Genomic DNA, 131,678 nt, shown 5'->3' with positions numbered 1-131,678 from the left:
CCCCTATCCCCCCACCCCACCTCCTCTTCTCTCCTCCTTCCTGTCCTCTATCTATTCCCTCTGTCCTCTTCTTCCTCCCTGTATACAGTCTGGATTTGTAGGTCCAGCTGCTCTTATTACTGCGCTTACATTCAGCCAAGCAGTGCCAAGCATGTTAATGCATACTGTTCATTTGCATAGAGCACATACACTACGGCCCTTGAGCAATTTCTCTCCCTTCTCCTCCTGCACCAATTCAGAAGATAATAGACTACAAAGGTGAAATAATGGGCGAATGAGGTTTTGTGTTAGTACTCCGTATGTTCTACCAGGCTCAACTTTCATAAACTCCTTTCATTTATTCTACCACAAAGGCATCGACTGAGCTCAGGTTCATTATAGTGTAATCAAAGGCATGACTGGGATGAATGTTACGTAATGTTGGTGAATTAAAATGTGTCAGGAATTACTGCCGTCTCTTATCTGAGTCTGGGGGGCGGAGGGGTTGCAGAGATGTTCTGATTTCAGGGTAATAAAGGCCTGGCTAATCCAGGGGTTGTCTGGCAGTGTTTGTTGTTCTGACATGATAACGCAATTGTTAAATGTCATTGGGTGACTATGTTCCCTCACACGATGACAGAGATATTTTCTTTTTTGTATGTTGCATCGTGATTACTGTTTCTTTCTGTGTCAGTCAGTCAGTCAGTCCTGTTTTCCCTCCAGCTCGTCCAAAATCCAGAAATACAAAACTGAATCATCTTTTATTTGCTGATAAATCCCTGCATACATTGGCACCAGTTTATTGTTTAAACCTCCTCAGTCCCCTATTCCCAAAACCCTTTAGATCCTCTGAAAAATTATTTCTCTCAATTCTACACACCCAGTTAAATCCAAAGCGGAGAGATTTTCCCATTGTTGCTTGCAGACTGTTAAACACTTAACCTCTTGTTCTGTTTTAAGATCACTTTTTTCTTATCTTTTTATTCTATAAAATGTATTTGTCTGCAAGCTTCTGAACAAGTAAAAACAAACACTGCAAAATACAATAAATACGAACCGTGCCTTGAGTTTATACTGTAGTTGTTGTGACTACATGGCTGCTTTTATTCTGCGTTCCTGCAAACACTGAAACATCTAGAACTACTTCATGTATATCCATGAAACAGTTCATGGTCCCCAGAGGATGAAGCTTATTGACCTTGGCATGACATTTCTGATTCTTAATAAAATATCTCAACAACTATTGGACTGATCCCCATCAAATTTGGCACAGTTCCCCTCAGGATGAATTGTAACTTTGGTGATTCTTTAACAAGTACCACCATCATCATCATCATCATCATCATCATCATCATCATTATCTGTTGAATACTTTGCTGTATGACCTAATTCCTGCAACACTGATAACATTCCAACCCAGCTCTGCTGAACCTTGTGTTTAGTGCCAATTACCCGATGTTAGCATGCTAATATGCTAAACTAAGATGGTAAACGCTTCACCTACTTACCATCAGCATGGCCACTGTGAGTGTGTTAGCACAGTGCACGACTGTATCTAAGCACGGCCTCGTAGCGCCCCTTGCATGGCTGTAGACTCAAATTATTTATCTTTATTTTAATCATCTTATGGTATTATCAACTTATACAATATTGTTTTTCAGCATGTGCTTCATAGATAAATAGACTTGAGTTAAATTGCATGATACTCACTCTGTTGTAGACTGATCAATGCTCACCCCTCCCAATGCACAGATACTGAATACAGATGATTTTTGTTCTGTTGCTGAAATTAAGAGAAGAGAAAGAAAGACAAAGAAAGCCTGTGATGAGAAACAAATATTTCTCACACTCATCCCACACTTGTTTACTGAACATAAAGGTCTCAGAATAGCTCAGGTAATTGGGATTGCACCATGTCCAGTCAGAAAAACCCAATTCCCACTGAGCTGCTGTAGTTTTTCTTTGTGCCTCTCCAACTTGACGGTGCCAGCGTGCCCATCTGCCGCTGGTGCCCGAGGATCTGCCAGGCATGCAGACAAAAACTGCCACAGGAGCAGACAGCATGGGAAAAATGATTGATGACGCCAGTTTAGATAGGTGAGAATCTCCGCCATTATCCTCAGGAGGGACGGGATGTCTGGAGAAAGGATGAGAGTTCAAGGTCAAAACTGTGGCTGGACGGACGCCAGGAGTGGAGACAAACACGGGGAGAGAGAAGATGGGATGGACATGACAGTGCTAAATTAATCTGGAGTCAAGGGGAAAAGAAGAGCAAAGACAAATATTGAAACATAAAGGGATTTTTACCATGAGAAAACTGCATCTTACTTTATCAACAGGAAGTTATTAGGATTTAATAGTCAATGTGATTCTCAACCTGACTACTGTCTGAGTCAGCTTCTCTCTTCAGGCCAAGCTATTAAAACAAAAGCCTAACACTGTAATATTCAGAAGGCAGCTGCAAGTGGACGGTGGAGGAAAAATCACATTCAGCTTGTAGGAAGTCTCACTCAGACTGATCAATAGAGATAATGTTTCTCCTGTCTCTCCTTTCTGATTTTTTCACCTCCTCATAACCAGAGTTTCACGTCAAAGAAACCCACACAGGAGACTCAATCCACTTCCCTCACCTCTGTAGTATAAACCTATTTGTGAGGAGACATTTACCTGAGCTGTCACTCCTTCATACCTACTGGCCTGGGCCTATACTCAAACCCATTCATCTGTGAGAGACTTCTTACTTGCCCTTGCAAAAGCTCTCTGCTCATTTTCCTTCCACCGCACTTGACTGTAAGTGAGTCAGCTGGCAGACTGGCGGGAGAGATGGAATGATATATGAGGAGGAAGACAAGAGCGTGGAGTGAGAGAGAGACAGGGAGGGAGAGAGAGAGAGAGAGAGAGAGAGAGAGAGAGAGAGAGGGAGGGGAGGCTATGAATGACCAACTCAAGTCTGGAAAAACAGATGCAGTCAGCAAAAAACAAAGAGAGAGAGAGATAGAGAGAGAGAGAGAGGGAGAGAGAATTCCATCAGCTTAAAAACAAGGGGACGGAGGCAATATAGTAAATGGCTGCAGTATGGGTGTGGAGGTTCAGAAAGAGAGGGACGGACATGTTGAGATGGAAAGCACAACAGATTAAAGCGGAAAGGGGGAAGAGGATACTGTGTCATAGAGGAAGGTGTGGTGGACACACAAATACACGAAGACACGGTGCCAAAAGAGCCAAAGAAACAAGACATCGTTGTCATACCCTCAGACGCACATAGGACCCCCTATGTTAAGCTAAAAGCACTCCAGTCCCCATAAATCAGGCTGTATGGACAGAGCAGAGCCACAGCAGGCCAACTGTACAACAGACACTGATACAGCAGCAGCAGTGGAGGAATAACAGCTGGCTGCGATAGAGGCCCTGCAGGCTAAGTGAAAGAATGACAAAAAGATGATTATGAAATCTCAGTGTTTGACCTTAAGAAATGTGTCTGTACTGCGCATACTGTAACAGTAGAGAATTGGGAAATAAGCAGATGGAAAATACATAGGGATCCTGAGTGGACACAGATGGCAGAGGAAAAAACAACTAAGTTCACAATTTATGAGAAATCGGTATGAAGGTTTTGGGCAATAACACGGGGTTCATGTGAGGGGGTTCAGTTTCAGGGGCCTTTGAGGGGAGTTACTGGAAATTAAGAGGCATCATTGTCAGTAAAACAGCATTTTTTCTGTCTGCGGATATAAATTCCTCTGAAATACTTGACAGAGAGATCCAGAGCCAGTGCTCCTTTGGTATTAAACAACAAGGGAACTCAAGCATCCAACTAATTCCAAACACACACACACACACACACACACACACACACACACACACACACACACACACACACACACACACAGCCAGAACAAGAACAGTTGTGCAATCAAAAAGACAAAACATACAAAGTAAAACAAAGTACAACAAAAACAAAAAGAATGGAGAGATAAACAAAAGTGCCAGTAAATAAAACAATCACAACAAATAAAAAATGAAGTCAATAAATAAAATAACAAAGTTTAATCAAAAATCCGACCCTGACACAGGACTGCTTTGATCTTAAACATGGTTTTCTTGACTTTGGTCCAAGACCAGCTTTATTCAGCGGTTTGGAGGTTGTAAATGCAACAACTTCAAGCTTAAGAAGAGGAGAAATATTTATCAGATTTATTGTTTCTTCTCCTACTGTGGTATTTTTGACATTTAATCAATTTTAATGGGTGTTCCTGTCTGCCTCTGCATTATTAAATAGAGAATACAGTCTGTATTTAAAGCCACCTTGTATTCTTTATAACAGAGTAAAGGTTTCACATCAATACTCATACCTTCTCCACGGTGTTGTAAAAATATAGTGCGTAGGCCAGGTGGTTGGCTGTTCAGAGATCCTAAAGTTCAACATTCCCCTGAAAGTACAATTATATTTGCAGCCACAATTATTTCCCAACAACTACACAAACTGTTCCAGCTCGCATCGTTTTTTGAGACCACTGCATGAAGCGGTGCAGGAGGAAAGGAGTTAACATCTGAATGGATCTTTTCTGCTCCTGTCCATTTCACATGTTACAGAAGAAAAAGCCTAGGTGTACTTTCATTAAGTTAATGATGGTTTTCATTTACCCACCTCAGTTTCACAATCAGGACTAGTGTGGACTCTGCTGCGCGCAGATAACGCAGGGTTAAAAAGAAAAAGTATAAGAAAGCGAGAACGTGGCGAGAGTGTTGAGGAGCAGCTTGGAGCCACAGAGAGTGACAGGCAGAGATAAAAAAGATAGCAGTGAGCCAACAGTATGTGGGGGGAAAAAAAGAAAAAGAGCGCTGATCTGACAATATTACAGGGAGAAAGAGAGAGGTGACAGGCAACAGAGCCAAAGATAGCACAAGGGTGAGAGGCGGGCAGGCAGTGGTAGATTCAACAACTCTTTGCTCCTGCAGGGCCTGTCCACTGCCTGCACGGCTCCTAGGCTGCTGATGTGGCTGGCGTTCGGAGATCCATTGATCCGGTTAAAGTCATTAGGTGGCCAGAAGGTCAGCCAGCCGTCTCTGACCCTGCGTTAATCACTCACTAATTGAAGGGAAATGACTCTGATTTAGTTTCCTGCCATGCTTAGAGTGGCCCCGCTGCCAGATATGACCAGCACTTCACTCACCAGAACACATCTCATTAAGCATGTTAACCGCATGTAAATAGCTATGAGTCAACCTCAGACAAATGTGCAGTGGTACACCAAAGATTAGAGCACCATATCCAAGATGTGCTGTTGTTGTCATCAGAGAATCAAAATAAGGGCACAGTCAAACAGACGGGAAATGGCAATTTGCAGCTTATGTATATTCAAATTTTCATCATTGATATTCAAATCAAGGTTTTGCATAGAAGTTGTTATTGCGCAAACATGCGCCTTGTTGTTAAAGCAAAGGAATGACTGTGATGTTTATTAGTTTACTGACTTTCACTTCAAAGGCCTGTCCCCTCCACAAATAGTAATGACCCTTCACTGTCCTTTATCACTTGAATTAAGATGCACAATGAAGGAATTACAGCGTCCTTCAGCCATCATGATTTGCATTTTTTTTTTTTTATGCAGTGTGACGCGGAAGCCATGAAAATGTCAGCAAGAGGAGATGGAGCTCTTTCTGCCCTGTGAACATCTCCGTGTTATATTTACAGATAAATAAGCTGTATATTTCAAGTGGTGCCATGGAATCCCTCTGCAGTTGTTGCTATATTACATCTCTCTCAGTGGCTCAACAGTATTACGTCTCCAAATGACAGCCTTCAGTAGATGACTGCATTACATGATCTGTCATGTGCCAGGGACTGAATTTCATGCAGAGGCTTCTCTCCTCTAAAATGCCACAAGGTGCCCACTGCTGTGCCACTGAGGGGAGGTGAGGAAGAAGCTTGAAGGGGAGGGGGGGGGGTTGCAGATGCAATGTGGTAAATAGATAGCGACCACAGATACTTGGAGGCTCAGAGGTAATAAAGACTTTGACCTTTACAGTGGACAGATTGTCACTTCTGGTTTGGGTCTGGACTCTGCGGTCTCTGTGTTTGTGTCTGTGACCAAAGGCCAGCCTACGTGCACCCACCTGAGCCCAACTTTTTCCACGGCTGACTTCTCCCTAAAGGACAAAACGCACACAGATGCACAAATATATCAGTACTAAGCCAGAAAGATTTGTCACTGCATGGGGATCGTCATTCTTTTGAAAAATAAGCAGGCACTCATTTGTGTTGCTCTCCTCCCCGGTCCTCGTCCTCACAGGCAGAGCAGAGATAGCAGCCTAACCAGGAGGTGATGACAAACCCGACAGATTCACAACAGCACATAACACCCTCCCTAACCCGTCACACGGCTGTCACAACTGAGGGCTGCTCCTGTCCACCTTGATATGTCAAGCTTCCCCTTTATCTATACATTTGGAGCACCGGGTTCACAGCGTTTGCTTCGAGAAACTCTCACAATTGAGAAAAGTGCGAAAAAAAAAAAGGGGCACAAAATCACGACATCAGAATGAGTCTCATCTGCCAGCTTCCACTGGGATACTTTATATTTGGAACATCTATCATGAATAAACCACACTGAATTAATGGGGAGAAACAATGACAAGCTGTCAACATGGTCCTCACACCCTGTAAATAGCAACACTGCACACTGGTTTCTGCCGCAAATGAAGCCAATGTTTACTGATTATGAATATTCATCAAGCCTCACCTTATCCCTTCTAGTGATTTGGAGGATCATGAAACTCTTGACTGGGAAAGAAGTGGCGGATGAATTCTGCAAAGAAAGGGGTAAGCACAGCCATCAATTTCCCTCTGTATAAATATCTCTCCAGCTAATTAGAAACATTAAACCAATTACTCTAATGAACTGATTTTGTCCCTTTGCACATTTCGGCTCTGTGCTTAAGAAGGCCTTACACATTTTGCTCTGTGGGCGCTGTAATATTGTGATTTATTCCAGAGACACTGAGGACAGCAAGGGAAATGTATTACTCTGAGAGCTTTCTGGCTCATATACAAAGTAGTCATTATTAATGAAAACCATCGGCCTTCATTTCCTCCTCAGCTCCACTATCACTGATGAGGAGACCTCACCATTATCAGTGCATTTTGATTACTATCTAACTTTTCTATTTTTAATGTAGCAGACACACTTTCTAATTAATTTATGCTGCCTTTTAAGCAATTTGCCAGGCCTTTATTTCCCATACTGCAGTATGAAAAAAAAAGCTGAGGTAGTGTAGTCTGACAAATACTGAATTTGTCACACTGCTACACACATGACTGTTACTCACATGCAGACGAAAGGCATCAGTGGCTTCAAACAGGCAAATAATTTCAACTTTTGCAACAGTCACCCATAAATTGTTCCCGAAGCATGAAATGGAAAACATTTGCTGGAAACCAAAATGCACTGATGTGGAGAACGTTATGACAGGGAACATCCTGTTCACTCTGTGTAGTCTAACGATCCCCACCCAGTGGAGGGGCCGGCACAGTGCACTGCAACAGCTCATTTGGCAGCACTGAACTGATATCTCCATTTCTTCTTGACAGTTACAGGAAAGATATTCAGCCAAAGTTGCCACATCATTTTCTAAAAGAGGAGATCTAAAATCCCCAGGAAAGGGATTAGCATATAAGTTAGCCCATTTGTGGGGAAATGTATTGTGAAATCTTTAGCTTGGAAAATTCCCTGCATGGATTAATCATTTTTCTCCTTTAATTGCAAATCAAAGCCTCCACACAGCAACAGATGCTTACAGAATACGTAAATCAAGCGTGGCCAGTAGAAAATTGCATCTGTGCTTTGTACATGAAGAGAGGGTGGGGGGCCAAAATCCTAGCTGGCCAATGTACTGTAAAACCAGGGCTTACTGTGGGGTCTGAAATCCCTGCATGACAGCACTGTAATTTCATTTACCACGCCTCGGCACACACCAAATCAGACATGGACGGAGCGTCCATTCTGCAACTGGTGTGCAGGTTTTCAGTGGGGGCTGGGGGCTGGGGGAGGGTCAGAGAAGCAGCTAAGGAACACTGGAAGTAGTGGTGGGATTTTGATTTCCAGTGTTGTAGTGGGTCCTCAAGTTGAACAAATTCTGCACGCAAGATCAGGTAAGAAAAGATTGGTACATAGGAGAGGAGTGACAGAGGAAGAGGGAACAACAGGTGCAAACTGCCAACATACAAGGGCTTTAATGGAGGAACGGAAACCCGGGACGGAGGAACAAACTGAAGTAATCTTAAACTGGCTATTGTGGCTACTCAGAAAAGAAATTAGGTTTAAATCAATGGTGACATTAAAGATTTTCTTGATAAAAACAAGGAGTTTTTCATTGTGTGGACAGTTTTCTATTCAAATGAGAGTGGTTTTCAGTAAACTCTGGATTCAAGTCTATCAACAAGCAGTAATTATCTATAGTATGGGGACATAATTGACATTACAACCACATAAGGTGGAAGACCATATAGAGTTGAAAAGTTGCCAGTACAGTAAAGTTTTTTTTTTTTGTCTTGCAAAATATGCAAGAGAGATTTTTACTGTATCAACCTAACTCTGAGGGCTGTAATGACACCAGAACATCAGGCTATTTATAATCTAAGTATTTAATTCAGATTTAAATGGGCTGCACCACAGACTAATTAGATATTACACAAAGACCAGTTACTAAATGTTTACACCAACTAAATTCCAGGTGTATGTTTGTTTACCAATGATAAAACTTAACATTTTAAATTGCATTGCACTAATATAACTGATACGACAAACCGTCAGACTAAATCACTAGCTAACGTAGCTAGCGTCGGTTAGCTTTACATAACTCAATATTACCGCCTTATTCTAAACTGCATGGCATATTTATCCATGTATGCGTATAAAAAATAAAATAAAATCATACTTACATTTACACAAGATTATCAGTTGGTATGAAGTTTAGTAAATCGATTAGTTTATACCCGCATGTTATGTTACAATCAGTTGACTCCTTTTGAACAGCCAATTTAGACAGATATATACAATTTACACATAACTTCAATTTATTTGCTAGTTACTTTTCGGGTTTTAACGTCGAACCCCAATTTAGTAAATCACTGGTTTGAGAACATGAAGCATGAAGGTACCAACCATTTAGAGGAAGTACATAAAACAACACACTGAGGCACAGCTAATGCAACCCAATCCCCCTTTGTCCCGAGGCACACCTTCACTCTCAGTCTTCATCTTGTCAAAACCAGGGCAATAGACAGCGCTTTGTCAGGTCAGACTGTGGTTTGTCATAGCAGGTGAAAGTATTCTGTTAATGATGGCTCCTTTCCATTTCCTTGCCAGTGAAGCAGTGGTAGGCACTATAACATTGTCCCCCGCCCTGGTTCACCTAAGTGGGACGCATTGTTATCTCATATTATCAATTCAACCCGTGCTTCTGCTGCTATGACCAACTGTCAAACTGTCTGCTGTGAAGCTGCGTTTTTATCTGCGATGTGCTGCATGAGCATGAGCAGATAACTGTGACAAAACTCTCACAAAATCGTCTCTTTGTGCCCTGTACCATGACAAGAAAGCCAAGCCAGTGTTCTCAGTCATCTTCGGTTCATCAGTACTGAAAAAGCAGCAAAGGGACACTGTGGGCTGTGTGACATAATAAGGGTACAGACAATTGTTTGAGACTGGAGGGCATACTGGGTCAATTGTCAGCATGCGAAATGACAGTGCTGCTGCAATGAGCTCCCATTAAGATCCCAGCTGATCGTTTTAACCCAGCGACTTCAGGCATTAGAAATGTGCTCTAGGATGGTGTCAGTCATTACACATGATGTCACTGTGCTTAAATTATTTTGTCATGAACGACAGTTTGTCGGATTCACTGCTGAGATCAGTGTGTGTGTGTGTGTGTGTGAACTATGGGGCAAATTTCACGTCCCAGAATCATTGGGTCCTTAATTGATAAACTGAGCCATATTAGATTATAGTATGCTCGTAAAATAACTATAAAATATTTTCTTTTGTATGACCAATAATTAACTAGTATTTTGGTGCGATTACACACAGAATTCACACATTTGATTGTGATGAAATGAATTCACTGCAGGTAATGGTAAAACAATGTTAAAAGAGACAATAGACGCAATTTTATGCATTTATTCATGTAGTTATTCCACTCTGATTCAAAGGCTCAAGGCTGGGTCAGCAATTTAATAGCCAAAAATACTCTAGAGTTTATGGTTAATGTTTTTATCTCCTTCAGGTTTTCCTCTTCATTTTTTGTACCTTCCTTCCTTAAAAATGCCACAAAACTTTGAAAAGTGCATTTTTGTGAATATCTCAAACTTCTCAAGTTGTCCATATACCCCCCATAAAAATGTTCCCCGTCATCAAGGCTCGTGAGGTCACAAATTTGCAACAAGAAACCACCAACATTTTTTCCCCAAAGGTTTTATAACCATCCTGTTCAAACAACATTCTCTTTTTTCTTTTTACACAGCCAGAGAACAAAAAAGATTAAACATAATAAACTCCCAAACCTTTTGTACAGAGAAATCAAACTAAATGAAGAAAACGTCTCTTATATTAGTCCATGTTTTATCCTCTGAATTCGCTCTTGCATTTGCCATTAAATTGGGAAGGGAGACACAATCGTGTCAACATGAGGCTCTCTGTGTTGTATGCAATGTCAATCAGTCCATTTCACTTGCTGGTTTTATCTGTTTTATATGGAATAGAAACCAGTAAGTCTAGGCCATTCAACAAGTAATCCAGAAATGTCTATGATGGTGTGTGCGTGCGTTCAAAGGTTATCAGTGTGAATGTGTCAGGTGTAGGCAAAATCTAAATCAACTGTTTGTATGCATGTCTGAGTTTGTTAAGAGTCTCATAGTTTAAGCCAGTCCAAATCCTTCTGAGCATTCCTGAATGGCCAACAGCAGCATATGTCTCAGCTTCTCATAGCTCTCATAGGCTGGGAGGTCCAGCTGGTTAAAGCTGGAGAAAGAGAAAGATCATTTCAGTTAAATTTTCACAGTTTTGTTGTTACTTTTAAAGTCGTTATAATTATTTAATATTAGAAATGTATTTGTAAATTTGTCATGTGTGTACCAGGTATGAGCAGATGGCAGGCGGTCAGTGGAGCGATCGTCGCGGTGGATCTGGAACTTCTGGATGCCGTTCATGCCCTCCAGAGCAGCAAAACCCTGGAGGGGAACTTTGGACGTGCCAGTGACAAACTGTAGGAACTTGGCCCGGTCCGCTTGGTCAAAGGACCGCAAGGCCCTCCAGAACCACTGAATCTAAAGTTAAAAAAAGAGGAGAAGGAAAGATAAAGTAAAGAAAGGGATGAAAAAAGTAGTTGAGATATAAATGTGTTCCAATACAAAATCTAGTCTCTGTTATCGTGTCTGGGGTAACAGCAGTTAATGCTAGAAGTTGCGAGGCATTGGAAATAATGCCAAAATAATAGCAGCTCTACTTGATTTCAAACAGTATGCTTCCAAGTCTGGATTTTTGGTGATGACACAGCTCATTTACACAGCATTGCACTGTGACATGCAGTATTGTACAATGAATGTGGTGGTTCAGCAGAAACAGTTCCACAAATAAAATGTGGCTACATCAGTTCTACTGGGCTAGAAATTAATCTAAAATCTGGTAATGCAAAGCTGCCCATTTGACTGAGCTGGAGAAGTCCTGTGTAATTTTTCTCTCAAGATTTTCAGTTCTCACACACAGGTAGAAGTGGGTAGATATTTCCATAATAATGTTACATGTGTTAACTCATGCATACCTGGATGGAGCTGGACTGGTATTTGTGATATTCAGTGTTGGCCTTCAGGTCATCGATGTCGATAGTGGGCAGGCCCGAGATGAGCAGCTCCAGCTCCTGCTCAGTGAAGATGGAGATCAGCCTCTTGGGGATGATCTCATAGAATCCTTCAAGGAAGGCTGCCAGCTGCTTGCGGATTGCACCTAGAATAAAGGGAAAGTATTCATTCTTCAGATCTTTCTGTTATAGAGAATATTCTTTACCTGACATGCAACTAATGTTGTGCTATCACTTAATTTGGTAGCTATTCATTTTCAATTAAGCAGCTGAAAATTCAATTCTTTAGTGAATAACATATTTCAGTTGCAGCTGGAGGATGCTGCTCATGATAAATCAGCCATTTTACAGAGAGAAACACCACTGGCTCTCTGCTGCATATTGATCAGTCCAACATTTAAGAGTGGTGCCACCTAGTGCTTTCTTTGAGTATCACAGAGAACATCTAACCTGACGCAACATATGGTTTGTTACGTAGAACTAGAACATAGAATAGGCAACTGTTTGATAAATTGCAGGTGCTTGTCAATACCGTGTGCACATAAATAAAAAAATAATAACAATACCTTCTCTATATAATGATATATATTAGTAACAATGTTTTTTTATCATTTCAGGGAAAATAACAGCTGTAATATGTAATAACTACATAACAGGGGGCTTATAAAAAATTATAATAAAGTGCTTAATTTTACAAAATGAAATAAAAAGTGTACCTCAACTTTCTATTTTATTTATGGTTAACAGCAACAGGCTCATCTCACATCTTAACAACTGAAAAGCTTATAACACATCCTTTTCCCTTTCTTTCCCTCTTATGTCCCACTTATTTCTCTGGTGTTGTCTCTCACCATTTGTGTATTGCACTGACTGACTCAGATTGTAATAATTGGTCGAGTAGCGTCACATGACCAGTGCCGAAAAGGCTAGAAAAGCTGCAGCGGTTAGAAAATAACCAGTCTGTCAAAATTGAATAATTATCAATAATTTATAGGTTATATGTCTGGGTCCAGATGGGTCTGGAACACGGTCCACCTAGTGACCTCATCTTTCTAAGGAAAATTTACCAAATATACCAAAACTGTTGCCTCTCTGTAGCTGCCAGGTATTCCTCCCTGATAGGACGGCGATTAGTCCGAATCACTGGACCTCAGCCACAAGCAAATAACCTAGAGCCTGACCAGATGCATTCTCACTTACAAGAAATCCAGCTGCCTTGTTATGTTTGAGAAAATCTGAGTATCTGCCTTGAACATTTAAAATTAAATTTGTTGATTAAAAGAAACAGATTAACCCATTGGCACTGACTGAAATTAAAGATTTGGTGACATAACCAGTCTCACCTGTCATCTTCATCTGGCATACCAGATGGACATACTCTTTTTTGTTTTCCTCTGTGACCAGGATATTGGCTCCATTTGGCTTGAGGTCTCTCACTTCACACACACCAAACTCCTGGACCTACATGCACAGAGCACATGAACACTTTCAGTCTCTCACATCTTGTGGAGTTTCAGCTTGATATCTTACTGGAAATCACAGATGGTATCCATTAACAGTTATTTTAATGCCATCAGATTTCAAATGACACTTTTGCAGCACTTATTTAATGAGGACATAAAGCATGTGGGATTCAAGCCCTTGAGGGCAAATCCCAATTTGAACAGTTAAGGCAATGATAAGAGTATGAGAATCAATTTTCCACTTGTAGCTAATTGGAACATTTAGAGAACAGACACCAACCTCTGTGCTGAATGTCAGCTCATAGCCCAGTGTGGACACATCATTCTCCAACAAGTATACCAAGCCCTGGAAGAATGGGTAGTCCTCGCTCTCCATGTCTGTGTACCTGGGAATACCACAGAAATAAATACATATTATTCATATATTCAAGAAAAAGAATGCAAACTATAACTAACCAGCTCTATGGCTGCCACTACATTTAGTATAACAAGCAAAATGGCGGCTGAGTTTGTTGGAATTATTGGTGTTGGAACATGTCTTGAACATTTAGGTTACTTGATTGTGACTACAAGTAGCCCAAATACCTGACACTCTTGCCCAGGATGTGCTTGTAGAAGCTGCGGGTGAAGTAGCACTCCAATAACCGGTTGTCATAGACTGCCTTGGCCACCACGCGGCCCACAAACTTGAAGTAGCTGAGGTGGTTGGGGTTGCAGTGAGATGAGGGGTTGATGGTATAGGTGACACGGTCACCTGGTGAAGTGCGGAACAGGGCATACATGGGGTTGAACATCTCCCGGGAGATGATCATGTACCATTCCCTCAGCAGGCCACCAGCATCCTGGCCCTCCTCCCCTTCAAACACAATGTACCTGTAAAGCAAAGGGAGCAGAGAATGGCTCAGGTTGAGCAGTTCTGAATTGAGAGGACATACAAGTGGATAGAAAGGCAATGGAGCCTTACAGCCTATTTTTCATGTCCTCTGGGCTCTTGCGATGCAGCTCCCTGTAGGAGTCCTCAAACACGTGATCTCTCCTCACATGCACAGCCATGTCCTCCTTCCTCAGGCCTTCATCCAGTCGCTCTAATTCCTGGCGGAAGTACCTGTAGAGGTAGCCAGAAAGACCAGAGGGTTAGTAAGTTAAAAAGCCAATAACTGTCTATTAGACAGTATAAGATGGGAGTGTAAGATAATCCTCCTTACTTCCTCTTAACGTCAAAGTCAAGGATGCGTATGTAGTCAACCAGTACTGCAAAAGGCCCATCAGCCAAGTGAGTGGTGGACTGGCGCAGGATCTGGTTAAGCACTGTGCGGTGAGTTTCTAAAAAGAAAGAAGAATGAGTCTTGTTATACACTGGGCTACAAAATGGAACAAAGCTTTATCCTTCTCCTAACGGAAATCTCTCAGGCTCACCGGCAAAACGGAGGAACTTCTGGGTGTCCGGTGGCAGGTTGGAGGAGATGTGCATGGAGGATGGTTCCCTGGAAAAGAATGGGTCTAGGGATGAAGGTGTGGCAGGTGTAAGGGGTGCTGGGGACAGCGGTGGAGGCTCATCTTTGATGTGTGAAAGCTGGCTCTCCCGGGTGTCCCTAACAGGAGGTTTGCTCTCTCGCTCAGTGGCATGGACAAGGAAGAAGGCCTCCACAGCAGGCTGGAGAACTGAAAAAACAAAGAAAATATCATTAGGGGAACAGATCAATTAACCATGCTCCTTCAACAGATATAGACACAATATGAATCACACATAGCATAGAGAAACACATTTCCTCAGAGGGATTTCACCTACCCAGTACAGCATGCTGGTCGTGGGACTCCTCCAGCTCTTTTAGGCACTCCCCAAGCATGTCCCATAGTTCATCCAACAACAGCTGCTCACTGAGCAGAGGGAGGTCTGGAAGTCTCTCCTCACTCTCTGACTGGCCATTTCCTTCTTCATCTAAAAAAAGGAATTTCCAATATACATTGAACCATTGCACCAGTTATGCTTTCATCAACCTTTGCCTACTAGAAGACAAAACAATTTTTTTTCTAAATAAAAAGGACTGCTCCAGTGTTGATATTTGTCAATCAAGATTATAATTGCCTGAGTTATTACTGCTGCTCTGCCTGTTTTAGATACAATTAGTCCAAATCAATCAATCAATCAATCAATCACACATTGTCTTATGCACAGTGCAAACACACTGAAACATATCAACCTATTCCTATAAAACTTAGCAAAAACCACAATGTTTAAACACAGTGTCTATTCAGCAATTCAACAATTGATAAAGCATTGTATTTAGAGGTTCTTTATCACTGTGCAAATGCTGAACTAAACAAATTAAGTAAAAACAATCCCAGGTAAATATCCAAAGCATTATATCAGAGAAGGTGATCACTGGATGTGGAGGGATGGGGTCTCACTTACTGAAGAAAACACAGCACATCAGTTTGAACAATTTGCAAGCAAGTCATACCCAGAGGTGCAGGGTCCTGCTCTAGAGGAGAGGGCTGGTCCACATCCATTGGAGAGTCATCTCTCTGGGCTGCCTGGGCTTCTGACATTGACTGCACTTCAGACTAGAGAAAACAAATCAGGAAGGACCAGAGCGACAGAGGATGAACAACAGGGAGAAAAAACATGGAATAATTAATGATTAATGTAACAGTTTTCTTTTTCATAGTAATCCGTCATGACTTATACTGCCATGCAAAATGAAATTCCCATGATCCACTGAGAGGATTGGAACTGGGACTGAGAAGGGAAGGGGGCAGGGCCAAAAGCATGAAGCCATGTCAGCCAGCAAACAGACAACATCAGTGGAACAGATCAAACAGTTTGGAGCAGGCAGCACATTCACATACAGATCATTTCAACAGTAGAACATGTCAATGCAAAGACATTGATGTAGAATGCAGTGGATCACTGGCACATCTGTCCTTCTGTTGGGGCTGTCATTGTTCATCATGGCAGCACTGTAGATGTTGTCACTATGCATGAACCACTTGAGGTAGCAGGCTGTAGACTGACTGCACTACGTTGTTTACAGATAATTCAATTCAATACAATATAAAATAAGACAGATATGCATAACAATTAATGTGTTAGCTTATTAATTTCCAAAACGCACAAAGCCAGTAGGGGCAGAGCGAAATTAGACATGTGGCATTTCAGTAGCTATTAGCCATTTCATAGCATTTATTTTGATGACCACCACAGTAATTTTGAAGTAACTACACTGGGATGGTCACACTATGAAGTCAATGTTATGTTTTCCATCTTTCAAATGATTCCCTTTAAGTGTGTGCAGTGTGTGAGTAGGAGTATGCCTGCTGTCAGTGCAACCCATGCTAACCGTGGCAGCAGCAGCCGTGCCAGCAGGGGGAGCAGCACCAGTGGGAGCATGGGGGGCCGCCACTGAAGATCCGGCGGCGACGGCGGCAGAGGCAGAAGAGGCGGTGGGTGGGGGTGCCTGTTGGAGCCGGCGTGCCCGCTGACCCTCTCTCACCATCTGGATGATGGCGTCAGCTTCAGCTTCTAGTTGACGCACCGCAGCCTGGATGCTACTGGCTGAGCCCAAACTGGTGGAGCCTGCCCATTCGGGGAAGGAGGAAAATAGTTTTATCACTCACTACATCACCAGGATATTGTATGCATACATCAAGAATACCGAGTATATGTAACATCGTCTAGTCATACCTAGTCGGCCTGTCTGTTTGGCTTTCTTGTTGGCGCGCCGTGTGTCCTCACGGAGCTGGATAATGACCTGCAGCACTCGCAAGAAAAACTTCTGCGTTGATGTCTTGGAGGTTAGTGAGCTCATACAGGGAAGCTGAAGTTCACGTCCCCCCAGTGTGCGCTTCTGTGCAGCCACAATCACTACACTCTCCGACCCGTCGAACCTGTGTCCCAACCAACAAAGGCATACGAGGTAAAGGAAATTGTAGGTATGAGAAATTAACCTATGTAAAAATAGATGCCATCACTACATACTGTAATATCACTTGGGATTGAACTACTTTAGATTAAAGATAACTAGTTGGGACATTAGGTTGTGTGTTGACAACTAACTTCCACTGGGCGGTCTAGAGTCATAACTATCTAACCTGCTGGTCATCTTGCCCTTGAGTCTGGCTGAGATGGAGGAATCCTCTGGAGGGGCATCTGGGGAATGGGAATCAGCTTGTGCCCGTCTCTGCTGCTCCAAGTTGTACTCTCTAAGTTCGGCCAGTAATGTGCCTGAGGGAGAGAACATTTTCAAATATGTGTGTAAAGACAAAACTGTATTTCCTTAAATAGGAGCATTACAACTGGCACCCGCATAGTTGTCCAGAACTGACCGATCTGTTTGCAAAGAGTGTATCCGAGGTGTCTAGCTCCACTGAGCAGCAGTCTGAGTACAGTGTCTCTGGTGGCACCATCTCCTCTGGACAGTTGCAGCAGAATATTAGCTGCATCCTCCAGACCCTCCTCTGAACATGAGTGAGATGTCAACACCTTGTACGGAGAAGGAAAAGAGTAGTTAGAGAGCACATCTCATAATTAATATTTCAAGGTTTTTTGAAACACAAAAAAACTGATCAAGTGCCATCTATTGAAAACGGTGAACAGGAATAAACGATTTTGTTAATATTTCATCATGAAGGTTCATAAGTACAAGTGCCCGTTTGTGTCACAATCCAATTTAGAATGGAAAAGTTCTCTGAGGACTGTCAATATAATGTATGATGGGTCACTAACTATTGGATTAACTGATCTGTCTGGGCCTCAGACTTGGGGCCACTCGAAGGTCAGAGCTGTGTTTGTTGTACCTCTAATCTGAAGAACCTCCCACAAAGTCAAGCCAAATTAGTGCACATCTTTAAAAAGCACCTTAAAGGCCATTTCGATATTGGAATTTTTAAACTTTTCTTAACCCCTAAAGTCCAATATCGGTCGGGCTCCAAAATTAATACTCACACCCACACAAGTCCTAACATAAACTTTGATACAAAACCATGCACATAACATAGCTGGGTGGATTGGGCAGTGTCTTGAAGTAGATCGAGGCAAAGATATATTGCATTGTGATGTGGCAGTGAGGCAGATGTTACTTCCATGAAACTTGTTGAATCAAATGCAAATTTTCATGGAGAAATTCACACATTAAAAGTAGCAGATGTGTTTCAATTGAATTTGACCTGGATTATATTATATATCCCCACACATTGTAATTTTTAGTTTCTCTTCTGAAATTGGACACTGTTCAATGCTGCAAATAATAAACACTGTCCTCTAACTGGCAGGCTTCAACTGATCCTCAACAGAAGTTATCCACACTAACATCTTGAAAAAATTTGAAGCTACACTTTTCCATGACCAGCAATGGAATTTCATACACATTTCATGACAGTATGACTGAGATCCATCAACTTATTTTTCCATACCTCCACAGAGAGTTGAAGCTGTTTCTCTGTGAGTCCAGTGGAGGCCATCTTGTTGTCACTCTCTGTACTGGCAGTAGAGACCCTCTGTTTCCCTGTTTTGGCAAAACACCCCCAAAAATGTACATCATTTTCTACTAATATCTTTTTTACAATAATGCCTGAACAGATGATGTTCAACTTTGGAATAAATCAACACTACCTGTAGAGGTTGTTCCAGTGGACGTGGGTATAGAGATTGTTGTAGAGGATGTCTGAGAGGCTGCTAGACTTGTCCCTGAGGATGTACCCTGGGCTGCAGCTCCCACAGAGACCCCTGGGACTGCCACAGTGGGCTGGGTAGAGCCCGCTGATGCCGTGCCCTGTGTTGTGACTAGGGCTGTGGCTCCTGAGCTGGTTGCTGTATTGGGGTTGGCAGCCTGCGGGGTGGGGTGTCCAGCAGGCACCTCAGTGGCCTTGTTGTCAGGCAGGGCAATGGATATGAGGGAGAGGAGGCGCAACAGCTTTTCAGTGAGCAAGGAGCTCCGTCTGATTACTGGGTGGGATAGCATGTTCATCAGCTGACCTAGAGGGGAGGTCTCCAGGCTGAACTGGGCCCCCTCAGCCTCTGCACTGCCCCCCAGAGGCACTGTCTTCATTGAGGCTTTGCCCTTGCGGCTGACATTCATGTTGTCCAGTTTGACCAGCAGGTCCCAAAAATCGGTGGAGATACCCAGTGACTGGGGAGTAACAGCAGAGGAGCCAAAGGAGTTCTGTGTGTTGGAGACATTGGAGCTGGAATTGCTTTGAGACTGCGACACTGACCTGGAGGCACTACCTCCACCCCCTCCCCCAGAGGAGCCTGAACAAAGACGAGAGTCCAGGTCAGAAGACGATGCTGACAGATCCTTACAGCGCTGCTGGGTGAAGTGGCTAGGGAACACCTGCAGGAATAGACAAGAAACAAAAATTTATTTACTTTTTTCTACAGCAAGGAAGATACATACTGTATATAGTGTGGGAGATGTAGATGAAAATAGCTGGACCCTGACCTTAGCTAGCTGGATAAGTGTGTCCAACACGTGTCGACAGACCACTGGAGCAGCTTGTGGGTGGATGTGGACAGTGGAGCCTCCACCTCCAGCACACGTGACACCTGCAGTAGCACCAGACACTCCCAGTGTTCCAGAACCTGTAGAACCTCCAGCTGAGTGGCGGTCAGCATGCTTCCTACCCGACACTCGCTGAATCTGGAAAATGTTTGTTCGGCAGCCCAAGGCTGCATCCATAGAAACAGAAAGCCAGGAAAGCTGGCTGGAGCTGCGAGACTCTACCCTGTTCAGTAGCTCTAAGGAGGATGAGGAGGATGAAGTAGGGAGGGAGGGGGTAGCTGATCCTTTTCCTCCACAGCCTCCCTGGGTGCTCCTCTTGCCACGGGAGTCTTCTAGACGTGAGGTCTCCACACACACCTCACTTTCGCTGCTGCGTTGGAGGATGGATAACAGGCTGCGAATGACCCACCCACGTGTCTGAGAGTGGTAGCAGAGATTCCTGAGCACACGGTGCAGACGGCTTGTGTTAAGCTTCGGTTCATCCACAAAAAGCAAAACCAGCAGGCAGGACAAGGCTTCGTGGTCCAGCAGCAATCGGCCGCGCAGACGCAACAAGGAGTCCACACTTGAACTGGATGGTCTGAGGAAACAAAAGGAAGAAAAAACACATTCAGTTTGTCACCTGTCTAAAGTGGTTGATCAAGACCACCTACAACATTTTCAATAACATAAAAGTCCATTTTTACTTTTTCATTTAACACAATAATGAAAAATATTTCGGTTCTCAAAATTGATCACCGTTTTCTCTCACCTGTGGTTTGTTCCTCCCCCCATCTGAAATGTGCCTCCTCTTTGCACAGCCAGCCGGGTGTACTGGACGCCACGATTGCTCCCTAACCGACTGGTGAAGGCTGGGGAACGCAAGATAGCTGATAGGGCTGAAGATGAGCTATGACCAAACAGCCTCTCATGCATCAGTTGCCTCTGGCGTGCCTCTTGCTCTCTACGCAACGCAGCTGCTTCAGCAGCAATGTCTGGGGGCATGACAGCCAACACACTGTCCTCCATGTCCTCCAGGACACTACGTCTGAGCTCTGAGGGCAGTGTCTGGATGAAGGTGACTGGATCCAAAGGGGTGTCTCCCTGTGGAGGCTGCTGGGCTAGCTCTCTGCGCTGCTGCTCTGCCCGTTGCTGGGCAAGAACCTAGGACAACCAATGGCATGCTTAGATTTTCTGTGTCTTGCTTCGAAATCATACTTTGTTTTACCACCATGTTGACAGATCTAAAGCCAAGCATTTTGTCTAATCTGTAACACTATAATCTGAGAAGATACTCACCTCCTCCTGGATGGCAGGTGGCAAGGCTGCCAGGAATTCTGGGCTGACCTCTGTAACCCCTGGTCCTCCCAGTACAGGCGCAGTAGAGGAAGGCAGGGTGGTGGCAGCAGGGGGACGGGAGGGTGGTCTGATGCCAAGCTGATTTTGCAGAACCTCTCGACGGATGTCTTCTGGAAGAGCAGCCAGGAAAGAGGGATCCACACCCTCTGGCAGACTGATACCTGTCAAGACAAAAACATCACAAATATTATGAGATGTAATACTGCATTAAAAATATATTAAAAACTGCAGGAAAATATGATAATTAATTTTACCTGCAAGCGGGTCCTCGTCCTCATTGCTGGTGGATGGTAGGGGCTCTTCCTGTATGGCCTGAGACTGGCTGTCAGCACTATCACTCCTGGGCATTGTTTCTCCAGGGGATGACACAGAAGTAGAGCTATAAACACAAAAGAAAGAAACCCCAAATCGTTATCATCAGTGAGCAGAAATGTGTGTGATGATATACTTTGCTGATTTACACAGTGTCAAACTAAGTGGCATGTGCTTAGATGTGAAGATTTAATTGAACCATGAGATACTTTTATTTTGCAAACAGCTGGTTAGAAAAAACAGACGTACCAACTACTGTAAAAAAAAAAAAAAAAAAAAGTTTGATGCACAAACTTTGAATACTAATTGTGAGCTGCAATTGGGCAAGAGAAGCTGGTGGGAAACATGAATTCCAACTTTATTTTTTATTTGTTTTGTAGTGGACTGAAACACGCTACATGCTGGCAATGAAAGGGGGTTATACTTATATACATATTTTAAACAACATGTAATTTTTTTATTATTATGGCTATCTGACCAAGAGATAAAAAGTGTACATGATACAGCTTTTTAAATGCAGATTTGGTTAGAAATGATTCTTCAAGTTACTCACCCAGTTTCTGCATCTGTCGGCCTGTCAGTCAGCCCACTTTCCCCAGTACCAGAAAGCTCCTGAGAGAGCTGGGTGGTCTGGGCAGGGTTGGGAGCAGCTTCTTCCTGAGTGGCAGAGGCAGGGCTGCTGGTATCCATGGGTGACCCTTCCAGTTGTGACACACCCACTACTGCAGGCTCTGATGTCTCCACAATGTCAGGACTTAGGGAGGCTGAGAAAAAGGAAAAAACCAGTGTCAGTAAGCGTTATGAAACTGTCACTCAATGCACTGTAGAAAAATTCCTTAGGTGATTGGCTTTGCATTTCAGAGTTCAGAAAATTTCATGATAAACCAGGATCAACAACATCATTTACATTACAGATGTGTGTCCTTACTGTTGGCCAGTCTGTATAAGGAGAGTTTTCAAAGTTAATCTACCTTCCCTGCCTTCATCCACTGCTCCTCCTCCTCCTCCTCCTCCGACTCTCTCACCGATTGTGGGTGCTGGGGACATTTCCATCTGAGATGCCTCCGCTTCACTGTTTGGTCTGTCAGCTGCCGACAAGGGTGGAAGGCCTGCCCCTGCCAGAGCAGCCAGTGAGCTGGTACGTGAATCGGCCAGTAGCAGGTCAGCAATTGGCTGGTGGACCTGCTGACTGATCGCAGTCTCCAAGGAGACTAGGGCCTGTTCATGAGGAGCAGGTGTGGTGGGAGTGACCTCTCCAGATGGGGGAGCAGTGAGGAAGCCCTCTGAGACCCTGGGTGGGTCCAGACATGACACTGTACCACCCTGGGCCTGCTCACCTTCTGCAAGATCCAGAGAGAAAACTTATATGAAGACAGGGAAATAGTTTTTAAGCATTCTTTACAAGAATTCAACCTTACAGATACTCATTGGGAACCTTTTTTTCTACACACAACAGCTACTAATGCTTAATTCTTTAATAAATAGGCCATTATAAGATTTAACAATTACAGAAAACATTTTCCATACATACAATTGCAGCCAAAGAGAACAGAAGATAATTTTCCACTCAGATGCCAATAGCCTCTGCTGAGGAAGGCAGTAAGTTGTATAGTTATCTCCTGAACGGGGTGCATAATCCTGATCCCCAACAACAACACAACTTACTACCTCACCACAGCACAGCCAGCAGGAGAAAACACTGGAATACAAGATAAGGAACAATATTGTACACCTGAGATATAATGCAAATATGTTTATAATTACGTGCTTAAGACAGCGATGTGGATCAGATATTTTCAGTCTGCTAATTATCTGAGCTATTTCCAAGTTAAAAGTGGATTTCCTTCGCAGCAGATGAAGATGCCGAGGTGGTATGGCGTTGCCATAGGAAAGACAGTAGACTGTATAGTTATCTCCCAGATCTGGTGTGATCCTAAAACTATACAAACTACTACCTCATCCCACAGCACGCTTTGCTGGCAGCATGCCTCTTGATGCCCATCACTGAGATGTGTCCATTACAGACAGGTCCAGGGATTTCAACATTAAGAAAGAAAGAAAAAATCTTTACGGATGTCAGTACCTGCAGTGTTCTCTGCACCATTAACTGCCCCCAATCCAGAACCCTAGGGACAAAAACAAATGACATTAGCAAAAAATGTATATAACTCTCAAAAGGTACACACACACACACTTCTGTTTGAAAACTCTCCCTCCTACACAGCCAACAAATGTATTATTTGCCAACCTGTAGGCTCTGTTCCCTGGCCTGTTCTGCTCCAGAGGCCCTCCTCTCATTCTGCTTAGACTCCTCTTCTTCAGCCAGCTGCCTCCTTCTCTTCTCCCTCCGCTCTTCTAGTTCCTCATCTCGTAGACTCTCCAGATGCTGCAGGATAGGTACCTTCACCACTGAAAGCAAACACAGATATCAGAATTCATCCTTGGTTGTGGCTGTAACTTAAAGGTCACAGTTAATGCCCCTTAAGGTTAAGACAATAAACCTGATGCTCTCATTAAAATTAGTAAAAAATTTAATTGGTCATAAATTGGGAAGAAATTACAAATTGATGTGTGATTAAATCATATAATTCACTCCAACTGATTCTCTCTTTCTGAATCACCACTCGATTCTGTCGATATAGTCACCCAAATGAAGGTTCTCTTGCTGCACTCCGTCTACTGCCGTGGTTAGTCAGTCCCTCCAGAATGTTGCGATATCGCAATTGTAATAATTAATGCAATTTCAACCAATCCCTGTGAATTATGCTCGACCATGAATTTTTGTCCAATCACTGCAAATTTTCCACAAATTTGATCAAAAGTCATCATAGTTTCCCATGAGTTTAACTAATCATACAAGTCCCTGCGCAAAACCTTGATGTATGTCAACAATATCACTTCTTTGTTTCTGGTTCTGAAGCATCTTGTGAAGTTGTACATGTGTGACACGGACGTCTCACATTTACTAACAAAAATTAGTATTAAAGAACATGTAAGGCAATTCCCTGATGAATGGTTTTATACAATAAGCAACATTGTGGTAGAACCATAAGGTGTAGAGCTGCCCGAGCGCACCGGAACGACACTCTGCTACTTTTTTCCCTCCAGATAAAATAAAATATTTACAGTTCAAATAATCCGGGTGATACTTATACACATTTTAAGCGGTTTGTGAAGACTGGGTCACCACCTACACTGCACTGGATTTATTCTCACTGGTACGAGTTGCCTTTGATTTTTAATTATTTATACGAAGAAGAAGAAAAAATAAATAAATAATAATAAAAAAAATCTAAAAACATCGCCAAATTCATCGCAATATCTAAGAAAAGCTGCCGCGAAATCAGGTATTGTAGCCTACATATTGTACGTGTGGTATTGTGCGAAATCCTGGAGGGACTAGTTAGTAAAGTGCACGAGCGAAGATCAAATATGCAAAAACTAAACTGCCAAGTGCCATGCTTTGGGTTTCCCAAGAAAACCTGCTGGATCCTATAGCAATTCAAATACTTGACTAAAAGGTAGGTCCCTCAGACTGTCTAAATTACGTTTATGTTTATCATCAAGTATATACAGAAAAAATGCCTGCATGCTGTAGTCAGTGATATCTCCCATTCTATCAGGCCATTTATATAACCATGCCATCAACAAGTGAGACAAGATGTAATTATGGTTGATAAAAATTTGTAATGTGTGTATAGAGCTGAGTAAATACTTCTATCTACTTGGCCATCATATCCAAATTTTAGTGATCAAATTCACAAAAATTGAAGTATTTTCTGAAAGCAACAGTAGCCATCCCAAAAATATTGTCACATTAGCAATACTGAGGTACTTGGTCATAAACATTTTTAGTGATACTATCAAATTAATCTTCATAGAGTTTCCAGTCTTCAACTAACCCACCTGCTACACAGTCATGCATACTCTCAGCATCCAGCACTTTACACTCATCTGTCCATCTAGTTAAGGCAGTGGGAATACTAGAGAGGGTGCCTAGAGAGACAGAGAGAATAAACATGTTAGGAACTCAAGCTAATACTAAACCAAAAGACCATTATATTAATGACAACCTATAGTTATTCTCACCTGCTTGTCCCCCAGTACTGCTCTGCTCATGGAAAAAGTCATCCAATAACTCATCATCAGAACGAGCAATGATGTGCACATCTTCATTTCCAACCAAAAGGCGGGCACGACCACGAGACTGCAGAGGTAGAGAGCTGGACAGCTGTAAAATGTCAGCTGCAGCACTGGGCCCCAACAATCTAAACAAGGGAGTAAGGGAAAAAAGAGACATTTTAATTAGCAATGTCGCTCAAGTGAAGTAGATGTTGCAAAACAGATGTGTTGTGCAGCCACCAAAAAACCTGCTTTCACCTTTGCAAAATGAGTGGTGGGTTGGGCTGCCGATTGCCAGGGTAGTGAACATGGATGGTGTGTCCACTGTTGGCAGTGAGCTGGCGCAGAGTCCGCTGGCTGCGACCCATGCCCTGTGCTAGGCGGCTGCTAGTGCCTGCCACACCTAGGGTGAGGGAACCGTGGTCAGCATGGCGCACCATCAGTGGGTGGGAGCTGGGGATGTTGCCTGGGGAAGGAGGGATGTCAGCTGATGGAAAAATAACAGAAAACAGTAGGCAGACATTAGGGGAACACCTGGCACAACCTGGCACAACCCCAAGTAATGTTCATGAAAAATCTAATTATTTTCTGCATCATCTCTTTTATTGTGTGTGCCTGTAACTCCAATAATTTGGGATGTCCAAAGTTTTAGTGAGTGATGCAAGCAGAGACAGTTTGGAGGAGGGCTACCGGCTGATAGACCTTATTCACAAAAGAGATTTTGCCGTACCGTAACAGGACAAAGCAGTAGTGTAATTGATAACATTAAAAACAAACGCATTCCATTTTGGTGAGCTAGATCCAGAGTCCTGGTATTGTGCGTGCTGGAACTGAGCCATTATTAACAACATTTGTTTCTAAAATGTGTTGCTATTCCTGCTATGACAAGTCAAAATGCCTGCTGTGACAAAGGTCTTGTTGTGTATAGATGGAGATTGAAGCCCAATTGTTTAACATTAAGATTGACTTCCATCCAAAGCATTGAGCAGTCTCAAATGGAGATTGGGAGGTAAAATTTGAAAATTCCTACAATTAATAAATTTAACCTTAGTGATTGTTAGTGCTACATGATCCTGCTTACCATTGTTGGAGAACATGTTGTCAAACTCTATGATGAGGTCATCATCCCTGTCAAACCTTTCGAAGCGGATGTGTGGTGCAGCATTGATGTCAGGGAAATCCTCGTCCAACTCCATCTCTGAACCTTCATCATCATCATCCTCATCTCCTTCTTCATCATCCTTGAGGGAAAGTAGCAGCCTTGAGTCTTAAGGATAAACAACAATTAAGACTTCTTAACTTAACTTCATTACATTAATCCATACCTGATCCTCTTCCTCCTCTTCTTCCTCCTCCTCCTCTTCATCTTGGCTGTCTTCATCATCATTACTGCCACTAGAATCTTCCTCCTGTGTGTGTTCCTCATCTTCTGGTTCCAGTATGTTCATGGAGTCTAAGGGAAGAGAGAAACACAGTCCTATAGAAGTACATCTTATAAACTGAAGTCATCAGTAAGACCAAGTCAAGTCAAATTTCATTTCCCTCAAGGGGCTTAGCAATCTTTATAGCATTTCAACACGCTGTCCTTAAACCTTCAAATCGGACAAAGCCTCCAGCACGGAGAAATAAAAAAGTTGTGTGATGTTATTTATCATGATAAACATGCAATATTCTGATGTGTCAATGTCTGATTACCTTCCCGGTTGGCCTGAAGAGTGGATGCCTGGCTAATATTGGAGGGGGCCTCATCCATCAACACGTCCTCTTGTGATTCATCTTCACCACTGCGTCCCACTGATTGACAGAACAGATAGCAAGTGATACACTTGTTTATTTGCAATACAAGGACTACCTGCACTCTGGAGTCTCATAAAATTTGTAAAACTTAATGGAGCTGTGATTCCAGATGTCAGGTACTCTTTTTATTGTCCTTTTTTAATCCAGCACCTATCTCACTGATGGTTAGAGGGTGTGCACACACCTATTCTAACCTTTTCTTTGACCGTTAACCGTCTATACCTGCTGACCCTTCCCAGATTAATTCAGTGACTTACCTATAATTGCGCTGTTGACAGTACCAGCATCTCTCTCCAACAGCTCATCAATCAGATCCACCAACTCATTTTCAACCTAAAAGCACAGAAAATTATATTAAAAAGTGTCTTGTTGCCAAGCTATCTATCTTTGGTCATACCCACTTATGTTATGACCAGTAATTATAGAAGTTATAGCTAATATGGTGAAATACTATTTGAGTATTTTGTGTAATACGACATCATTCACCTGCATAGCCTGTGTGCTGAGAACCTCAGGCTGACCAGCAATGACTACAGTGTCTCCCTCCGTCTCTCCATCCATCAAGTCGCTGTCTGTTCCCTGCACCCTGTGGTTGCCCTCCACTGGCTCTGCCTCACCAGACTCTCCTGGAATACATGTCACACATCAGCAACAGACATATTTAGAATCACTGGATCTATAGCTTTGAAATATCTCATCTGACTCATGTCGATACCTTGTTCCTGAGTGTTGCTGTTGCTGTCCCTGGCTGTGCCCACAGTATCATGTTCAGCCTTGTTCTTGCTCGAGCCTCCTTTGCCCCCAAACAGACTGCTAGGTTGGTTGACGATGCGGGACAGAGTCTCCAGAGGCTTCAGGGCAGCATTCACTGTGTTGGCCATGTTGGGACTAAATCAAATGATGTAAATGAAGAATATGGAGTTATTTTATCCTGAATATGATGCAAATCATTTTTTGCAAAGCAAACTTGATTCTGAAATATAACTACCAAACAAGTTGAGTTATTGGGTTTACTAAGCATAAAAATGTTGATCCAGAAAAGCCAAGGTTACAAACAGGCTCAGTCAGCCCTGGGTTTAGGTTGCCATGATCATCTATCCCAATTTAAATTGAGCTGGCTAAAGTTAAAGGTTTCCTTTGGAGTTTTAGACCACTAGTGGTGCTATGGAGCTGTTTTCTTAAGAGTGGGTCTCTATTTTGTTTGACTCATGCTCATGTACACATGCTGGTGACATGGTACACAGTGTACCCAATGGTGACACTATTCCATTGATCTACAGATGGCAGTAATATGCCAAGATATGTGGCAATGTGACAACGAACGGAAGAAGAGGAATGCTAACTACTAGACATTGATGTTAAATACTTCAAACTAAAAATACTTACTTCAAAAGTACTTATGGTCACTTGCCACATTTGTTTGACCTCAAGAACACACTCAGTGCATTTTAGTGAGAAAAATTGAATGTAAATGTAGCTTTAGCTGCTTACAAGAAAACTCCAAAGGGCCCATTTAACTGACTTATCCACAGATCAAACTTTGTGATGCAGGCCCCCACTCTAGTGCTATCTGAAGTGCAAAACAATTCGCAATTTAAATTAATATGGTGTATACCTGGACAAATCCAAGCTGTGAGGCACACGGGCCAAGTCGTTAACCAGGCCTTTCTTAAGAAAGAGCCTTATGATATTGTTCATGCCATTGTGTTGTGTCTTGGCTGCTGCAGTGCTATAGAAGCTTGATGTGGAGGGACATGATTCCATGATGGTGCTGATGATGCACATCACAGCCTGAAGTCTGAGAAATAGAGAAGCATGGGTTTGTAAAGATCCTTATAATTCATCATTCATTCATTCAAGGGTTATAGTATCAATATCAGGTTGGTTTACATGTCTTTTATGCTGTTTACCTGGCATGTTTTTCTGCACCTTCCGCCATTGCTAGAGCTCTACTAAGGGCGGCCTTCACCTCATTGACTAGGGCAACCTGGGCATCAGTGCCTGTGCCGGCAGCTGCAAGGCTGGCTAGGAAGAGACGTGCCAAGGCTGGGGTGTCCTTGTCCTCCGAGTTCTGGGTGTGGGGCAGCAAGTGGTCGAGCACAAAGGCTAGAACACTGCAATCCTGTTAGGATACAGGGAGGTCAAAATGGGTTAAGAGGAAAACATTATATTAAAAGGCAGGGCAATACAGACGTGCGAAGGGCTGACAACATTTTGTTTAACTACCCACCTCCTTAATAAGCTCGGACTGTCCAGCAGTGTAGCAGTAGGAGGCAATTAATGTGGCGATACCCACATATGAGCGCACCAGTTCAGCCAGCAGTCTCAGGATGGTGGAGGTAGGCATTAGAGGCTTGCTTGCTTTAACTTTGGCAGCTTTACCCTCATCTGAGCTGGTACCCTTCTCTCCCTCCTGTTCCTTCTTCTCCTCCCGCATCTCTTCGGGTGTGGAAGCTAATGCAAGACAGAATGATAGGATGCATCATGTACAGTTCACACACTAATATAGGGGACTGTCTTGAATTAATGAAATGAGAACTCAAATCAAGACAAAGGTTAAGACAAATTGATTTTACACCTTGTCTGGTGCACATTTTTGGTTTATCTAGGACCAAAAATCCAAAATCTAAACACAGCAAATAACCATGAACAAATCAGAGCAAGGTTAGGCAGTATGTATACGAAATGAGCATTTTCGTCTAATCATTTATTTAATTTATTGTTGAGCTAAAACAGTTGAATTAGAATAAAAACTACAGACTGACTGTGCTACACTGCTAACATACAGACTTTTACCATTCCATATATTGCTTTGCAATAATTGACATTAACAAAGCTATTAGACTGACAGTTAATTGAATGTGAGGAGAGATAACAGTATCTGATATGTGCAGTTACTTCGTTAAAAAACATTATTCTCACCTTCTCCTTGTGGTGTGCCAGACTGAGAAGACTCAGCCACACCTCCATCAGCAGCAAACACTTGAGTCTGAGAAAGAGAGACATGGCTCTATTATTAAATGAGGAGATGGCACATTTGACGTTTCAATACACAAGCTGAACAGGCGTACTTGTCATTGAGACTCACATTGATATGGAATGCAGACTGGGAGTCAAAGTCGCTGCCCTGCCGGGTGAGTCGGTACTGCTGATAAACGTCATCACCAACATCCTGCAATATCTGGCACAGGTCTTGACCACCAGGCACAGCTGCTGCTCGTTCTTCTGGACGCTCAGCTGTGCCACACAAAAGCCCACACTTAGCTGAAATGTTCAAATGACTTAAAATTATATATACACCCTTCAAATAGATATTGATAACATTTCTTACGTTCTTCAGGAGCATGGTAGGCAGCCAAAGCATTGAGCATGTCATAGATGACCTCTTTGATAGTGTCAGGGATAGGAGGTAAGGGGGAGAGTTTCAGCGGAGTGGTCTTCACCAGCTGCACTGCATTGGGCCCCTTAATTCGAAGGTTCTCAAACTCATCATCAGAGGCTGAAGAAAAAAGATCAAGTGTCAGTTTATTGGGGTTAGAAATTGAGACACAACCTTAAAACTAGATCAACTCTTAGTACAAGTAGCTTTAAATCTAATGGAGTTACTACACCTACTAAAACTAAAGTCTACCAAAAGCTTGCACACTCACCTGTGCCAGCTCCACGTGGTGCAGGCAGAGCAATGCGGACACAATTGCTGGCAGTTTCAGCAAAGCATTCAGGGTTACGGCAGGCGGCAGGGCCGAGTACACGAAGAATGTAATTGATTTCTCTGGAACCAAGGCTGCCAGACACCACTCCTGAGGTGGTACTGCCTGCTCCGCTGGTCACAGCTGACCTCACCACCTATGGCAACATGTTGATGAGTTATTTGATTTTGTTATCAACTAACATAGATGTATTATTCAGAAAATGTCACATTCAGCAAAAACAAATTGGTGATGAAAGATACCATGAGCTCCATTTAAGCAGCGTAAGAATAGACTAACCTTTTCCATAGTGTGCCGGAGTGTGGCTGGATCTTCTATGATGTGTCTAAACAGAAGAGTAACTAGCGGGGTGAAGCCATTGAAGCCAGAGCTCTGCGTAAGCCCCAAAATCATCCTTGTGCTCTTCAACTCAGCAAACATCATAGCATAGTGATGATTGCGTGTCAGACGCAAACAGAGACGCAGTGTGGCGTGGAGGGTGTCTGGGTCCACAGGAACACTTATCATACTGACACAGGCCCGAATAAGAACGGTGGTCATGTCCTCAGTCAGGCCTTGTACAACAATATCGGAGCGCTGAGAGTAATCAATCTCTAGGGTAGTGGTGGTCTCCTTCGGCTGGCTGGAATCATCCTTAGGAGCACTCATCTCCACTGCTGCCCCTGAGTCTAGGTCAGTCTGGGTTTCCTCCACTTTGCTCCTGTCTGCCTCCTCTCTTTCAGAGTCAGTAATGCTACCGGTCTTGGCAGGCTTGGGCATGCGAGGCACTCTCTGGACTGTCAACATCACTGGCCTCCTGTTACAAGTCTCCTCGTTTACCTGTCCGAAAGTGTGGATTTAATCAAAGGAACCCAGCCAACTCTACTAAACACAACCAACCATGAGATGAAGATTTTTTTTTTTTTTTTTTTTTTAAGTATAATCTTTGTGTATTCTCTGAGAGTGGAGAAAGATCTTTAAGAGTTTGTGTGTACCTGCACCATGGTGTTAAACTGCACGGTGTATCTTCGGCGTCCAGCTGTGAAGCGGACACTGCTTTCCCCAGCTCTCCATGCTGAGTCAATGGTGCTGTTGTTTGATGCACTGTAACTGCACCAACGGCCGGAGCGGTCATCAAACCATCGCCAGTTATTCCCATTGGGCTGCAGATACTAAAGGTAGACCCAGAGAGAATTCAATAACTGTACAAAAGAGATGCACCAACTAACACCAACACCTTACAATGGAATGTACAGAATTTGTTGCAATAAACTATCATATGTGCTGTTAAGTAACAACATACGAAAAGTTTATTTTTTTTATTTTTTTATTTTTTTTTTATTATTTACTCTCCTCCAACATGGTTGTCTATACCTGTACTTCTAACTAAGTCTAACTATTTAAGTATAATATTTTTGTAAGCTGTATCCCTGGCTTTGTTTTATAAGGTTTAGTTGCACCTTGTTCATTTGTTCTCTGCGCTTTGAAGAGACTGCCATCTTCTCATAGAAGTCAATGATCAATAGTACTGGTGTGATCCATCTGCAGAAAAAGGAAGTTATTTAATATAATAAATATAACAAACATATTAAGTCCCTCATAGTGAAAAGCTGGTTTAACATTTACAAGTTAAGAGAGATATGTAGGGCTGTGCAAAACTCACTTTGGTGTCTGGATGTCTTTCTGTTCTTTAGCAGCCTGCAGACAGGGCTGCACAACCTCAAGCAGCTTAATCAGCAAATCAAGAATCCCACTGTTTTCGACCACTCTGGCACCCAACAGCTTTAGTTCCTTTCAAAACAGAAAAGCACATATGATTGTTTGGGATTTGTAGAGGAACAATGACAGTAAATGAGTGAACATTTCTATGATATATGATCTACGAGTGAACATTTTAAGGCTAGAACTTTCAGAATGTGTTTTTCTGTTACCTCAAAGAGCAACGTGAGCAGCAGAATTCGTGTTGCCAGCTTTGAGGCCTGGGGCAGTGTAGCCATCTGTCTGGTCCACTCAGACACTGTCTTTGTGTCACTGGTTGTCAGGGGCTCAGCTGCCTTGATCAGCACATCTGCTGCCTCCCACACCTACACACAAGATGAACACAATCAGGCTGGTACAAATATGTTGTGCCTCTATTGTCAAGATTTACTAAAAGCTCAAAGTTTAAAGATGATTTTAAAAAGATGTTTTCATGGTCACTTGTGAAGAATGATAAAAACACAAAAATGCATAATGGCTTACAGAGCTGCATTTAAATTCAAGATATGTCAGGTAGTTGCTTAAATCATTTACTCTAAATCACTAGCAGTGAATTACAGAGACAGATTGTATTCAACTGAAAAAAACTGTAAATCTGCATCCGACAACTTTCACTTTGCTATTTAAGCTTTCAAAAACATTGACAGTAAATGTAGGCCGGTGCTTTGGAAACATAAAACAGGCTCCAGAGGGCAGTGTGCAATTTAAACATGCATTTATCCACATACCTGGTGGACAACCTGCCCAAGGATGAGCTCTCTGTACTCTGGGCCACTCCTCTTGATGGCAGTCATCAGTAGGTCACAGAGTCGGTAGACTGTGTCAGGCAGCTCATCCAGAAGATGGAAGCAACCAGGCAGCATGGAGTCAGTGAAAGTATGCAGCTCCTGGGGGTCCAGTGGCTCAGCTTCCATGAAGCGCTCTAAGCAGCGGGCCTCTTCCTCTTCTGCCCGCTCTCTGGCTCTCCTGTCGTCCTCCTCACGCCGACGTGCTGCTTCCTGCAACAGACAAAAATAATGTCAACAGGTGTTCAGGTAGAGTTAAGTTTTTAATTCATGAGATAGCAACAGATGGTTTAGAGCAAAACTGTTTTTCCATGTAGTTTGAACAGTGAAAATTACACACCTCAGGAGAGTCAGACCGTTGCTCCATGCTGACCTCTTGACCAAGTGACATGGCAATGGCCCTCATCATCTGGTCCTCCTCAGACATAGTCAGGTCCTAGATGGAGTAAGAGCAACAATATAAGTTGCCTGAGTTTGACTTGTGAATATTACAAAGAATGGAAGTGTGTGTGTTTCTGTCTATGAAGCCTTACTCTTACTGCTCCACCAAGAAGTGGAGGAGGGTGTGTAAGTAAGTATTCTGTGGCCTGCTCCATGGTGCTGGTGTTCAGTAGGGCCTCCATGGCATGCTCTCTTGAGAAACCCATATCCATCAGCTAGAACAAAAACAAAAGAGGAAGTCATATTTTTACAAGAGTACACATAGCTGGTGTCATGAACGAAGGGCAAATAAAAATTTAAGATTATGATTAGGACTGACAAATCTCATTAAAGATGAGGAAAAGTCAAAGACGATATCATTATGAAGGACGAGGATACATTCTTCCAGTTACTCCTGCTCATCCCATCTTTTTCTAATCATGACTGAGAGGCCTCTACACACAACCTCTCTAATCAATCCCTTTTCCTTCACAACTCTATCCTGATATTCTGCCTCAAAAAGGTCTGAGTAATACAGTAATGTGGTCCAAAGTCTTCTCTCCCTTTCCTTGTTCAATCAGTTCGTCCTGTCCTACCTCTATCCTTCACTCCTTCTCTCTAACCACCTCTTCTCTCAATTTCTCCACCTTTCCCTGATGGCTCCGATACCTGCTGGAGCTGCTGCTGGCGGACCTGTGCGTGCCTTTCTCTCCCTCTGCATGTTTCCTGTTACAAAACAAATGGTGGCCCAGGATTCAGTGGATGCTAGGATGTATGGGGAGGATGATTGCTAAACAAACCTCCATTCCAACCTCCAGTTTAGTTTCTTGCTTACATGGCCAACTGGACATGTAATTATGCAATAAACGTGTGCTGTTAATCTGTCTGCAGTAGTGGAACAGAAAGCTAAAAATATCAACAAGGCTGCAGCAACAAACGACAGCTATAAGCACGAAGAGTTGTTGGTCAAACCACAAATAATAACATAAAATTTAAGACAAAACAAACAAATAAAAGTACACAATTTGTCCCCAGTTGTTCCAGCACTAACACCCAAAAGAAGAAGATGAAAACCCGGTATCATGACACAGTGTGTACAAATTGTACTTGATTCTAATGCATAAAAAGATAAAAAGAAACAACCAACATCAAAAATCAACTGAGAAAGATGTCAGTGTCAGACAGGTTTTACATACCTGTGTAAGCTGAGCCTGATTAACCTGGGGTTCACGACGGGGCGTGGAATTGGTTGAATCATCAGCTGATCCTCCTGCTGGCACTCCAGAAGTTGTTCCAGTAGGTGCTGGTGCCTCTCCACCTGTTGTAGTTGCTCCAGGGGCTCCGCTGGGTCCCAAAGAACCAGTGGAAACCCCCTCATCATCTGGCCGCACCGTCCCCTCTCTCTCTTTGGCCAGGCGCTCCTGGATAACAGGCTCCCCTCTTAGGATGTGGCAGAGGATGGCTAGCATGGATTCAGCCATCCTGCCTCCATACACCTTCAGCGGCTTCCTATTCCACAGACTGCGGATGCAATTGAATGCAGCCTTGATGAAGGAGAGACTGTGTTACAATAATACCACCAACATACATTCAACTCCACCTCTCATACCTGGACAGAAAAATGCTCCTAAACCTGGAGGCCTATACAAGACTGTATGAGAGATACAGTATGTTGCATTTCAACAAGGTCATGTTTACCATGTTCAGAGTCCAAATGAACTGATTGATGCTGTTCTATTTATTTCTATAACTTGAGGTCTAACATTTTCTTCACGGTATTAAAATGCAGAAATGCATAAAAGAGAAAAATTAAACATTTTTCAAATGAGAACAGGTAGGACTCCAACAGTTTTCATCTTTCCCAGTCCCTGAACCCAAATACCATGTTCTCATGAGTTTAACCAATTAAATGCCATGCATTATGTATAACTGTCTTTCCATGTTGAACACAAACCTGCAGGTTGCAGTAGACTCATTTGAATGATGTGGATACTGACCTTCTGGGTGACTATGAGGAACCGAAGGGCGCTGAACTGGGGCATGGTAGGTGTGACCCCAGGCATTTTAGCTGGCAGGGAGTGGGGTGAGTCCAGCACAGTGCTTGGATTCACCATCTTCTCCACCAGCATTAACCAGGCATCCAGGAACTCCCCTGTTCCATCTGGTAGGTCAGTATGCTCCAGACCCTCAGAAACAGGCACTTTCCCACCCATCGACAGGGCCCAGTTAAATGTCCTGTACAAAAGGAACACAACCAATAAAACTCCTGTCAATCATAGAAATTAGAATGTTATAGATATCAGCAATCAACATCTGAAGATACAGTGAAGACCTTGAACATGATATGTCACCATCTGGTGGGACTTAACTTACTCAAATAAGGCATCATGCCCCCCAGAGCAAAAGAACTTTTGCAGCATAAGATGGTAGGGGTACTTCCTCTCATCAAACAGCATGGGAGATGTGAAGCCCACTGAGCAAATGAAGAAAGTCAGCCTGCCAGGCAAAAAACACACGTAATATTACCACTGTGTACAATGCACATATTAACAACGGCAAGCAGTGGTAGTAGTCTGTTCTTTACCTAAAGCGAGGAGTGGGTGTGTAGGGTGGGGGTTGCCAGCTCAGACCCTTGGTGAGGAGCTTGGTAAGAGCAGAGGCAGTGGCCCGGGCAGCAGGTGTGGGGGTAGTGCCTGTGCTTGTGGCATGGTGGGAGCGGCGTTGTCGGACTGGAGAGCCCACGCACAGCTTCACCAGCAAGCCGAACAGCTCAGCCAGAGCCCTACCTAGTCGAGATGAAGCTGGAAAACAAACAAGGAGGTCAGTGAGACGTCAGTGAGACATTCAAGTCATTTTAAAGGTAATTTAGGACATTTAAAAAAAATAACATAAATAAAAATAAATATTTTTTTAAAAACATAAAAATGGATTGGGTGTCATAGAAAATCATCTTACCAGAGAGTAGCGGTTTTATCTGTTTGATGCGGGTGGCCATAGCTGGGGTAAGTTTGGACTTGGCCTTCGGGTCTGTTGCAGTGGGTTCATCTGTCTCCATGGGAGCCAAGGTGTCCCCATCTAGACCCATGCCTTCCAACAGTCCACCAGCAGATGAATCCACAGACACAGTCTCAGACTCTGCTAGATAAAGGTAGAGGAAAGTGAAGTTGATGGAGAGTGTTCCAGGGACATGGTAGGACACTGCTGTTTTTAAGTTAAATTGTTATATTACCAGTTCTCCTGGAGCCAGAGGCTGTTGTTGCTGCAGTGCTGCCAGATGGCTTCTCCTCTTTGGGCACCAGTTTCTGCATGTCAGCCTGGCCAAACTCACATCCTGGTGGCAGGCTGTTGGGGATGGGCGAGAGGTGTCAAGAGGGTTACAGCTAACCACACATTTAAAATAAAGGGGAAAAAGATAAGAGACTTACCTGTTAGGTGTACAAAGGGACAGCAGCACAGTGCTCTCCCATACGAGAGAGCAGTAGAGCTGACTGAGCTTATTGAGAACACTCAAGCCAAGCTGGGAGCCCCATTGGTTGACAGAGATAGCCCTGATCTCACTCTGTTTAGGAAGAGAACAGAAACATTCAGGGCTGCTGAACCATTGTAAAATGATCACAAATTTGAAAAAAAATTATCTAGATTAAGTACAAGTAAATAAACTAATTGGCTGCATAAGTATTCATTCTCTTTCCAACATCACTGATGCAGCCTTTTGTTAGGTGAACAATGTGAGATCAACTTTGTGTAATCAAGTGATTTTATGTCATTACAATAGGGGGAGGGGTGTCAATTCTGTTTGATAATAAAATATATTCATATTTACCTGTCCCACTCTGCAAGTATGGACAAACATGAGGATGTAGGCGTGTGCTGCAGTAAGTGCATGAAGAAGGGGCGTGGCACGAGCTGATAACGTGGCGTCGGTGACATGACCCGCGTTGGCCAGTTCTCTTAGAAGCACAGATCCACCAGGCACCTCAATTGGTCTGTGAAGTGGTTCCAGAGATGTCAGGATGCTGTCCAGTTGGCACAGGCCTTCCTGGAGTACCTTAGGCTCATGTGAAAGAGTCTAAGGTGGAGAAGTTGAGGGAGGAAAAAAGCTTCAGTTGAATTCAGCAGATTATAACTGTTATTATTATACATATATAAGTTATGTATTGCCCAAGGAACGTAGCTTAAGTCGTTTGGCTAAATTTGGCACTTTAATATCACGTTTATGTTAATGTATGGCATTTGAGATAAATAAATACAATGAAGAAAAAATCACCACAGTAATATTTCTCTTGTACTCACCAATATGGACTTGCAGACACCGGCCACAGCTTGGCAGGCCGCAGAGGTGGGGAAGTCTATGGGCAAGTTGGGCAAGCCCAGAATAGAAACCAGTGGAAGCAGCCCCTTCTGGTTGACAAACTCCTGACAGTGGTCATCTGTGGTGTTGTTGCTTAGTATGGACTCCACAAACTTCATCTGGAAAAACGTGCATCACAAATCAGTGACTGAACTGAGAAATTACAGCACTGCTCCACAGCTTGGAATAATTCACAACATATCCAAAAGAATACCAAAACTGTCAAACAATCAATACTCACCACATTCAGAATATAATCCATTAGAGGGATAGGTATCCGCTCCTCAGTGCCCACCACCCTGCAAAAATCCACATATCATCAAAATGACAACTATAGACAAAAATATTTGAAATTTAGTCAGTTGACTTGAAAAAATATCAGTCTGTAAAGAGTTGTTGCTCTATTCTACTGTGTTATGAACTCAGCGTCATACAGTTCAAGTGGAACTGACTGTCTGTTGCTCTCTGGTTCCCCCTGCTGCTGGCTGAACGTATGGAGGGCCTCTTCTTCCTCTTCATCTTCACTTGAAGCTTCTTCAGCAGCATGGCTGGAGCGAGCTGGTGGCACTGCCACAGTGCCATCTGCTTTCTGGATAGACGGTTTCTGGCAGATATACTCAGGGGCTCGACCTAGGTTGCAGATCTCCTCCAGTAACTGTAACACCAATTTAGCTTTAATTATCTTGCCATATCATGTGATGACATTTCCAAGAATACTTCTTACTAAAAATGCACACTACCTTAATAATGGCAGTAGTAGCATCAGTCTTCAAAGTTGGTTGGTGTCTCATGAGCTCATCTACAGCACTGCCCAAGTTGGATGCAGTGTCACCTGAAGCCAAACAGAACATATCATTCACTCAAGCAGGTCCCACACAGGAAAATCTAGAACAACAGCACATACGATCCAACTCACCCAAAGGGTCGGAGCTGCGTCGCCGTCGCATGGCAGGCAGGTAGTCAGGGGACAAAAGCACTTTGAAGAGGCGCTCAAACGGCTGGCACTGAACAAAGGAGTGCAGGCCTCTCGCATTCAGGCAGAGAGCACTGAACACGTTTGGGAGAGAACCCAACACCTCACGGGTAGCAGGAACCTGGAAAAGAGAGAAAATGAAGAACATGCGATAAAAGTAAAAAAAAAAAAAAAAGGAAGAGGGTGAAAGTGGCAAAGATTAACTAATCAATACTGTTTTCCCATCAAAGACTCTTTATCAACCTGCACTTAACAGTGCTAGCTTGCATTGTAACCACTTTCACACAAAATTCCCTGACATGCATTGTTGTGTCAGGTTGCTCACAGTACATGCCAAAATCTGACTTGGGTCAGCCAGTGGACCACACAAATCACAGGTCAGTGTACCAGACTGTTATACTTGCACTTTTAATTTCTTTCTAAAGCATTTTCTTATTGTTTAGAAGAAACACAGATCTAGAACCAATATAACAAGTCAACAGAACTTCTGTACACAAGTGGATAATGCAACTCAATAGGCAGCATGAAGGCATGGAGGTTCTCACAAATGATTAAATTCAATTTCTCATGCAAGTCTGCAATACTACAACATGTGTTTCGTGGCATTCACACTACAGAAATGTAATTTGAAATCCATTAAAAAACAAGGGAGAGTGTTTTTTAGAAGACAAGGAGGGGTTCAGGTATGTTTTGATCCATCTGTTGGTGACCGGACGTTATTGCCAGGTGATAATGGTTTCACACTCAAGCTTATAGTTTTGTCAATTTAATTAATACATGAACAGGTCTGAGAACTTACGGGCACAGGACAACCCTTTCACACTGACAGTCAATCAATATTCAAAGCAAATGAAGCACTCAGTGTAAGGTTAATCTATCAACTGTACTATGCATGGAGACAACTGAAACATTTAAATAACAATGAAGATATCAAATTCAGTACATGTGCTGAGAGAATGAGCGAAAGAGAAAATTAAACATAGTACTGATCTCTCATAGACTGTCAGAGACAAAAAAAAAAAAAAAACCACAGCAAACAGCTGCAGAGCTGGAAACTCACGTCTTTGATGAGAAGGGCATGCAGCATGACATCAGTGAGACCATTATCCTGCAGGGAGGAGAGCAGGGATGGCTCCTGGAACACAAACACCGTCACAACCTCTGTCGCTACAAACCAGAAAGACAAAGACAAGGGGGGGGGGTAGTAGAAAAAAGAAATCATAATCCAAAACAATAACAAATTTGCAATGTCATCACATTCAATTACCTTTTTCAGTTGATACGCAGTTTAATAGACATAAACGTTGCGTCCCTGAAACTGAGTGACAGCACATAGTTCTGTCAGAAGAGTACCTGAAGGGCTTTTCTGAGGCGCTGCTGTGAACTCACCTAAGAGGAAGAGCGAAGGGCCATAGTATTCTGCATTACTGATGATGTGCTTGAGTGAGGTAGGCAGGGACCCATCCATTACTTGTGAAAAAAAGAGAGTGCAGATACACACATTAACAGTCAACCCTTGGATAATGAAAAGTATAGATCTTGAGGCAACATGTTTAAACACGATTGGTATGATACCCTGGATCTTGAGTTTACCTATAAAACAAGTGAGAGAATGCCAATGACTTACCGTGGCGGATACCATCAGAAAAGGCAGGGTCCTGGATGGCTTTCTTCAAGAAATTTAGCATCGACTTCAATAGAGCTGCCCTCTGAGGGATACACTGCATACCTAGAAAGACAAAGTGCCATTGTGATGATAGAACGCAACAGCGACAAGAGTCTGTTTGTATGTGTGCTGTGTGTACCTGCACGAGGCGTGTTAGCAGCGCTGCTCTGTGCACGGTGGTCTGCCTCTGGTCTGGAGCCAGAAGATGTTGACGGTCCAGGGCTGCTTTCCATGGCAACTTCCGACACTGAGTGAATACATAATTTTGGCAAAATTAACACAATAGCAGAAAGATTCTTTATAACTTGGCAATATTATCAAATAGCCTAGATTATAGCCTCAACTTATAGATATTCATTTCTGAAAGTGAGAACCTTCCACAGGTCTTAGGAACAGCGACTTACTCTCCATGTCTGTGTCCATGTCCTCAGACTCCACAGCTGCGCTAGGCCTCTGAATCTTTGGCTTGATGACAAAAGGGCACTCTTTCCTCGACAGGTCCACCTCATGCTGTGTATACAAAGTGATTGAGAGCGTGATGAAGAGAGGAATAGTGTGAATCCAGAGGTTACGTAGACATTTCAGTGACTCTGTAGCTGAAGGCTGATGGTGTTCGGAATAGCTAAAGGCAAAGTTCATAACCAACCTCTAGCCTGCAGATGAAAATGGAAAGGCCGCTGTGGGACTGAAAGGCAGCCATGTCAAGGTTGGTGATGAGGTCCACGACCCGTACTGCTCGAGTAACAAAGGTGATTTGGTCCTGCTCATCACCCAGGAACTTAATCACCTACAATGTAAAAGATAAAGCGGAAAACTTAAACATTTTGAGAATAAAACTACAAGTGAAAAATAAAACTACAACATAGTTAGGACCAGAATATACCTTCAGGAGGGCTTCCATCATGCCACAGGAGACAAGGGCTTCCCCCCCAGCATCATAGCTAGCCAAGTGGTAGAGGAATGAGAAGAGTGCAGTGGCAAACTGGTGTGGGTAGGGTTCCATCAGTGGATCTAGGAAACAAAAATGAAAGGTTATCACACAAGCTTCCATTTTAATTGTCTTATGTCCTTGTGTATCACACACTTAACTGTTCTTAACAAAACTTTCAGCAACATTCTCACCAATCATTGCTTGTATACAGTTGCGCACCAACACAGGCAAGAAGCCATGGTAGGAGGCAGTGCCAGTGCAGTCGATTATGTTGGAAAGTTTGGGTGTCCTCTCCAGATGGACAATCGAAGTTAAAGTGCGCAAAGATGCTGCCTTGATATCCTGTAGAACAAAATCAAAGATATTATTTCAAAAACAGAAGGTGAAACAGGACTTCACCACACTGTAGCTTTGACACTGGAGAATACACACATTTAAATCATCTGAAAGTACTTTTGGTCTGACTAAGCAGCAAAAGATATCTAGTGTCAGTTTACAAATACAGTGCTACTGCTAGTGTGGCATGGACATTTAGTATAATGACACTGATTATGCAGAAAAAGTGAATTACTCTCTTACCACAAGTTGTTTGTCTGTAATCTGTAATACATCCACCAGCTCCTCTATCAAGCCATTATACAGAATACTGTTGGCTGACTCTTGGAGTGCATTTGAATACACTGCACAGAAACAGAAAAAGTCATCAGTTAAAACTTGGGAGTAAATCCCCTTGTCACTTTAGCTTAAGAAGGCAGCTTCTACTCACCCAGTATAGAGATAGCATGCAGTCGGGCCTGAACAGCCTGCAACCTCTTCTTGTGATTTGAGAAACCATGGGCCAGTCGAATATGTGTGAAAAGCAGGGTCTGTTTGTCTTTAGGGATGTTGTACATCGCTGTCAGTGACTCCATGATCTCAGATGGGCTCTCTGAAATCTGAGAGACATAGGACACCATGTGTAAGGTGAAGAACCCATGGTGTTATAACCCGACTGTTAGTGATATAATTCAAATCCAACTGTACCTTGTCAAGCTGCTCGATGTGGATATAGTGTAGTGTGTTACTACTTGTCTGCTGGGGAAATAAAGAGTTCAGAAAGGATTAGGAGGAAGTTGAGCCATCAACACAACAATGCACACATAAATAAATATATTTGTCTTTACCTTCCTCTCTACTTTGACCTCAGGACCGGGTTCAGCATAAAACTCAAAGTGCAGTGTGGTGGCACTGGGAGGGTACTTCTGTGCATGGACCAATGGGGGGCAGCATAGTAAGGAAAGATAATTTATAAATGGTAGTTAATTAGTCTCAGTTGACAGGCCTTATTTATAAACAAAAAACTAGTTGTGCTATAGCTGTAGGTAGCCAACACAGACAGTTATTGAGCACCACTGTAAAATTCTCACCGTCATAGGCAGATCCCTGCAGCATTCAGCCAGACCAAAGCCATTCTCCTTTCCTCCCCAGCTCTACAAAAGAGAACACAGAGACTAAACAATACAGCTCTTTCTCTTGAAGGACAGCTGGAATCATGGCAAGAGGAAAACAATGGTATTCACTCGACCTCAGCCAGGTGTTGCAGACGGGCCAGTAGAGGCGTTCTTTTGTCAGATCCCAGTCTTGTGATGTAGTTGGAGCGCTTACTGAACACATAGAGCAGGTTCAGCACAGACAGGACCACCTGCATGTCACATGATGCTAACAAGGTGGTTAAGTGCTGTAAAGGGGATGACAATGGTAGATAAAAGAAGGTCAGAGTTAGTGAGCTATTTTAGTTTTTCCACTGTGACATATGTATAATCCAGAAAGGCAGAGTATTGGTTGAAAGTGTACTAAGTGCAAGCCTACCTCTATGGAGCTGTAGAGGTGCCTAGAGAAGCTATACTCAATGAGCAGGGCTGTGAAGTTGAGCACTGCCAAAAGCAGGGCTTTGAGCTGTCCATTGTCGGGGCGGTCACACACCAGCAGCCATGACATATTCTCCACTGTCTGGCCTGCATCACACAGGATGCCATCAAAGCGGTCCAACAGATCCACCCAATGGTACAGCTCACACTGTTTAAGACAGACAAAAATCATTTTCAGTGATCAATTAAATGAATGTTAAATACCCCAGACCTTTTTATTTCCCCCCAAAACATAGTGATACCGCTTTCTGACTATGAGAAGGTATATGATAGCAAGTCCAACCCAAGCATATGACCGATTTTATAATGCCATTCAATTTATATTCAGGATGGTTTCAACATTTGGTTTCGTTATCTCTGCATTTGCTGTATACCTGCTTTTCTCAGCAGCCAGTTTTATTTTTTATTTTTGACGCCTTTTGTTGGAGCAGAGCCATTATAAGCAAAATGTTCATAAAAGTGGGGCAACAGTAATTACTTGTTAAACAATCAAGACATCATGGTGGGCAAGCAGTCCAAGCGTGAACCCACATAAAGCTGATGAAATGAAAAACTTTTCCTGTGTTCCAGCTCTCGATCTATACTAAAGCTGCATTTTCACACCCCAAAATGACCTTTTCAAAACAGAGTTAACCTGTGATCTCTTATTTTAAATGTCAGTAAAGCCGATCACACAGCATAGCTGTCGTCATTGACCTGTATTTATGTTGATTTTTTCTGACAATGTCGCAATCTTAAGTATGATTTGCAGTGCAGCAACTTGACAATGACTACTGACATGAAAGATGCAGTATAGATTAGCCACAATTAAATTAAAAAATCAAATTAAATTTCAAACTCATTTTATTAGCCTGTAATTACGGCACATTTTTTCAGCCAATGATGCAGTCACAAGCAAGTATGCACCATTTTTAAAATTAGGTTTAATATAGATGTAGGCCCGTGCTAAATTCAAGAGAACAATGCTTTAATACACCTCTTATATCATGATATTTCACATAATCCTTGATCAGCGGGAACTCTGACATGACAGATACACTGTTATGACTGAGTTCCCGAAGAAAAGAGAGAGGAAAGTGCCTCTCCCTCAATCTTTTCTTTGGGGCTTACCTTGCCAATATTCCAGGTCTTGATGTGCTGCAGTTCAACCAGCAGTTGCTCATCACTGCATGCCTTCAGCTTCTCTATAAGTATCCTGCAGTCAGCAGGCTGTTGGTTCAGAAGGAACACAAAATAGTTAGTCAAGCAGAGTGCACGGACCACCTCTGCCTCTTTCCTGTTAGCACAGTATAGCACGCTTTAGTAACAATGTGACATGGCCAAAACATTAAAATTTGCATTTCCTCTGTAAACTCCCAGTATGGGGGAACCCACATTAACCCACAATATTTTTATCCTATTTATAGAAGCCTTCACAGTTTTGTGATCTGCTCTCCTTTAATGCAATGTCAAGAGGTGCAATTGCTATGTTACTGCTATGCAAACTGTAAAAGTAAGCAACCTTTTACCGAGTTCTCCTATTATGTAGAAAATCAAATGGGTTGCACCTCTATTATGGGCCCCTATCACATTTGGTCATAGGCTACGTCCACACCAATACGTTTTCATTTTAAAACAGTGTTTTAGAAGGGAAAATTATCTCAGTCCCGACAACCATATCAGCTCTGTATCAGAAACAATCTTCGTCCATACAAGCACACCTGAAAACACGCACATAAATGACCATTCATGTATATGGAGCAAGCCGTAGTAAACAGACAGATTTCCAATCAGGGAGCGACCGTGGGTGCCTACATCATTGTTTGCAAGGTCTGTTTTTGCCCATCCAGACTGCAAGGCAACCCAGGAGTTTTTTAACTAAAACAGGACCAGCAGCATTTCCAAATTTCTCAGTTTTAGGCACTTGAAAACTCCATAGTAGTGGGGACGCCAGGCATAAATGTAGCAAAAGAGATGCATTTAAAAACTAAAACGTAGTAGAGTGGACGAGGCCATATTTAAGTTCTTCCTGGGTATCCCAATTATATGGAAATTAGGGACCATTTGAGGTTAGGAATGATCAAACAGCAGTATTGTGCATACTCACAGCTTCCGTAGGAGTTTTCTTTAACTTGCTTCTGTCGACCTTCATTGTCGATAATCTCTGTTTGTTTCTCCTGTTAAGAAATGTCCATGTATATTAAAAAAAAAACAACACTTGATACTGAATTCAGTGTTATGTTTCACAATTACTTAGATCTACAATTTCCAAATGAGCCAAATAATGCATGTTAAACATCTAAATACTGTAAAGTCAATGAGATAGAGAATAAATAACTCTGAATTTGTATGCAGCTTGAATTGTGAAATGTACTTACAGAAAATAATTTGGCAATACCCACTTAACAGCATGTTCCAGTCACATTACCTGTAAAAATGATGGCAAAAAAAATAAAATAATCAATCTAGCAGTAGTGGCCCACATGGCATAAAACAAACTTTAAAAAGCAGTGTACACTGGGTTATAAAATGCATCAATCTCAGGAAAGTATGGTTTAGAAGAAGGCTGTGGGTAGAGCTGTAAATAAATTGGATAGCAAACAGGTCATAACAGGCCATAATCAGGATCCATAATCAGGATGCATGACAGTGCATCCTGATTATATGGAGATTATTACATGATGTACAGTAACCACACATGGCAAAATACAGACAATCACAAGTGAATCTTGCATTTTTATAAGAACCTTCTCCACTATCAATCTAGCGTAGTGTGTATGGCTATTTTACTTTAAGACCTTGTAGTAAATACCAAATGACTGATTACAATCATTTAAAAGGTGATAACGATAATACATTTGTGCCGGTTATCTAGCCAGGTCTGATCATCACAAAGCAGACAGAGGAAGAGCAATGGCTAGTGTCTAGCGAGCAACATACGACACAAAGTTAATTACATTAGGTTGGGCCCCAATAAATTACCTAAAACATTTGTCTTACGTTTCAAGTACTTGAGAATCAAATATTTAAATTGAACAAATTGCTGCCTCACTGCTTGCCCTTCGTCAACTAAAGTGACGCTGACAGGTTAAAGTTATAGCTACCAAGCTAACAAGCTAACGTCACCCTTGCTAGCAGCATAACGTTATTTACCTAATGTTAACAAGTCACTATACATATATAGGATTGCAGTTACTTGTCACAAGCGAGACGGGTTTGCTCGATGGGTGGCTAGCAACACGTCTGGCAAGACAAGATAGGCTGGGAAGCTCAACGAACTGAGGAAAATGATCGGTAATGTTTGCTGCGGAGTTGATGTTAGCACCTGACCAGCTAACACGTAGCTACCGGTAACGTTAGCAAACGATATTCTCCTGACCATACTTCAGAGCATTTGAATACCACCAGACCGTACAAAAGTCAGCCAAGTCACAAACAAGTCCTGTGTGTAATCAATGACAAACATCTAAAATGTAGTTAACCAAAAATCAAGCAATTTTAACCATTTGTGCCACAGCTGTCAATCCAGATCTCATAGATTCGCCATGCTGTCCCGACCTGACTCTTGACTAATTTAGGTCGGGGCTGCGCAGGCCGCAAAAGAAACCCGCACTCCCCACTCCTGCACCATCCCCGCTTTAAGTGAAAACGAAACTCTAAATGCCACTCGGTGACTAGCAGCAGAAAGGTTGTTGTGTGTCAAATACCTGGAACAAGCTAACGTTACTCTGCTAAGGCTCGGAGCCTTACCCTGGTTCCTCAGCTAGACAGTCGTAGCACGCGCTAGCTAGCAAGCTAGCTACCGTTAGTTGAGTAGCAAGCAGAAACGCATAATAACTCGCTGAATCATTGTCGGATGGGTCTAACGTGACACTGCGAGTTTTGTTTTCAATTTTCACTCAGGTAAATTGACTACCGGTCGCCGACTCGGTAAAGAAGTTGTTCATCCGTCCATTGTATTATTTTTCAGAGTATCCGCGCTTGTTTCCATAGCACACAGGCACTAGCTGTTGGCAGAGTCATCATGACTCTGGGTAGTGTGCAAAAAGTGAATAACGTTACGGCTGAGAATGAGCCACTGTTTATCGATGCAGTGCATATTAATATAGGGCAACTGGCCTTCTGTGAAGAAGAAAAAGAAAAAAAGAAATCACAGTAATTTTGTATGCCGCCCTTTCTAATTAAGACCAACACAGGTCTTGAACTAACTACATCCACAATATACAAACAAAAACACCACAATGAAAATGAATTTAACTACATAATCCTCAAATTTATTATCATCAAAATCCACCAGGCACGTAACTGTCAAACTCACCATAGGGGCCTGCATTTTATATGTGCATCACAAGTAATAAACAACTGATTGTGAACAGTGACCCAAAATTACTTGTGTTTAAATATTGAAACAGATGTATTAACACAGATGCAGTATTTGATACAGGTGTAAAAAGTAAAGCCCACATTTTAAGAGCATATTTACTAAAACTGGAGCAAACTTCATTATGGCTAAACCAGGTAATAATGGAGCAAAGATGTATGTAGCATCCTGGTTCTTATGCCAGCCAGTTATAGCTCACTAGTGGTACCACTGACGAATTCAAATGTTGATAATTCTTCAGTTATTTTACTAGTTCTTTTAGTTTAGCCACTGTGCAATATTGCTTCCCCCAAGTAATCAGTAATCAAGAATTGGATTTATCCTCCTTCAGCCAGCCTGATAAATCACTATGAAACAATGGCTATCTTTGGAGTTAACATGTCAACATTTTTAAGTGAACAGTTTTATTTGGTAGACCATAATGCTCATATTACCTCTAGAATTAAAATTGAAAATAAAATTACCAGAACAGTGCCTTGCAGTATGCCATATGTGATTCACTGAAGCCCCTGAAAAACCACTTTGGGTTGCTGACAGTTCAGGAATGTCAAGCAATCTGTTCTTTCAATTTACACACACACACATATATATGAATTTAGTGAACACATATTCTGTGAATATTCTTCCAATTATTTTAAAATCTTTTTTTTCTCCCAGTCTTCTTTAAGCCGATCTTCCTTTATCTGATACACCAAACACTTCATTTGGCAATATCTATTTTTTTTCCCCAATAGTTTTCTCCATTAAATTAATGCACATGTTCATTATTTGTATGAAAATTAAAGGCATACATTAAGATGAGTGGGACTCACTCAATTAAAGTCTCTGGATTGTCATGATTGAATTATAATGATTGCCATGTGTTTAAGAAATTATGATGAAATATCAGTTGATATTGGCTTATCACAAATATTGATATTGTCTTGTCAAATAACATTACTTTTTTCAAAATAATGTTCTGGTGCTATGAGAAGCACAAAACCTGTGTCACTGAGCTCCATTGTACTGAGGTGAATTACAGCTGATAAATGCAAATCACAGTAAAGCTCACCAAAACCATCTCGATGGATGCGTAAGACCATAGGGAAGATAAGAATAAAGTAAAGTTAAGAATGAAATTATCTTTTTATTATTGAGGAATGTGAAGAACCTACCGCTAGTTTGAGTTGCAAAATATTTCAGATATACCTAATTTAACTACCAGAGATATCTTATCTACGGAAAAGGCTGGAAAATGACCTCCCCTTGTTGTTATTGTTTATTATGTGCGATAAATGATATTAACCCTAAGTGATGATTAACTTATTTTGTAGGATGGTATAGACCTGGAAGCAAATATTGATGGCAAATCACTGTAACCCTTATGTATTACTGTGTTTCACTAGAACAGTTTCAGTCAATGTAGAATATAGGTTAGTAGTACATACCAGAAACCGCTTTGGTTGAATAGCTCCACCATTGTCATCCTTGGCTTGCTTTGCAGTTTCTTTAAACTATCTGAAAACATATAGAAAACAATCAAATCAGATATGACAGGATAAGAAAATATAAGCAACTTGATCATTAGTAAACCACTTTACCAGACAGATTTACACTTAAGGTATTTAGTGTTGGTGAAAAGGGTAAGCAATTATGGCAACTGTGCAAACCCAACTATATTAAGATATAATACCATACTGTGCTAATACTGTAACTGTTAAGACATCAACCTTATTCCCAGTGTTTGAATTAAAAAAGCTTTCCCTGCCATTGACAGTTAACTTCACCTCAAAACCCCTCTCTATTTTCTAGCTTTGAAGTCTGCATGATTTCCTTGCTGTTTTACAGTTACATGTTATTAAATGTTTGCAGAATTTCTTTGAAATTTTGCAGTGCTTCAGCATGTATTATTTCTAAACATTATTCAAAAACAAACACACTTAACTTCTAAGTTATCAAGTTTTGTAATCATAGACATTGTGCATCTTCAGTATGCAGATTATTAATTCTTAATTAGAGGCATCGACTAGAAACCTGTCACTCCAAACCAAGTTTAAGTGACTGTCGTCCACAAAACTAGGCTGCTCAATTCAGACCTGCTTTAACTATGCATGTGCATGACCTGGACAGGTCAATCAGGTTGACTGTAAAAGTCTGCAAGCCTCATTATGAACAACGACAGTCAGACCTCAGCAGTGCTTTGTTTGGAATTTCAGGCAATCAAAATCACTTAAACATCTAGTAATTAAATTGTTGTATTTACAATCACAAAATGTATATGAATACATACAATTAACTGAGGTGAATTAAACTTTGGGGTGCATGCTAATTTTTCTCCCAGACAAAACATTTGTAGTCCACTTTTCAGTGTCTGTACCTTCAGGTTAGCTTTTGCTGTCCACTGTTCAGTCTTTGTTTAATACAGAACAAATCAAAACAGTATGCAGCATTCTTTGCTACAAGTCCACTCCTCCTGTTGTTATATAATTAAAATGGTCAGTTTCTGATAGGATGGCAAGGACCAAAGGGGATGCTGACAGGTACCACAGATTCACTTTATATAGTTTACATTAAAATTGTTTCGACTGTTTTCATTAAGAGACATCTCATTGCTTTCAAAGACTCAAAGCCTATGGAACAGCCTGTTGTTACCGCTAGTTATGCATTTAATCTACTACGCCTCTCTTGATAATTACATCCACAAACAACAACGCGGTATTAATGTTAATATTAGCTACTGACGTTATGAACAGCTCAGATCATCATCTGCATCCGAAAATACAGTAACAGCCGTAGCATTACAACACTCCTTAAATCGTTTATCTCTCCCAAATTAGCTAAGTTAGTTGCAACCGTGTAAAAATCAGCTCACATAGTTTGTCAAAATTATTAAGGCACCGGTCTACGCAGTTAAGGCGAACTCAACGGTGGCGCTAACGTTAGCAAAGTTGAAAGCTAGTTAGGTGACGTTAGCTAGGTTCACTAGCAGTTTAGGCTAACGTTTGTTACTTCGCCTCAAATTCCGCTCTGACGGGTAACGTTAGTATTTTACGAAAAGTCACATCTTCAACCTGACACATATTTTAACCCTCACCGTTTATTCTCGAGGAACGAGAGTAGTCATTGAACGAGGATATGGCTTTGACTTGTAGTTGTACAGAGGCGCACATACCCACACACAGTGAACATAAGTGTGTGTGTGTATGTTTGCGGGTTTCGCGCGAGGCTAGCTAGCTAGCAGTGAGAGCTCCGCACAATGCTCTATCAGTGGAATCATGGCTAAATTAAAAATGGCGGTTTACACAGCAGAAGATTCGTACTTCACCCTCAAAAAGACACCAGTTTTGTGGTCTCGGATCCCATTGAGGAAAAGAATACTCGATGGTAGTCGTTAAGGAGGGGGAATGTATGCCACCAGTTAGCCAAAACCCATGTCAGTAGTCTGGAATAAGTCCTTCTGCTTACCTCGAATGCGTGTTACATTTGCTTCTCCATCTTGCATTAGCGACTGGTACGGCAGTTTGGATCTCGCGAGAATACCTGCAGCTGCGTTTACCAGGGCACTCCCTTGTAATTGTTGTAGAAAAACAATGCTACTGGACATACAGCCTATTAACTGGTATTTCCAGCCTCAATCTTGTGATGATGATGTGCACACGAAAGCACGCAGCAGAATTCTCCAGGCTTTATGAAAAATATAGTTTAATTCAGTTTAATATGAAAGTGTATTCACACTCACTGACAATTAAAAAATAAAGATTGCACAATTTAATAACAAATGCATTTAACCTGTTTGAGTGAAATTTAAAATAGAGCAATGGAAATAATGTTGATGGTTTAGATATGAAAATAATGGTACAAACCCTGAGAAAAACTGTAGTCACCAGTCATCATTCAAAAGTAATATCTAAAGTGGCTTTTGTTCTGTCCTGTATGTACCACAAAGCATCAAATTGTACTTTCATTGGAAGAAATCATTAAGTGAAGATATGTTTAATACAACACAATACTCTGCTCTATCTTAATGATGACTTTCTCCTGTAGACTGAAGTATGGTAAACAGAAAACCACTCATTTGGCTAACAAATGACATTTTTGGTTATTTGGTGTTCCTCAAATAAAGTCAATGAAAAAAGAAATTTTGCCCAAGGTATATTTTATCGTTTCCAGGTCGTATTTAAACACATCATGTTTAAACACACAGTACACACCAACACAAGAGTGAATATCAACAACAATTAATATAAAACTAAATGGATGAAATTTAACAAGGGCATTTTTTCCAACACACTTCCAATATTATAGTAACAAGACAACATGAAAACTAAGCATGACAATCACTGCGTACAAATATAAAAAAAGAACTATTTCAGATATTTTCCAAATACAGCAATGTATCATGTACAAGTTATGTTAAGAAAGATTTCAAAGTTTTTGAACTATAAAAGAACTTAAATTACAACATATATTTACATATGAATTCATATCCTGCACCTTCACAATGTTTTCACACAGTTAAATCTACATTTCTGCAAACATTTTATCACTAGTACATTCCGTGGAAAGAAAGCATGTCTCTACATCTGGCCCAAGAATGCCGCCAATACTTGGGGCATGGATTATGGCAACCTGCAGGAAACTAGTCTCCTCAACTCATAATAGTTTTCTGTTTTTCCAATGTAGCTATATAAATTACAAATATTACAAATATTTACAATGACAACTTAAACTGTAAAAAATTCTAACAAAGCCATGGATAAAATTTTTGTACATGTATAAAGTGGTTGAAAATAATTAAAGTAGGGACCAAGAAGATATGGTGGTAAAAACAGACTACATTAAAACAGGCTAAGAGATGGCAAAACATTGCACCGGTAAATAAATATGATCAGAATAAATAGAATTGTATGTTACTCTTGGCATCAGTTTAGCGCTTTCTATTTTATGTGTAGAGCTACAATATATGGAGGAAAATGGATTATACAAACAGTGACAAATTTGTAAATACATGTGGCATACTGGGTGCTGACCATGTGCACACTCGATTTTTGCAGATCTGTTAATTGTGTGTTAAGACTGACATGCTTTAATCACCTTATAAAACAAGATTTTATGAGGAAAATGAGGTAATAAGAAAAACTAAATACAATGTTACAACTGCATGACTGTGTGTGTGTGTGTGTGTGTGTGTGTGTCTCATTCTTTTTGTGGGATTTGGGGCTATACAGACATTACATTTTACCTGACTAGAAAATGTTTTTGTTTTTCTTTCCCTTTTAAAAAATTATGATGGATAGTACAATGTCTTTACATAAATACAGCCACTAAAAATAACAAAAGATATAAAGAAAAGAAACAATTCAGCTGTTTATTTATGACGCTAGTTAATCTAGCTAGTTAACCACTGTCCACCTGTCATTTCGAAACACTTTCCATAATTTCCTGTTTCCTGTGTGATCATTTAAGTATTATTTACCACAGCAGCTGTTTATCTAAAGCATTACAGTGATTTGTTTAAAGTCACAGATGTGCCTCTGAAAATACCTTTAGGCAGATGTAGATAAGTGGAGTGCCAAAACAGGATGCTAATTAGCTGGGCCGAATACTTGGTGTAGGACAAGTTATATTAAAGTTCAATAACAGGTGAAAACAGTAAACAAATTTACCTAGAGTACAAAATATAGATTACTATCGCTATTTCCTTCAGACCTACTTTCACAAAATCCATTTTCTTCATTCCCATTTAAGTCTTCAGCCACATTTACAACAACTCTCACAAGAGAAGTTTGCCATTGCGATGAATTTTCAGAATTTTTCCAAGTCTCTGTTTTGCAGTTGCAAGTCCTTTCTTTGGGCGTTTCCCTAAATTAAAATGAGAGGGGAAATACATTAGAAAATATTCTATAACATAGATCAACAATTATACTGTCAATGTTTTAAGTTTATGCTTACCTTGACCAATTCCTGTTGTGCCTTGGCTAGCTAAACCTGCAGGGGATGCACCAGAGTGAGAGCTGCTGTTCTGCGGAGACAGGGAAGGTCGGCGTGAAGTGAGGAATACACCAGGGGCCATGGCACCACTACCTCTAGGGCCTCCGGGGCCAAAAGGTCCTGGTCCTGCTGTATATTCATGGTCCAACAGACTAGCAGAGTAGTAATCCATCCTCCTTTCTGGGCTGAAGTCTGCTGCAGACTCTGGAGCAGGTGGTGGGGAGGGTGGGGCGGCCTCAGTCTGAACAGGCGGAGGAGTGACTACTGGAGCAGGAGGACGCTGCTTTTTGGTGTACTTCCTTTTAGCGGGCTTTTGCTGCTCCTGAATCATAATTTTAAAAACAGAAATAAGAGTTATTATCTTTTATTGAAAGATACTTCTACTCCACATTATTCACTGGGCACACTGTAGGAGCGAGGGACATATTTGAGTTGAATTCCTGTCTCTGTCCAGTTTGCCACAATAGTGCATTATTGCACAGCATCCTGTAAGGTAGTAAGTTTTTTTGTCTTGACAATAAATATTCAGTACAAAGTTACAGAGTTGTGCTCTTGTTTAGTCATATCATGTTGGACAGACTTCCCTGCTAGCCCTCTCAGTGACTAATTGTTATTCTTGATAGTTGCTACAACACACACACTTCTAAGGCCAACATACTTTTTTCCACCCAACTTACTTGTTGTGCCAGCTTGGCAGCAGCAGCTGCAAGTCCAGTTTCTACAGATGCGACTCTAGCCCCTTCCCTGGCTGGCCGATCTTGTTTGGGAAGGGTGGGCATCACCCTCGCTATAAATAAGAAGAAATTTTAAAGATCAACCTTTAGAAAGCTAAAAAGCAAATCTGATCCATCTTGCTGCTATGTTTAAGCCAAGTACCTTTTGGGCTCCAAGGCGTGTCATCCCAGTTTTTCTTGCGCTTCATCTTAGCCTTGTTAGCATGGTCTTCCTCATCAGACTCCAAGGACGGGTAAACTTAAACATTTGATTAACATAATTAATCATTGGATTGTTCAATAAAGGATATAAACATCAGTGCTTGTAAAGCAGCAGATGTAAGTCACTGATTGTATTGCTCACCATAGTCTGAATCTTTAAAACAGGTTCCCAGAGTCTCTTGCTCATCTGGACTCTCCTCATCACTAAAGTGACGAGCCGGCCGTTTAATTGGCCGTTTCCCAGGCCGCTGGATGACAGGTTTCTTCTCAGGATTTCCTGTCTTTTTGACCCCTCCAGTCACCCACACAGCCCTGCCACCCTTTTCTTTGACCACCCCTAATCCCTCTGTCAGGCCTCCAGAGATAGATAAGGGAGATGAAGAGGACGAAGACGAGGATGAGGAAGGAGGGTTGGCCATGGAGAGCATGCCCTGAATGGCATCACGAGTACTGGGAGAGGCTGGGGCTTCCTCACTGAGAAAAGGACAGAGTTAAGCAATCACTCATCGTCTCCAAAATAACCTCCTAAACACAGGACAGAGCTAGAGCCACTACAAATATGTGAAATATTCAAAGGTTATTGGATTCTTTCAGCAACACACCGAGACATTTATTCCCACTTGTGCTCAAAAATTGCTATAGTTTAGTCACTGGTACCCAAAGATCAGGAAGTGCGTTTCAAATATAGACCGTAGGTTCAAACAACAGGGAAATCAAATTACATGTAACTATTTAAATAAATGTATTTTAAAATACCATGAGAGACTCTTCCTGGGTTTGAGTGTTAAATAAATAAAATAATAAACAAATCACTAGTAATCAAGGAAATCTAACCTAAGTGTTGCAGAGTCCAAGCCTGCCACTTGCTTGCTGGCCTTCAATAAGTCCAGAATGCCCCCCGCGCCACCCTTCACTCCATGGGCAGCCAGTGCCTCTTCATCTGTGGTGTAATCCTCCTGAAGCCACATGCATAAACATGCCATTATTACTATTGAACCGAAGCTAAACTCAAAGCCATAATGTAATCACAATCAGGAAATCTTTACAGATGTAAAGACTGGAATGGCATGTGTAAAGTAATTTTTTCATCTTGGAGACTGATTTACTGACTTACACTGGCTACTAAAGTTTAAATATGGCAATTCAGCATTGGCTCCACAAAACCTGATTGGTGTAGCCTTAATGATCTCACCTCAATGTCAAAGTCTACCTCCCCTGGTTCTCTGATGCGATTGGGGTCAGAGCAGGGTTTGGCTCTGGGCAGCTTCCTTGGAAGACCTGAAGGCACGTTTTAACAGTTAGGTTACAGTAACAAGGTGGCTTTTGACACACATACTACAAAACTATATTAGGTACTACATTTAGCCAACAGTTCAAGCACTCTCATTGACTTTGTAGGCAGGGTAAAAAAATGAAAGAAACATATGTCCATATGATAACTTCTACATTAATTTATGCATTCTTAATACCATTGCTTTAAGTCAAATGCTAACCGCTTAGTTTCTTTTTCTTGCTAGGTCCTGCAGATTTGCGTCGTGGAGGGGGGGTCTCATCAATCTGCAGCTCATCTTCAGACTCCAGGTCAGACAGACTGGATCCCTCCATGGCAAGATGTTTGTAGTTTCCAGCACTTCCTGCACCATTACTGCTGCCATCCTTTTTACTACAGCATGAGAAACAGCAGGTATAAACCCCAACCTTTGGTTTGGACTGTAAGGTGACAAAAATAATTGGACCACACCAAATAGCTGCTATCCCTTACCCTTGGATTTTTCCATTGGTCAGCACAAGTTTGAGCTTGCTTTTATTTAGCTTCCCTTCAAACTCTTCTAATGGCAACTCCAACTGGAAAGAAAGATACAATTGCAAGCAAATATGAGGACAAAACTTTCACACACAAAAAATAGCTAGACAAGCATTCCCAATTTAAAAGCAAATCTCCGCAAATCCCATACCTTGTTCTTGTTTTTGGATTTGCCAGGTTGAAATTTCTTGAGTGTATGTTTGGTGTGGATCTCAATGAGGTCAAGTTCTCCTGCTTCTGCCTTAAGTAGCCCCTTTTGACTCTTCTTCTTGGTTCCTGGGGGCCCAAGACCCCCAATCACTTCTTTGGGCTTGGGTCCTTTCTTTTTTCCAGGGGGGCGTCCTGAATTTTGAGAGGTGGTCAGAGGAGCTTTAGAGAGTGGTGAACCAGGAAACTGAGGTCCAGTGCGGCCAATGTTTTGCTGGAAGATGTCCTATCAAAACAGAGAGTAATGATGGGTCAGTTCAAAAGAAAAAAGGGAAGAAAAAATAATATTTCTACATCCACAGTTAAAAAGTTAAAACAAAGTTAAAAACATGCCCTACATTTCAGTGAATCTACTTTTTACCTCAACCAGACGAATCTCCTTGGCCAGGTCCTTCACTAGTGTCTGAGTATTGATGGTTTCTGGAATCTCCACTTCATGCTCTGCTAAAGCCTGAGGGTACAGAGATAACTATCAATCATCTCAGACAAAAAGTTACATTTAGCTTAGCACAAAGGCAGCAAACAGGGATACAGCTACTGTGGCTCTGTGAGATGGTAACAAAATCCAACAACCAATTGTTTAATTGGTACAAAAATGGAAGTCCTTCTTTTCCATTCTTTGTGCTGAGCTCAGCTAAGCTAACCCAGCTGCCGGCTGTGACTTCATATTTGACCAGAAAAGAGAAAAGACTGATATTGATGTTCTTGACAAAATGCTTTTTTTTTTAAAAATGTTTTATATCTGTTTCAATTCAGTGTTGTCTTTTGAGATGAAAAACATCCTGGGAATTACCTAGAGGTGTAACAATTCTGAACTTGAGTATGAAACCTCCCCCTCCACAAGATTACCCCCTTTTAAAATGTGGTACTTCCATTTAATGATTTACACACAAATGTGATTTCATGTTATAATAATTTTGCTGTTGCACATCTGCTCCATTTGTTGAAGTTTGCAAACTCTATGGTACTAAGTCAAACAAATTCCAGCATCCCAATTTCACAGTTGGTTATGGAGGGAAATAATCCAAGTAATGAAACAAAGAGGGAAGAGAGGAAAGAATTATATAAAAAAAAGAGTAAAGCTAACGCAATCGAATAAGATTTTACCTACCTCTTTACGGGTCCAGCTGCGGAAGGCATTGTTCAGGGCCTTAGCCCCATGAACCAGGTAAGTGGCAGGGTGTCTGCGATTTTCTCTCAAACCTGTGAGAAAATAGCACATTGTTAATAATGTCACAATGACAAACAGTAATCACAGACTACCCAAGTAGTTCACATAAAGACATAACATGAATATTATGAAATTCACTGAAATCCCTCACCTCTGAATGTATCAAGAAGATGCTTTCCAACATACCAGCACACAGTCTCAAAGTTGGGAAATCTGAACAAGTCTGCTGTGCTTAATCTCTTCTCTATTTCATATGCTCTAAAAATTAGGAAAAGTAAGACATGAATCATTATTAAAACAAACTTGCATTACGCAAATTCAAACAGAGTCGATGTAATGTGTGGGAGACTGTGGGCGATAACACCAGAGAGGTAAATGTCTGTCTCCAAAGTAGCAAAGATCTGCCAAATAAGATAAGATGACATGAATGGTCTTGAAGAAACTTACCGCAGCTGCATGTCAATGTTGAGACTATGCAAGAAGTTTCCTCCAAAGGCCAGGCAGTCCACTGGAGTCAGGACAGCATGAATCCACCCTGGGAGACAAACAAATTACAAAAGTGTAAACATTATTTATCAGATTTGTCTAACTATCACTACTCAGCAAAACCAGCAAAAACATTTCAGCTTACCTGTCGGTATGAACAAGGTGTTTCCTTGTTTGACAGAGCACTTGTAACACATATCAACCTGGTCTCCAAAGAACATCTCATTCTGGTTAGATGAAGAACTCCACCTCTCAAAAAGTGCCAGGTTGGCTGGGGTGGGGGAAATCAGGTAGAAGATTTTCTCACCCTGAACAGACACAGAGAGATCTCTTAAAACAATACCAATTTATAAAAAAAACAAAAAACAAAAGATTAAATAAAAAAAGCAAAAATCTCTCACCCTCAGGACATGGTACCATACTGAGGTGCCTCCAAAGTCAATGTGGAAGTCTGTGTAGCTGTCCTTCACTCCCATAAGGCAGTACTTCTGCACATTGGGGCGTTCAAACACAGACTCCTCAGGCCAGAGGTTTTCAACCCATGACAGTTTTCTCACAATCTTTGGAGTCTCCACCAAGTTTGAGAGCCTAAAACAAGTCCAATACTTGTCAACCGAACAACACAACCATTTACATTTATTCATTTTTTACCGCAACCAGATTTGATTAATCTCGAGTAACAACAAACTGGATCATAAAGACAAACTGAACTGTCAAAGAAGTGAATATCTTTGCGTACCTGGTCTCAGAGAACTCCAGGCTGATGACATTAAGCACTCTGTCTCTGTTGGGGCTGTTGTAGTATTCAACAAAGTCTCCCAACCGCATTTTCAGGTCACATTGGCGAGACACATCAATCACATCGATCTCTTTGTCTGAACCTGCAGTTAAAACAAAATTAATGAACTTGAAAAAAATGTAGATGACCAAGTTGCCAAGATGACCAGTTACCAACACAAAGAAGAAAACTAATTTCAATTTCCCCAATACACATCATCCTAAAAATCTTTGAAAAACAAAACAGATCAGATGTATCCAAATGTAGAGCTAAATGTGTCAAAACCTTACCGATGTAGTGCTCTACATCACTGACGCTGAAAGATGATGGAGGAAGGGTCATGCCTAGGCCATCCCGCCTCAATACCATCACAGGAACACTGAATGAATGTTCTTCAAGAAACTCCACTGTCAGCTGGGCCCCAGATGGCTTTAGCAAGACTTCATCCGCACTGTCATAGAAATACAAACAGACAAATGAAAAACACAGAATGCTTTACAATTATGTAATAGTAAGGCAAAGGCTCTCCAGCCAATCAAAGAGCAGAAACTGCCAGAGGATGGTAAGTACTACATCGACACTACTACAATATAATGCAATCACCTGCAATAACAATGCTACAAAAATATCTTATGATCACACTTTTAGTTGTTGAATCAACATGACATGTACAATTCAACCAGAACATCATTTAATGTAAACATGTAAACTAATTTTGTAGGACAGTGGGAGAAACTTACCTCGGGAAGGTGCGGCTCCGTAGCTCTCTGACAAACTGTGGACTGCCTGTCTTAACGGGCCGACTTGGATCTCTTCCTCCTGCAGCAGTAACATCTGTCTGCTTATTGCCTCCACGGCGTTTGCGCACTGAGAAAAAGGAGAGACCGATAACAAAGATCAATAAATGCATTATGTAGTTAAGCAAACCAATAAGATCAGAATGATTTCAGAAAGGTATACATAGGAGTGGTAACTTACTGACAGATGGCCCATGGGTGACCTGACAGTTGGGACAGTGATACAGGTCAATCTCAGCTGCTTTGTCCTCTTCTACTCCAACACAGCTACACAAAATATCAGATATCATATCAGAGGAAGCATGTACAGAAGAGCTAGGTAAATCAAATGTGATGGGCCCAGTACACAGTACATCATGCAACTAAAACAACAGACATAACTACATAATGAAACACACAACATAATGTATAACATACATTAACAACAATACGATCAATAGTGATAAATCTGAAAATGACCTACCTTCCATGGAACCAGTCTTGACATATATCACACTCGATCATGAAGCGTGTCACATCATATGGCAGGCGACACAAGCAGTACACTGGTACCGATGCCATATTGAGTTGTATGTCTGTGAACTAGCTATCAACCTTTAATAATGTGACAATGTCAAAGTCCAATTCAGGAGGTAGGGACTATTTAACAAACTATAGACTTTATTACTGAAGTAGAAAGGGTAATGTTAGTGTTTAACTGAACTGTATATCTGTAACTTCACTTCCGGATTCCTTTAGTAGATACACATGTCCAGTAGAATTCCCCAGGACACCTGCTGAAATATAGAAGCAAGACAAAACTTGTAAATAGCCAGCCGTAAGACACAATAACGCAACTGCATTTCAAAACTCATTAATACATAGGGTGAACACTGAGGAACACTTCGCACAGTAAATGTCTAACCTGCTGAAACCTGAGGTACAAGCTCCGTCAACCAGCTAGATGGCGAAATTAGTTAACACTTCGTTTCAGAAGTAAAACATTACTCTTTCAGTATCAAACTTTCTCATATTCTCCAATTACAATTTTGGAGAGATAACGGATATGTTATGTGCTTCCCAAATTTTAAAAAGGAAAGATTTTACTTCTGCTAACGAATTGTTAACAGTAGCCAACTGGCAGGTTGTACCGTTAGCTCGCTGTTTGTAAACACGCTATGTGTTAGCTATGTTAGCCAACAATGTAGCTATCCTAAGCATTTGCTAGGGTCTTAACTTAAACTTATACAATAAAAGAGTTTGCGCTATTAATTTAGCTTTTAAACCTGAAACATGCGCTACTTTCTCTGGACATAACTGCCAAACAAAGAAACGTCGTTGTGAGCAAAATTGATATCTAACGTTAGCAACTCACCGAAATCTAGCCGCGGCAGGGCCAAGCATTCAAAAGCCGTTGTAATCCCTACGCAAGATCGGGGTTAGCTGCGGCCTTATTATGCAACGTAAATTATTAACAATTTTCTTCACCACATTTTTGTTTATCAACTCTGTATTGCCCAATATAGAGGGTAGAACCAGAGGTTCACACTGGACCAGAAAACTACAACCTGAAGCGACCTAAACGAGCTCAATAACTACAAATAACGGCGTATTTAACTGCATCAACGCCATTTCAAAGGCAGCAGCGTCAGACCGTTGTTCGTCACTGTTCGCTGTTGAAAAAACAATAAAGTTGTAGACAGTCATGTATGGAGTTACATTCAGGACAAAACGTTGTGGGACGCTAATGCGGAAACAAAGTTGCAGCAACCAAATAAATAGACATAAATAAAATAAATACATTTAACATTAAAATCATAAATAGAACATACCATGTTATCCATGTTTTGGAAAGGTTTAAAATGAATATTAATTATTCCTGTGATTTTCGTGAGCTCAACAAAGAAACACATTTTTTTATGAAAAATGGTCAAACGGCCATGCCAGGGATATTTAAATGTATTCTGAGAACAATTTGGTTTAGTTTAATTTAGTTATTTACTTCTCATATATTAATTGATTTCCGCATTATAAATTTCTTTTTCCACATATTTTTTGTGTATAATGCATAGACTGTATATAGAAGTTACCTCCTCTGGCACTTTGTTTCCTTTTTGTTGTTATAGGTTATGTAACTTTAAATTGAAACAGTAATTTGTAATTTGTACATAAATATAGATAAATGAATAAATGACAATCAATTTGTTCATTAATAAACACAACCGTAAAATGTACAAAGTAACCAAAGATTTTGAACTGTGTATATAAATTAATTACATATCATCTAACCTTTTTTCTGACAGGTTACAAAGGACAAGAATGATTAAACTATACATTTATTCTCAACTGGACATAAAGCAGATTAGACTACACCTCAAAATGAATTTTAAAATATATCCAGCTGAGGGAAAACAAATTATAAGGTGGCAGTAAAAAATTGAATAAATATTGATGAATGTAATGTAATTGTCTCAAACTGCACATTTTACTTTTTTATGTATTCATCAATTAAAAACAATGTTTTACTTTTAAATTGACGCATTTCTAAATAAGTCAGGTTTGTGCTCATGTGTTTTTGAATATGTAATCCCTTTACTACAAATCACAATTGCTTTCAATGTATATCTCAATTTTTAGATTTTGAAATTATTGGTTCTACATCAATTTTATTTAAATATGATAATCAGCTTGCACAAACCGTTACATATTTTCAGTGGATCTAACTGAAAAGAATCAACTCATTAGAATATCTAATTTTTATTATTATCATTTCATATTCTTAGATGAAATGCAGTGCAGACCATCCATCCGGTCCATCCTGCTTTTTTACTGCCTTTGTTAGAGCCATTTTATGTTAGTTGCATTGCAGCAAATTATGGCATGATACAAAAAAAACCACAATGCCATAATTTGATGTTTAACATCATTTATTTTGATTAGTTACAAAACATAAATAAAATCAACAGTTGAATTAGTTACAATTTACAGAGGCTAAATCACCAGCAACATACCTTGTTTTTTTCTAGGTTTCTTTGCCCAAATGTCCTTTTGTTATTGGTTCTCAGTCATGCCATTTGGGACTCCCCAGGTTTTTGTTGCTTTAATTTGGAAGTTTATTATATTTGACCTGTAGCCCAGCAGCTTATGTTATGTACCATCAAGGTTTTCATGGTTCAAAACTGAAATAAGATGTCAAAAATGACCAAAAATTCTCTGAATATAATCTTAAATGACCCTGGCCTGTCAGGACTCAGAGAGGTATATCAAGGTAGGGGAGTCCCATGTAAACAGGGATGAAAACCAGTGTTTTCTAGTTTCAAATAACCTCTGATTTATAATGATGAGAACACAATTTTACAATTTGTACAACCCCATTTCAAAATACAAAAATAATCTTTATCTTTTAGATAACATTTTGGTAACACTTCAAGGACAAAGCCAGCTCCACATCATGAGTCATGATCGTTTAGCTGTAGCTTGCAGTCAACATGTTAGTATCAGACATGACAGCACAGTATCTCACCTTCACTAATAATGAACTACATCTCTGTGAAAATGTGGGTTGTCTTGCAAAGCAACAAATACAGAAAACCATTATTTTACTCTAGATTATGCAATTGCAGTTTCTGAACAACCATATCCTTTAGCACAAACTAGCCCTCCATACCCATTCATGTTTTAAATTTATTTGACTCACATTTAGCAGTCTTTAACAACCTGTACAATCTCCTGTTTTCTGTGGCACATAATTTCTCTATCATTAATAAAACAGAAATGCTGCTTTGACTACAGGCTATTCATTATGCCAAAAAAATTATTAATGCCTGACCATCAATGGTCAAATGTGTGTATGGCTAAGTGCACTGACAATCCAATAAAATGTACAGTAATATATCTGCTGCTGATATATTACTCCGTGTATCTTTGCAACTACAAATGAAGTGAGTTTAGAAATAGAGGAATGGAACATTTTTAACTTGAGTAAACCTTTTGTAGTGTGCATAAAGCACAATTATGGCCCACAGTTCAAATCTGACAAATGTATTCACACTGACAGCCTATGGTTGAAGACTAAATAGTTCACGATTGAAATAAGGAAATTGTACAAAGCCAAACAAAGTTGACAAATAGGCAAGTGAGGATCCCACAACAGTGTTGGACATCAAACTTACAACTGGTATATGATCTAAGCTCTCACTTTGTTTCTTCATGAAACAAGCCCAAGACATAGGCAAAGTAAACATTTTCAGTCGGGTACAGTGACATTTGAGAGGCTGTTTTGCAGTTTGCAGTTTAAAATGCCATATATCATGGGACTATCACAAAGTTTTCTCACACAGAAAAAGTATACACTCACACACTCACAAAAAATGCAGTAATTTTAAAAGGCAATATGGGAATAACCCATATGGTCTCCCCAGTCTTTAATAACTTGGCAGTTTTATTTCTTTTTTTGTTCTCTTCCTCAGCATGACACTGTGATATACTTTGATATGCGGAGCTCAAACTGAAAGCACAAATGTCAAATGTGAAAGCATGTCATACTGAAAGCAAATGTTTGATTAATTATCTCAGTAGGCTGCAAACAGTTTGCACTCAGGCAAGTCAAGTTAGTCATAAGGTCATGCAGTCTTGGGCTGAGTGCACCCAGGTATCCACTGAACATAGACGGCATATTTCAATTTGCCGTCATATTAAAAATTAATCTGAGTTTATATCATATCACTCATGGTAATTCAGACTGCTTCTATATTACAAAAATAAAATAATAGAAATTAAGCACATGCTGTATTGTGCACGACACTGCAACAATGTATTTGGTTGTATTGTGGTAATGATCGTAGCCAGATAGCTTTACCGTGCTCTACTGCGTAACATGCTGTTTAATTTTTTTCATTGCCCATTGAAACACCTTGTGCTGGAGGCCTACAGTTTTAAAAGATCATGTAGAGATCATGAAAAAAATGCTCTATGCGTCTGATTTTCATCAATGTGCTTCTACAAAAATATTTTATGCCTTGCAGACAGATCAATACAATACATGCTGATCAATTTAGATGACCATTACTAATTGCACTTTTAAAATTGATAGTCCTTTCACTGTAAGCATCGACAAATTAAACAAAAAATGTCAACACACTGTCAAATATTTTGTCTTTCTTGTCTCTGCTTAGGGAGTTCAGGTCCAACTGAGTTGGTTTGAAAACAAAAACATGAACGTTAATTTGTGTCAAAGGACATAAGGGATATGTACTTGGATAATCCATAAACACTCACTCACACTCATAATTGCACTCACTCATACATTAAAGAATTTTTACATCTTGACACCCAAACATACCATGATTCATAAACCCCAGCTGCTGTGTTCCATATTACCTTCTGTCTTGTACATACTAGAATCTATCATCTCTCACATTCACTCTCCATCTCATCCACAAGTACACTGGAATCCATATATTCATTGCAGTCACAACTCTTTCACGCATACATGGAACTAACACTCCAAATGGACCTGCTTTACGTCCTGATCAACTTAGTATTTCCATCTGTTGCACTTTCATATTGACCTCACACTTCGCCATGGTCTCATTTCTGTCCCAGAGGAAGAGTCGAGGTGGGGGGTGTTGGGTGAATTTTGGCACTGGAAGGTAGAGCAGCAGCAGAGCAAGAGGAGGAACAGGTGGAACAGGATGAGGAACAGGAGCAAAATGTCCCCCCAGTAGCAGCAGTACTATCTGTGGGTGCAGTGGTGTCACTGCCGGGCAGCAGAGATGCGGCTGTGGACACTGGAGATGTGGGCATTTGGGAAGGCAGCAGTGGTTGGCTTTGAGGTGGGGAATGGGGCAGCTGGGTAATGGGCTGTGTCTGTGGTAGCGACTGAGACTGTATGGGAGTTTGCATCCGGGGCTGTGGTATCTGCTGGCGCAGTGGAGACTGCTGATAGGTCATCTGTTGGAGGGGGAGAGACTGATGAAGATGTAAACTTTGCTGCATCTGTGGCACCTGAGCCATGTGCGTTTGTGGTGGAGGTCCTGGAGAGGGCAGGGTGGACAGGCTTCCTCCACCTGTGTAATGGGAAGGGGCTGCCACAGGCAAGCTGGTAGGGGTCGGGGATGCCTGGGGATTCAGTGGTGCCACTGGAAACCAACCTGGTGGAGCCACCTGTATGGAATATAGTAATAGTACTGAGGGAATATCACAGAACAAAAATAATACTTACGAATTGTTCGGGTTTGACACATATAAAAGAATAATATAATAATAATAATATTAATGATAATACATAAATAATAAGAAGTAAAAAAAATCCATAATGTGTCTTTAATGAGAAAGACCCAGTGATTATTAACACAAAAGCACAACCTTATCTACAAAATGTATGACAATAGAAGAACAACCTGTAATGACCATAATATTAATTATGCTTATTTGCTTTCTTGTTGAGAATAAGATGAGAAGCATGATACCACTCACATACTATTGCCAGCAGCCAGTTGTCTTCAGTATGAATAAAGACTGTAAACGGGGAAACAAGTACAAAAACAACAAGTTGCAGTTTCACAGGGGTTATGTGCCAGATTATTCCTTGTATAATAGGCAGATTTTGTTTCCTTTGGACAGAACCAGGCTAGCTGTTTCCCCGTTTCTTGCTAAGGTAACCAGTTACTTGCTGTAGCCTTATATGACATGTAAAGACGTGAGAATGGTATCAATCCTCTCCGCTAATTCTGAACAAAAAGCTTTAAAGGTTATGTAAAAATGGGATACATCTTATAGAGTGTAGTCCTACCTCAGTTGGCTGACTCCAACCTCCCAACTCCTGCACCTGCTGAATCTGCTTGATCTGATTCAGTGAAGGCTTGGGTGGGACGGGGCCCACCGTCTCCTTTGTCCAATTATCAACAAGTTTGTGCAGCTCATCTGTGAATGTGCTTTTTCTTAGAGGACTGTGATCTGTGGAAAAATGACGGGACACACATCATACCACTGATTGTCTTTAAATGGGTTGTCTCAATTTGTTGCTACTAAACAAACAGTACCTCTTTTCGCAGGCAGTGACGGGCGGTGCTCTGGGTTGCAGTATAGGGGCAGTCTAGTCTGTTCACCCCCTGAAAAACTACTTGACTGCTGAATCCCTAGTTGAGAGATACAAGAAATAGTTACACAGACAGATAGCATAAGAAAAAGAAATGAGTGAGAAAGAATAGACAAAAAAAAAAAAACCTTACCAGAGTGTGTAACTCCATTGTTATCCATATGAGAGTGGGGCCGGGGCCGGAGTTTGATTTTGGCTGGCCTGGGCCTGCGAGGAGAGAGGACAGGAGGTGCCGTGGGAAGAGGAGGGGTTCGGGAAAAGGAGACAGGCAGACTCTGCCTTTGGTCTTTGAGGGAACGAAGCTGTCTGTACAGTTCCTGCAACTCTCTGTTCTGCTGGGCCTGAAGGGAAACCACCTCTCTGATGTGCCTGTAGAGGAAGAGATACATAACAGTGATAATATTTGTTATGCTCTGTAGGCAAGGAATGGTAATACATGGAGACATAAAATAAAAAATATAATAAATGATATGAATAAATGACAAATATCTCGTGAACTCTAAAATAATTTAAGTTAAATTTTCTCCCCCCACTGACTTACTTCTCTCGGAGCTTGTGTAGTTCTTTTCTCAGGTCTTCATCCTCCAACTCACTCTCATCATCATCATCGCTGCTGCCTGGAGGTGAGTGGCTGTGTCCATGACCTCGAGACAGATGGGCCATTGCTGGGGTCCTCTTACTTTCATCCTTCTCCCCTTCCTTTGCCCGAGATCTCCTCCTCTCCCTCTCCAAATGAGGAGACACTGGGGAGCTGCCAATCTGCCCATCCTCTTTTTTCATCTCAGCCTGGGTAACAGAGAAGCGTCCCACTTTCCTATGAGTGCTCCCATGGCCTGATGGGGCATCCTTTGGGGGAGAGGTCTGGGGCACTGGAGTCACCTGAAGGCAGAGGATGTGTTAGACATTAGCTGCTTGGCCACACTGCTCTAAAGGCTCACACTAATGAGTGGCAGAGATAAAAATCTGTACTCCTCCTCCTACCTGAAATCGTCCTTTGCGCGACTGAGGTGGATTTAGAGGTGCTGCCTCCTTTTCCTCTCTAAGTGCCTGGCTGCTGGAACGTCCATCTAACGAAGAGATAGGGATGAAAAACAAAAAGGGGAGACAAAGACCCAGAGACAAGAACAGAGACACACAGGTATAAGGAGCACATAGATGACAAGGTGGACAAACACAAAAGCAACAAAGAAAAATGTACATGACAGAGAGACACACAGATGCACACGGACGGACATGGGGCACGAACAAAAAGGCACAGTGTTAAAAATCACCCACCAATGTCACACATCATCAACTTTGTGACTTACGTGACTTGCATTCAGGTCTATGCAATATTTAAACATATGATGAGTTCAGTAGCAGACATTTGTCTAAATTATAAACAATAAACGGAAAAATTAATTTAGGTTTTTGGGATGTAAAAACACATGCTTAAGAGAAATGTGTTATGGGCGTGTGGGAAGGAGTGGTAAATGCTTGTTTCATTAAAAACAAAATTATAATGAGTCATTAAATAAAAATAAAACATTGTGAAAATGCAGTTGAATGTTTACAATAGTGTACCCCCACCCACCCACACATCCACTCTCTCATTCTCACTGACTCACCATTGTCCCACTCATATACCAGACAACAAAGCCCAATATCAAATTTAAGATCTATTTTCAGATCCTCAGTGATATTGTTCAGTGTGTTTGGTATTTGGGATTACTACAATAGCAAAGTGTGTACATGGATAATCACTGCATAATTTAAGACCAACATAAAAATATGCAGCCTGAAATAGGTGTTACTTACAGATAACGATCCATTATTAGTCACTCGTGTGGAGCATAACATATTCGTTCATGCATGTGCACTTGTAGCAAAGGATCTAAGCTACTGCTACACATATTACACATATAAACACAAATACATGCAAGATGACTGGAATACTTAAACAGTTTGATAAAGCTTAGGATATGAAAAACCAACCCATGTACAACAGAAGCTGACTAGCTTGTAAGCCCTGGGTAATGTTCACAATATCTTCTAGAAATGATAACTTTCATCATAATCTGCATATTTCACACAGATGACGCAAATTAAAGTAATCTTCATAAATTCATTTGCTACAACTACAGCACATAGTAGAGTATCAGAGAGCTGACACAGAGAGCGTACACATACTCTAAATGACAAGTGGTTACATAATAGCTTAGCAACTTAGCATCTATCTTATCTGCGTTGTGACGTGAGTTGCATGGTTCTCGCTACATTGAGCCAACAGGTGGACGTGAGGAGGTGAGATGGTTGCTGCTGGCAGTGCCTGCGGAATTGGGGTGGGGAAGGGGGGGTGTCATATGAAGGGATATGTCCTGGGCACAGTCACAGCCGGGCTTTGCATTGCGATGGACATCAGATTTCTGATGCCAACCTCTTCCTACAATGTGCCACTTTCCCACCCTCCTCTACTCTCCACTGTTCTCGCCCCTGGGTGAGTAACCCATGCAAAAAGAAAGATTGCCAAGAAAATGAAATTTAGTAAAAAGGAATTCACAAACAAATAAAATGAAATTAACAACAATAATGTATGTAGAGATGTCAACACTGACATTACATGGGGATTATAGTCACATAACAATATGCAAAAACAGAATTATTTAGCTGTAAACATTAACATCCATTAACATTAACAGTTATTAATTACTGATGGTTAAGAAAGTTATTTTACTATGTTAAAACTAGTACTAGATATTAGATTTAGGTCCATGCCCCAACATCGCATTCTCTCTCTCTCTCGCGCTCTCTCTCTCTCTCTCTCTCTCTCTCGCTCTCGCTTGCTCGCTCCCTAAGAGGACGCTACCTTGCTGGACTCTGGGTTTCTTGAACAAGCTGGCGGAGTGGCGCAGTTTGCACGCCCAGTTTTTGAATTTGCGAGTCCAGGATTTCTTGCTAACAGGATTTCTGATACTAGGACATGTCAGGTTTAGGCCAAAATATCCACCTCCTGCATTGTGCTGCTGCTGTCCATGCCGGAGGGGGATCGGGTGCTGATTGGGGGGCCACGTTGCGTCTCCAGTGGTACTGGTGTCAGAGTGTGGGGGTACAGCCTAGAACAGTCAAGACAATTAAGAGTGGCTGCATGGAATTGAGACATTCAAAACGGAGAGACACTCAAACATAACATATATCACAGACATCTGCAAAAGAACCAAGTAGAGTCACATTTACACACTGAAATATAAACAGAATTCAGTACAGTGGAAGACGAAATTGATAGAGAATTTACTCCAAATCGAATCTGTGGTATTCACTCACAAGAATGGTTGGTTCTCCGGGTACAGGTGGGCGCTGGGGCCCAGCAGAGTCATCCTGACTGGGAGGTAGGAGAGAGGTAGGTGGGGTCGACGACGCAGAGGTGGAGGGGAGAGATGGGCCAGGCTGCTGCTCCACCGGACCCAGCCCCGCAGAGTTGGGCACTTCTGAGGAAGCGTCCTCTCGCCCTCCATCCCTCTCTGGGTCAGGGGAGGTGGAGGAGGAACGGGAGGTGGTGGAAGAGGTAGTGGACGATGATGAGTGGGGGGAAGTATCTGAGGAGGACACGGGTGGGGGGAAAGACAAGTGGTGGAGTGATTGTGGCTCAGATGACTCGTCTCCTCCTGCTGATGTGGAGGCAGCGGATGTAGGGCCAGACACAGCTCCTCCGGCCAGTGCTGCCCCACTGCTGTACTCCTGATACAATAAGTTCCTCAGCTTTTCATCCAGAGTCTTTATGCGGTTGTCCACAAATTCAATTTTGGGGGGGCCTTCACTGTCTGACTCAGCCACAGAGGAAGGTTGAGCAGGGGATGGTGTCATTGTGAGGGAGAGAGTGGGTAACGAGGCTTCAGCAGTGCCAAGATGGAGCGGAGGCAGAGAGGAGTCAGAGGAAGGGTGAAAGGGGGCAGAGTAGCTTCCTGTGTCCTCTGTGAAACTTGTTTCTCCCGTGGACACCTCTGACTCTGACATCTGTAAAGAGGACTGCTTCTGCAGTGAAAATTGCTGTTGTTTCTGGGGTGTGTCCATGGCTTTAACAACCTCCTGTTGCTGCTCAATGTGTTGCAGCTGTTTCTGTGACTGTATATGTTGTTGTGCCAGCTCGGCGGGGATTTGGGTTTGCTGTGGAATTTGTTGTTGCAGTACAGTGCTAACATTTAGCTGTGCCTGATGCTGAAGAAACTGTTGACTAATTGACAGGGGCAACATTTGGCTTTGGTCTGGTTTTAAAGCCACGGCACCCATAAACAGCTGATGTTGCTGCTGCTGTAGCTGCTGTTGCACCATTTGCTGTTGCTGTAATTGTATTGTCTGCTGAAGGTTTAACTGTTGTGGCTGCTGCTGATCAATATGAGCATGCTGTTGTGGCACTACAGCAGCTAGTGGTGTAATAACCTGCTGCGGTAATTGCTGTAACTGAGGCTGTTGCAGCAACTGTGGGGTGTACTGTGTTGTTTGCTGTTGAAGAAGGGGTTGTTGGGTCTGCTGTAGGGGCATTGGTGGCAGAAACTGCTGCTGAGGCACAGACTGTTTTAACACCTCTGTATGACCTGGCTGAGGCAGCACCTGCACCTCAGTCAGCTGTTGTTGAAGTGGTATTTGTTTCTGCATGAGTTGCTGTTGTTGTAACTGCTGGAGAGACTGTTGCAGCTGGATTTGCTCCTGGTACACTTGATGCTGTGATTGCTGTTGTTGCTGTGGTGTTGCCTGCTGTATCTGCTGTGCCTGATGCTCCAGCTGCATTGCCTGCAGTTGCTGTTGAGCTGTTGTTACCTGCTGCTGTAATGCAGGCTGTAGCTGTGGTTGTGGTTGTTGTGGGGCTGGTTTGGCCACCTGGGTAAGTGTCTGCTGTTGCTCCATGCTAAGTTGGCTTACTGCTGAAGAGACCACTGCAGCAGCCGGAGGAGGGGAATGAAAAGAGGTTGAGGACTGGTCCGCCGCAGACACACATGACCTTGGGGCAGTTATTACTGTATCCCCAATACTTTGACCTAAAGTGGAGCAACCACTGGTTCCCGGAGAAGTAAGGATATCAGGAAGAATGTTGGTTGGTGTGGGAGACACAACATCGGGAGCAGTGGACAAGTTGGGGAGGTTAGCAGCAGCGGGTATTGCAATGGATGAGGAAGCACTGGAAATTTGGTCAGCAGAAGCCGAGCTGAGGACTGGCAGTTCAAGACCAGCTGAAGCAGTGACAGGAACAGAAGCTTCAAGAGTGGAGGCTGGTGCGGAGATGCTTTCAGAGGCAGTGGTGTGAGAAGCATGGGCAGCAGTGGCTGGGGGTGACATGGAGGCAGGGGCTGAGACAGTGGAGACTGGAGGGGAGGTGGCAGAAAGGGTGGGGCAGGGGGGAGAGGCCATTCCAGTCAAGGACTCCAGACTGTGGGATCCTTCACTTTCTACAGCCACAGAGAGGAACATACGGTTAGTTTCTGTTATGCTGCCAACCCAGTCATGTTAATAAGCCATAGCATTAAAACTGATACGGGGAAAGGGCTCACCTTTCTCTCTTTTAGGAGACTGGGGTATCCTTGCTTCTGTAGTTGGTGGTGGTGTGCCCGCTCCCTGGTTGGAAAGAGAGTCTCTATGGCGGATGGTCTGGTTGATAAAAAAGCGCCAACGTCCCACTGGGGAGGAATGGGGCACTGAGTCCGCTGAGAAATCACAAAGATGTTCTCTAGTTATAACAAGTATGTATGCATTTCCTCATACTGTCACTTTTTAGTGCAAAATAAAATATAAAAAAACTCAAACCTCACCTGTTGAGCTAGTGGGAGTGCTCACATGTAGCTGGTCAGTTGATCCAGTCTGCAAAAGAAATAACAATTTTAATTCATCAATCAAACAAACTATTATTATTATTGTTCAATCAAAACAAAAAAATTATAGAGGAGAGAAGGTGATAGAAATATGGAAATCAACACACCTCTGAATGTGTTTGAAGAATTTCATGGGCTTTCTTAACTATTGCTCTAAGCTCCTCAACAAATTTCTCCTTCTCCACATCAAGGACAAAGTCCTCCTCCACCTACAAACAAAACGCAACCAAATCACAATTGTTAAGACATGGAGTGATACTTCTCAGCAACCAACGTAGACTTTGGCAGTACATGAGCAGTTCACCATGTAATCTGCTATGTCCTCAGGTGCATCCCCTTCAATGTCAAATTTAAATGTCACCATCTTGTTGCTATGAGTCTCCAGCTGGCATTCCACCATATTGTCCCCGCTGCCGGACACCTATGGAGGACATGACAAATTAACATTGTCCTACTGGGTATATGAATACAGCAATATATTTGGCTATCTTTGCTGTTTTCACCTGGAGCATGCTCAGTTGAAACTGATGTGAAACTTTTTCAGGTCTCTGACAGGAAGTTCTTCTTTGAGTTTTTAATTTTTCTAATTTCCCATTGGCCAAAAGCTGAAGAGTTTCTTCTCCATTAGGTGGAACAGACCTGTGGGTGGTAAGGTAGTAGGGCAGATACATATCATCATGTAAATGACAGGTCCCAGAGCAAGACACTGCATACTGTCAATTTAATCACTCAAAATAAGAACATTACACTTAGCCCCTGTTCAGACCTGGCAATAACATGCGTCACATGTAATCCGATCTCAAGTGGACAGCTCTAAGTACAGGTCTGGATGCATTTAAGATCGATTCAAAAAGACCAGATTCAGAGGTGGTCTCGGCCACATGTGGCCACATTCTTTTAGCAGTATGGACGCAAATGCAACCTGGGCCGCATCAAAGCACCGCCTACTCTACTGATGTCCTCTGCCACAGTCTGATTAGTCCCAACTCTCTCTCTCTCAAACACATTGACAACGTCTGTCATAGTTGGACTGACTAAAAACAAAAACACATTTGGTCTTTGCAAATGGGAATGATGTACGTGTTTATTTGCATTTAGAGCGGGGAAGTGAGATCTGATCCCAAGTTGTCACTCAGGACTATTATTACTATTATCATGCAGAGATGCATTTTAATGCCAGGTGTGAACAGGGCCTAGAAGCCAAACATGTATAAGTAATGCATATATTTATTATTAATATTTATAATAATAATAGTATATTATTATATATACAACATACTGTACATTTGAGTATTTTGTAAGAAAACAAACATAAATCTAAATGTGTTATACATTTGAAGAGGCTGTTAACCACTATGTAGGTACGGGCAATATGAAGTGTTTATCTTTCAGAACTCTAATTACACATAACATCTACATTTGTTCTATCTACACTTGTGAAGCTGCTTAAGGTTTATAAAATTTTCCACTATCAAGGCTCGTCTAGTTTTTGTCTTGACTGATGGACATACTACACGACTTGAAAGCACCAGCTATTAACGTTAATGGACCTAAGATCAGAAAGTAATGGACATATATCAGGCATACCCTGAAGAAGAATGATGTTCTGTACTTGACAGGTATGGACCATCCTGTAGAGCAACATGAATACACACATAAAAGAGTACAAAGGTACAAAGAAAAAACACATACAAAAAACATTAGTGACATATGATACAAATAAAGCTATAATTTAATCATGGATAATATTACATTTAATAATAAGTATACTGTTCTATGAATATACTAATTTTTAAAAGATCAAAAATTGTTCATTTAAATCCAAAAGACAATCAAAGATCTTTCAAATAATTAGATAGCAGTATTCTTATTCATTCTGCCAGAATGTAAGCAAAGTAAAATTATTTCTTAATTAATAAAGCAAACTTCCATTCTTCCTGTACCTGAGCAATACCCAGCAGGGAAAGGTCACAGTCTTGCAGCGAGGCTTGGGGCAGTTTGGGGGCATTAGAATCAAGCGATTGTAGAGCAGTTACAGGCGGAGGGGAGGTGGGGATAAAGTCAGCCTGCCCTGGTAAGGTAACCTGGGCTGCTGGTGGTGATGTAGGCAGCTCTGGAGCAGGGGCAGCAGCAGGATGGAGGGGTGGGAGAGATGGTAGAGTTGTTGGGGGACATGGTTTATGAGAGGGGCTGAGGGGAGTTTGTTGCGCAGGAAAGACAGCATTGGGCAGAACTGGCTGTTCAGAAATAGGTGTCTCAGTGTGTGTCTGAGTGTGAGAATGAGCCTGTGTCTGAATGTGTGTCTGTGTTTGGGAGTGTGTTTGGGCCTGGATGCTGGTTTGTGTGTGTGTGTGAGCTGGCAGCATCTGCTTGGGCTGGTGCTGTGGAGAGGGAGCGGTGCCTGCCACTAGATGGCTATAGAGGGGAAGGGTCCTGTTCTGGGACTGAGGCTCAGCCACATTACTTGAGACTATCTGTTGAGAGGGATGGGTGACCAGATGTGAAGCAGGTGGACACTGTGGGGTCAGCTGACTCTCATCAAGGGGTATCAAAGCCTGCTGTACAGGAAGTGGTTGCTGGATGGGAGTTGCCATGGGCTGTGCCAGTAACTGAGCTTGTGGAGGAGGAGGAGCGAGCGGTTGATGCACTTGAGAAAGCTTCCGCAGCTGATGCTGGTATTGCTCAGCAGACTGAGACATAGCAGGCTGGGAGATGGGCTGAATGACCGAAGGGTCTGTAGTGCCTCCTTGGGGCTGCTGCTGGGCCTGAACAACTTGGCCTGGGACATAGGCTTGTCCAACTTGCTGCACAGGATGAGGAGGGGCAACAAAGTTTGCAGGGTCAACTACAGAACTGAGACTATCTGATTTAGTTCCAACACCAGCTGACCCAGGAGACAGAATCATCTGCTGATACTGCAGTACTGACTGCTGTTGCTGCTGCTGTTGTGTAATATGAGTTATATCCGGTTGTACAGATGGCATAGCTTGGTGGGTAATCTGAGCAACATACTGAGAGGTCAAAAGGCCAGCCGCAGCCTGAGCATGCACCTGGCTAGGTGGCTGAGTTTGCTGCTGTAGCTGAGGCTGCATAAGACCAGGCATTTGAGCATTTTGCTGAACACAAGACTCGTGTTGGATTTGACTGGGAATCGAGGCAATTGCAGCTGGAGGCTGGACAGCAGTTTGGCTTTGTTGGCCCATCATCTGAATGTCAACAGGTGGGCCCTGGCCATGTTGCTGGGACTGAGCAATTGTTGGATGCAGAGGCTGAGTCTGGATTAGCGTCTGAGCAGTTACACGGGTCTGAGCGGGAGTGACGGGTCCTGGGTAACTAGTCTGCAAAGGAATTTGCTGGGTCTGGATGACTTGAGTCTGTCCCTGTATCATTCCTGCTGGAGGTGTTACATGAGCCTCAATCATAGCCTGAGCCGCTTGGGCCGTGGACTGGGCTATAAATTGGACTGGGACCTGGCCCTGGGTCTGAGGACGAGGCTCATTTTGCCCTTGCTGGGTGAAGACCTGAGCTGGGACAACAGCCGATGTCTGGAGAGGGATCTGCGTAGACTGAATGGCTATGGGGACGTGGGCCTGTGGGATAGTTTGAGTTTGGTGCTGAATCACCTCAGTGCCAGCAGGAGCCCCAACTGGGATATGAGGTTCCATTACAGAGGTATGATGCTGCGGCTGGGCAACAAATGCTTTCTGCTGCTGGATCAATACTACTTGCTGTTGTTGCTCTAACACCTGCTGCTGTATGAGAGTGGTATGAGGTGTAAACTGAGCGGTGTTTAGCTGTGGGATACACACGTGCTGCATATCACTTGGTTGCTGCTGAATCTGCTGCTCACTGTTACTTTGTGGAATGGGGACAGCCTCTTGTTTTTCAGTTTGCTGAAGGTGAATCATGGCTGCCTGCTGCTGCTGCTCTTGAATCTGTTGCTGTATCAGAGCCTGTTGCTGTAGTCTCTCTGCTTGTTGTTGTTGCAGCAGGACTTGTTGCTGACGCTGTTGTTCTAACTGTTGTTGCAACAGAGCTTGCTGCTGCTGCTCCATCTGCTGCTTGAGTTGCATTTGTTGTTGCTCTTGTTGCTGTAGTTGAAGCTGAGCTTTCTGTTGTAGCTGCTGCTGTTGTAAAATAGCCTGCTGTTGCAAATGCTGTTGAATTAATGCTTGTTGCTGCTGTTGTTCCATTTGTCGGAGTAAGGCTTGCTGCTGCAATTGTTGTTCCTTTTGCTGTTGAGTCTGCTGCGGTTGCTGCTGCAATACCATTTGTTGCTGCTGTTGTCCACCTTGCTGTTGCTTCTCCGCTTCTTTTTGTGTTCCAGCCTGGTGTTGTCCAATTTGTTGATATAACTGGGTCTGTGGACGTTGCTGTGAAGAAGGCTGCTGTTGCTCTAGTTGCTGCTGTAAAAGTGCTTGTTGTGGTTGTTGTTGTTGTTGTACAAGACCTTGTGGTTGCTGCTGCTGCTCTTGTTGCTGCTGAATTAGAGCCTGCTGCTGTTGATCCAGCAATTGCTTGTGTATGAGAGCTTGCTGCTGCTCCAGTTGATGCTGTTGTAGTTGGGCCTGTTGCTGCTGCTGTTGGAGCAACGCTTTTTGTTGCTGCTGATCAAGCTGTTGCTGGACATACATCTGATGTTGCTCAAGCAGTAAAGCTTGTTGTTGCTGCTGCTGCTGTAACAGAGTTTGCTGTTGCTGAAGCTGTTGTTGCAATTGTTGAGATTGTATTGTGGCCTGATCATGAGATTCCCCTGTTGGTTGCTGTTTGTACGTCGGCGGTTGCTCCCCTGCCTGTGGTAATGACATAGCTCGCTGCTCCATACCTGTTTGTGTAGGTAAAACTTGCTGCTGAGGAGTTGGCTGGACAGGTGGAACAGGCTGCTGTACATAGATCTGCTGCTGAGGCTCATGTTGATGTTTCTGGACAGCTGTAGCTGAAAGGCTCTGTTGCTGCTGTTCCGTTGGTGGCTGAGTGGCGCTAACTTGTTGTTGTTGTTCGAGCACAGTGGCCTGGGCCTCCATTTGCTGTTGTGGCTGCTGCTGAAGGGTGGAGGTCTGGGGATCCATCCCTATCTGTTGTTGTTGGACAATAGTCTGCTGAGGGATCATGACAGGCTGTGTTTGCTGGGGTGCTGCCTGGGGAATGATGTCAGTGAGCTGCATGGGAGTGGCAGGGGGTTGGGTCTGCTGAGCGAGGGGCACAATGGTCCCCGCTAGACCAGCAGGATCACTCACTGACATGGATGTAGAGAGAACATTAATGGGTGCTTGTGGGGAAACAGGGGGTATGTATGACTGTGAGGAGGCCATTGACCCATGGGGAGGGGCAGTTTGAAATGTATCTGATGGGAATGTTTGTGACTACTCAGTGATAATGTCAGAATGATGATTGGTGTTGAAAGAAGAGGGAAAAGAAAATGATAGAAAAAACAGGTGAGAATAAGCTTTGGCAAGGAGCATAAATTAACAGCACATTTAATTTTTAACAACAGGGTTTCCCACAGGGTTTTATAACAGAAGTAATGTGCCTGAATACGGACAGGTAACAAGTTAGAAAAACAAACTTCACTTTATATTTTAAGTAAGGCATTAACCTTAAGGTGAAATGAGCAGAAGTGCTATTTATGCAGCAAGATTATCTATTTAATGACAGATGCTATTGATCTGTCACATATCAAAACCTCTGCTAAGCAATTTCCTGGGGGAAACCCTGCACAGCTCACAGTCAGATTGTCAATCTCAGATGATTATGAGGATGATTTGTAGTTGGGTAAATAGTTATTTGAAGGAAAAGAACAAAAAATGTAGTGGATCATAGCTTTACTCCCAGTAGCAATTATGTTAAATGATGTAGCCCCAATGCAAATACGGCCTTCATTTTTAATACATGTTAGTTTTATCACCCTTTTCACCTGAAAATATTGTTGAGGTACACTTGGTGATACCTGCGGAACCTGCACCGAACTGGGCTGAAGAAATGTCTGACCGACAGGTCCGCCTCCACTTTGGCCAATGGACATGCTGGACATACTGACACTCTGACCAAGAGGCACATTTGGAATGCTTCCACTCTCAGCAGTGGGGAGCATTTGAGGATGAGCCAATGCACCAGTGCCCTGCAGTGCAAGAACATGTGATTTATCAATACAATGATTTCAAACAATAATGAATTCATCAGTTCAGTATGATCTATGAAGGAGGTGAAAAGAACATATAGACGTACAGATGCTGTAGGGGGGAGAGTCGTCTGGGAGTGGGTGTATGACTCCCCTTGCTGAGAGTATGCCTGGCTCTGTCCACTTGCATAAGATTCACAGCTGGCAGACCCAATGCTCTCACCCTCTGAGTGAAACACAATTTAAACAAGAAGACAGAATGTAAAAATGCAAACATATTTTATAGTATTTCTTAATTTGAACTTCCACCATGTAATTTGTTTCATAATCATGTCCTATCAATTCACAGAGCACCTTTCTAATGATCTCCTGGCTTATGAAACATGAAGCTGCATACGCTACCTGGCAGAGTAAGGGTTGTCCCACTGAAAATATGCTGCTGTCTGACATGCTGGTCCACTTCAGGCAGCTCCTCAGACTCCTGCCCTCCTCCTCCTCCTCCTCCTCCTCCTCCTCCTCCTGTCTGTCCAGCTGCCCCCGGCCCCATTGAGGACGTGCATGATGGATGAGAAAAGGTGTAGGAAGTGAGAGAGGAGTCTCTCCTTTCCTCAAAGCCCTGTTGCTGTTGGAGGAGTTGCTGCTGTCGACGCTCTCGTGACTTTTTGATCAGATTTACTCGGTCCCGGATGGATTTTCCCACCACCTTGGCATCACTCTCATGGAAGAAACCTGACTTTACCTGTGGTAAGGGAGGGGGATTCAATTAATTGATGGCTAGAATTAGGCTGAGGGAATTTAGGTCAGATAGAGCTACCTCGAAATGGCTGATAAATGAGCTGAAAGATTTCCCTCACCTGACCTTCCTTCAAGCCTTAAAGCATCAAAATCTTTTCTTAGTCTATCCTATACTATACGTGACACCCATGAACCCCCATCTATTCATCAGGCATGACTTGTCCTTGTGTCTCACCATCTCTAGAGCCACCTCCTCAGCGCTATCATTCTCCAGGTCATAGCTGAACTCAATGGCCTCATTGTCTTTGTGCTTCCCCTTCAGCTTCTTAGGCTCTTCAACCCAAATCCGGAGAGCCAGACAGTCCTGGATGCCTGTGTCCTCCTCTGCCAGCTCTACTCGGACCCCGGTGTCTTCCCCAAAGAATGCGTGGTTCAGGAGGTCTCTGATGGAGAGTCTGCCAAGGGAAGGACAACCACAGGAGCAGTGGATGGTGAAAGAGGTACCAGAATGCTTAATGATTCCCTCATCAGGAATTGTGCATGAGACAGTGCAGCATGTCATGTTCTGAAAGAAAAAACGACTTACCTCTGGCTCTTGTTCTGACGAATGCAGCCTTCGATGATCTCTTTTATCTCTGGGTCATTCACTTTATCAAAGCTGGCTGGCTTTATACCCTACAAGAAAATAAATGTACTTTCCGTTTCACCATGGACCCAGATAGTTGAGATCACATTTAAATAAACTAAAGATATACAAAAGAATTAAGTCTACACACGCCACCTCCAGATATGTGCTGAGTTTAAATGAGAGTAACGCAGTCAAAGACACTCACACTTGTGACTTTGCGATAGATCTGAGCTGCATTTTGACACTCAGAGTAGGGGTATTCTGAAGTAGCCATCTCCAGCATGCACATCCCAAAGGCGTAAACATCCACAGACTCATCGTAGTGCTCCTCATACATCTCTGGAGCCATGAACTCCGGTGTTCCTGTTAAGACCAGACGGTGGTTCACAGTCAATAACAAGCAGAACAGCTGCATACTACATCCCCACCATCAATGTTTACAATCTAGATTTACTGTCACATGACACTGTCCACACAGAGCAGAAATGCCCCGAAGTGAATGGAACAATTGAAATTCAATTGAAACTCTCATATGAATCTTTCTGGCAACTGCTCTTGCCTCCTCAGTTAAACTTTATTGAGCTAAAGGGTACTCACAGTGCATTGCTTAAGTTGGCTCACACAGCCAAGATCTCATCAGTGGTCTCTGTTTACATTAAGTGCTACCCACATTAATTTTAGAGTGACTTTGTCAATAATAATCTATACTCCTGGGCAGCTGAGGTCCTCTGTAAAAATCTGAACAGTGCTGAATGCACAGAAAAGTATATTTATTGGCCCTTAAATCAGTTTGCTGATGGAGCTGCTACATGCCCGGTACTGTTCTCCAAAGTAGTTGGTCTACTTATGTAGCCTACCTATGACACTCTTGGCAAAGGAGGTCCTCATCAGAGTGGCAAGTCCGAGGTCGCCTATCTTGACTGATCCTGTGGGGCCTGTTATGAAGATGTTATCACACTTGAGGTCCCGGTGGACAATTGGAGGAGTCCTGGTGTGAAGGAAGTGAAGGCCCTTCAGAATTTGCCTACACCAACTCCTCAGGACCTTGGGTTTCATCACCTTAAAGCGCTTAAGGTAACTGTGCAAAGAGAGAAAATGCAGTCAAAATCAAAGAGAATACTGTAATCAACCACTGATGGACAGCTAGATGATCACCATGAGACAAAGCAAAATTCTCAATACCTTTCAATGCATCATGATAATTGGTCATGGCTCTTCACTTAGATAACATGATACTGCACATAATGAATTGAGATTAATTTCCTTTCCCATCAAAATAAGTGATCAGTGTCTTGCTGTGATCATAATCTCTATTTATCCAGGTTTGTTCAAAAAGTATGTTTAGTATAATTTACTAAAATTGAAAGAAAGTCTACCACCAGTTCTCCTTACCGAAGCTTTGAGGCAGGTTTTCTTTTTGTTGTTTATTTGGGAGAAAATTGAGAAGCACTACTACTAAGTATTTAGTGAACAATGAAGGCATGTCTTGCTGTTTGCTAACAATGAAGGCAGGTGTTTTTTAGTTATTTTAAAAGCTTCATTACCGTGTAACTATTTGCAGTACAGATCTGCCACCTGTGGGTGACATTTACTGGGTGCCATGACATGGCAAAGAAATACAACAGAGTATACTGGGATTAGAGAATATTACGTCATTCAGAAACCTAGGCTAAAAGATTCTTCTTAAAACAAATGACATAACAATAAAATTAAACGGTACAATAATAGTGATCTGTCACTGAGTGAAGAATAATAGAAATTAGGAGGTTGTGCTAACGTTTTGAGTGTTCCTGAAGTCATGAGTTCAGTGACCAGTACAATGCACTTCTTGCCACGGAGCACAGACTCCCAGGAATCATAGAAGCGGACGATGTTAGGGTGCTGAAGCCCCTTCAGCATCTCAGCCTCCTCCTTGAAGCGTTGCTGCTCCGCCTTGGTCAGCTTGCGGTCCTGAGGTGAAAGGTACATACCAAGTTAGATGGCATGGATGTCAACATTTGCTTTAAGTCGTACAACAGTTCTCCCAGGTGAGTCTGTTCAGAGCACCAAAACATCACTGTACATGACTGTGCATGAACACCGGCTGCCACTAGATGGTACTAGCAACATAAAGTTGCAGCAGTGCTGAGACAACACCCAAGCCTTAGCTTTATAAAACACATTTCTACTGCATCTGACACACATCCCCAGTATGGCGGACAGAACACCGCCGGACACGGCAGAAATCCAATTCCCTAGCACGAGCAGCATCCCACAGGAACAGAGACAGCCATTGAATAATCCCTCTGTTAAACACTGGTGCATTGGTTATTTATAAGACCTAAGACTCATGAATGATATGCAGGGAAGGTGTTCTGTCTTTTTTTAGTTTTCTTAAAAAAAATGCACTATTATGTCTTGTATTTCTGGTGTATTTTTTCAGTTTCTCCCGATGTTCTTATTCCCATGGTGCTCTCATCAATAACTTATGATATGCTCACACAAAAAAATACTCATATCTTTAAATTACCTGAATACAAAGTCAATAGAGACAAGCATTTATGAATATGCAAGTGATGTGATGGTGATACGTTATTAAAAAATCAAACACAATGCTGATAATCAATGGATTTTACAGGGGAGAAAATCCTCACTGGCGCCACTAAGTCAGTGCATATTTTTAGACTTGTCACAAGCAACTGTTTATGTCTGCTATTTCCATGTGTACAAGGAACAAAGCTTTTCAGGTCTGTGGTGTTTTGACCTCTGTTGACCTTGTGACCTGCTATTCCAGGTCGTTATCTGTTGGTACTGAAAAGTTTTAAAAGAAAACTCAAAGAATGAATTGCCATGGGTTTGTACTCAATAACAGGTAACCCTCCACCATTTATATGAAAGAAAAATATAAGGAAAGAAAAAATAAAACAGTGGGTCTGACTGAACATCTGCAAGGGAGTTGGATGGCAGCTATAGACGTGTCACAAACAGACCTCACTATAAATAGAAGTCGTCATAACACTGGCTTTCCATTGATCGATTCCATTGATGTTGAGCTTTTTGCTTTACACAAAGCTCCCCAAAGGGAGGCAGTGTACTGCAGATGTTTGGAAGCGAATAAACAGATTTTCATGTAATGCAGTTTCACTGTCACTGCATGTATCTATATTTATTAGATGTTTCTTTCTACCCTATGCTCTTCTTTTAGTGCCTCTGTTTCTCTTCCTCCCTGTGTCTGTGTTTCATCTTTTCAGAGATCTTTTGCTCTCTGTGTCTGTACCGGCTCAGTGTCCTTTTCTGGAAGTAGTGGTGGAGGCACTCTCTCCGCCACCATCCTTCCCCCAACAGAGAAGTAGCGTCAACAAAAAGGCTGCTCCTCAATGCACTATTATGGCTAAGAATATATTGGCCAGCCAAAGCCTGCCTTCACATTACTATTGGCATATAATGTCCTATTATAATATGATGTATGGATTCTTTTCTTAGGAAATTATATGTTTGTACCTAACCATGTGCAGGTGTATCTGACCATGCTTAGGTTTCAGTGCTGCGTGTCAAACTACATGTGTCTTCTTTCTGGTGTACTTTATTTTAACAGGGAGTACAGCCTCTGTTTGGGTGCCCCTGTCCTCTTCCTCTCTCTCCACAGTCAGGGCATCACTCTGCATCACTGTCTGTCGCGGTGTGAGACAGAGTGCTGCCTGTGTGTCCCTGTCTGCTGCCTCCTCAGCGTCTATTGTGTCTCCCTCAGAGTGTGGTATCAGACAGCCTTAAGGTCAGCAAAAAGGTCGCAAAGAGTTCAATGAGTGAAATTGTGTCTAGACAGACTCACGCAAACCTACTCCCCAATGCATATCCAGTCACATAAATGCACATACACACCAATATTCACACAAACAGAGGCGCAACAACAACAAAAACATCTCCAGATAAGAGCGATACAAGTGTGTCATTAATAAGCCACGGCCCTCTTTCCATTGCCAGGACTGCTAAACACACCCAATTCAAAACAATTTCTGCAGTTAAGAGCCCCCCACTCACACTGACCTGTGCAATAAATAGAAGTGAAAAGTACTCAATAAACTCTTGAAAATGATGGTAAAAACCTGGATTTGTATGCCACAGTACATCAATCCAACTTTAGTACAACAGAAATCAACAGGGATCTGACAAAACAAAATGTGACATAGCCGCCACAAAAGAAAAGGGGAAATTATGAAGCAGCATAGAGACAAGTAAATAGAAAGTGAGCCCATGACAAAGCCCCATTATGACTGGTCTGGTCTTTCTTCCTCTAAATCAGCCAGAGTGCTCTCTGTTTCTGCAACATAACCAAGTAGATGCTCTAGATTTTAAGCACACAGTAACATCAAGAAAGAACAATAATAACCATTCTCAAAACCGATTAATTCATGGATATGCATATGTAGATGCCAAAAAGCTGTTAATGAGTTAGTTAGTTGAATCATTTCACTTTTAGGACACAGTTACCCTAACAAATACATTGACTGTACACATGGCCGCTCTATATGCACTTGGCTCTTACTGTGTATAGCAGAGTGGGTAGATAACTGCCATTAAATTTCTAAACAACCAGTGAGGGGCTTAGTACTCATATGCACATGCACAAATTTGCACTTAGCCACTTCCTGTTCAACCACACTGTATTTAACTAATGTGTATATTTTCACTACCGTGTGAACCACGTCAAAGACAAATTTCCATTCCCTTGTTTTGTCAAGTTTTTCTTATTCTGAAAGTAACAACAGCACTAAAGATATAATCCAAACATATAATGATATTTAGTATTTGTTGAGATTGTGTCAGAGAGATGTTGATTCAACTCTATGGCAATATTTGAAGCTGTAGTTTGTGGTATTGTTGGATCAGACTGCAATATACTGATTGATTTCATTCTTATTCAGGGTAGAGATGGCGGACAAACTACCAGGATCACCTTGCACATCAGGAAACCCTTACAATACAGGAACATCCCTTTGATACAGTTTCAACAATTATTATTTAATGCAGTGCAATTACAATCAATTACATTATATTTTGGATTTTCCTGTTATTTTATCCACACCTGCATAGTCTCTTTGGTCATGTAACACTGCTGTTACATGGTGCCTCCAGGGGAGGTCCTGCAGTACTATAGCCTGGTAAACAGAGAAACACCTAAGACCATGTTGTGCACTCTGAGATTTTTTTGGATCAGACATCTGGTAGAGCAGAAGGTCAAGCTGCAGGTTAAGTAGCCTCATAAAACACCAGGGGAAATGAACAGTATATGGCTCACGAGGCACATAAGGTAGAGGCAAGAGGTAGGACGCTGGAGTCATAAATGCCAAAGCATGTGAGCCCTAAAACATCTATTCTGGCACACACTGCATGAGTATGAGAGATCTGAGATATATGAGATGAACTGGCTTCCATGGTTACATTCTTGTCTGAAGGAGGAGCGCGCCTCAGCAACGGTGGGATAAAGAGGGCTGATTTAGGGCACTATCAGCAAATAGGGGAGTGTTATTCTTGCTGTAGGTGGATATTTGTACATGAGAGTGTATGTAGTATCTTTTGCTCTGCAGTGTGAGTAAGCATGTCAGTGCTTGAAAATCTGAGGTGGCGGGTGGCTAGGATTAGATTACTGTAAGCTACAACAGCTCAGACTAACAAGATAGATTGCTGGAAAAGGTCTATCTTGCACGTCGGATTAGAACCCTAGGCCAGTGGGCCAAGTTCATTAACCTCTATAGATCCCTATAGCCAATACAATACACTAGCCATTTCTTTTTAGGTGACCACTTGTCAGCAGGAGGTCACATGGTGTTGTATGTTTTAGAGCTATGGTGCCTGTGTTGTACAGAGGCAGAGGCAAATTCACTGCTATAATGTAGCTGGCCAACTGGAAGACATACAACATCTGAGTTACAGTAGGTCCAAGAAGCCATACGTCAATACAAGTGTTTCTTCATATAAAAGGGCTGTAACAGGTTTATTAGAGGGCATGCTTGCACAGGCTTGGATGGTAATCACATGTCACAACAGTTTGATCATAAGAGCTTAAAATCTATTGAATTTTGATTAAGCTATACAGTTAATGTTAGTGCTATTTGGTTAATGCCTCAAACATTCAATAGCAATTGAATCTCTGGTGCCGGTTAGGTAACGGACATTGTGGTGGGAGGATACAGCCCGAGGGACACTTGCCAACTGTCAGTGCCCTAGATGAACATGTGTCTGGTCAGTTTGGTTGGATCAATTCCATCCGGGTCTAGTCAGTCCAGACTCGGATCGAATTGATCCTCTACTAAAATTAGTAGAGGCCAAATCCACTTGATTCGGCCTCTACTAATTTTAGCCAACCATCAATAGTCTGTCTTTTCTTTACCTGGTCTAACCCAACTGGTTTTTCATAATGTTAAGCAATCAAAAAAAAATCAAACTCCTCCCATTACTGTTGCTACCATCTGTGACAGTGCTACTGATTATTATCATTTTCAACCTTGTGAATTTGTGTGTGTCATCATGGCAATATGTGCTCCTGGATTCATCTACTATCACAGGAACCGTCACAGAGGTGGTTTTGAGTTCTTTGGCAGGTGTTTATATGTCAGTCTGTCTGTCGACAGATTTTATTACTGTGATAGTATCTTGCACAACCATGCAAGATACAATCACGAAACCTTAGGGTGTGCACATCTAATGAAAATGAAGGCAGAGCTTGAGAATGGTTGTGGTCCAACCCATGAGCAAAGAGTGTTCATGCAATTACGTATATAACAATGGCTACTGAATACTCATGTAATAATGTAGTATTGACAACTGAGTAATCATGGGTAAATATTGAAAAATGGCATTTTAGCACATAATACTGTTCTCTAAACAACTATTACTTTGAACATGAGACAGACAGTTGACAGTGACCAGAGATGATTTCTCAACCTTGCGGATGGTAAATTATCATGACAACTTGACTATATATGGGTGAACAAGGGGTCTAGACTGTGTATCAAAAGTGCTACAAACTGAAATCTAATCTTCACATAACTCTCAACCATGTTAAAGTCCAAGATGCCCTTAGTAAGGTTGAGTCTTTTTACTAAGAAACATAGCATGGCATGATGTTTGTAGCAGGCTGCATCCTGAGCTGACATTAACCTGCAGACATAAACCCAAAAGGCTCTGTAACAATACATGTAAAATCACCAAATATTTAAGGTGGTTATCATCATGGTAACCTTTATCACATGCTCTAGTGTTTGTAGTCCTGTGAGTGTGGCTGGGGTAAGCTGAGCTGAGCTGAGCTGAGCTGAGCTGGGCCAGTCTGGGATGACTGGGTTGAACCAGTCTGGTTTCTGCCGCCCGAGTTATGCTGTCTGTGCAGGGTTTTTGTTCCAGCCTGACAGGCACCCACTGTAATTAACTCCCTGGATCACTCTGCATGCTCACTCACACAGACAAAAAGTGATGGGGGGAGAGATGGAGAGAGAGTGAGAGGACGGGAGAGAGAGAGAGAGAGAGAGAGAGAGAGAGATAGAGAGAGAGAGGGTGATAGGCAGATGCATACAGTGGCATATGTTTGACACAGACGGACAGAGAGCAACAGCTAGCACACAGAAATACATGTCGAACACACACACGAAACACATCCACTTCGGGTGACGGATGGCGAAGCACTAGCGAGGGAGATATATAACCCTGCCCTTTTAGGTGTGGAATTCCCAGGGAAAGGGAGAGGAAAGAAGAGAGATGGTGTCCGCACTGTGAACTTTAATTACCCACTCTTTCAAGCTGCATTTGGAAAGCTAATCCCCTGGCTTCCCTCTCTTTGTGGACACAGGAGGAGAGGAGCTAGGTGCTCCCAGGCTGCAGTCTCACAGGATAGTACAGATAGCATCGATAGCATCAAATAGTGCGTTGGCTAGTCATATACAGGCTGTTTATCATCCTGCCCCATCCAGTGCTTTCAAATTAGAAATGTTGTACGGACTCATATGACATTAACATACGAGGACAGAATGTCTTGTGTGCCTGCTGCTTGATTAATGGGACCTGTGTTTATAACAGGAAATTTTTAAATTTCAGTGTGAAGAACTATGATACTTTTACCACTAATAAAAAGAATTAGACAAAAATATTGTTGTTTATTATCATCCGTAACTCAGATACATCCACACTCTGTGTTATTAAAGACTGCCCTAATTGCATCAAGTCTGTCATTATTAACACAGCAGGCTAATCATATCTTATTATTATTATTCTGATCACTAATCTTGATTCTAATGCCGCTTCGCATTGAACTGTGTACAAGCTTTGGTAAGGTGGAGCAAAAAGTAGAGATCATGTGACATGAGTGACTAGAATGTTGCAGTGAATGTGGCACTGGATCCATCTATAGGCATGTGACCAGACCACTGTGTACTGTCTGTCTGTGTGCGTGTATGTGTGTACGTGTGTGTGTGTGTGTGTGTGTGTGTGTGTGTGTGTGTGTGTGTGTGTGTGCGTGCGCGTGTGTTCATGTGTCTCTCTGCATGTGGTAACTTAGCATTAGCTCCACAACTGCTCTCTGGGAGGGATGCCATCGTAATCCTCTGTTTGGCTCATCATCTCCCTACCTCCCTTTCTCTCTCTCTTTTTCTCTCTCTCTCTCTCTCTCTCTCTCGCCATCACCTCTTGTGTTTCTCTCTCTGTTTTCTTTCTCACTGCCTTTTCCCCTTCTCCTTGATCTTGTTCTGTGGGTCAGAATCTGAGTCTGTTTATTTTCTCAAAGGCTGTCTTCTTATCTGTTTATAATATAAAATCTAATTAGACAATAAAATATGCATAGAGAGTTTCTAATAGTAGTTTCTGATTGATGTAGCCATTAATGTCCATATGTTTCATGAACAAATACCCAGTAAAAAACAGTTATTTTCCATGGGATTTAATTTGACCCAATGCGTTTATGGAGACAAAATTGGATATCACGGACTCAATATGGGTGCCCAAATCAGCTTAAGCCTACTGTCTTTTCATTTTCAAAAAAAATGCTTTACCAGCACAGATTTGCTCACACTCCTGAGCCATGGCTAAATACAGTGCGGTGCCTTTGATGGTGTCATAAAAGAATGCTGTCTGGTGGCAAAACATATTAGTGATAACATTATTACTGAAGGTGAAAGGGGCCACCTTTGGAGGCTGAGCAGATCTCTTGGAAAAAGGACAGATCAAGCATTTGAATAGGGCTGAACAGGAGCTGTGGCAGTATGATATGAAGTGTTGATGTGAAGCTGATTCACTAGGTGTTGGAGTAACACCAGAAAAGGTGATGGGGGCATGCCTGCTGCTTGTTAGTCCAACAGACAGGGCCTGATCTCAAGGATTAGTCAAGGCTCTTGTTTTGGAATTAGCTCCAAACCAAACACATGACTGACTTTTCTCACACAAAGCCAGCAGTCAAATCAGATGGCTTACCATAACACTGCTCTCTATTGTGAGGCCAAGAGTCAGAGGGACACATTTCTTCTCTCCTCCACAAGTCTGTCTCCCACCACATCTTGAATTCACACCATCTAACAATGTTTCTCATTACTTCTGAGCATAATGAAGCCGACTGGCTACAGTATGTAACCCTCTGGTATAAAAATGGATCATATTTCATTCATTTCCTCCCACTGCAATGTCAATGCATGACAAGGAGTTAGTTACAGTAATGTTTGCTGTTGTTACACCTAAATTAGCTGCTGTGTTCCTATGTAGTCTGTGCTCACAAAATGCATCCCATTCAGAGCTTCCCTTTCACATGACTATTTCCATTTCATACCTCATTATATTACACAATGGGCAAGAGTAGGCTGTTGCATGTACTGTACTGTAGCCCCAGCTATACCCATGTTAAAAGCAGCCCAGTCATATATATTATATTCAATTTATAATAAGAACAATAACTTCTCATTTTAAAATGTGTTGACTGCTTGATTAGTGACAAAATTAGCTTAAAAAATAATTTCCATAAATTAACTAATCATAGAAAACATACACCTTCTGCACCCTTCAAGATGTTTATTTTCAAGAGCTCTGAGGAACCTCATTTCAAACACTACACCTAGAAAACAGTGCCACTAATACAATACCTAAGATCAATGGTTCCCTTATGTTTCATGAATGAATTCTTTGAATTCAAGCCAAAGCAGAAATGCTGTTGCTAATAGGATACCGTATCACAACAAGAAGATGCTCTGACAGCCTATGATTCTATTATTCATAACAGCCCTAGAAAAGGCAAAGCCTTTCACTTTCACTTTGTGCTGTCACTCATCTACAAGCGATGCTCCTCCCTTTCACCCCGGTCTCCACTGAACTGCAGTCTCACAGTATGAAAAGCAAACAGACAACGTGCTGAGATTTCCAGATTTCAGGAGGAAGTGCTCTTGGGACACATCTAATGCAATTCACTTCAAAAGCACAACGTGGGACTTGGAGTTCTCCGAAGCACACTAATTGGAAATATTATTTGTTGATGTAAAGTATTTCCGTTTACCTCTCACCTTGTATACACATTCTGGATTCTTTAAGTGCACTGATTATTTTGGCCTTATTTCATCTTTCAGCTAATTGTGCCAGACAATGCAGTATTTATAATTATATATACTGATGGTTTGAAAGAAAAGGAAACAGTTTGTCTTACCTGAAGTTCACACCAAGCCACCTCCACCCAAGTCTCGGTGTCCAGGCCTTTATACACAGTTTTGAAGGCTCCTCTGCCCAGTTCAATATCAAACTTGAGGAACCTGCCTCCAGGAGAAGTAGCCACAGCCTTCATCTCTGCCTCCTCCTCCTGCTCACGGTCCCTCTCCTTCCCCCTGTGGGTGGGTGTGGAGGAAGGAGCTTCCTTGCCAGGCTCCTGGCTGGAACTGGGACAAGAAGGGTCATGACCCAGGGCAGCACAGGATGAAGCAGCCCCTTGCTGCTGGGCACTGCTGGTGAAGACTGAGTCCGAGGAACGCAGCTCCAGGTGGGGGGCGCTGTGGGGTGCCTCGGGGGGCACCTCCACATCGTCGTCCTGATCACAAATCTCAACACTCTTCCTGAAGAAGCGCTTCTCCCTCCTCAGTCGTTTCTGACCAGTGTCAACTGGTAAGGAGGGCGTGGAGAATGAAATCGGTTTGAATGCAGTCTCCTCGCCCTCCTGGCTGGCTTCCCCTCCTCCTCCTCCTCCTCCTCGGATTCCTCCATCCTCTCCTCCTGTCGCTCTCCTCTCCTGAGTCTGGGAGGAGGAGAGGTCTGAGGGGGTGCTGTGTGTCCTCTCCCTCTGTTGGTCGGCCCTGCCCTCCCGCTCCGTGTCCTCCTCCCTTTGTCCATCAGGTTTCTCCGAGGAGTCCTCGGTGCCTGTGGGCTCTCCTGGGTCAGTAGCCATGGGGAATGGCCTTTCCCACCCCTCCTAGACCTCCTCCTCCTCCAAACCTTTGCTCCTCCGTCAGTCCCCGTCTCTCTCTCTTTCTGTGGTCACCCACTCACTCCTTTTAGTTTATCAGGCTGCTTTTCCAGTGCTGCTGATGACTGAAGCCCGTCCTTGGTCAAACTGGTGACCCTCTCCCACTTTTCCTCCGTTCTCTTCCTCTCTGTCTCCTTTTCTTTGATTCTTTACGGTAGCACAGGAAGGTGAGACCACAGCTGTTTGAGGATAGATTCTGTCCTCACTTTCCCCCGCACCATTTCCTACATTTTCTTCATATCCCACTTAGGTGCAGTACGAATGAAAAAAAAAACAACAAAAAAACAAAAAAACACACACGTCTCCCAGCTCTTACTAACACACTAAACCAGGAGTCTGCTGGGAAAGCTGCAGTGTTTTTCTTTCAAACTGTTGTGAGAATATCTTCAAGTAAACCCTGCAAGACATAAACAAAACATTTCATTAATATTCAGACAGTCAGAGGAGAGAATTGCTGTCATGTTGATGAAATTTATAGCTCTCTAGATAAGAATGCAAGTAAAAAACTGATTATATTTGATGAGATACATTTGAATAGGTCAGAGGTTGCCCTAAACTTCACAGGGATGAAATGAACCAACATCAAAAACGTAGCCTGAAGACTCCTCACAGGACCCTTGTAAGGAAAAGGACCGGCAGAGTAGCCCAGTCAGTCTTAGGAAGACAATATATGTGTAAATTGGACAATATGGGATTTCAATCTTGCAGTTTTGCATTCAATCAGCATTTCATATGCTGAAGCGTTCGACTAAGAAGAATAACTGATTTAACAGCTCTTTCTTGTAAGACCAATCACTGCTAATTCTTGCCAAAATATATAAATAAATAAAACCTATAAAACTTCTGCTAATGCATTTTTACCAATTAAGCTCACTCTGAAGAAAAAACGCTGCAAACATTAAAGAAAAACAAATGCAAATAGATTTTGAAGATCTCCATAATTCGTGCAAATATTTCCAGCACTCAGACCCTAGGTAAAACTTCGGGAAGTAGAAATATTAATTCAGAACTCTGACAGCCCAACTAATACCAGTATAAGAATATTTCAGAGCCCACATAGGACAGCAATCCTTTCACCTGCTTAATCTGCCAAACAAAGGCTTCATCTTTGTTATGGGCAAAAATCTGACATTTAAACCAGAGTCTTCAAAGAACACGCAGCTAGCCTGCTCAACAATTACACATGCCTTCATCAACCATCAAGTGCACATTAATCTCTATCTTGTGATTTAAGTTGTGCTCAACAGCTCCATTAGTCAACAGAAAGCTGCAGTTACTATGCGATCCCAACCATTAAATATGGATGGTGAACTATGGGCCGGTTGAGTGTGAATAATTCATACGCAGAGGGACTGTCCTGGAACTGTACTGGAGTGACTACCACACATCTGCAACAAAGGGCTCATAAATATACACAACTATGATTATGATTCAAGTCAACCATTCATGCAGGGTGATAAGACACAGTTTCAAATTGTCCCTCCGTACTATGCTCTGCCAGCAGAAGGTGAAACTGAACACAGCAGGTTTCCTCTGACATGGCAATCTCCCTGCAATACTATAACTCATTCACTGTTTGGGATTGTGTGTGTGTGTGTGTGTGTGTGTGTGTGTGTGTGTGTGTGTGTGCAACTGGGAAAATGTTGACATCCCTATCTTCACTTCTCCTCTATCACTCTCCATCTTTTCCTGGGTATCATATCTCCTCTGCCTACTGACAGCCAATGAGCTCTCACCAGCCCGAGGTTACTCTGAAGCCACAATCTAGGGGAAAGGGTTGGGCCACCAATTACGGGTGCAGTAAAACCCAAAGTCACCATTTGTGATTTAGGATGTGAACTTACAGGAAGAGAACGTGCTAATGTATGCCAACAACAAAAGCTGCACTAAAGGAATGTGGCTGTCCTGGGAGTGTAATGGTGCAGTAAACAGAAAGTAAAAAGTGCAGTTGGTGTCAGGGTATTAGTTCACTATGCATATTAGTTTACAACACATATTACTTTACAAATGAACACGTGGGACTGTCAAGGGCCAATGTCATTAGGCACCACTGTCTAGGGTTACAGCACTCTTAGAGGCATCCACAAGAACCACATAAGGACAGTCGGTTTTGGCCCCTGAAATGTGTTACTCACTGTCAGACGGGCTCAGTCAAAGTCACAGCATTAAGTCTGGACTTTTTCTTCAATTTTAATGAACGAAGCCCACCCTGACCACCGGGGGCTCTTCTAGTGGCTCACAGCAGCTATTATCTCTTTTATAATGTGGTCATTAACACTCACATCAAGCCTGTTGTCTCTCCAGGCTCAAAGCAAAGGAGTCTGATGTGCAATGCTAGTAGCTGTCAGTCAAATTAAAGGCACAATAGGCTGATATAGACCAACTGCTAAGACGCTCCCAGGGAACAAGAAAGATTTCCAGTTCTGCAACATTCTCAAGACATAGACACATTCTCTAAGAGACAACCTGTAATCAGCATTAAGCTGGTAGTCTCCCACAACACACTCCACAACTAATGCCATTATCATCAACACATACGGGTGGTCAATATGGCTTAAATCATCTATTACATGACACTGTTTGTAATTTTAAATTCATTGTTATTAATTGTAATTGTAATTTAAATTTTAAACTGGAAAAGTGATAGCGTATACTGATATATATGGGTAACTTTCTGGAAAAGAGAAACAGATAATATAACCAAATGGGCAGGTCTTTAGCTAAACCTGTTAATCAAGTACCTCATGAATCAATGTACTTCACTGTTATTATGTAAAATCCTGCAAACTCAATATTGCCACAAAGCAGTTCTGCTATGAAGCCCATGATGGTCTGATACTGCCTCCAATATTACAGAGCTAACTGCTTAACACAGAAACTGCATCGCAAAGTCTCTGTCTTTTCTCGGTTATATTGTGTACATCATCATATTGTCCAACCCACTGCAACAAAAGGGCTGTGGCTGTTGTGCAAGCAATCATATTCAAGTCAGGAGACAGCGAAAAAATATTCAACACAACTTCCCTGAATTCAAGGTGATGTATTCAATTATTTTTTGTCAAACCATCAACTGAAAACTCAAAGGTATTAAATTCAAGATTATTTTTAAAAAAATCAACCAAACCCAAATACTTATTTTTGCACAACAAACATAAATAACAGAGAACAAACTACTGATCTTAGACTTCATATACAATGACCACAACTAAAGGGAAAATGATTTGCATTTGGGTGACCCAGAGTATACAGTGAGACAGTAGTGTACAGTGAGACTAAAAAAGGTAAAGGCTAACAGGATGTGCAGAACATAAAGGGGGGAAAAACAACAGGCGATAAAGAGAGGGAAGTTGCCCTTTAAACAGGAGCTTATTCGCCTATGTCCCCAGGGCAAGGAGTTCCCATGAAAGCCACATACCGGACAGAGTTATCACAGCACATCAAACACGTTCAACCCCATCACTGTCTCTCACACCCACCCAGTCTCCCTTCCAAACACACAAACATAGACATACACACAGATACAGATGTCAGACACACACCGGTGGGCTAGAACAAACTTTGTGTTTCACTCTTTTTTTCTCTCTCTGTTCATCTCACACTCTTTCTATCTTTTATACACGGACAGAAACACACACACGGACACACACAACCACACAACCACACACACATCAAAAGCAAACCCTCACTCGCACCCAAACTGCATGTCCCCTTTCAATGAAAGAATGCCGAGAGGAATTTCCTGACACCAGCCAAATGACCAAGCAACTGCCCATGTGGGCAAACGTGGTAAACCAAAGTTGAAGATAACAAAACCTACGCCACAGCTGAAACTGTGACATCTCGCTTCGGCAGCAAAATGACTCCAGTATCTAATGGACATCAAATTCACATGTCACAATCATTGTCTGTTCATTTTTCTATCTGTTATGGATTACATGAGAACTGAACATCTGACGCACTCTGCCTGCCCTCCAGGCTTCTGTGAGGCTCCTGCATGGGCTGAACACCTGCAGCTGCCTAATCATTTCTGAAATGTGCATCGAAAATCATTATGACACCTTTGCTTCATGACTGCCAAGGATGTGATTTCTATTCTATTCTGAAAACCCACTGAAGGTCATGTTTGTTTTTGCTTGAATTTTTTGTCATCTGCACCCAAAGTTTAAAGACAAGGACAGAGACACACTACATAAACGTACTCTTTCCCAAAAGTGCACACATCAAAGTCAAAATCATTGCACTTTTTGTACTTTTTTCATCCTGTACTTCATGGGGATACACACATTAATCCCCTGGAACTAAACTGCCGCTGGAAAATTAGGCAGGCAGACAAAGGACGAGCCGGGGGACTCTGTGTGCGTGCGCGCACGCAGACAGCGGCGTTTTTGCAATTGAGGGGGACATGTAGATGAAAAGAGTGAATAAAAAATGGCGAGGGGGACAGGAAGGGATTGTAGTTGGTGGGAGCAAGCGGGCAGCAGAGTTTCAAACAGAGAGAGAGGGAAGGAGAGATGGCGCGAGGGGGGCCGGCTAGTAGAAGGGGTGGGAAAAATGTGTGTGTGAAAGAGAACAAGAGAGAGATAAAGAGAGGGGGGTGGCACAGACAAAAAGTGGGCTGGGGGGGATTTTGCCTGATAAAATATGTGCCAATGTTTGTGTGAATGAAAGCAGTGACTATAGCTAAATTTCTGCCTGAACAAAAGCAGCTACAGTTGTGCAAAGAGAGGAGAGGAGAGGAGAGGAGAGGAGAGGAGGAGGGGAGGAGGAGGAGAGGAGAGGAGGAGGGGAGGAGGAGGAGGAATACTTTTAGTTGTTGAACAAGGCTTAAAACATGAGGTGATTACATTAGCATAGGAATAGTTTCCGTTGGTATGTCCAGTGTCAGTCTGAGAGCAGCGCCAAGGGAGAGGTACTGGTTTGCTCTACAAAAAAAAAAAAAGCCTCATACTAATACTATAAAAGTTAAACTGCAAACTTCTAACTGCTTGCATGTGCAGTCAGTTAGAATTCAGTTGTAAAGTTATGATAGCACATGTGCGCAAATATGTGTATGCTAAAGTCTTTTAACAAGGTTTCTTCTTCAGCTGCCAGCTACAGTAGTTATATTACCCCTTTGTTGGTCACTAGGCTGAGTGAGCTTTGTTATACCAAGGCAGGTTCAGCAGTGACACTTAGCTGGAGACAATATGAACCAGAATTACCGCCTCGTGGTTGTGTGCCTCTGCCAACCAGAGAAGATGCAGGGAACATGGTTACAATCTCCCCCTCCTGAGTTACAGCATTGAATAATGGCCAGTGTTTTTTCAGAACATTATCATGTCAAAGTGAAGTTGACCTTTGACCTTCGACATCATCACTTTATCCTGTTAGATATTTATGTTAAATTGTGCCATAACTAGCATGTGAATTTGTAAGTTATGGCCAAAAAAATGTTTTGTGAGGTCACAGTGACCTTGACCTTTGACCTAAATCAGTTCATCCTTGAGTCCAAGTGAATGTTTGTGCCAGATGTAATGAAATTCCCTCTAAGCATTCCTGATATATTGCAATCACAAGAACCTGAGGTCACTGTGACATTGAACTTTGACCTATGGCCACCAAAATCGTATCAGCTCATCCTTAAGTCCAAGTGAATGTTTGTGCCAAATTTGAAGAAATTCACTCAAGCCATTTGTGAGATATGGCATTCACGAGAACGGGATGGACAACCCGAAAACATAATGCCTCCGGCCCCGACTGTCGCCAGCGTGGAGCCATAAAAATCTGATTGAATTTAGTTGACTCAGTGCTGTGTAGATCACCTACCTGTAACAACAACCTTTCTAAAATATGATTAATGCAACATTAAATCTTTCCAGTCATTTTCCAATTCAGCGTTTATCCCCCAGAGATTTACAGAGGAGACAGAGGCCGATTGATGTGGGGAGTCGGGGCAGAGGTGGCAAAAGTTCTGAGAGCTGCTGGACCAAAATTCAAATGGGCCCGATGTCAAGCAGCAACTATTGTGAAGATCAGAGGTCTGCATCTGAACTCTGCAGCTCAGCTGTTGACCACACTGGAAGGTAAAAACAAAGACCACATTTGTTCAGTGAGGCTGTGTCTAACAGGCCATACAGTCACACCAGGATACATTACTGTAAGTGGCAGGTGTAAACCTTCAAAGGGCTGACTTTGTCTGTGCTGCTGTCGCATTGAAAAACAGGAGGCTGTCAGACTCAGACTGATGATTGTGTGGCACAATTACAATTAATTACAATGTTCAGGACAAGCGCTACGCAACATGCACAGCTAGGGAAGAGAGAACGCTACAAATTCAAAGTTAATGTCTTAAAGATCACCCTGAAAAGCTAAATCCAACACAGACATTTAAGAACAGCGATTGCCCAGTTGAACAAGAAAAGACAATGAAATTAAAACCGCTCCTAAACTGATTAAAACTGATCGCACAACTTGGTTCAGCACATGCTGCTTCCCTGTCTGTCTTCGGTCTATGCGGCGTTTTGCAATCTGATGAAAAATATCAAATCTTGGCCACTAGAATCAAACACACAATGATTGTTCTCTTCCCATTAGGGAAACTCAAGGCTGAAAACACAACAAGGACTATTGTCCAATCCAGGTCAAGCATGGGAGAGTGGAGTGTAGGTAGCACACACAGAGTACTGTTCACTGACAGAGAGAGAAAGAGAGACAGAGGGAATATGTGTTATCTAACCCCCCTTTTTGTTCTCTTTTATTCCCTTCACCGAGCAAAACCATCCCATACCAAAGGATTCCTCTAATCCAGGTGAGAGAAAGGCTCCTTAATCAGCCAATGATGAATCAGGATTACATGTTACTAAAGTGGCTTACTACTCCTGGAGCTCATATCAACAACTGAGCCGCACTTTATTCCTGCAAATGGTGTCTGAACATTTATGGATGACGGAGTACTCAGAGATCAGCAAAGTGTTGATTTCAGTAGTTTAGCAGCTGTCAGCCGTTTTGAGGAGAGACAGCATCCTCCTAATGTTTTGAGTACTCCACTATTCCTCTCAGTGGGACTATCAGATGCATTGTTTTGTTTATATCTATAAAATATCAATACAGGAGTTGGGGAGGGGAAGATTAGCATTATACATAATTTATGGAAACCATATGCAATCACAACAATTAATGTACTTTTGCTACGTATAAGAGACATGGATGAAAATTTAATTCTCTACTGTACGTGTGTTTAAAGCACAGACACCATGATGTGAACGGCCATGCAGTGTTCACTGGCTCTGGAGCAAAATACAATTAATGTACGTTATTTATAGGCTACAGCATATACAACACAGCGATACCTAGACATGCAAGCACCATGAAGTACAGCTATTGGCCAGCTGGCAGCTCAGCTGACTTTATAAGCGTCAGGCAAACGGTGAAAGACACAAAGTACAATCACCATACAGGGCAAGAACGTGGTGGCTGAGACGACTGACACCACCACAAATCAAAATCCCCAAACCTCCTGGCCTTAAGTCTGAGCACAGGCAAATCATTCAAATAATGCGCTAAACTGTTGGTGTCTGAGGGCCTGTCAGCGAGCCTGCCCGCAGGTCTGCACTTGACTTGAGTGTTTTTACACAGCATAATTTATGTCAGAATAATAAGCTGCCATGGGAGAGGATAAATACCTAATAAGCTGCCTTGTAGTGCTTTAAGAGACTGGAAAAAATAATAGCAATAATAATAATGTCTGACAGGGGATCACAGTCTTGGAATGACAGCACAATGTAACGAAAATTACTATTGGTAGTGTAATAGAAAATAACAACAAACATCACTCACCCAAATGCAACATCGTAGCTCGTCGGTCCAGCGATATACTTATTTAAAATAAAGAAGCTGCTTAGCCCAGATAGCTAGCTAACTCAATGATAACAGAATTTTTTTATTATTATTATTATTATTATTATTATTCCTATAGCTATTTACAAACGTTATTACACAAGATTTACAATGGGCTTTCTGCCTACAAAATTATTTTACACCCACTGAAAAAATACATTTACAAAAAGCTTTAGAAAAAATTCGCGGGTCCGTTTCTTTTTCTCTTTACATTTCATACGCTTGCCGCGGTGCTGTCGACTTGAAAATCCCCACCGGAGCCGTCGAGCCTCGGTCTGTGTGAGAGACAGGCACAGAGCACTTGGTGTACGTGTTCCAGTTCAGACGATGCTCCTCGTTGGTTCACAGATTTTCCCACTCGCTGCTCGGTGTGTCGGCGAGTTGTGCGACTGGCCATTCATGTGCACCCGAATAATATCAGTAACTTATGTACATAATTTACAACGCACGACTCCGACGGCCTTCAGCAGGTTCTCGTGTGTACTGAGGCGCTCTGCCTGCCCGTTCTCACTTGCCACAAGGCTCATCATCATCATCCTCAACAAAACCTGCAGTTAGCTGCCTCCACCACAAGAGGGCAGCGACGCTACGTGTTTATACCAACCGCTTGTTATGTGACTTTGATGCTGCATTCACTGCTCCTCGTAAGCTTCAGCTTCAGGTCAGCAGCTGTTGTCATTCAACTGTTTTCCCATAATTGACAATAACTAGCCTGCAAATTATGCTAAAACATTATGCTGTCTGTGTGTATGAGCATCAGTGGTAAAATAAAATAAAATACTCCATTACAAGTCCTGCATTTCAAGTCTTACATTATTAAAAGTACAGACTTACTATCTAAAAAATGTACCTAAAGCATCAGAAGTAAAAAAAAAATACTTAATGTAAGCAAGTTTTAGACTGTTATACAGTATATTATATTGGATTATTATGAATGCAGCATTTTACTGTTGTAGTTGGTCGAGATGGAGCTAATTTTAAATAATTTATATACTGTAGTTTATTCTGTAACATGACATGACATCTTCTATGCAAATTATGCTTTGTATGTTTAAAAATGTAACGAGCAACTATAGATATCCAATGATAGGAAGTGGATAAAAAGTACAATATAGCCCTCTGAAATGTAGAGTGCAAGTATAAAGTAGGATAAAATGGAAATACTCAAGTAATGGACAGGTTGCTCAAAAATTTACTGAGGTACAGTACATGTACATATAGGCCTGCTTCTTGCTTTACTTTCCACCACTGGTCAGTGTTTAAGTATTGAGGCATCAGTGTGTATGTGGATATATGACCATATGTCCACCTTTTTTTGTGAGATGTGGATTCTGGATTCAATCCTGGGACAATAAAGACTATATTTAGTTACCACATTTTACTTATGCTTATAATGTGTGTAGTACAGAGTATAGAGTTCAAGTCTTGCTGTTGTGTCACTTAATTCCCACGAGGGGAATAAATAAATATAATTTATATATGTATATAAAATAATAATTATACATATATATGCATGTATATGTATAGAGAGAGAGAGAGAAAGAGAGAGAGTTCTTGAGAACATTAAACTCTTTCTTAAACATACAAGTCGAAATCACAATTTTTCTAAGAGCACTTGAAGGCCCCATAACACATTTCAATGGAACAATGAAATTCATCGTGTTTGTCATTGTTATGTTAGTCTACCGATTCAATGGGCGACGCGGTCCTGTGCTGTGGCTCAATTCACTGTCAAACCTGAAATCTTCCACATTCAGTCTGCAGCCTTTATCCCCACCAAGGCGTATGCTTAGTGAAGCACATGCCTTGAGCAGAATGAACTGAGTAACCCCTGTGAGACTTTGACTTTTTTGTCGCCATCTAGTGAATTTCTTCAAGTATGACAGTGGACTTAAGACCACTCAGGACCCAAGGGAATAAAAACACAAAATAATATACTGACATTTTTTTTTTATTCGTCAGCATTGTCACAATATAAACACAGACTGGATGCTTTGTAGAAAATCTTTACACTTAGAGGTTACATAAACTTGATCCAGACGAAATGCTAACCATTTATATAAAATTATCTTTTTGTTTTTAAGCATCAAACACTTCCTTCATGGTAGGCTTGCAAGACGCCAGGTGGATACATTCAACATTTTTTAAAAAAACAGCATACACAACCACACATTTTGGTTGAATCTTTTAAACAAAGCACTCAGTGGAAAGATGCTCGCAGGCCTGAGACAACATTAAAACCATGGGCAGTGTTATGATGAACAGATGACAGTTAATCTGCCTGGCTGTGTTTTTTTTTTTTTTTAAATGAAGTATTAAAATAAATAGGTTTATCAAAAGGAAATGGCCAACGGCAAATTTGTCTAAATAAATCTGTAAACACATGGCAAGCAATAACTGCTGCGCATCAAGTTCTAAGGAAACAATGGCAGCTAACACTATGCATATCAATATCACAGAATCATATACATCACAGGATGAAAATATATTAACGTATTTAAATATAAATCTGCACACAGACCTGGATCTTAGAAGAACTTTAAACTACTAGAGTACCTCAAATGTTTTCCTTGTGCTGATCTGGGTTAGGTTTCCAAATGCCTTAGTGTGAAACTAGTTTGGTGTGTTTTTTGCCTGATGAACATAAAAATTCCTGTTGCTCAAGCACACATAATGACACCCTACAGTCAGCCTTGAAGAGAGGAAATATATCCCCTCCTACAATGGCTTTGGAAGACCTACTCCAGGTGTTCTCATTCACTAGTCACTGTTAAACTTTGGTCATCAAACATTTGGCCTCTCAAGTTTCCCTTAACCTGACACAAACATTTTCCTTTATTCTACAACATTACTTTAGTTCAAACGCAGCTCACAAAGCTTAATGCACAAATCTTCAACAACAGGTTCCAGCAATTTTAAATAGATCAATTCTCAAAACAATCTTTGAAGTCAGCTCATGCCTCTGCCATGATCAGGAAAACAAAGGGTTATGTGGCCCAAATCCTGGATGGTGACAGGCATTCAGCAGGTCCTTGGCTTTCTAACAGTCATTTGGATCCACTGCTGCTACTCCAGGTGTTACTGTGCTGTATGTGAGGGAGCTGTGCAGAGTTATCCCTCCAGGGGTGGACGAAGGGGAATACAGCCATCCATTTCCAGAGACTCGGGCCAACCTTCATACTTGTTGCTGCTCTTACTGTTTTTCATACGCTAATGGGAGCAACCAGAGGCACACGAAGCTGATTTTAACCAAACACACTGGGATCAGGTTCTCACGGCATAACAGTTGCTCATATACTGAATGCTGAACACAATTAAAAAATTTCTACTATGCTAAACCTACTATACTATCTACTATGCTAAACCTGACTAAACCTGACTGAGTTTTCAAATTCATATTTTTTAGAAGTCTAATGTGGCAATTTAATGATTAATATTCACTGTGGATGAGCATGAGTGAGGGACAAATCAGCAAGAATGTTTTCCAAAGCCTATGCTAAAGTCGTTAGATTCATAATTTCACACGTTCCGATACGCACTTTAATTTTGCGGCCTAGGAGGTTGAAAAAAAAAAAAAAAAGTCTCAAAGTGAATCCAAACATCAGACTTTTTAAGGACATTTAGGCTTTTTTTTTTAGACGTCTGTTACGCAGTTAACTGTAAGCAGATCAGCGTCACATTAAAGCAGCGGATCCATTCTACCCCCAGAATTTGTTCAGTGTAAGTAGTTACTTGAACATACCTGCTCAAAAGGACTCTTATTCTCGATGCCTTTGGCTCCAACAAACACCCAGCTGTCTCTGAAGGCCAGCTCCTTCACTGCCGTGCTCCCAAGCTCCTCAAACAGACGTCGAGACTCGTCGTTCAGCCTGCCACCGCAAATGAGGATAAGGTGACAGGTTAATGTTTATTAAGTAGGTTGGCTGTTCTTCTGAGCAAGAGGCTTACGGGTCATCCATAAGTGCTTGACCTCTGTTAAAAGTTTATGTTGAAATTAAATGCAGGCTCTTACCATCTCTCAGTCGGCTACTCCTGGGCTTTATCAAAGTCTCAACAGCACTTCATGGTTTAGCTGAGGTTTAACCACTTTATAACTCTGATAGGTTTTTATACCATAAGATATTGAGGACATGAGGGAAGATTTGATGATTATGCTCATTTTGTTTCGCCTAATGGCATTAAGTGTTCTATAACTAATGTGCGAGCCACCAGATGTCAAGTGAATGTAATATTAAAATAAAATCTTGACTCCTGACACCACAAGGGCACACTGTCACCCACAGGCCATTTTGTCTTCAAATTATCATTCTTGACTGCACTGCTAAACTCCTTCAGTGATAATTGGAGCTTTTGCTCTTTTGGAGTGCTAAATGTCAGAGACAGCTGTCCCAAATGCACATTAATACATTTGTAGCATTTTGTTGAGCCAGTGAATCCTCATGTTAACTGGTGGCTGGTATGGCAACTCTAACTAGCAAACTGTTTTCTGTGCTTTAATGCTATATTCTTATTGTGCACAAGATTTGTTTTTCAACAGATGAACTGATAGGCACCAGCTTTTGGTTTATAAAGCTGGCTGGACATGGGCTCTGCTGTTACAAAACCTATTTTCTGTAGCAATGCCATATAATTATTTTTATCCACAAAAGGTTTTATGAGATGAAATATCCAGGACCGACAATTTATGTATGAAAATTGCTTTGAGGTGTTTCTAAGAGGAAAAGCGAGGGGTGTGGAACTGGAACAGATATCACGTCATGGATTCTTACTTTGTAGCTGGATCGTCAAAGGAAGCCACGAACACGAGCGTTCCTTCATGGAGCGGCCGCAGAAACTTCAACAGGTCAGAAACATCTGAGAACGAACATCAGATGAGCTATGAACTGTTGTTTACGGATCGTTATTGTAGACAGACAGTATGTACCAGATGTGAAACATGCATTTGTGTCCGGTATTTATTACCTCCCGCCCACATATCAAATGTCTTTGTGTCCAATAGCTCTCCTGTTACCCCTGAAGCACAAAATCATCAGCCAGATGTTACAGGAACAAAATTAACAAGAACTTAAAATATCAATACCACACAGTCTGTTAAAAAGGTCAGGAATGTCACTCCTACCATTCACCAAAGCTATGTTTAATCCTCTGCCAACGTTGTTCTTCACACTGCTCACCAACCTGTGACAGACGCACACAAGAGGTTGAAGCACTAGCTGAGACGCTTCAGGAGAACACGTCCCTGTGTGGCACATACACATTAATTAATCTACACACTTTAACACACTGCCTGGCACTTAAGAAGCAACAGGAAATACAAAGAGACTACAGACAGAACCAAAGAGATGACAGACAGACGGTCTGAAAGAATACTTGCATTCAGCTCCCCAGACAGACATGTAGGCCTGGTTATGACAGCACAGAGGAAAAAAGGAACAGAGAGTGAAACAAAAACAAAACAAACAAACGAAGGAAACAGTAGGGGAGATAAAAACATAGATGAACAGAGAGGAATTGGTAACCACTGAATCTCACATCTTGTCCTCGAGGCAGATTTTGGGGCCGATGACGTTGGCAGCACCAGACACCAGGCGGAAAGCCAAATGTTTCGGGGGACAGGGGGCTGAAAGTCCACATTTATACCTTCGAGGACGGGTTTCAGCTAAAATATATGAAACATTAGTTGGTGGTGATAAGGAGGAATATAAGATTGCAACATTATCAATGTGATGCGTGACTGAAGAGTCATTTATACTGTTTCCTGTATTTACCAGGTGTTGGTTCCTCACTTGCACCTGAAAAAAATAAAGAAAAAGTTTTAGACTCAAATTGATTGACTTATATCAGGAAAGCTTTGTTTGATTATTTTATACACAGACTCTGTCAAAATTCATCAAGATCAACCCAATGTTCATATTCAATAACTGTCAGTAGAAACTCAAAAGGGAAGTTATGACTTGAGTTTCTACTCACAGTTGTTGTCAGTTATTTAGCAGTGTAATCAAAACCTGTGGTGCATTTGAGTCTGTTGAGAAAAGCGGTTCTGTAGTGCTGTTTGCCTCAAAGCAGAAAAACTGCCAAACTCGTCAGATTTAGCAGCTAGAACCAATGAATGTTCAATACATTTTATGTCAATTACCTAATCAATTAATCGTTTGAGAACTACTTCTCTTACCGCTGAAGAAATGCCGCACAGATGTACCACTCTCCCCTCCAAATAAAGTGTTAGCCAGCAGCCAGGTGAGCCCCACCAACAGCAGCACAGCCACAACTCTCAGGGGGCCTGTCAAGGGAAATAGGACCCACCACTTCAGATAAAAGACACATGGTATTATCACTGGACCAACAAGTTCCCCCAGGAATGTGATGGAAAGTTAAACCCACCTGTTAGCCTCATGATTCACCGTTTCATAGACCTGGAGAATTAAAGAAAAGAAAGGAAAGTACAAATATCTCAATAAATTTTATACTTGTGTAGTAGCTGGATAAATGTACTCTGTTACCATGATATATTTTTGGTTTTTATGTAACTTTATAAAGTCTTGTCTTGAACGAAGACAGTGAGTATTTTCCAAAAAAGACTTTTGTGAATAATAAATGTAACCATTAAAACCTTCGCAATAAAAGTATTTTGTGGTCACTTCATTCAAAGTTTAGTACAGCATCTTTATATCTTCAACAGAACCCTCTCAGGTTTTTCTCTTTTTTTTTTTTTTTTTTTTTTACAGCGACCAAGATGGCTCTGAAGAGATGACGTTTAAGAGGGATGACATGAACTCAAACTCTCGCAAAGAAAAGACAACAAGTAATAATCCCTTTAACGACAGTATTAATCACTTACTCGTGTAGTTAAAAATGAGAAAGGACAGGTCTTACCTGCTGTGTCCACGCTTCAGCCGAATATCGCCTTTTCTTGTTACCTGTAATGAAGGGTACAAACGAGCTGTTGCTCTTGTCACTCTGGACTTTGATTATTTCTTGCGCTGTTTCCTCATTGAGACTTTCATGGGCTTTCAATAACCTCAGTCCACCATTTACACAAGTGTTATTACTGCACTTTCAACAAGCATGGGAGAAAATGTATGTTTGGTATATTTCATCTGTCTTCCGGATGTATTGTCAACCCCAGTCCGTGATAACAGAGTATGCGCAGGGAGGCCCACGTGACCGAAATTTAATTTTATGCTGCGTTCACGAGCTGTCGGCAGAATGAGACATTAGCAAAAACTCCCGATATTCTTACTTTGGAGTATTCGCGCATTGTTCTAAAAGGTTACCTCTTGTACTAATGCTGTGCCCGAAATACAAGCCTAACCTAGATACTTCTGTTGTATTACGTATTTGTAGCAGTTCGTTTCCAAGTGAAACCAGAAACAAACAGTTTATAACTTCTATTAAATGAGTTGAATGTATTACATTTTGATGTAACTGATAGTGTTATGGCATTTCAGCCATTGTGTCAACAGTTTGTTGACATGTCTGTAGTTCTTTTCAACCTCGTGAGGCACATTATCTCTGACATAAATTCCCTATACCTATACCTCCGACTCGGACTTACAAGTTAGAGGCTGACATGGACGCTTGTCCCTGGTCAGCCAACTACGGTTTAAACGATATCAAGGCGCTAACCATTGCTTACATTTTTTTTTAATTGTTGAACGGATGTTTGTCTGCCTTACTCAAGTTGCCTTTAACAAACACCACACCATAAATGAATAAATACATACATAAATAAATAAATAAATAAATAAACACTAAAAATGTGAACTATCGCGCGAACACAGCTCTTCCTCCTTGTGCACGCGACTACTGCTTGAAAATCAAGATGGCTTCCCACAGTGCAATGCTCTCGATGTCCAAATTAATTTCTCCTTTTTGGGGTGGACGCCTTGGAAATACGGTGAAAGTAAGACGTGATCTGATGCCTTTGTCGTATCGGTTGTGAGCACTTTTGTGTGGCTGCAAATGAAAGTCGTTAATTGTATTTGAACACAAGGTCATGGGGTTGATATCATACAGCTGAATTAGCAACTGTCAGATTTCATCTGTGTTTTCCTTTTCCTTAACCTGACCCAAAATGTATCCTAACCTTGACCCGTTATCATTGCCTGCCTTTGAATCTAATATCAACATAATCCATCTCTTTAATTTTTATTTCAGGTATTTGGAACAACTCTGACAAGTCACAGGAATAAGACCTTGCTTACTGTGAGTAAATCAGTGTGTGTGGGTTTCAGTCTTGTTAGAATGAGTAGATGGGATTTTTTTATGAAGTTGTCACTCCTGAACACTGAATTATTGAATAATGATACTGAAGTCATAAAAAAATAACTGCTACTCATTCATTTATTTATTAATTTCCAAGCTGTATGGTTGTGGGTTAAAGTTTGGAAGTGGTTGGGTGCTTATTGTATCTGTTTTACTGTAACATGGGAGTGTTATATATCTGTTTTTCCACCCTCTTTGGGGAGAAGTGATTGTAATGCCTCTGTATCTGCTACTATTTGGATTTAACATGTTCTTTTACGCATTTATCAAACTGACACTCGTTCTTCTGCTTTCCTTGCTGTCCATCTTCAACAACAGGGAGAAAACATTGTAAGTAGCTAACTATGACCTGGGTGTCTAGATTACACTGTTATCTAATGAACCACATGCCTTCACATACAGTGCAATAAACAACATATACGTACCTTGATTGTACTAGTGCTGGGTTACATTATCACAATAATCAGTGAATTACTTTAAAAACAGTGATGGTGCAAAAGTTTAGGCTCTAAAAGTAAAGTGAGATTGCTTTAAAAAAAAAACAATGCAATTAATATCTTTCATTTATCAACTAATTTCATACAAATTGAAGTAAGCAGAAAATAACTAAATCAAACTTTAAAATAACAAGTTCTTGGCTCACTTGTGCAGAGTTTGTAGACTCTGTGGATTTAGTCCGTCTCAGTGTCTTCTGTCTGTCTCTTCATGTAATCCCAAACGGACTCCTTGATGTTGAGTTCAGGGCTCTGTGGCAGCCGTACCTTGTTGCAGGACTCTTTGTTCTTCTTGTTGCTGAAGATAGTTCTTTTAGACAATAGCTGTATGTTTTGGGTTATTGTCATGCTGCAGACTAAATTAGCAGCAAATCAGACGTCTCCGTGAGGCTTTTGAGTGATGGATGAGAATCTAAACATTGAAAGTGCCCAAAACCTTTGCACTGTACTGTGCATCACAACCATATCACAAGTAATAATATATCTAGCTGACCTATTCCATTGTAATTTTAGGTTAAAAGCAAAATTGTTATTGATTCAAATGTTTAAAAATCCTACAATAGTGATATATTATCCAGCCCTAAATAACACTAATACAATCACTGTCATGATTCCCTACCAGCCAGTATTTTCTTTTCGTTCAATCACAGTATAAAAAACAACTTTCACGTGTATGAAAATTGCTTGAAATGGCCATTTCACCAGTTACTCCAGGTTATTTATCTTTTTTTTTTTTCAAAGTTGCATTTTTATTAAGCGGTTATGTGGAGACATATAGAGGCCATTTTATATCTCTTTCTTGACTGTTATTTTTTAATACAAAATACTTTATTTGGCATTATTTTGAATGTCTGAGTAGCTGTAAAAGCACCACAAACCAAGTTCATGATTTTCATCATGTGACAAAAGTGGAAAAAATGGATCTGACAAAAAATAGATGAAGAAAAGCAACAAAATTCTAACTGTGATGGATGATCCACTCAATACTGTCTCCATAAGGTGGTTTTCATATTGTGGTATTCATTTGGTACATTAGACCTAAAACACATGGTAATATATCAGCAATATGTATTTAGGTGATTTGTACTTGTTGAGCTAAAATTTGTAAAACCACCAGTGCTTTTGCTTCATGTGTGAAATGCCAATATATTACAGCCCCCTCCTGCAAAGTATGGAGGCAGACACACTGTGACCCTCATACCTGGAGACGGAATTGGTCCAGAGCTGCTCAATCATGTCAGAGAGGTTTTCAGGTTGGTTAGACTTACACTAAATCTCGTTCATAAGCGTTGACCACAGACAGGCGAGGACTGCTTCATCATGTGGTTTGTCATCACGCTGTAGGTTTAGCTGTGTGCCAGTGGACTTTGAGGTGGTGAATGTCAACTCTGCTGTGGAGACAGAGGTTGATATCAATAATGCCATCACTGCCATCCGCCGTAATGGAGTTGCCCTCAAAGGTAGGAGCATGAAAATATGAAAAGCAGAGCGCACCTGTGAGAAGCAAGTTGTTTACAATAAGACCATGACATGAATTTAACTGTGGCATTGCTTAACTCTCCTGATAGGTAACATAGAAACCAAACATACCATGCCGCCATCTGTCAAATCCAGAAATAATCTCCTGCGGTAAGAGTTATAATGAAATATTTACTTCCCTTGATAAAGGATTTCTTTTGTCAGTTGAAGTTTCCTCCATATTTTGGTTGTGTTAGTTGACCCATTGTTTTTCCTCTTTCTCCCCCTCTCTTGTTCTATGTGTGCCAACAGCACAAGCTTAGACCTGTATGCCAATGTGATGCACTGCCAGTCCCTCCCCGGCGTCCAGACTCGCCACAAGAACATTGACATCATGATCATCAGGGAGAACACAGAGGGAGAATACAGCAGTCTGGAGCACGAGGTCAGCCCGAACACAAACACAAGCTATTCTACTGTCTGCTGAAACGTACACTTGTATTCCCTCTTTAAAGACCTCTTTTCTCCCTCTACTAGCTCTCTTTTGAAATGGGAGTTAGGTAGGGTCCACACACTATTAAAAATACAGCATTTATTTACCAAGTGAAAAACACTGGCCAGAATTAAGTCATGCGCTGATCTGATATACTTGATCATTATTGGCACCAATACTGCTCTTGTTAAACAGATTAGTATTGGCTAGATGTGCCCAATCCACATTATATACTTTTTCTTAATTATCGGCAACATGAAACAGTGACAACAGTGGACTAGGTCTGGATTTCGACGCTGATCTCCTGATTCAGTTTCAATTCACAAAGTCGAGAATCGGTTCGATTCAATTTGAGTCTCGATGAATCAGTTCCGTGAGATAAATCCGAATGTTGTGTAAAGCGTTTCTCATATATTATCCTGGGAACATCAAACTAACTTATTGTCCTCTGGGGGGATCTGCAAAGACTACTGTTGTTCACGTGACAGTTTTAACAGTCATGACTCAAGACAGCTCATGTTGTCAGATATCTTCTACATTAATCTTTAGCTTAAAATAACCTTATTGTGCACTTCGTAATAAAACACACCACACAGCCCTAACTGAACTGAACTGAACTGAACTGAACTGAACTGAACTGAACTGAACTGAACTGAACTGAATAACATTTACTGCAGATGCACATGTTTACTGGAACTTGGGTTTTTAAGAATTGACTGAATCATTGAAATAAAAAATTGCAATTAATAGAAACATCTTTTTTTTTAAAAAGTCCAGTCCTAATGTGGACACGTTTACTTGCTATATAGTTAAGAACTGATTTGTCCAGTTGACCATGGACTTTGTATGATTTCTATATTCACTTTGGTCTTTCTAGTCTAGTTTCGTTTCTTGTAGTGTTCAGTACTTGAATCTTTGTCGTTTATTTGTTATTCTCCTCACTGTCTTCTTTTAGAGCGTATCAGGGGTAGTGGAAAGCCTTAAGATCATCACAAGGAACAATTCCCTCAGGATCGCTGACTATGCCTTCCGACTGGCCAGGGAGAAAGGTCGTCGTAGGGTCACGGCCGTACACAAGGCCAACATCATGTGAGTAATTTTGTGGCTACTGCGTCCTACAGGAGCTGTCTGGCCTCCCGAGTCTGACATCATATCGCAAGTTTGTTTGTGCTGCAGATGTTGATTGTGACCTTTCTGCTCCCTGCAGGAAGCTCGGTGATGGCTTGTTCCTGCAGTGTTGCAGAGAAGTGGCCTCCGGCTACCCAGACATCACATTTGACAGCATGATTGTGGACAACACCACTATGCAGGTGATAGTCGATAGCATTTTAATGCATTCAAGGAAAGTTTGTCAGTGCAGCTAAAACTCAATTATTGACCTGCCACTGTGTTTGTTTGTGTTTTTAGCTGGTGTCCAAGCCCCATCAGTTTGATGTGATGGTGATGCCCAATCTGTATGGGAACGTGGTGAGCAATGTGTGTGCAGGCTTGGTGGGAGGGCCTGGCCTTGTGCCTGGAGCCAATTACGGTCGTGACTATGCTGTCTTTGAAACGGTGAGTGTTTGGCAGTTCTTGGTTAGAAGGCCACTGTCTCCTCTGTTTTTGAAGGATAGAAAATGTATGAATCGTGTCTTTCTGATATATTATAATTCAGAGTTTCATCTCTTTCTTGTCCTACTTTTCTGCATTTTTCAGGCCACGAGGAATACAGGGAAAAGCATTGCAGACAGGAACATTGCAAACCCCACTGCCATGCTGCTAGCTAGCTGCATGATGCTGGACCACCTTAAGTAAGCTTTCCCAGATAAAATACTTTCAGCTCATTCCTTCCTGTGGTTTCGTCTGTAATGTTTTGACTGTGCTATACTAGTGATGTAAATAATGCTCCTGTCTGTCTCCAGGCTTTATGATCATGCAAGTTCCATCCGGAACGCAATCCTCACCACCATGAATGAAACCAGGGTAAGTTTTCCATCACTGGTTGGGCCTTACCCTCATTTGTGTCACTGCTATGTCTAGGCTCAGAGGCCCTGGTGGCAGATGTGGCATGTTTACCAGAGGACATCACATTACATTTGACACAAAGCAGCATTCAAAAAAATGTAATTTAAAAGACACAAAGCAGCCATACAAATACAAACTGTGGCAGAAGGCTAAATTTTAATGGTATATGGTAATGTGTTAACTTTTTTCTCTCTCGCAGTTGCACACAGCTGATATCGGTGGTCAGGGCACCACGTCAGAGGTGGTCCAGTCCATCATGAGATTCATCCAGAGTAAAGGGCAGCTCACATCAGAGCTCTAAACCACCCCTGAGGCCGCCATGCACACACACACACACGCACGCACACACAGACACACAGACACAGACACACACACACACACACACACACACACACACACACACACACACACACACACTCATCAGAGGTGTGAGTTTGAACAGGTGTCTGTATGTGGAACAGGTGTACAGTATGAGAGAAGGATGTCCATGCATGTCTGTTTCCATAGCGTCCGGTCTTTATCGCTGACATCACAATGGTTCCTGTTTTTTCTTGTTCACAAGGCTTACTGACAATGTTCACTGTACAAACGACCTTTTATCAACACCTGTGTGTTTCACATATAAAAATGACCTGCACTGGACTGTTGTTAAAACGGTTTACCTTTGATAAGATTTAATTATCACTCCTATTAGATGATAAATCCTACAATAAGAATAGATTATATTTCCTTAGTTCATTAGGTTCATTCAGCTGAAAATCTATGTTCTAACAAATAGTTATGAAACACACAGTATCAATCCCCAAACACACGATAGGCTCAGAAATATCTTAGCATGAGCATACACTATGTACCCTGTCTTTGTACAAACTCATCTTATACCCATTCACTGTGGATCGTTATTTATTTTACAACTTAAGATAATCTTACAGCTTCTTTCAGTTGACCAAAATGTACAATGTTCATTTCACGCCTTAATATTTCCTTTCGTCATTTTGTCAAATTGCATATTATATTCTGAACTGTCCTGTATATTCACATCATATTAACTGTATTTGAAAAATGGTGATGTAGTGTTTTCACTTATACTGTATCATCAGAGGAGGTGAACATCAAGTAACTGCTGTCAAAGCTGAACTGTTATGCTCGTGCCATAATAAGTGTGGAATATGCCACAGGGCATATATCCCTGTTGTCTTACAAGCTAACCTGGCAAGAGCGCTTAAAGTATGATATGAAAAGACGGGTTTACCATGTCTGGGGTGGGCAGTATATGCTGTATAACTTAAATATTATCAATAAAGACATAATCTCAAGTTGATCTTTTTGGACAGAAGTTTGGATTTGAAACATTTCTCAATTGAGTTTTAAAGCTTAAGTAAATACATTTTCAAGCTATGAATACACTTGGGTGCACCTAACTAAAACTAATGCAGTATAATACGAGAGTCCTGCAATAAATTCTACCTCATGAAGGTTTTAATGTTCAGTTTTCATTGAAACTTTCAGAGGTGTTGATTTAACTGTATGGTTATTTTGGAGGCTGCAGTTTGTGCTCTTGTTGAATTGTACTGTTACACTGACAGTTGTTTCTGTTATTTTGTCCACCTCAGTTATAGCGTTGAGGGCAGTCTAAATAACAGAAAAACCTTCGGTATAAAGCCGCATGGATCAACAGCATCACTAACTACATCCTCTAAAATGATCATGAAGTTGAATCAACATCTCTTTAAAACAGTCTCAACAAAAACTGAATAGTAGGTAGGATTCATTGTAGGACTCTTGTATTAGACTGCATTAGTTTTAGCCAGGTTTACCTAAACTGCCAACTTAGTGTGTATGTCCTTTGTAAATCAGGAACTTCTTATTGCTAAGATCATTTAAAATAAGTCTCAATTCTTTGGCTCTGCTTCAAAGAAAAGAAGCTCTTGTCTGACCTCCTGCTGGGGATAAGGATTATTTTTGCTCCAAATAAGAAAAAGCTCACTGATCCTTCCGTTTGTTTTACAATTTCACGCCTCATCAGCATCTTACAAGGTTGGATGATAAGCTGCTGTTTCTCATTTCATCACTAGGTGGCAACACCACTCACTGGAGCTCCCAATCGCTAACTTGGAGCAAAAAGTGCACAGCTGTTTGCATGTGTGCTCAGATATGTACACCGTCTGACAAGGACAAAATGCAGAATGTATGTAGCCGCTCTGGGTCACTATATATTCATGTTGTTCCTGCACTGACTGCACCGTGAGGAAGCTGCAGAGACACTGGCGATGTAGGAATCTGTGACAGCCATATTGTTCCACATAACTGGGGACATCAAGAAAATTCTTGTTTTTTTCATGTGATTTCTAGGAATCAAGCTCTTGGCTTCAGTGTGTGTGTTTCTAAGACAAACGAGAAGGATTCTGGCTTTCCACTCAAATTATCAAATTATTTTATTTACTATAAAACCAAGCCATTTTTTAATTTTTTTTTTTTTCTAGTGTTTTTTTTGTTGTTGTTTGTTTTAGAGACTCTGACCACACAGTCTTATTGACAAAAAGTGCCCTGGTCCCATGAGCCAGGAGACGCAGGAGGAGGAGCAGCAGATAGATGTTATTATGGCACATCATTCAGCAGTGACCTCCTGTTCACATATACTGTACAAACAATCCCAGTCCGCCTCTCTTTCACCAATAGGGTCCGCGGTCATAGGGGCACATCCCATTGTAATGGAAATGGCCAATTTATCATGTGTCCAGTTCTGTGGGAAAGTTACTGACTGTTCCATCTGTTTGAACATTTGCATATCGAGGAGAGAAATCCTCTGTGAACAGACCCCTTCTTTTTTTAGATGTAGTTGTCCTAGGGAATCAGCAATCATACAGTCCGTAGTGTGTGAAATGTGCAGGGAATTACTACATGTGTATCTTGGCCTCTGCCAATTGGCAGTTTTTAACCTTTCTACTCCCTCTCCATTCATGTCAGTTATTCACTCTGCAGAGACAGCGAGCTGGCTGGTAAATGTCTTCGCTGGATTTCATTTAGACTCAGTCTTTTTTGTGATACTTTATGTAAGAGGTTCCTCACTCCGGGCCAGCTTTTTCTCATCATCGAACTCCACTCGGGCTGTTTACCTCACTGTACCTCACATCACTGTAGATTGAGCTATAACCCCCCCCCCCCCCCCCACGAGCCTCTGCTGGAGCTGTGCCATGAGGCAGATGGTCAGACGTTTGTGGTGAGAGAGAGGGAGATGTTGCAACAAACCGCTGGCCACTTGACCTTTATGGGCCACCATTCACTCCCTGTATAAACTTGTGAAGGGGCCCAGCCCGCTGTGCATTTTTTTTTGACTGCCTTTAGAGCTGCCTTTAAAGGATCTGTTCACTTAAAATAAAATAAAAAATGAGGTTTGAGCTGCCATCCCAGTACAAAGTGGGTGAGTGGAATCATGTTTGTGGTTCTCTCAGCACTGAAAAATTACATTTGGAAAATTCGTCACGTGCTTGTCATTTCAGTAATCCAGTGTCTCTGAGTAAATATGGATTCTGTCTCTGAAAAAAGATGTTGCTGTCAAACATAATGTAATTGTTTGATACTGCGAGCATCACAAACTAAATTTTACTCATCTCTGTCGTAGCGGGGTGGAGGCGGACGCACAGATCTCAAACCTTTGCTGGACATATTAAACCCAAACCCTCTGCATGGTAAGGCACCACTGGATATAACTGCGCACACTTGACTGATCAGGTTGATGAAGGGAGACTCTGTGAGAGACTTTTGTTATATCATGTAGACCCATACAGATGTGCTATGTTTGTAGCACTCACCAAAAACCAGCCCTTTTTTTTTTGCTGTTTTTTTTTTGCTCTACTAATGTCTCTTGCAAACACCACCTTTAATATTGTTCTTCCGCCTTTTCTAAGACATGCTAATCTGTGAGGATTGTGTCTAACCACAAGATATGATATGAAAACTGCTTTTTTTATTGGTCATAATTCTGCTCTAAGTTGCTCCTGATGATTTCCAGAGTCCTCCCTTCTCATTCTTTCTCTCTCTGCCACTATTTCTTACACACACACACACACACACACACACACACACACACACACAATTAGTGCAGTGTAATCCAAGATCCAACAGGTCATTTCCATTACTTATGAACATGCTCCTCTCTCCTATGCTGATCAGCTCTGCTATGCTACGCAGTGCAGGTGATTGTAATCAATCAACTTCCCTCTGATCAGTCTCTGCCGAGCACAGCTGCATCCAGTCAGCCAGCTCTCCTCTCTGTTAATGGGGCTTTTTTCCCCCCACAGCTATGGCTTAGCTACATTAAGCTACGTCAACGGTCAACAATTCTCCATTACTTGGGCCTGGATGTGTGTGTTTTGGGCTCTCTGTATATCCTCTTGACTTTCTCTTCACAGGGACTTCCAGTGTCTTCCTCAGCAGTGACAGACCTAATCAGAGAAGAATTATGAACGGGTAGTTGGGAGAAGTTATTGATGAAGTTTGCTTGGCAGAAAAGGATGTAGAAAGGAGGTCAAAGAGAATGCATGCAGGGGAATGGCAGTGGAGAGAGTTGTGTGGACGTGGCTGGAGGACAAGGGGGACAGCCAGGGTAACGGGCTTATCAATGGCGGGAAGGATGGCAACGGTCTGGTTGGGAGTTGGAGAAAGAACAGTATGATATACTATAGGTGATATATTTTCACAACCAGGGAGTTCACGGCACAGTTAGCTGTTGAAGCACTTCATCACCACCTTATCTTTCAAAATGAAAGCAGCCAATAAAACATCAGACTCTTGGCTGCCTCTTTATCAGGAGCTGCACAATTTATTTTGTTTTATTTATTTATTTTTTTAGCACCAGTGGGATACCACCGAGTGAGATCATAAAATGCTTATCTGACGCTTTAGTGGTCCCATCAGAAAATGTCTGTTTTTCCCTATTCTGTTCTGGTTGCTCAACTATTCCTAATTGAGGAGTCATTGCTGGTCCACCTGCAGAGCAGAGTCCTTCAACTTCTGCTGTTGCGCCATCTTGCACAAGGACTCATCCAGTGAGAATGTGCAGGCCAACGTGGTGCTTGAACCTGGGTCATTCAGTCAGACAGGCTCTCTGACCTGACTAATCAGGCCACCCCAATACCCCTTCAAGCCCCCTGTACATACCAGGGGCTCCCCACTCTGAGCTCATACTCAAAACATAGTTGCTCAGTTGAAAAGAAACACACACATTTGTTGTACGTGACTTCAGCTCAACTTGTGCCTTGTAAAAGAAATGTGTCCAAAGTACTTTCTATTCTATCCCCATGGGAGGAAATGTGAAGCTACAGGCGTAGCTAATTGTGAAAGTGCATGTGCATGCTGGTAAGAATATGATTATATGCGTGTATATGTCCTATATATTTTTGCAAATCTTTATATGCTTTTACTGCAGCCATGACAGAGAAACTGATTCCACCTGTGCTGCAGGAGCGAGCCCTTTCCACGGCCCTGCCCCGGTATTCTGCACTGTCAGTGGTCCAGTGTGGTTAAATGTTGCATGGGGGGGGGGGGGGTTTGGGGGGGGGGGGGGGGGATTGGCGTGTGTGTGGGGTGCTTTATTGCATTGTGTCTAAATAGGAACCTGTCTGTCTTGCTCACTTTCCCTCAACCACCTTACGCAGTTTTTTCCCCCTCTCCTCGGCACTGAAAGCCTCTTGGCAGAGTGAGAGTGAGGGGAGCCTGTGAGCTATTTCTGTTTGGTTTTATGTTTATGATATATTAGTGGGCTTGTGCTGTGAGCTGGGTTTTCTGAGAACGTTGATATGTGTCTCTCATCAGAGGGAAACAGTTGGGATCACTGCAGCACTTTGGCCATATTTACACTGGAGAGAAAGGAGGGGGAGAAGGAGACATAAAAGCAGTGATTGACTGGCTATTGACATGCTTTATTTTCCATCTGAAACCTGTCTTCCATTCTTGCCAATACTTCCCCTGCACCCTCTCTCTCTGGTTTTCAGTCTTTCGTGCTCTCTCTCCCTTTTGATCTCTATATTTCTAAAGCTATTCAGTGTTTCACTGTCTGTGCCCTTGCAGTGAGTTCAGGGGGTACTTCCAGAGTTACATTACATCAAGGCAAGCATGCTGCGCTCATGACAACCTGCATTACACTGCCCTGATGTCATTACAACTCTGCTCCCCTGAAATTGGAGCATCTTGGCACTTTGACAATTCAGCAACCCCCCACTTTCCAGCTCTGTGTTCACCAGTTTAAAAACAGTGTGTTCTCTTGGTTGCCAAAACAAAGAATATTTCCCAGCGACACTCACTTAGTTTAATCTAATAAATCTCCAGTGAGGCAGCGCTGTGCGCACCATGAGCGATCTTCTCGAGCTGGCCAGGACCATCTCCCACCTGTTGCCAGACACATGCTATCAAGAGAGTGAATATGTCATGCTAAAAGACATGTGCAATCCCTCTAAAACTCCCAAAAATGACAAATTTGAGATTTAATTTTTGTATCTTTTTATTGCCCTTAAGCTAAATCCTTTCTACCATTGCCCATAACTTTGACTTAACAGTAGCTGCAAAAAGAAATGGCTCATGCATTTTACGTGAGTCACTCCCTTTTCGCTGTCTCATATAATCTGGCGCTATTTCCTGATTTCTATCTGCTGTGACCCACCCCCTGCCCATGTCTTAAGTGTCTGTGTCCCGACTCTCGTCTGGTGAAGCATTTCTAAAGAGATTTGATGAAAACAGACTTCTGCAAATCCACCAGAAAACACAGCTTTGATTATATTTCTCCGCTCACTGTGGCAGTTCGGCGGGATTCTCGTCTGTGTTGCTTTTTATAAATGCCGCCTGGTTCCTGAATGAAATTTGAAGGAGGTGTCTGAGGTTCTGTGGCAGATTATGCTCATGTTATGTTAGTACAAAGTTGTATTGAATATGCACTAATGACAGTGCAAGTGTGTGTACTGCCTTCTCCACTTGCAGAGGAATGTAACTGGTGGCTGCAGCAGTGAATCTGTGGCGTGCCCAATCATGGTGAATCAGCTGGGAGGCTGAAGACAGGAAGCACAGTGCGAGTTTAACTAGCAGGGAGAACACATCTGGCCCCAGGGCAGGCTAATGAGTGACATACCTGATGTGACCCGCTGCAAATCCTCCTGAGACAAGGACGATATGAAAAGACAGTCTAGCAGTGACCCAGCTTCCATATTCTCTTTTATCTTGCCATCTTTGAGTAGCTCCAGTTACCTCAGTCTTTAGGTAAAGCCGGAGGGAATGGAACAGTAAGCACCCCGTGCCTCCGGCTGTTTTCCACTGATGCGCTACTATTAGGTTTCATCACTTTGGATGTATTTCTCTTCTCTTCTTGAAAATTCAAGCCACGATATTAAAATGGCATCAGAGTTCTACTTTCATTTCTAACTTTTATCCTGCTTTTGATGGTATCTTACGGAACAGCTGGGAGAAGCGTGAAGGAATGAAGGTGGAATAACAGGCAGAAGCAGGTATTATGACATGTAGTGTTTTGCCCTTATATGTCTTTTATAAACCGATACACAGACTGGCTTCTGAAATGTATGATTTTAACATTCACATCCTCAAGAAACACACTGTTGTTATTGGCTCAGAGGGTGAGGGTTCAGCACTTGCGCTATATTTCTTTCTCACATTCTTTCACTGCTGCTGACCTGATGTTTCTTTCAGCAACCCTTCAAGTGCACATACCTGCGCGGCCCCTTCCCCTTACCCACTTCAAAGCTCCTCCACCGGTCTTATCCATGGCTTCCTATCATCCTATTGCCTAATCTTAGAAAAACAATGTACAGAGCACGGCTGAAGATAGGCTGTGTTCAACATATGGCTTCATTTTTCAGATTTTTCTGTGACCTCATTCTGTAATTTGACCAAGCAATTGTTGTATGTTGCAGCGTCTTGAAAGCTCTAGTGTTAAGAGTTTAGTCTGTGCGCAGGATAAAGCGCTTATCTGTTCTGCCAGATCTCGGCCCCTGCACTAACTTTAGCAGAATAAGGTCACGCTGATTCTGCACGGTACTTACTGCGTGGTGTTCTGGCTTATTTCAGCTAACTACAAGCCAAAAAACATTTCTCCTACACTCTCCTTGTGTGTCAGCATTAAAATATCAACTATTAAATGATTGCGCCAAATCGTGGAAAGAATCCTAACACAAGCTATGTGTTTACGTGTTTCCTCCAAAGGTGATTTTTATAAGATTTTGGTTCAGGAGAGACAGCACAGGGGGGGGGGTAAAAAAAAAAAAAAACCCAGGAGGGGGTTCTTCCAGGAGGTAGGTGGAAGTAAAAATGCTGGAGAAAAACAGAGTGTGGAGTGACACTAAATGGCAGCAAGTCAGGACAATCATAAAACCCAAGCTCTGACGCCTCTCATACCCTGTCAACTCCCTGCATCACTGGCTCTTTTTCCGTGGAAATATAGTAGAGAAATCAGCCCTAATCCCCGCTCTGTTCCGCTAGACGATTTACGGCGGACTCACAAAGAGTGCATCCTAAATATAACTCTTCTTTGTCTCTTAACACCCTTGTTCGCATCCATTCAATGCTGCACACGCCCATAAAAAGTTAATCGAGACCCAGGGTTTTACTTGGACGCCACGCTCCGCTTTAGGATTTCTAAAGTCCTGAGAAAATGTGGTGAATAACATGATTTGTATTTATAACAGGCTAATTGCCTGCATGATGGCTAACATATGATCCTATGAGTCGGGCTGGGTTGTTTATGCTACTCTCTATGCTACATGACCTATTGTACTCAAGACATCCGCTGAAGAGCAAGGAAGGACGGGGGCCACTGAGGGATGGTTTACTTTCTAGTGAGGGCTGCAGTTTCTAACACGGCAATGTATAGATTCAACTATGATATACTTCTGTTATTTGTGACGGTGAAGGGAGAGCTGATGTTTACTGCTTTACAGGACTGTGGCCTTCACAGCAGGAAGGAAGTGGGAGAGAGAACAGCTAATCCACAGTCAGTCACTGAAACTTGTCATTCCTCCCATTTGGCCAGATGATGCAGTGTCATTACTGCCCTGTCACAGCCCTGTCATCATAAACACATGAGCCCAGACTGAGCAGGAGCAGAGGGAGGAGGAGACAGAGCTCGCACTGCCATGTTGTGTTGCCAGTATCCTTGACTTATGCAACGTCTGTTATGCCGCTCTGCAGGACACAAAACTGTTTGTTCCAACATCCCAAACTCCTGAAATTGAAATGACACCTCTGGAGAAAAGAGTATAGAAAAAAAAATAAAAAAAATAAAAAAGCTGGTACACCGAGATCTTTCTATGGCATGAATGGTCAAATTGTTGCTGGTTTTCCACAGTCTGTTCAGTCTCCTCACCCTGGGAACTTGTAGGGTCACACTCCTTGAGAAGCTATGGGAACACAGTCACACTACAGCACACACTCCACACTGGCACCATCACACCTCTTTGATGTGAAGCTAAAGTATGTTATCTGCTGACAATTGATCATGATGTTACCACTACTCGCACAAACATATTATGTGTGTGTGTGTGTGTGTGTGTGTGTGTGTGTGTGTGTGTGTGTGTGTGTGTGTCTAGACATGGTTTAACAAAGTTACTCTAGATGAGCACCCTTAGTGACACCCAGGAGCTCAATCAGGTGGTAGGACTCAATTTACATGAGACGGTCTCATTAAACAGACGGACATAGGTCGATGTGCACGCATGACTTTACGTACACACACACACACACACACACACACACATGCAGAGACACTCCCACTCTCTCTGCGGAGGGCACTAACCCGACACCTCACAGTTACACTATAGTGACTGACACACTTAAAGTTTCATTGACTGTAACAGGAGAAGAGGCACAATCTTCCCTAAACACCCTCTTTTAAGTATGCATGTTTGTTTGTGTATGTCAGAGTGTGTGTTTTGTCTGTGGCTGCCTGCCTCCTTTTTAATCACCCTCATCACTTTTCCCATAATTCCTGCCTCCTATTATCATGTCAGATTTTCCACTACGTGACCAAACAATTTCCTCCTTAAGGCGAAAAACAAATTGACCATTCTGTGATCTCTGCATTCTGTTTGGCTCTTTCTATCCTTCCATCCGTCTTCCCCTCCGTCCCTGCCCCTCTTTGCCTGTTAAATAATGAGAACCAGCCTGATTTCACCAGCTCCTCAGCGGCTTTAAACTCAGGAAACACTCAGATCTTGTGCTTATAGGACTCGCAGCAATTGTTCCCACATTATTTGAACCATGCTTCAAAGCAGAGCAGTGTGTGTCTGCTGGTGATGGCTTGTTTCCTGATAACACCCTCCTATCAACACATGTCCAATTAAGTAGATTGATTATGGCGGATGATGATGCATTGTAGTGGCTGGTGCAATCCACGACGGCATGGATTAAGCATACAAACAAACCACAGTTGGGTAAATACAGTTGGGTAATTGTGGAGCTATTACCTGCGGTTACCTTTAATTTCCATTAAACTCATCAGATTTGCTTCATGCTCTTATGAAACAAACCTCCACTGGTGTCTCTCAGTCCAATGCAGCATCCAGCCAAGCCCGCATGGAGTGTGGTTTGTAGGTGTATGCCATGATAAATTACAATTGTGGAATAACCAGGAGCAAACCTTTCAACACCCACCCCTCTCTTAGCATAGGCCTGACATTACTTATAGTGTCCAAACACTTACTAAATGAAATTACTTGCAGTAACATATCATTGTATGGCACTTAATACATAATTGACATAATGGTTAGACTTAAATTATAGCATGTGGAAACCCACATGCACATACACACACTCGGACCCACAAACACACAGATATGATCAATCAGACGAGGAACCACATTGACATGTAAACATACCACAAGAGGCTCTCTCTTTTCTCTCACTCCCCACACAGAGAACTATTCACCCCTCTTCCCTCCTCTCCCTCCTCTCCCTCGCTCTTCCTGGCTCGCGCTGTGCTCTCTGCCGCCCCTGACACTGCGCTCATTCAACCCACCGTCTACCTTTTTCCACCTCCACAGATAAATAAACACCACCATCATCATCATCATTAGCACTGTGACGTCAGCGCTCCCATGCACGCAGAGCCGTGCATGATAAGTAGGTATGTGGAAACGGGGCATTATTTGAGAGTGCATGCATACAAAATGTGCACGTGCCCACAATCTCACGCAAGCACGCACACCTTGGATTTGAAGTGTCTTTTCTAGAGGGCCGGTTTCTTGGCACGACATACACAAATACTCATTTTGATAGAAAGCACAACACCTTTCAGGGAGCATGAATGTGTGTTTTCTGTGTGTGTTCATACACGGGCTACAATCCATCTCCCACCTTCAGTCCATGTTGGACGAAACAACTACAGATGATTTCCAACCTGGATTTACTTTGCGCTTCCATTCACTATAACACTTGGACGGAAAGTTTGTTTTTCTCTTCGGGCTTTGTCTGACTCCTTGCACTCACAAAGTGAAATTGATACGCCTCTCTTGTGATTGTTTTGTTTTTTTCCAGCCACAACTCTTCATCTTTCTCTTTCAGTTTATGTAACACTGTCTCACTCAGTCCATATTTTGGGGTTTACAGAGGGATGCTCCAGTGTGCAGGGAGATCTGTCCAAACAAAGAGCTGTAGCTCATCTGGTGCTTATCTCTACTTCGCTGTCATTCTCCTCTTTACTCACTACTGCTCCTGACTGTTAAAAGTCTACACTGCAATCCAGACATGCAGGTATACAGACTAACCTGCTATAGGCGACCTCACAGCAAAATTGAGCTAATGGACTCCTAGTGACCCCCTTCTCCTCCCACTCTGTGCATTGTGTATATACCCTCCCTTTTGCTTCCAAGTATCAATCAGGTACAGAGCACTTACACATGGCAGCTTAATTATATTTTGCCTAGAGCACCAGAAACCAACTATTACTCCTTTGCTGAAATACCACCTGACCCCAGGTTTGCTGTGTGTTTGTAGTAATTTGATCAAAGACAAATTTATTTAGGAATATGCACCACATGAGCACAATCAATTTGAGGTCGATTTTGATGCAGGGTCCCTCTACAGAACAACGCCTCGAGATTATGTAATAGTTTTGTTTGGGTTTATTCTGTAATTATATAATGTATACATAACATACATGCAAAAGCAGACACAAATGTACCAATATCTAAATGATGGTCCCAAATTTCCATGGTAGTCGTGCATTGACACAATCATACAGTAATAACAATACAGAACCAAACTTAAGACCAGCCTCTCTCTGTGTCCTGTTGGGTCTCTCTCTGTAATAAAGTAAGGTCTTGACCTTCCCCTGTAAAGTGCAGTGAGATAATGTATGTTATGATTTGGCAATATACAAATAAAATTGAATTCAATTGAATTACAGAAGATACTGCCATCAATCAATTGACACGCCAACTGGAACAATGTGCCCATTCTTTTATACACATTCAGAGCAACAGATCCACCACAGAGATGCAATACATGGTCATAGATACTGCATGTACTGCTACACACACACACACACACACACACACACACACACGCACACACACACTGCAGGTTGTGCGTCCAGATACAGTCGGGGGCGTTGGCTGACATTGAGAGAGTGGAGGAAATGTGGAGGGCAAAAACGTCTTGACACTGCCAGTTTATCCTAGAAGACCCCTGAAGAGCACAGAGTGCTATTCACCACATCTGCATCCCCATCTGCATACTCACTTCTCACAAACTTCCATCTGTATGGAAACATGCACTGCACTGCCTGCTCACTCATGTACATGTTCTGTGTACACACACGACACACACACCACACCCCCCCACCCACATCTATCACGTTGTGCTTACAGCCTGTTTTTTCTGGGCGATCACGTTCAAGCCACCACAGGCACAATGCTCCTGAACTGTGCACTTTCTTCCACCGTGACGTCACTGGTGTTCTCGTTTCCTGCTTTCTCTTCACTAAACAGCGACTGATAGTCCACCCCACCCCCCAAATTTACTCTGTTCCCCTTCCCTTCCCTTCCTTTCTGCTTAATCCCTCTAATTCTTTCTCCTCATGGTGTCTGTTTTTCTTTTTCCAGGATGCAGAGATATCCACCATTCCACTGCCTTCTATCCATATTTTACGCTTGAATTACTTCCCTGTCTTTCCTGTTCCCAACCACTATGTTTGCCACAGAGGAGATGCAGGATCAGGGAGGCAGGATGGACAGATAGTGTGTGCAGAGGAGAGGAGGATGGAGGAAAACACTCCCGGGCAGAGAGCTTTCAAAGTTTGTTTTTGTTACAGCCGCCTCTGACTGACGGTTCAAATGGCACATCCTTAAACACGGCTCTCATTAGAGGATCAAAACAAAACATTTTGAAAGCATCCTCATGCCAACTTAAATCCATGAAAGAATTGTTCCCTCAGTTGTTTAACTGACTTGTCTGATTTTCTTCCATTGTTTTCGCTACCTGTTTCTTTTCCGTTGTCTCCTCTTTTCTGTCAGTATTTATACTGTGTTGTTCATACTTCCTTTGTCTGTGCCTTTTGTATGTTTGCTCTGCACACACAAAATCCATCATTGCCATTTGACAGACTGAGCAGAAAAAACAAACAGACCAATAAACCAAGTGAGGGGCCACGAGGAGGAGAATATCTGATAGGATATTTCATTTTCTTTTGTAGCTGTATTATGTAAGTAATTATTGGGCTTATTGGTCCCGCATTAGGAAAATAACCAGGCTGCATCAAAGCTTTCCTTTGATTTTCATATAATATTATGTGTTATAATATCGAAGATTATAATGTTGTGGAATGTTTGCGCAGGAAAGTATCAAAATAATTGTGACACTTTCTCTCCATGAACTGAAAAGACTTAAGTTGAAATGCTGTATACAATCAAAATCAGCATTGTAGAGGCTTGGCCACCTCCAACATGTTGCTGGAAAAGAGGCAAAAAGATGCTCACGACATCCTGTTTCACAAAAGGTTTGAACATTTTAAAGGAGAGCAATTTTGACAGCTGAGGTATCCGTGAGGAAAAATAAAGAAGAGGGCAGTAATTGGCTGGTTTTTATAAAGCCAGTATTAATTATTCCGTTGAAAATGCCTGCTCCTCCTGTTTGGTTCAGAACATGACCTCTCACATGCATTCTTTCCCGCATACTTTTCCTCTGTTTGCATTTGTCACAGTTTACCGCTCTTCCTCTCCTGCATATAGATGCCCACAAAGGATGCAATTTGCTGTAGTTGGCCAAATATTTGCATCAAGGTCATGTTCTTGGTGCAGCTTTTTTCCTCCTATACCTGACAACCCCATCTGATCCATCCATATATGTGAAGACCAGTGGTTCAGATTTGTCTTCACAAGCCTCCATTAACATCCAACTCGGCAGTGGGAATCACATGTCTGCCATTCAGCTTATTCATCTATGTCATTAGAATGACAAAGCACACATAGCTGCATTGCTCTGTGAAAAGTGGTTATGGCTATCATACTGTGACCATATGCAGAAGTTGCTATGACATGATGAATTAATTCAGCACTCCACGCATGCTTTGAAATTTCATAAACAGATTATGTCACGGACAATCTGTCTTTTGAAATGAACAAAAACTAAACAAAACTCATATTCATAATGGCTGCACATCCAAGCAGCGGGATTGTTGTTTACAGAGATCATCTTGTAGCTGAAAGGCCTCAAACTTGAACCCAGCAAACAGCTCTGTGTCCTGCCAAAGTGCTTCATTAATAAAAAGGTCTTTACTCCCCTACATCGACCTAACAGCTGTAGTTAGAGTTGAGTTTAGGAAAAACAAACATTAGATTATATCATAAAAACGTTGATAAATCCATTCAGCCACCAGTTCACTTTTACTTTGAAAAACTTTAAAAGAGAGTTTTGAAATGTTTTGTTACTCCTCTACAGAATGAAGCCTGAAAACGGTGGGTTCACTTTACTTACCTGTAGTGGTTTCTGTTCGCACCTCAATATAATGGAATTTCACTTGTAATACTCACAGATTTAGATTTAAAAAAAATTCAACATCAATGAGTCACAACTCAGTGTTCAGTTGGACTACTTTACACACACTGCAACTTCATCAATCTGACAAAAACATGCGTTGAAAATACTCACAACACTACAGATACACAAGTGTCACCTGGTAGAGTGCGTACTCCCCAACCCGTCACCCTCTGCTGCAAGTCATCATTTGTTTTAATACTTTATTGTGTCAGTAAATGTCAATGAAACATTACACACATCTTATTATTTAAACATTTTGACACTAACTTTTTTAACATTATAACTGTTTTTTCCCCCTCACCCCAACCCAGAACACAGTGCATTCAAAAAGCAAAAGAGTGAGCGACAGTATAGTTGTTACTGATCATGTGTATCTCCATACCATATATACATCCATACTATCAAGTACCCACGTACAAATACATACATACATATATACACACATGCATATGTATACAAAATGAATAAATAAATAATAAATAAATACATATATGTGATAAATAAAAAGCTTTAAGGTATCATTTTATGTTCGTTTTATGTGGCCCTTTCATGTATACTCAAATCACCTTCTCAAACATGATCCGTCTGATGTTTCATTTACATTGAAATTTGAAGAGCGCCCATCTTTTTTCCAGCTTGTTTTCGTTTTTATTTAGTCGCAAATTGGGCACTGAACAACAAGTCCCAGCCGGGTTCATCACTTTTTAGTGTCCTCTGCAAACACTTGTGTTGTGTTGTGAGTATTTGCAGCGCATGTGTTGTCAAATTAATGAAGCTGTTTCCTGAAGGTGCAGTGCTTTGAGCTCTCAGGGCCACCGTACTATTACTGAAGAACTAGCCCTAATCCACAGCATGTTCTGTAGATTGGCCAGACTCACAGGAAAACTGATTCTGGAAAGAGATGTTCCTGTTGGTTTTTTTCTTTTTGATTTTCATTGTAACAGACTGGAAGGGATAGTTGCAACTTATATAAATAAAACTTACAGTATCTCTATACTGTGCCTTTTGAGGTAAGTGAGAAAATATATGTGGTAAAGGGTAATACAATAAGTGCTTCTCTATTGTTGTATCAATACTTTTACTAAAATAAAAGATGTTTCTCCTCTGTGGCTCTGTATCACCACATTAACTTTATGCCCAAAATAGATGTGGAATGTGTATCTTGAATGGTCAGTGACAGGTTTGCAAAAGTGATTCATGCTTGTAGCATCTCATGGAAAAGAGCTCTAAGAATAATGGCAGTAATGGGGCCTTTGATAGAAATAAAACAGCACCTTATTGGCAAAGTAATCTCCCACTGTATCTTTTCTGAGTTATTACAGATTCACAAGATCACAAGATGAGTCCCAAATTCTTCATTTGTCTCTGTTACTCATGGGTCAGCTGACAGTTAATGTTTCTTTCAGATGTTCCTTCACTTTCAGAGCCAACTTTGTTTGACCAGGTGTTGTTCTGTGCTCGGTGCAGTTTTCAACCTCAGGGATGGCCTAATTCAGGCTGTCCCACAGGAAGACAAATGGCTCCGTTGGACCTTTTGTCCCTCTGAGTGAACATTCAGTTAAGCCTCATCTCTCTCTGTTGAGGCTGATGTTTGCAAACTCTGTCAGGTGGTGATGAAGCCAAACACTTTGGACTGAAAACTGACCTTTATTGAGTTACTGTTTTTGGACTTGGTTGAGTGTATTCCATCCCTCTCTTCTCCAGGCAGAGGACAGTCCCTGATTGACCAAAGGGCTGATTCATATAACGTTAATGCGATGTTTTCTTTGTAATTGTCAACACCTCTCTTCGAATAAAGATGTCTCTGAGAAGAGTCACTTAAAGGACTTTGTAGAGGAGACGCTCAGAGGAAAACAGCTGTCACTTTTATTTCTGGCATAAAAATAAGCCCCAACATGTGGGAGAATGTCCAGCCTGAAATCTCAGAGGAAAAGGTTGTTATAGAGTGAGATATTTTAAGTCTCCACATTCTTTTTCAGCCTCAGTGCTGCACTGATGTTCTACCTGATGATAGATATACGTAAAATGATTTGTGTTGATGTTTTTCCAAATGAAATATTTCATACAGAGTGTCTATTTCCACAAGGTTGTGTTTTCATAACTTCCAAACTCTTTCCAAATGTGAGCAAACCATTAATTATCTCTCTGTCACCCATTCATGGTCATTTCATTGTCTCTGCTAAAAACCTTCTCACCCTCGTTCTTCTCCTGCTCATCAGCTGTCATATCTAGCTGTTAAACGAACAATGTGGATTGTGGATTAGCTTTGCTGCTTTACCGCTTTGTGACAAAACGTCCTCTAAGACCAGAGGAGCCAGGATAATCATATTAGAGTGATTCTCAGGGAGCTTATGGCCCCACCTCCTCAGTAGCAGGATAAAATGGTTTGACTAGGGAAGACATCTGATGTGAACCTGGCCGCGGCGCTCTAGGAAACGGCCAGGTTTTCTGACATCATGGGACAACACAGTCTCTGCCAGGGATCAATGGCTTTGGGCTAGACAGACAGAGGATGCCCCATGGGTCTGTAGTGTGCGGTCTGTTTGTGTGGGTCTGCTGTGTTTGTGTGCTGCTCGGGGGGCCACTGAATGGCAATGATACTTGTAAAAATGTCAGTGAACTACAGTTTCCTTGTTAACTGCAGCTTGTGGGGTAAAAAAAAAAAAAAAGAAAAAAAAAAAGAAGAAGAAGCTGCAATTTACTTGTCAAAATAAATGTGGGGACATCAGCAGCATTTGTTAGGTTGTGCATGAGTTTATGAATCCACTCGTTGTGTTCACCTGTGAGTGTCTGCGTGCCTGCTGCATTTCCTTACCATCACGTGTGACTGTGTGCGTGAGAGAGCCTTGACATTAAAACTGGAAGACAGCATTTTTTTTTTCACTAACCTTCAGTGCTCTGTGTGTACACCAAGGGTGTGACCTGCAGTGGCCCAGCTGACTCAGCCAAGTGGCATTCCTGGATAGGTGGAAGCGCATCGGCCCTGGTTCACCAACAACAGAGGCGATGCCAGGTGAGAGAGCACAAAACAGGGCAGAGCTTAGAATAAAAACACGAGCGGCGAGTATCAATGACTTACACCAGGCATAAATCATTTCAATGAGGGGAGGTGCCTCACTGTCTTCCGCCTGCTCTCTCTTTGTCTATCTCACGCACACATGCACACATGCACACACGCACACACGCACACACGTAAACATTAACTTCAGAACAAGTTTTCACATATGTATGCACGTGCACACACACTTGCAGATGAACATAGTACACTCTCTCTCTCTCTCTCTCTCTCTCTCTCTCTCTCTCTCTCTCACACACACACACACACACACACACACACACACACACACACACACACAAACACACACGCACACACACCCATACACTTCATAGATATGTATAACACCCTCCCTCCACTCCTGGCTGCACGCTCCACCCTCAGTCCTAGAGGACAGGCTGGTTGACCCAGGAGGAGGGGATAGTGGGGGAGGGAGGTGGGGGGAGAGGTAAGAGCAGACGAAGCTCAAATTCATTTCTGCTGGTGGTGCTGGGGGCACAGCACATTGCAAGAGCCTAACGTGACGCAGAAGGAGCCGGGACACACATGGCTATCAAATGGATAACTCTGACATACACTTTCTGAACTACAACACAGCAAGGACAATACAGTCAGCAGACACACAGAGGACTTACACAGACCTCGCACAACTTCTTTGACACATTGACCAAAAGAGGAAAACAAAAGGTACCTGGCTTTGATGAGGACTCATTGATTTTTTTTTTTTCCTGCCTAATTCATTCAGGAGCCAGCTCATATCACACTGAGCGCAGGGACTTGGAGTCACAGCGCTGAAGATGT

General features: G+C 41.9%; 6 protein-coding genes across 20 annotated transcripts in view; 2 read left to right on the top strand and 4 right to left on the bottom strand.

Annotated features, from left to right (window-relative positions):
- Nucleotides 1-10,143: 10,143 nt before the first annotated feature.
- On the bottom strand, nucleotides 10,144-51,697 carry huwe1 (HECT, UBA and WWE domain containing E3 ubiquitin protein ligase 1). Of its 9 annotated transcripts, none has more exons than XM_087179686.1 (82): nucleotides 51,649-51,697; nucleotides 49,632-49,701; nucleotides 46,202-46,251; nucleotides 45,931-46,000; nucleotides 44,955-45,053; nucleotides 43,786-43,992; nucleotides 43,502-43,654; nucleotides 43,344-43,406; nucleotides 43,101-43,178; nucleotides 42,961-43,011; nucleotides 42,704-42,872; nucleotides 42,517-42,617; nucleotides 42,129-42,279; nucleotides 41,890-42,017; nucleotides 41,653-41,793; nucleotides 41,411-41,516; nucleotides 41,146-41,253; nucleotides 40,968-41,069; nucleotides 40,730-40,810; nucleotides 40,401-40,507; nucleotides 39,284-39,461; nucleotides 39,108-39,199; nucleotides 38,802-39,022; nucleotides 38,609-38,666; nucleotides 38,310-38,486; nucleotides 37,840-38,085; nucleotides 37,442-37,575; nucleotides 37,246-37,358; nucleotides 36,972-37,154; nucleotides 36,601-36,817; nucleotides 36,390-36,512; nucleotides 36,014-36,251; nucleotides 35,213-35,560; nucleotides 34,130-34,252; nucleotides 33,937-34,032; nucleotides 33,540-33,809; nucleotides 32,985-33,137; nucleotides 32,717-32,844; nucleotides 32,514-32,595; nucleotides 32,049-32,225; nucleotides 31,354-31,893; nucleotides 31,015-31,210; nucleotides 30,696-30,863; nucleotides 30,453-30,601; nucleotides 30,287-30,353; nucleotides 29,595-29,818; nucleotides 29,275-29,486; nucleotides 28,980-29,162; nucleotides 28,080-28,252; nucleotides 27,851-27,990; nucleotides 27,622-27,697; nucleotides 27,263-27,361; nucleotides 26,893-27,020; nucleotides 26,649-26,808; nucleotides 25,826-26,054; nucleotides 25,535-25,713; nucleotides 25,352-25,441; nucleotides 23,694-23,854; nucleotides 23,529-23,571; nucleotides 22,417-22,785; nucleotides 21,999-22,209; nucleotides 21,388-21,512; nucleotides 21,074-21,294; nucleotides 20,547-20,938; nucleotides 19,736-20,375; nucleotides 18,907-19,627; nucleotides 18,708-18,799; nucleotides 17,622-17,778; nucleotides 17,388-17,520; nucleotides 16,981-17,183; nucleotides 16,637-16,872; nucleotides 15,758-15,860; nucleotides 15,085-15,234; nucleotides 14,712-14,957; nucleotides 14,501-14,618; nucleotides 14,260-14,400; nucleotides 13,881-14,168; nucleotides 13,576-13,681; nucleotides 13,176-13,293; nucleotides 11,797-11,978; nucleotides 11,112-11,302; nucleotides 10,144-10,997 (listed from the first exon to the last, which is right to left on the bottom strand). In XM_087179686.1, exons 4-82 carry the CDS (start codon nucleotides 45,973-45,975, stop codon nucleotides 10,895-10,897), a joined length of 13,710 nt encoding a protein of 4,569 aa, XP_087035812.1. In that variant the 5' UTR covers nucleotides 45,976-46,000; nucleotides 46,202-46,251; nucleotides 49,632-49,701; nucleotides 51,649-51,697; the 3' UTR covers nucleotides 10,144-10,894. The 9 variants fall into 9 exon arrangements, with proteins under 9 accessions (XP_087035812.1, XP_087035819.1, XP_087035818.1 ...); XM_087179693.1 differs by having other exon boundaries at nucleotides 16,790-16,872; XM_087179692.1 differs by having other exon boundaries at nucleotides 22,471-22,785.
- Nucleotides 51,698-52,322: 625 nt separating this feature from the next.
- Nucleotides 52,323-61,998, bottom strand: phf8 (PHD finger protein 8). 2 transcript variants are annotated; one of them, XM_023427591.2, is made up of 22 exons: nucleotides 61,707-61,998; nucleotides 60,816-61,128; nucleotides 60,534-60,619; nucleotides 60,296-60,422; nucleotides 59,846-60,006; nucleotides 59,517-59,658; nucleotides 59,179-59,365; nucleotides 58,923-59,085; nucleotides 58,739-58,826; nucleotides 58,443-58,549; nucleotides 58,232-58,323; nucleotides 57,482-57,571; nucleotides 57,065-57,346; nucleotides 56,872-56,954; nucleotides 56,603-56,772; nucleotides 56,302-56,387; nucleotides 55,944-56,065; nucleotides 55,252-55,583; nucleotides 55,051-55,146; nucleotides 54,852-54,961; nucleotides 54,136-54,496; nucleotides 52,323-54,045 (listed from the first exon to the last, which is right to left on the bottom strand). In XM_023427591.2, the coding sequence occupies exons 2-22, from the start codon at nucleotides 60,911-60,913 to the stop codon at nucleotides 53,957-53,959; spliced, it is 3,072 nt and encodes a 1,023-aa protein (XP_023283359.1). In that variant the 5' UTR covers nucleotides 60,914-61,128; nucleotides 61,707-61,998; the 3' UTR covers nucleotides 52,323-53,956. The 2 variants fall into 2 exon arrangements, with proteins under 2 accessions (XP_023283359.1, XP_023283360.1); XM_023427592.2 differs by having other exon boundaries at nucleotides 60,816-61,125.
- Nucleotides 61,999-63,240: 1,242 nt separating this feature from the next.
- On the bottom strand, nucleotides 63,241-100,593 carry wnk3 (WNK lysine deficient protein kinase 3). Of its 4 annotated transcripts, none has more exons than XM_023427599.2 (25): nucleotides 100,016-100,593; nucleotides 91,394-92,597; nucleotides 82,526-82,698; nucleotides 81,606-81,826; nucleotides 80,954-81,111; nucleotides 80,707-80,795; nucleotides 80,356-80,575; nucleotides 79,788-80,124; nucleotides 79,493-79,611; nucleotides 79,182-79,385; nucleotides 75,211-78,630; nucleotides 74,855-74,898; nucleotides 73,771-73,906; nucleotides 73,572-73,688; nucleotides 73,375-73,476; nucleotides 73,208-73,256; nucleotides 72,950-73,102; nucleotides 70,731-72,847; nucleotides 70,276-70,522; nucleotides 68,412-68,497; nucleotides 67,972-68,309; nucleotides 67,564-67,799; nucleotides 67,375-67,470; nucleotides 67,125-67,288; nucleotides 63,241-66,496 (listed from the first exon to the last, which is right to left on the bottom strand). In XM_023427599.2, the coding sequence occupies exons 2-25, from the start codon at nucleotides 92,120-92,122 to the stop codon at nucleotides 65,921-65,923; spliced, it is 10,131 nt and encodes a 3,376-aa protein (XP_023283367.2). In that variant the 5' UTR covers nucleotides 92,123-92,597; nucleotides 100,016-100,593; the 3' UTR covers nucleotides 63,241-65,920. The 4 variants fall into 4 exon arrangements, with proteins under 4 accessions (XP_023283367.2, XP_087035719.1, XP_087035720.1 ...); XM_087179593.1 differs by having other exon boundaries at nucleotides 70,417-70,522; XM_087179594.1 differs by lacking the exon at nucleotides 75,211-78,630 and having other exon boundaries at nucleotides 100,016-100,587.
- Nucleotides 100,594-102,010: 1,417 nt separating this feature from the next.
- On the bottom strand, nucleotides 102,011-107,215 carry fam3a (FAM3 metabolism regulating signaling molecule A). The gene is made up of 10 exons (XM_023427740.2): nucleotides 106,949-107,215; nucleotides 106,457-106,488; nucleotides 106,248-106,355; nucleotides 105,844-105,867; nucleotides 105,608-105,734; nucleotides 105,195-105,253; nucleotides 105,038-105,088; nucleotides 104,845-104,929; nucleotides 103,818-103,944; nucleotides 102,011-103,285 (listed from the first exon to the last, which is right to left on the bottom strand). The coding sequence occupies exons 2-10, from the start codon at nucleotides 106,467-106,469 to the stop codon at nucleotides 103,187-103,189; spliced, it is 693 nt and encodes a 230-aa protein (XP_023283508.1). The 5' UTR covers nucleotides 106,470-106,488; nucleotides 106,949-107,215; the 3' UTR covers nucleotides 102,011-103,186.
- Nucleotides 107,216-107,858: 643 nt separating this feature from the next.
- Nucleotides 107,859-114,110, top strand: idh3g (isocitrate dehydrogenase (NAD(+)) 3 non-catalytic subunit gamma). 2 transcript variants are annotated; one of them, XM_023427736.2, is made up of 13 exons: nucleotides 107,859-107,978; nucleotides 108,233-108,280; nucleotides 108,659-108,670; nucleotides 109,990-110,087; nucleotides 110,179-110,294; nucleotides 110,403-110,463; nucleotides 110,605-110,737; nucleotides 111,741-111,874; nucleotides 111,993-112,095; nucleotides 112,193-112,339; nucleotides 112,481-112,575; nucleotides 112,687-112,747; nucleotides 112,989-114,110. In XM_023427736.2, the coding sequence occupies exons 1-13, from the start codon at nucleotides 107,898-107,900 to the stop codon at nucleotides 113,088-113,090; spliced, it is 1,191 nt and encodes a 396-aa protein (XP_023283504.1). In that variant the 5' UTR covers nucleotides 107,859-107,897; the 3' UTR covers nucleotides 113,091-114,110. The 2 variants fall into 2 exon arrangements, with proteins under 2 accessions (XP_023283504.1, XP_087035826.1); XM_087179700.1 differs by lacking the exon at nucleotides 108,659-108,670.
- Nucleotides 114,111-131,326: 17,216 nt separating this feature from the next.
- The window catches only part of LOC111670753 (vasopressin V2 receptor-like), a 16,105-nt gene continuing 15,753 nt past the window's right edge, over nucleotides 131,327-131,678 (top strand). For both annotated transcript variants that reach the window (XM_023427621.2, XM_023427620.2), the window contains exon 1: nucleotides 131,327-131,678. This exon is cut by the window's right edge. The gene's annotated coding sequence lies outside the window, so the exon portion shown is untranslated.

This window comes from Seriola lalandi, unplaced genomic scaffold, assembly GCF_002814215.2.
Source record: "Seriola lalandi dorsalis isolate HSWRI2012SDOR001 ecotype SW California unplaced genomic scaffold, Sedor1 jcf7180002054861, whole genome shotgun sequence".
Taxonomy (NCBI): Eukaryota; Metazoa; Chordata; class Actinopteri; order Carangiformes; family Carangidae; genus Seriola; species Seriola lalandi.
Note: the sequence above shows the minus strand (reverse complement) of the source record. Positions and strands in the feature narration are given on the sequence as shown.

Coding starts and splice junctions, on each gene's coding strand:
- huwe1 (XM_087179686.1), bottom strand. CDS start 45,975: ATGAAGGTCGACAGAAGCAAGTTAAAGAAAACTCCTACGGAAGCT. Junction 36,513..36,600: donor ACACCCACTCCTCGCTTTAG/GTAAAGAACAGA, acceptor TTTGCCTGGCAG/GCTGACTTTCTTCATTTGCT. Junction 32,845..32,984: donor TGCTCACGTTGCTCTTTGAG/GTAACAGAAAAA, acceptor CTGTTTTGAAAG/GAACTAAAGCTGTTGGGTGC.
- phf8 (XM_023427591.2), bottom strand. CDS start 60,913: ATGGCATCGGTACCAGTGTACTGCTTGTGTCGCCTGCCATATGATGTG. Junction 60,620..60,815: donor CAAGACTGGTTCCATGGAAG/GTAGGTCATTTT, acceptor TATTTTGTGTAG/CTGTGTTGGAGTAGAAGAGG. Junction 56,388..56,602: donor CAAGAAAAAGAAACTAAGCG/GTTAGCATTTGA, acceptor ACGTGCCTTCAG/GTCTTCCAAGGAAGCTGCCC.
- wnk3 (XM_023427599.2), bottom strand. CDS start 92,122: ATGGCTACTGACCCAGGAGAGCCCACAGGCACCGAGGACTCCTCGGAG. Junction 73,689..73,770: donor TTCAACTGAGCATGCTCCAG/GTGAAAACAGCA, acceptor TGTCCTCCATAG/GTGTCCGGCAGCGGGGACAA. Junction 67,800..67,971: donor CTACACAAGCTCCGAGAGAA/GTAAGTCAGTGG, acceptor CTTCCTCTACAG/GCACATCAGAGAGGTGGTTT.
- fam3a (XM_023427740.2), bottom strand. Junction 105,089..105,194: donor AAACATAGCTTTGGTGAATG/GTAGGAGTGACA, acceptor TTTGTGCTTCAG/GGGTAACAGGAGAGCTATTG. Junction 103,945..104,844: donor TTTGACGATCCAGCTACAAA/GTAAGAATCCAT, acceptor TTGCGGTGGCAG/GCTGAACGACGAGTCTCGAC.
- idh3g (XM_023427736.2), top strand. CDS start 107,898: ATGGCTTCCCACAGTGCAATGCTCTCGATGTCCAAATTAATTTCTCCT. Junction 110,295..110,402: donor TAATGGAGTTGCCCTCAAAG/GTAGGAGCATGA, acceptor CTCTCCTGATAG/GTAACATAGAAACCAAACAT. Junction 111,875..111,992: donor GTACACAAGGCCAACATCAT/GTGAGTAATTTT, acceptor TGCTCCCTGCAG/GAAGCTCGGTGATGGCTTGT.